The sequence below is a fragment of the Poecilia mexicana genome, unplaced genomic scaffold, assembly GCF_051168715.1.
Source record: "Poecilia mexicana isolate PSO_F unplaced genomic scaffold, ASM5116871v1 scaffold_14, whole genome shotgun sequence".
NCBI lineage: Eukaryota > Metazoa > Chordata > Actinopteri > Cyprinodontiformes > Poeciliidae > Poecilia > Poecilia mexicana.
Window position 1 is genome coordinate 27583151 of NW_028263383.1, and position 107642 is coordinate 27690792.

The 107642-nt window shown below is 38.5% G+C and overlaps 6 protein-coding genes across 9 annotated transcripts; 2 read left to right on the forward strand and 4 right to left on the reverse strand.

Annotated features, from left to right (window-relative positions):
* The first annotated feature begins 336 nt into the window (after window positions 1-336).
* On the forward strand, window positions 337-18184 carry rsf1b.1 (remodeling and spacing factor 1b, tandem duplicate 1). The gene is made up of 16 exons (XM_014972972.2): window positions 337-529; window positions 3330-3421; window positions 4070-4162; window positions 4758-4963; window positions 5057-5175; window positions 5974-9401; window positions 9496-9777; window positions 10612-10716; window positions 10805-10884; window positions 11777-11831; window positions 11915-12027; window positions 13287-13354; window positions 13480-13693; window positions 13771-13985; window positions 14534-14713; window positions 15010-18184. The coding sequence occupies exons 1-16, from the start codon at window positions 376-378 to the stop codon at window positions 15552-15554; spliced, it is 5949 nt and encodes a 1982-aa protein (XP_014828458.2). The 5' UTR covers window positions 337-375; the 3' UTR covers window positions 15555-18184.
* Window positions 18185-20058: 1874 nt separating this feature from the next.
* LOC148155618 (uncharacterized) lies at window positions 20059-25667 on the reverse strand. Its single transcript, XM_088012450.1, has one exon. It carries the CDS (start codon window positions 25583-25585, stop codon window positions 20882-20884), a length of 4704 nt encoding a protein of 1567 aa, XP_087868576.1. The 5' UTR covers window positions 25586-25667; the 3' UTR covers window positions 20059-20881.
* Window positions 25668-25751: 84 nt separating this feature from the next.
* On the reverse strand, window positions 25752-28066 carry LOC106930070 (E3 ubiquitin/ISG15 ligase TRIM25-like). Its single transcript, XM_088012451.1, has one exon. It carries the CDS (start codon window positions 28033-28035, stop codon window positions 26380-26382), a length of 1656 nt encoding a protein of 551 aa, XP_087868577.1. The 5' UTR covers window positions 28036-28066; the 3' UTR covers window positions 25752-26379.
* A 2429-nt stretch (window positions 28067-30495) lies between these two features.
* LOC106930071 (aquaporin-11-like) lies at window positions 30496-38365 on the reverse strand. The gene is made up of 3 exons (XM_015007393.2): window positions 37396-38365; window positions 34493-34609; window positions 30496-32700 (listed from the first exon to the last, which is right to left on the reverse strand). The coding sequence occupies exons 1-3, from the start codon at window positions 37985-37987 to the stop codon at window positions 32594-32596; spliced, it is 816 nt and encodes a 271-aa protein (XP_014862879.2). The 5' UTR covers window positions 37988-38365; the 3' UTR covers window positions 30496-32593.
* A 4895-nt stretch (window positions 38366-43260) lies between these two features.
* On the forward strand, window positions 43261-58830 carry LOC106930069 (glycerophosphodiester phosphodiesterase 2-like). The gene is made up of 16 exons (XM_015007389.2): window positions 43261-43593; window positions 47387-47592; window positions 49004-49107; window positions 50054-50147; window positions 50824-50883; window positions 51664-51762; window positions 51837-51930; window positions 52566-52711; window positions 53508-53590; window positions 54046-54196; window positions 55048-55272; window positions 55920-56077; window positions 56152-56299; window positions 56940-57022; window positions 57118-57197; window positions 57452-58830. The coding sequence occupies exons 2-16, from the start codon at window positions 47416-47418 to the stop codon at window positions 57544-57546; spliced, it is 1797 nt and encodes a 598-aa protein (XP_014862875.2). The 5' UTR covers window positions 43261-43593; window positions 47387-47415; the 3' UTR covers window positions 57547-58830.
* Window positions 58831-61888: 3058 nt separating this feature from the next.
* Window positions 61889-90316, reverse strand: LOC106930064 (unconventional myosin-VIIa-like). 4 transcript variants are annotated; one of them, XM_088012453.1, is made up of 47 exons: window positions 90191-90316; window positions 89850-90002; window positions 89300-89484; window positions 89083-89204; window positions 88817-88959; window positions 88419-88532; window positions 87515-87668; window positions 87363-87439; window positions 86528-86647; window positions 85391-85533; window positions 85102-85312; window positions 84874-85009; window positions 84236-84342; window positions 84078-84119; window positions 82933-83070; window positions 81858-82016; window positions 81422-81514; window positions 81099-81193; window positions 80335-80419; window positions 79784-80002; window positions 76960-77277; window positions 75985-76194; window positions 75059-75235; window positions 74896-74985; window positions 73465-73595; window positions 72502-72628; window positions 72064-72183; window positions 71397-71570; window positions 71098-71325; window positions 69393-69560; window positions 69074-69191; window positions 68860-68986; window positions 68559-68728; window positions 68287-68477; window positions 67477-67598; window positions 67251-67408; window positions 66691-66844; window positions 66450-66605; window positions 66266-66371; window positions 65776-65889; window positions 65126-65204; window positions 64939-65054; window positions 63412-63597; window positions 62568-62684; window positions 62396-62479; window positions 62196-62315; window positions 61889-62043 (listed from the first exon to the last, which is right to left on the reverse strand). In XM_088012453.1, exons 1-47 carry the CDS (start codon window positions 90308-90310, stop codon window positions 61951-61953), a joined length of 6570 nt encoding a protein of 2189 aa, XP_087868579.1. In that variant the 5' UTR covers window positions 90311-90316; the 3' UTR covers window positions 61889-61950. The 4 variants fall into 4 exon arrangements, with proteins under 4 accessions (XP_087868579.1, XP_014862869.2, XP_087868578.1 ...); XM_015007383.2 differs by having other exon boundaries at window positions 69393-69563; XM_088012452.1 differs by having other exon boundaries at window positions 65117-65204; window positions 69393-69563.
* Between the last annotated feature and the right edge of the window lie 17326 nt (window positions 90317-107642).

A 107642-nucleotide genomic window follows, 5' to 3' on the forward strand; every position in this document is an offset into this window, starting at 1 on the left:
GAATAAAATGCAGTACTGAGGAAAACACTTAAATACTTAATTTCTAGTGAAACATTTATTGCCATTTTTAATCCAATCAAATCCTAATATCCTGAAAGGGACAATTAGGGTTATTTCTATATTGACAACAAAAGTGAATGAATGGTTAAATATATCATTGTAATCCAAGAGAAAAGATTACAATTTATTTGAAAAGATACGTTTTTAAAATGTTTTTGTTTTCAGGAAAACAAATCACGTCATCCAAGTGTAAAAAACAAAGGATGGCATCTGTCTTGTAGTTAGCATCGCTTGTTCCGGTATTGTTTTATTTTGTAACAACACCGGAAGTCGTGTGCACTTTCGCCGCTGGGGCTTGACACTGGTGTGGAAAAGATGGCTGCTTCGGCGGCAACAGCGAGTTCTCCCCCCGGTTTGTGTCCAAATTACGCCGTGGTTTGCTCGTTCCTGGAACGATACGGAGCCCTGTTGGACTTGCCGGAGCTCACCTTCCCTCAGCTGGAGAGATACCTGCAGGACACATCCTCAGGTAGGGTAAGAAAGCCCGCAGCAGGAGGCTCGGAGGACGCGGAGAGGCTCCTGCCTTGCATTAATGATAATGGGACTGAGCTAACGTGCTAACCGCTAATGTTAGCTGTTATTGTGTGGATTTTTTTAACCTTCGTGTTTACTTAAACTCAATTCCACCGCCTCCCAGCCATGCTATTCAAGGTTTTAAACGTCTCCCCGCATATTTCCATGTTGATTAAAACGTAAACATGTCGATTTGTTCGATGTTTTCTGTCACTTTTTAGCTTTTGAATTGAGCTTAATTTTTCCCCAGCCTTTATCTGCTTCTCGTGCAACAACACAAGCATAAATGTGCGGTGAAAACACTGTCTGTGTGTTCGTGGGCGTGATGCGAGTTCTCGCAATAAGCCGTGTAAAACTGTATGCTGCTGATAAATCGGTCAGAGTGTTACACGGATGTTGGATTATGCACTTTATTTACAGTTAAATATATTCTCAGGTAGTGGATAGCTGAGCTGAGGCTAAGTTAGCTGCAAGGGTGACGAAATCCGGCTTAGACTTTCAAAATAAAACTCATTTAAATACCCAAGCAGACTTCTCATCATGTATTTTCCTATTTACAAGTAACTTCAGCAAGTACTTGTATTACTTAGGCAAGTTAGTCTTTGTGAATAATATTTTAATCTATTTTAAATGTGTGTTTATGTTGTTTAAAATGTCGATACGTTGTCTTCCGGTGCTTATTGTGGCTAACTTGACGCTTTTCGTGCGCTTCCTATTTGAAGTGCTGCTGATTGGGGTTTAATTTCTACCTCTCATTAACATGTGCTCAAGCTGCACTGTGGAAACTTTATTTTATTAAATTAATCGTAATGAAAAATCCTAAATAGATCCAACGTGAAGCATTTTCTCAGAGCAGCGTGATGTGTTCATTAGATTAGATTGAGTTTATCTCCACTCTAAGGAGCTACTTTTAAATGCTGACATGTAATGGCAATAAATCATCTAAGGGGGGCGCTATGTTATTGTTTAAAACAACTTGTAGCAACAGGTAGAGAAAACGCACCCCTTCATAATATTGAAAACCTGCAGCTCGTAATGTTACAGAATGTCTTCAGGTGTAAAATTGCCAGAATTTTAAATTCAAACATACAAAAATACCTGATTTTATTTTTATTTTAAAATAAATCATCCTTTTTTGAGTGTGAATCAACCCAAAATTACAGAAAAAATGCTTTTAAATTTGAGTTTTAAATTTGTCTTTAAGTTTGTGTGACATGTTTATTTGTAAATTATGGAATAGATTTACAGTCATTGATCTTTATTGCTGTAAAATTCTCTCTGAACTTCATGGACCGCTCAGACAAAATGATTTGGTTGAAATAGTTTTCATTTAACTGAACAGGTCGTCTCAGTCAAAACAAGTAAATTCACTCATTTGTTAGAAAGTAAATTAATAGAAAGGGCAAATATCCTTTGTATTCATTTGAAAGCAACATATTTAATAAAAATATTAAGAATGATATAAAGATAGGAAGTTTGTTTATAGATCAGTAATAAAATTCAATCTTAAATGCTCTTGTGGTGGCGCAGGGGCAAAGCACAACCCATGTATTGAGGCCTTAGTCCTCATGCCAGTGGTCGCAGGTTCGATTCCTGGCCTGGTGACATTTGCTGCATGTCTTCCCCATCTCTCATAACCCTCTTTCCTGTTGAACTACTTTTGAATAAAGGCCACTAGAGCCAATAAAACCTTTAAAAAAATGCTCTTGTGATAATATTTAATAAACCAAATACTAAGCAACAATGTTTAAAATTTTGATTTCAGTGTAACTTAATCCATCCATTTTCTTATACCCTTGTGGGGTCAGGAGGGTTGCTGGTGCCTGTCTCCAGCTAACATACCAGGCAAGAGGCAGGGTACACCCTGGACAGGTCACCAGTCTGTCACAGGGCAAACAACCATGCACACACACACCTAGGGAGAATTTAGACAGACCAATTAACCAGATAGTCATGTTTTTGGACTGTGGGAGGAAACCAGAGTACTGGGAGAAAACCCACTGGGAATTGAACCCAGAACCTTCTTGCTCCAAGGCAACAGCTCTACCAACTGCGCCACTGTGCAGCTCTGTGGAACTTAATTTTCTTGCTTTTTTCTTATAGATCCAACTTATTTTTTTTACCTTCTATAAAAACAATTTTTAATATAACTAAATTGTTTGGAAAATGTTGCCTTTTTTATTTATTTATTTTTTTAACTTTTATCAGCAAAGTCATTTTTTTCTTATAGATTAATCTATAAGAACCATTTTTTATTGTGTATTTTTATATATATAAATATGACTGTAAGAATGTATCTAATTATTAGTGTAAGCTGTCTTTCATAATTTTATTTTCAAATTTAAAAAGATTAAAAAAAAAGTAGTCCATAAAATTAACCAAAAATTCCTTATTTATTTCATTTATTTGTTTTCTATCAGGGTAATAGGTTTACAGTGTATTTTTATTTGTATTTGTATTTTCTCTGTTATGTTTTCATTATGTTTCACTTATTTATTTAATCTCAATTTTCTGGTTTTAAATCTAGAGAGACTCATCCAGGTGTTTGTCTTCCTTTACATTTTCCTCCTGTAAAGCACTTTGAATTGTCTTGCAAATAAGCTTCTCTTCTTAGAACCAAATATTGATATCAGCCCAGAGTTTCAGGTCGGTGAATCCACGGTGAGGAAGAGTCAGCATGTTGTTTAAAAACTTGTTAATCTGCTCAGATCCAGTTGTGAATCTGTCATCCAGGTAACGTTTCCCTGTCTCCTCAGTTCCAAAGCTGCTGGTTGATCTTCATGTCAAGTTGCTAAGGAAGATTGGGAAGTCGGTTTCTGCAGACAGATGGGAGAAATACCTCGTCAAGGTAAGCTCTCAGCCTTCAGGCTGCTTAGTGGAAAAGGATGAAGTTTGCTTTTATGATTTTAACTGTCTGCAGAAGGAAGAATGGAAAAAAGAAATGTGGTTTTCAGACTGTTTTATGCAATATTTACCTACTTTATGTATCACATTCTGATTTTTAGCACTTTAGCTTCAAGTTCAACTGGCCCTCTGGTTCATTTGTTTGAAGATCATAGAATCTAGCTTCTTGCCATCAGGTCAAAGATGAAACTGAGAAATGCTTTTGCATCAATCAATCCTGAACCTGAGCGCTAACCAGGATGAATTTCTATTTTTTGCTCATTTTTCCAGAGTGACTGTTTGTATATAAATATATGTAAAGACCAATGCTTTAATGCAGAACAAATCTCAGACTTGACTTATCATAAAACAGCTGGGTTCTGTTTTCAGCTGCAGATTTTGCTTTAAAAATCAACATTTTCCCAATTTCATAAATTAAATCAAGACGCAGTTGGTTATAAGTACGTGAAACTTTGCATGTCTTGTTTCTGTATCATTCAATAATAATAAAACAAAGTATCTGACATTACTCAAGTTAATAGTTTAATGGTTTCTCTTGGTAAATAGTTTTTTCCCCTGGAGTTTCAGTCAGTCAGTTTTGTTTTTGTTGCAGATATGCCAGGAGTTCAACACAACCTGGGCGTGGGAACTGGAGCAGAACGGCTACAAGGAGCTGTCCATGGAGTGCAAGACGGACATCCTGAAGGTAAGAGTCTGCTGGGCCCACTAATGAAAGTTTACTTTTTTATGCGTTTAAACTGAATTTAATTTCAGTTGATAAAACTCAGCAGGTTTGGATTCATGACCCAGTCCCTTCAGGATTTCATGATTGTTTGTATTTTCTTTGTTTCTTACTATAAAAATCACAGATTTTGTGGTTTTATTTTAGAAACATTTGCAAGGTTTTTTGCAATGTTTCTTCCTCAGTAATCTGCTTCTATCTGCATATATAAGAAAAACATGACAAGCAGACGGATTGGACACAAACATTTTTAGTCTTTGAAGAATTTAATTAGCTCAATTTTAGTTACTGGGCTTTAAGCTGACATTAAGTAAGGATGAGGCAGCAGCGACTGAGTATAATGGCCTCGCTAAGAAAATAACAAAATAAAATTACAAAAATAAAGTAAAACAATTATGACTTTATTATCAAAATATTACATTGTTCCAATATTAGGGCTTCATTCTTGTAATAGTACTACTTTATTTTCTTATAACTTTATTTTTGTAATATTTAAACTTTATTCTTGTAAAAAAAAAAAATTCCATCATTTTCCCTATTTTCCTTGTTCTGGCTTCAGTATTTATGTGAGATCCAATTCGACGAGAATGTGAAGTTCAAGACCGCCATCAACGATGAAGATCCGGACAAAATGCGGCTGCAGCCGATTGGCCGGGACAAGGACGGGCAGATGTATTGGTTCCAGCTGGACCAGGACGACAACGTGCGGGTTTACGTAGAAGAGCAGGATGACCTGGACGGCGCGTCCTGGAAATGCATCGTTAGGTTGGCTGGCATCTAAATGCTCCAACCACAGTAAAACAATGTCTTGATGTCTGCAGACTGATCAGTAAAATGTGTTTATTTTTCCTCCTTTAGAACCAGAAATGACTTAGCTGAAGTTGTTGCTCTCCTAAAGACACAAATCGATCCCGAGCTGCTGAAGAGAGACCTGGAACAGAAAAGTAAAGCAGAGGGGGAGGCGGACAAAGACAAAGGTTGGACTGCTGAAGCCCCATTTTTACACCCTGATCATGAAATAATCAACCACAGGAGCACTTTTGGAGATCAATAGAGGAAAAATCCACTGCACAGTTAGTTTATTCCAGTAATTTTGTTCAAATTCTTTCAAAATAAGCAATAACTCAATTAATTGCGTTATAAGGCGCAATCATTTTCTCTACAGACAACAGTCTTTAGAGAGACCTGCCCCTCTAATGTCATTGAAAAGCCGATACTTTTGAGAAACGCTGCAAGATAGTTTACATTACCTGTCCCTTTTGCCTGTTTTCCCTGTCTAAGCTGAAGGATGATTGTTTTTCAGAATGCAATTTTGGTCACAGAGATTTCATAATCCATTTTAATTATTGTTGTTTTGTTTATTTTTAAAATGTTTTCCAGTTCCTCTGTAAATGTTTTTTAGAATTTTTTTTATCTTTGAATTGGTATACCAGAATTAATAAGCCTACACTTTTATTAAGTCATTAAGTTGAAAATGGTCTCAAAATAAAATTTTATCATTTATCGCCATAATTTCTGGGACAATTTATTGTGACAATCCTACATAGTCTTGATGAATTAGTTTTTCGCCTATTAGCCGTAACACAAATATTAATGGAAAGTTTAGTGGAAGAAAAGAATCACATTTTATTTATTTACAAAATATTTTGATTTAAAAATCCAAAATACATTTCAATTAATTTTTGAACTGAAATTCAAAGATTTGCATTTGAATTAAAATTTTAAATTTTGAATTGAATCCAAACCCATCTCATGCTTTATGTCTTGTTTTTAAGGCGACACAAAAAAGGCTGACGATACGTCGGATGAAGACCTGAAAGACAAAAATGAAGGAACAGAAAACTCGGAGGTGAAACCAGAAAGCAAACTGCCACTAAACGGCGTCATCGAAGCTAAACTGGAGCCAGAACTCGTTTCAGAAACCGTCAGCACCAAGGCTCAGAGCATCAAAGAGGAGCCAATGGAGGCGGCGGACTCCAAACCGCCTCTGACCGACCCGACGCCACACTGCACCGCCGTAAAGGGAGAGGAGGTGAAGAAGAGCGGCTCGGAGGAGATCCAGCAAACCCTAAAAAATGACCAGCAGGCCAAAATCCCACTGAAGAAACGTGGAATGAAGTTCAGCGAGGACTTTGGTGAGAAAAACGGCACCATCACAGCACAAAATCTCTCTGTTCCCGAGTCAAATCTGGAGCAGAAAGTTCAGAGAATAAACGATCAGGTGAACGGCGAAGTTTTGCCTCCAGTGGACGGAGAACCCGAGAAACAGAGAAGTAAAGATAAACCCACGGAAAACCTTCCTGCTGCTGCTGCAGGCGGCAATAAATCACTCCAGGATGACTTGACAAGAACTGAAGAAAAGAAAACTGAAAACAGAGAAACAAACAAACCTCCCCAAGAAGCAACGCTGGCGTGTGAAGACGGGGACAAATCATCCAATCAGGAAGAAGAGGAGAAAATGGACGAATCCGAACCAGCAGAGGTCAAAGCAAAAGAAACAGGTGAAGCAAATCCTGATGGAAACATCAGGATTTCTGTTTCCTGTGTGGAAACGGACGTATCCGAGTCGAAAAAAGAGTTGAGTGTTGGCGAGTCGGATTCATCTGAAGCGAAAGACATGAAGGAAAGCAACAAAACTAAAGACATGGATCTTGCACAGGAAGTTTCTGCAGAGAAAGATCTGACGAAAAAAGATTCTGCAGAGAAAGTTCAGACAATAAAAGATTCTGCAGAGAAAGGTCAGACAATAAAAGATTCTGCAGAGAAAGTTCAGACGACAAAAGATCCTGCAGAGAAAGTTCAGACGACAAAAGATCCTGCAGAGAAAGTTCAGACGACAATAGATCCTCCAGAGAAAGTTCAGACGATAAAAGATCCTGCAGAGAAAGTTCAGACGACAATAGATCCTGCAGAGAAAGTTCAGACGACAAAAGATCCTGCAGAGAAAGTTCAGACGACAAAAGATCCTGCAGAGAAAGTTCAGACGACAATAGATCCTGCAGAGAAAGTTCAGACGACAATAGATCCTGCAGAGAAAGTTCAGACGACAATAGATCCTGCAGAGAAAGTTCAGACGACAATAGATCCTGCAGAGAAAGTTCAGACGATAAAAGATCCTGCAGAGAAAGTTCAGACGATAAAAGATCCTGCAGAGAAAGTTCAGACGACAATAGATCCTGCAGAGAAAGTTCAGACAACAAAAGATCCTGCAGAGAAAGTTCAGACGACAATAGATCCTGCAGAGAAAGTTCAGACGATAAAAGATCCTGCAGAGAAAGTTCAGATGATAAAAGATCCTGCAGAGAAAGGTCAGATGAAAAAAGATCCTGCAGAAAAAGTTCTGGTGACAAAAGTTCCTACAGAGAAGGATCCTACAGAGATAGACTCTGCAGAGAAAGATTCAACGGAAAAAGATCCTGTGGCGAAAGATCCAACAATAAAGGAGCTAATGACAAAGGATCCTGCAGAGAAAAATCCTCCAAAGAAAGATCCAATGACAAAAGATCCTGTAGAGAAAGATCAGACAAAAAACTTCTCTGCAGAAAAAGATCCTGCAGAGAAAGATTCGACAAAGACGTCTGTAGGGAAAGATCCTGTGGCGAACGAACAGTTGATAAAAGAGTCAATGACAAAAGATCCTGCAGAGAAAGTTTCTCCAGAAGAAGATGTTGTAGAGAAAGATTTGACAAATGTTTCTGCAGAGAAAGATCCTACAAAGAAAGATTTGACGACAAAAGATTCTGTAGAAACAGTTCAGTCAAAAAATGTCTCTGCAGGAAAAGATTCTGTTGAGAAAGATCTGGTGACAAAAGTTCCAGTGGAGAAATATTGTGCAGAGAAAGATTCAACAAAAAATGTTGTGGCAAGAGATCCAACAATAAAAGATTTAACAGCAAAAAATCCTGCAGAGATGGAGTCTGCAAAGAAGGATCAGACGACAAAGATTTCTGCAGAAAAGGGCCCTGTGGCGGAAGATTTGACAAAAGATCCAACAAAAGATCCTACAGAGAGAGATTCAACAAAAAAAGATTCTGTAGAAACGGAGTCTGCAACGAAGGATGTGCTGAAAAAAGTTTCTGCGGAGAAAGATCCAGCAGAAAAGGATCCTGTGGCTAAAGATGCAATGAAAACAGGTCCTGTAGAGAAAGACCTGTCGGAGAAGGATTCAACAATAAAGGATCCTTCAGATAAAGATCCTGCGCAGAAATCTGCAGAACCTAAAGCTACGATAATTCAGTGTGCTGATGCAAAAACAGACAAACCAATAATCACTGACAAATCAGGAGAGAGAACAGAAGCACCTCATGTTAACAAAGACAAATCAGAGTCAGGTACACCAAACAGAAAGAGTGACGACGTTGAAGAGGTGAGTTCAGAAAATCGACAAGACGTAAAGAAAGATTCAAACTGCAAAGATGGTACGATATGCGACTCCAGGCTTACAGGAGAAGAATCGGGTGATGAAAACAATCAGACAAAGATGCAAACCGATGAGAAAAACTCTGAACAGAAATCCTGCGAACAGACAGATAAACCATCCAGTCCTGCTGAGAAGAAAAAATCCCCCAAAGAAACAGGATCTAAACGGAAAGAGGAGGAAGTGTCGTTGACAGCCAAAGAGCCACCATCAGAAAATAAGAAAGAAATTTCGCCTGACAAAGGAAAGGAGGATGATTCCCAAAAAAGTGAAATAACGGATGAAGAAGCTCAGAAGCAAAACAAAACTGAGTCGAGTCCAACAAATTCAAGCAAAGAATCAGAGTCCTCAAAAGAAATGCCAGAAAAACAAACCAAAGGAGCAGCCGGCGACGCGCCTGCAGACTGCGGCAGGAAACCAGAACAGGTGCGGAACGGCGACGGGGGCTCTCCACCACAAGAGGGCGCACGTCGACGAAATCGGCCACCAGCGCACAGGAGAAGAGCCGAGCTGCAGAGGGAGGATCGCCACGGTGACTCGGAGTCAGACACGAACACGGGGCGGTGTCTGAGGCGGTCGCCGAGGATCTCCAGGCCAACGCAGAAGGCCGTAGAGGTTCAGGAGAAGAAGACGGAGAAACTTCCGCCCACTCCTCTTCCTCAGGACCGTGACGAAGACCAAGACAAGAAAGAAGAGGAGGAGGAAGAGGAAAAGGCGGATGTGAAGACTGTTCAAAAGAAACCCAAAGAGAAAAAGGCTGATCAGGAGGGCCAGCCAAAACCCAAAGTAAGACCAATATCTGGTTATTATTTCTGATCATTTTTAAACTGATCCAGGGATTTTTTTTTTTTGTTACTAAATTGAATTGTTTTGTTTTCAGGGGAGAAAAAGGCGGAGAACTCGGTGGTCCAACACTCGAACGCGCAGGAAAAGGAAAAACTCTGACGACGAGGACGAGAACAGCGAGGAGTCATCGAGCGAAGAGGAGGAGAGCGAGGAGGAGGACGACAGCGACGAAGACTACAAGGTCGAGCGAAGCCGGAAGAGGAGGAACCGGAACCGGGAGAGGCGGAGCTCGGACTCGTCCACGTCTTCCGACGACGATCTACCTCCAAACGACGACCCCTGCAAACACTGTGGTCTTCCAAATCATCCTGAGCTGGTGGGTGGGCGGGGCCTCTGCTGGTCTGCAAACCTTCAGCCATTCCTTGAAATATTTAGTTTTTTTCTTGATCACCAATTAATGCAGACAAAACAAACAGTACAAATTAGCAAACAGATAATCTGTAAAATAACCAATCAGATAAGCAAAGAGAAGAAAGAGCAACAAAGGAGAAACAGACAAAACACAGAACAAGTGTTGTCACAACAAAAATGAAATTCTTTATATATGGGTTAGAAGGCTGTTTTTCTTTTGTAATCATTTCCAGAGTTTTGCATTGAAATTAATTACTAAGACCTGCAACTAACAATTATTTTACTAATCGTTTATCCTGACGATTAATTGATTAATCAGATGAGAAAAGTCAGCACAATCTGAAGACATTTTGTTGATATTTTGATATTTTTCACTTAAGCCTTTTTCAGAAATATTTTAAAAGATGTAAATAAACGAAACGAGCTGATCATATAATTTCAGTCGTAGGGATTTTTACGATCCAGTTAAAAGTATTTTTCTACCAATGAGGCGCAGTCATGAGTCAAAGATACTTTAGCTTTAGTTAGTTATGTTTTGTTCATTGCAGCTATGGGTATTTTATTTTTTTATTTTTTTAATAAAACTGCATTTTAGGGTAAAAATGTCAGATAAAACCAAAAATTTTCATTTTTACTGAAAATCCAAAAACTGGGTACCTGATTGAACGACCTCTAGGTTAATAGAACAAAAAGAGACAAAAACATCCTTAAAATGATAACGTTTATATAAAACGGAGCAACAAAATGTATGAGGATGCAAACAGAATCTTTTGTGACTTGATCTGACCGTCTCCTGCAGATCTTGCTGTGCGACTCGTGTGACAGCGGCTACCACACCGCCTGCCTGCGGCCGCCTCTCATGGTCATCCCGGACGGAGAATGGTTCTGCCCGCCCTGTCAGCATGTATGTTCATGTCAGACTCGCTAACCACAGATACCAGTGGGAAAGAGCTCTGAATGAGGGATGGATGTTCTTTTGTTTCCATCTGCAGAAGCAGCTCTGCGACAAACTGGAGGAGCAGCTGCAGAACCTCGACGCCTCATTGAAGAAGAAGGAACGGGCCGAGAGGAGGTGGGACTTTCTTCTTCTGCTTTCAATTATAGTTCTCATTTCTGCTCTCCCACTGACCCACTACAGCCTTCTGTTGTCATTGTTTATGTGCTTCTTTACACCAGAAAATGATTGATTGACTAATGACTGATTGGTTGACCTAAACAGGAAGTCTGCTTTTGACCAAATATCACTACAGCAGCTTTAGCCCCAGCAGCTTTAGCCCCACCCACTGGCTTTAAGAAGGAAGACCAACATACCCCACTAGGGAAAAGCATGTACCTCCAACATATCAGAATTTCTTTTTATTTTTATCAATTACTTATTTGGTTTTAAATGTAATTTTGTATTTGTTTACAGATTTAAATTAACATACTTCAGTAGTCATTCAATGAGTTGCTTATTTTTTTTTATATTTGGCATTTTGGGACCTCCATACTTGACCGCCTTTCATTTGATGCATTTAATAAGTTCACATATATTGTGCTGTATGTTTTAAGCTATAATCACTGAAGATATTCCTGGCAAAAAACACCTTAGAATAAATTGTTAGGGTTTAATGACATGTACAAAGAAAAATAATCCATCTATAGTTTATCGTTTGGTTTTTCTGTTTTAAAACAAAATCGCAAGAAAATAAACTTCTTTCCTTTTTCAAATACATCCGCTGTTCAATCCACAATTTCCCAAATGGTGCACCAACAAAATATAAAGTTGTTTTTGCTTAAACTATTAAAATAAAATAAAAAAAATCTGAAATTCAGTTTTTCTCATTTATTTTATAAACGACTAAAACAATTTTTTCCCTTTATTATATTTTGAAACGGAAAAACCAAAACAAATCAGTTTTGAAATTAGGTTTTGAACTGCAGCAGCTGTTTATAATTGCTTGATGCGTTTCGTACTTGTGCAGGAAGGAGCGGCTGATTTATGTGGGAATCAGTGTTGAGAACATCATCACGCCTTCTGTAAGTACAAACCAGGCCTGGCCGGACACCAAGTGGCTCGCCTGCTCCTGTTTGTGAAATAAAAGATGTTGAACCCGTCGCAGGTGGAAGTGGAGCAAGAAAAACCTGAGATCGTCATCAAGGAGAAGAAAGAAGCAAAGCGGAGTAAGAGCTGGGGTCGCAGATCGACGAGGGCCAAGAAAACCATCAGCTACAGGTCTGAGGCAAACATTAATACAACTGTCAAGTTTTTTGCTCTCTTTAAACCACCTCAGCTTCTGCCCAAACTTGAAAAAGCTTGTTTCCCTCAAAGAAATGCAGGAACCACTCATCTCAGCGACATCTTTTATTTATCTTCTCTTCTTGTCTTTAGATTATTTCAGTTGACAGTGTAAGACCACCATGACTTCACATAAGTAGTCAGAGAAGTCACAGAGCAGGTTGAAAACCTACAAACAAATGGAAAAAAAAAAAAAAAGAAAAACAATTACAGATCACAATGAATTAACTAGTTTTCCAGGTAATGTTAACAATCTACTTTTAAGCTGACAGTGAATGAACAAACAAACTACATTCCAAACACATAAAACCCATTACATCACCAAGGCTAATTTGGTCTTCTGTATGCAGATTAAATGATATAAACTGGGCATAAGGTCCAGTTCCTACCAGTGGTCTTTGTGGAAGCTTGAAGCTCTTTGTCTGCAGAGATCATTGTGAGCACAGGTGTGCCAAGTTACCTTAGAGACTTCAGATGGGCCTGAGTCGTGAAGGGGATGGGTGCGCTTGATTCTCTGTGATGCGTGTCCCAGTTGGGTGGAAATGGCAAATGCACTCACAAGTGTAACATTTGCTGTTTTAACTTGACAACAGAAGAAGAAAGAACAACCTCTTTCACGGTTTTAACTTGAAAATAAGTCATACACCCCAGATTTCATTTATAAAAATCAAAGTTTGTGAAAAACATATGCAACTTGTGCAACATCTTGAAATTTACGGAGTGGACTTGCAGCTTTATTTTTGCTGCAGAAAGCATCCAGAAGGGGGCGCACATGCAGAATAAATTGTGGTGGGATTACTGAAGAAAATGTCTGTGAGACATTTCAAACATTCAATTTTATTTTGGTTTACCTGGTTCCTTCTGTAGAACACAACCACAAAAAACATTAACAAAGTAATAGATTATATATAACAGCAAATTAAAATGATCTTTTCTATTTTGTTATTGTTTTTATTTCCAAAGTGTGGTGCTGAGAAAGTTTGAGAACTTGAAAATCCTTGAATTTTACTGTGGGAAAGTGTATGAACCCTGAACCAATTTGGGTGAAACTGTAAATGTTGTGATTAAAGTTCTATTAACCCTGATTCATGTAAAGTAAAACTATCCTTGTGAAATTGTTGGAAAAACTCATTAATGCGTACTGATACATTAAATTACAAACACACAGTGTGCGAACGACTGTTTTTGTTTTACAGATTTGATGAATTTGATGAAGCAATCGAGGAGGCCATCGAGGAAGATATCAAAGAAGCAGAAGGTGGAGGTAGGAAGGATCTTTATTTCTGATAAGTTTAATACTTTTGGAAATGTTCCATCCTGACTAAAAACACCTGAAAAAGCAGCTTTTTAATATTTGTATTTCGTATTTTTACATAATTATTAACGCAGGAGCTGGTCGGGGTAAGGACATGGCAAACATCACAGGCCACAGAGGCAAGGACATCTCCACCATCCTGCAGGCGGAGGAAGGGAAGGAGAACGGCCGGCCGCCGCGACCCAACGCCGCCCAGCGCAGGAAGAAGCGCCGGCGACTCAACGACCTGGACAGCGACAGCACCGTGGACGAAGAGGAGAGCGAGGAAGAGTTTCGCCTCAGTGAAACGTACGTTTTAACTCCTCGGTCTCACCCTCAGCGCCGTGGTTTCCTATCTCCACTGAACCCCTCGTATTCGGTTTCAGCTCGGAGGAAGAGTTTGTCGTGTCCGACAACGAGACAGAGCCGGAAACGGAGGCGGAGTCGAACGGCAGCGACCACGGCGGGCGGCGCCACTCGTCGTCATGGAGCAGGAGGCCACAGAAACGCAGGCAGAGCTCCAGGAAGAGGAGGAGACCCAAATGGTACTCAGACGATGAAGAGGAAGAGACGGATGATGAAGTGGAGGAGGACGACATTGGTAGGAAGACTCTGGAGGTTTTTAATCGTGCTGGACTTTAACTCTCTATGTTTGGCTGATAAATGTGAACAAGGGAGGAAATGAAAATTAAACCTCTGTAGATTAACAGTGGTGCTAAACGGGTTGGAATCAATTAAAAATGATGTTTTAATTATAAATCAGATCAAAATAAACAGATTTTCACATGATTTTTAAAGGGAGTTTGGGTCTGAAATACCAAGTTTTCATCTCTGCTTAATAAAGAAAATATATCTGTCTATCTGTCATCGGTCCATTGTTTATCATCCATCTATCGTCTCCATTAGTTGGTCAAACCGTAAATTCAACTATTTATTCATCATCCATCCGTCAAGCTAGTAGAGTTCTAGGAAAAGCTGCAAAAAATGTAACTAAAAATGAAAAATCTGTTTAAATTTATGCATAAAATAAAACAAGATCCCTAAATATAAAGGAATCTACAGCTTAAAGTCTTGTTTCCAGATTCTTTATAAAAAAAAAACATTTATAATAGTTTATTTTTACTAATTGAGTCTTGATTTCCCCTGCAGAGACAGAACGGTCGAGTGACTACAGCGACAGCGACCTGGACATGAGTCGGCGGCGGTCCCGGCGGAGCCACAAGAAGGAGGTGAACTACTGCGAGACGTCGGGGTCCGAAGGCTCTCAGGCTGGAACCAACCGGGCCAAGATGAAACCCAGGCGGTACCAGGACAGCTCTGACAGCGACGGTCAGTCAGAAACCGCCTCTGCTGCTAATCGGAGCAGCAGAATGCCTGGAATGTAATAAGAACATTCCTTTAGCTAAAAGTGACCTTAAGGAGTTCTGGATAGAACAGGTTTACAGAAAAAGGTTTTCCATTTTAACTGCAAAAGTACAGTTTTGGCGAATAGCAACTGTACACTCCAATTAACAATTAATTGGCTACTAAATTAGTTGACTGTTATTTCATCACTTAATCACGATTAATCCATTTAATCATTTCAGCCCTATTGTTGTTTCATGCAACGTTTTTCTTCCTTCCAGCGAGTTTCTCCAGAGACTCTGAAGACGAGTCGAAGGACCTGAAGGTGAAGCGAAGAGTCGATTCCTCCGAAGAAGACTCCCGGCAGCGGCGCAGGCGGCTGGCGCTGAAACGCAGGCGAGCGTCTCGAGACTCTGACTCTGACTCTGACTCAGACGACTCTTCAGAGGAGGATCGGCCTATACGAAAGCGAGTGAACCGCATCGACTCGGATGACGACGACGATGAGGAGGAGGAGGAGCAGCAGGAGGAAAAGCCTAAGGAGACGAAGGTGGAGGAGGAGGAAGAAGAGAAGGAAGATTCAAAGGGAACAAACTCATTGGACCGCCACACGGCAGAGAAGCAGCCCGCAAACGGACAGAGCGAGACGAAGAACTTGGACAGCGTCACAGCTCCACACCTGGAGACGCCTAAAACTGTGAGTTCCACACCGGCCGCCCCGAACGGACTGGCAGGACAGGAAATGGTGGCACAGGACGACGACGAGGACGACCTGTTAGGAGTCACAGACTTGGTGGACTACGTCTGCAATAATGAACAATTGTAAAAATGGTGTACCTTTTATTATTTTTGTGGTATTGTATTTTTATATTGCTTAACTTTATTATTCCCTCCCCCTTCCAACAGTGGTTGTTGTTTTTTATTTCGACATGGAGCTTCATTCTCGGCGCCAACGCATCATCAGATCCTCCACTGCCAAACCCGTCATTTTTCCTCCCAGCTGTTTTTCTTTTTTGTAGATTTGAATCTGTTGAAGCACTAACATACATTTATAAAATCTGGCACTGAAACAGTTTGTATTTTGAACATTTGGTTACTTTTAGATTGCTTGTCTGACCTAAAGTATCATTCCATACTAAGGCTGCACCGATGGCAGCTTTCTGGTTGATTGATGATCTTTGAAAAGCCTGAGCTGCTGATGCTGATGTTCGTTTTTTGTTTTTTTTGTTTTGTTTTTTCTTTTCCATAACTGACGCTGTATCAGTTGCTAAGTTGGTAACAGTGGGGTGGAGGTGGACAGTAGAGGTGAGAATATTTTATGATTTTTATGCCAATTTTTGGGGCCATGATTCAATTCAAATTCAAAACGATTACTGGTGGTGATTTCTGTTTTAATCTCATGATCTACTCCAGTCTGCTTTGCAATTCAGAAACACAAACTGAGAACCGCATTTTAACAAAATGGAGACTGAAAGACAGATTTGTTTTTGTCGGTTTTGGAACATTTTAAATCGATTCTGAATCATAGTAAGTGATAAATTGGGATTCTTATGGAAATCAATGTTTTTGTTTGACATCTCCAGTAAATATGATTGGTTTCACATGCAAGTAACGGCCGATTTATCTGTCCACCAGCTTTTCCACTGGAACATACATGATTGCAAAGTCTTTTAGGGATTTTTAACAGTAACGAATAAATATTTGAATTTGCTCAATCTTTCCAGCCTACAATGTTTGGCTTAAATAATATTTCCACAGAAATTAAAGCTTCTAATTTGCGAACTGCAAGTTTACTGTAAAGTTGCAGCTAGTTGTTAGAAAATCTAACCCCTAGTGGCAGTCCAGGTGTATTTCTGGGGGATTTGTAAGTTAAAATGTGTTCTAAATATCTAAAAGGAAGAAATTTTATTCAAATAAATGCGCCCAGTTGAAATTTTTTTTTAGCTTGCAAAAATAAATGTTTTCTTGTACAGTGGAGTTTTGATTTCTTGGCTTTGTCCTGTTTTTGGCTGGTAAATTGTTCTCTGTAAATTACATATGGAATAAGCTAACCCTTAAAACAGCTGGATGACGCCAGCCAGCATCTGGAAATCTGTGTTCTTTTCCCACCATCCGTTTTCCATCCGTCTCGTGTTCAAGGTGTGAATGTATCCAAGTGACCAACCTGTATTTTTTTTCACCCCTCCCTTCTTTTTGAACTTTTGTATTTGAGTAATAGCGTAGATTTTTGTACATTGTATACATTGTGTAATTATTTGCATTCTGTGTATTGCCATCAGCACCAGTGGTGAGCTCTGTTATTGAGAATTGTTTTGAGGAAATGAAAGTTAAACTATTGTCCCTCCCAATCCTCAGATCTTGCAGTGTCTTCATATTTCATTTATTTTATGTATTTTTTTTATTTGTATATCTAAACCATTATTTGAGTAAAAATGTAAAGTTTCTTATTTTTATGTACATTGTCCCTCATTTTCATGTTTAAAATCATGCATCTCCATCGTAACGTTATTTTCCTCACTCTTCTCCAGATCTTCCAGCACTTCTTTTTTCATAATCTTGAACTCGAGTCGGGTTTTCTGGATTTATCTCCAAAGGTTCAAAATTATGACAAAAATCTGTGTAATAAGCAGCTTGGAAGTAGAACTGAGAAGTTTTTCACAGGAGGAATGGACATAAAAAATTAAAACCAATGACTATACTGACCTCTGCTGGAACCAGTCTGTGTGTATATCTGTAGTTTTGGCTGTAATATATTTAGAGGCATTTTGTAATCATGAAAAAGGAAATATATTGGGCAATTCTTTGGGATTGCATGGGTTTCTATTAGTGTTGTTTTTTTTGTAGGGAAGTAATATTGGCACAACAATTTTTATAGCAAAATCAAAAAATCTGGGCATGTTTTACAGATGTGTGTCTCCTGACCTGTTTTGTTGGTGCTGAGGACGTTGTCATAGGCATGTGCTGACCAAGTGAAGGGGAATGGGATGACCTGATTTGAGAGAGAATATTGTAAAAAATTTTGTAAATTACTCTTGAGCGCCGTCTACAGAGGATAAGTTGCTCTATTGACCGGAAATGCAAAAGATCTCTACAAGCTGCTTACAGTGAACACAAATGTTACGACATCCAGCCTTCAGCTGGACAGAATTTAGCAAACCCAAATATAATAGTATAATAAAATGTGTTCTGGTGGGGTGAGTTGAGAGATGTATTGATACATATTGCATATGAAAAAATTAGAGAGGTCAGTGAAAAAAAACGGTGCCAACGACTGAAGTGTTAACTGTTTCCTTTTTACCTCATGATGAAGCTGGAAAGAAAGAAACCCTGTCCACTGTGCATAGTTCCTAGTAGACGGATTGTGTTTTGTCTGCTATATACTTTGGTTTGTTTACTGCTATTTCTTATGGATCGGCTCTTGTACATTTCTTATAATAAACTGGGTTTTAAGCCTTATGTTTGTCTTGCATGGTGTTTTCTTGTATGAGTTAGTAAGCACATAAATGTTGTATAAAATGTAAGTTTCTATAATGCAACTCAAACTAGAATTTTCTTTACTTCTAGATTTAGTGTGAGTCTAGTAGTAAATACATAAGTTCAGCTTAAAAGTGTAACAAATCAATCAGGGTTTTTTTGTATAGCACATTTCAGCAATGCAGAAGTTCAAAGTCCTTTACATCATAAAAACAAACATATACAGTCAACTTGGGTCAATAGATGATGAACTAAACTGTGAAACAGACCTTGGAAATGTTCACACTTTTATTGATAGTGAAGTGTATCCTCGATTGTGTGTTGCCTGTTTAACATGTTGACTGAATAGCAGACATTTATTTTTCTGATCTAAATCTAGATGCACAAGAAAACAGCAGCAACTACACTCACCGGCCACTTTAGTAGGTACACCTGTCCAACTGCTCATTAACGCAGATGTTGAATCACCCAATCACATGGCAGCAACTCAATGCATTTAGGCATGTAGACATGGCCAAGATGATCTGCTGCAGATCAAACAGCATGAGAACGGGGAAGAAAAGTGATTTAAGTGACTTTGAACTTGGCATGAGCTGGTGCCATATGGGCTGGTCTGAGTATTTCAGAAACTGCTGATCTACTGGGATTTTCACACACAGCCATCTCTAGGGTTTACAGAGAGAATGATCCAAAAAAGAGAAAATATCCAGTGACAGGTCTATGGGCGCAAATGCCTTGTTGATGCCAGAGGTCAGAAGGGAATGACCAGACTGGTTTGAGCTGATAGAACGGCAACAGTAACTCAGATAACCACCCATTACATCCGAGATATGCAGAAGAGCATATTCTCACAACACGTCAAACCTTGAGGCGAATGGGCTACAGCAGCAGAAGACTGCACCAGGTGCCACTCCTCTCAACTAAGAACAGGAAATTGAGGCTACAATTCACACAGGTTCACAAAAATTGGACAATCGAAGATTGTAAAAACATTGTCTGGTTTGATGATTTCTGCTGTGACACTCAGATGGTCGGGTCAGAATTTGGCATCAACAACATGAAAGCATGAATCCATCCTGCCTTGTGTCAATGGTTCAGGCTGGTGGTGGTGGTGCAATAGCGAGTGAAATATGTTCTTGGCACACTTTGAGCTCATTAATAGCAACTGAGCATCGTGTCAAAGCCACATTCTACCTGAGTATTGTTGCTGACCAAGTCCATCCCTTTATGACCACAGTATACCCATCTTCTGATTGCTACTTCCAGCAGGATAACTTGCCATGTCATAAAGCGCCATCATCTCAGACTCTTTCTTTGAACATGACAATGAGTTCACTGAACTCTAATGGCCTCCAACAGTTTCCGGATCTCAGTCCAATAGAGAACCTTTGGGATGTGGTGGAAAGGAAAATTCACATCCTGGATGTGCAGCCGACAAATCTGCAGCAACTGTGTGATGTTATCATGTCAATATGGACCACACTCTCTGAGGTTTTCATTACCGTTGAATCTATGCCACAAAGGATTAAGGCAGTTCTGAAGGCAAAACAGGATCCAACCTGGTACTAGCAAGGTGTGTACCTAATAAAGTGGCTAATAAGTGTCAATTCATGTTAGTTTCATTGTGTTACTTCATTGTGATTTTTTTGAATCACAATAAAGAAAACAGAAACAAGTTCAGTTCACTTCAGTCTCAGCTGATTTTAAAAAGAACATTTGTTCTGCGGAACAGTGGAAGAGAAACCTGAACATCTAAATACATCAATACAAATATTAAAGTCAAACTACTAGAGGCCAGAGAAGTTCAGATTTTCGTGTGGAAAAGTATTTCTGTGTCTTCAGAATGAAAGAAAACATCAGCAGTGACTTATTTTATGGTTGGTGGAACACAGTCAAAAATAAACCAGGAATTAAAGAGAAACAAAACAAGAAACCCTGATTGTTACGCCCCCAAGGTCTAGGGGTCCAGGGGCAGTAACATAAAATGAGTCTGGAGCGACAGTGTAAAGTAAAAATGATTTATTACAAAATAAAGTTTCACAAAACAATACAATTTAACCCAATTAATGCAAAAAAAAGAGAGGGATTAACAAACTCAATAATGTCAGGAGCAAATTAAAGTTAAAAAAAATCCAAACAAGTCAGTTTAAAGTAAACTCAAAACAAACCACAAAAGGAAACAACACAAAGAAAAGAAACCACATGCAAAGGAGAGGCTGCGGGAAGCACGCAGCCTCCCAAACACCGGCTTCTAACTCATATTTAACTGGAGCAAAGTCAAAGTAACTAAACTGAACAAACAAGAACAAACAAAGACCAAGCTAGCTTAAAGTAGTTGCAACCACCAAAAAAAAGAGAGGAGGCAGCTTCACAGAACCTCTTCAAAATAGCTGCCCCCCTAGAGGAATGAATTTAGGAGCCTTTTATATGGTGCAGGTGAGCCTCATCAACGTCTGATTGACTTGACAATCCTCTGCTGGTCCAATGGTGTAGCTGCTTTCCTACAGCCACCAGGCAGCCAATCAGGAAGATGTGCTCTCACAGCTGAACCTGCATAACAAAAGGGAGCCTGCACAGCCTCAAGAGGCCAGGGGCCGTAACACTCCCCCCCTTAAATTACAAAACCATGTTTTGTAAATACTTAGTGCAAGAAAAAAAACAACAACAAAAGAAGCATACTCACAACCTGGAAAGGCCATCTGCAAGAACATTTTCTGTTCCTTTCTTGTGTCGAATGTTGAGTTTGTATTCTTGTAGCAATAATGCCCACCGCATAAGGCGCTGATTGTGGTTGTACATGCGTGACAGAAATACTAATGGATTATGATCAGTAAATACATCAATCGGCAAACTACTGGACCCAAGGTAAACATGGAAGTGCTGAAGAGCCAACAACAGAGCCAGGGTTTCTTTTTCAATGGTGGAATAATTTAGTTGATGCTTGTTAAACTTTCGGGAGAAGTAGCAAACAGGATGATCTAAACCCTCCAAATCTTCCTGTATTAGCACCGCACCAGCCCCGACAGCGCTGGCATCCACCTCCAGTTTGAAAGGTCGGGTCAGATCAGGTGCAGCAAGTACTGGTGTGTGGCAAAGAAGAGATTTGGCCCTCTCAAAAGCATCTTGGCATTCATCTGACCAAACAAAGTCAGTCTTTGGGCTAAGTAGATTGGTTAACGGTTGAACTACTGAAGAGAAGTTTCTGCAAAAGTTCCGATAATAGCCAACCATGCCCAGAAATCTACGCAGCTCACGTCGTGTTTTGGGTGTGGGATACCCATTAATTGCCACAACTTTAGCATTGAGGGGACGGACTTGCCCTCGGCCTACCTCTCTGCCTAAATATGTTACAGTGGCCTTGCCAAATTCACACTTTGCCAGATTAAGGGTCAAGGAAGCTTGGGCCAAACTATGAAATACTCGATATAGTGTTTGCAAATGTTCCCACCAGGTTTCAGTATATACCACCAGATCGTCTAAATAAGCACTGCAGTTGGAGATGCCACGCAGTACTATGTTTATCAGCCTCTGAAAAGTAGCAGGGGCATTACACATACCAAATGCCATAACCGTGTACTGCAAAAAGTTATCTGGGGTCACAAAAGCTGAAATGTTGGAAGCCCTTTCAGTCAAGGGGACTTGCCAATAACCCTTGAGAAGATCCAATTTTGTAACATATTTTGCAGCTCCAATATTATCTACACAGTCCTCAATCCTAGGGAGAGGATAGGCATCAGGTACAGTGACAGAGTTTACCTTGCGAAAGTCTGTGATAAAGCGTGGTGAACCATCTGACTTGGTCTCTAACAAACAGGGTGAGCTCCAGGGACTTTGACTAGGTTTGGCTAGACCATGCTCAAGCAGGTACTCAATTTCCTGTCTCATTAGCGAACGTTTTGTGGGATTAGCACGGTAAGGATGCTGTTTGATTGGCTTTGCACTTTGAACATCTATGTCATGTTCTAGCACTGTTGTACGTGTTGGTACATCATTGAACAAACATGTGTACTCACTGATTAGGTCCATTATCTCTTTTTGCTGTTCAGGGGATAAGTGGTCAAGCTGGCTCGCCAGAGATTTTAGCATTTCTGAGTTTGGGAGGCGAGGACTTGAACAGATGGGATAATTCACCCTTAAACCATCAACATTGTCTGACTCATCTACTTCTAGTGAAGTTGCAACTACAATTGGGGCGCACACCCCATTAGGTTCTGGAGCAGATCGGGAGTGGTACAACTTAAGCATGTTCACATGGCAGACGCGAGTCTTGCGCCGCCGATTTGGGGTACCAATGACATAATCATGCTCCCCTATTCTCTCCAGAACTTCATAAGGCCCATCGAACCTGGCGGATAAGGCCGAACCAGTAATAGGTAGAAGTGCAACAACCTGATTTCCTACTTGAAAAACTCTTTTGACGGATGTTTTATCATAACGATGCTTCATCCTTCTCTGGGAGTCAGCTAGATGTTTTTTTGCTAGCACATTAGCTTGGCTTAGGCGCTCACGAAAGGCTTGCACATACTTGGTCACACTTTTTTTAGAACCTTCCGCAGGAACCAAGAAAGATTCTTTTAACGCTCTTAAAGGGCCACGGGGGGTGTGACCAAATACTAATTCAGCTGGACTGAAACCAAGGGATTCTTGACCTGCCTCCCTAGCAGCAAACAATACAAATGGAACCCCCTCATCCCAGCTTTTCCCAGTTTCCAGACAGTACTTACGCAGCATTGACTTTAAAGTCTGATGCCATCGTTCCAAAGCACCTTGAGATTCTGGGTGGTAAGCCGATGAAACAACGTGCCTAATGTTTAAGGTTTGAGCTACCTGCTTGAACAACTTTGACTGAAAATTTGTTCCTTGATCTGTTTGTAGTGTTTTTGGTAAACCAAACACAGAAAAGAACTTTGTCAAAGCTTTAACCACAGACTTCGCTGTAATTTTATTCAACGGGATGGCTTCAGGGAATCGTGTGGCAGTACACATAATTGTGAGTAAATATTGATTTCCACCTGTTGTCCTGGGCAAAGGTCCAACACAGTCTACTATTACATGGTCAAATGGTTGGTCCATCACCGGAATAGGGCACAGTGGAGCAGGGGGTATTACCTGGTTAGGTTTACCAGCAATTTGACACACATGACAACTGCGACAAAACCTGGAAACATCTTGTTTCATACCAGGCCAGAAGAAGTGCTTTAACAGAAGTTGGTATGTCTTGGTAACACCCAAGTGACCGGACCACTGGCTTTCATGAGCCAGAGACAGGACCTTCTGTCTATATGCGGCTGGTATAACAATCTGTTTAACCTTACCCCAGTCTAAGCTGCCGGCATCTGATGAAGACCATTGACGCATTAACACACCCTGTTCCACAGTGAAAGCTTGCTTCTCTTTATTGGCTTGTTCAGCACTTACCACCTGCTTGAAACATCTTTGTAATGTCTCATCAGCTTGTTGAGCAGATGACAAATGTTGTCTGGTCAGGGGGAGGGATGCTTCCTCCCAGAGTGGACCAGGCTCCTCCAGCTCCCCCAAATCTGGAAGTAACGAAATGCTGTTACTTTTGGGTTGTGCATCACCCTCGCTAGAAAATGGAGACATCAAAACAGAATCAGAAATTGAAATATCCGAGTCTTTGCGTGCCTGTGCACGGGTGACCACACAGGCTGGATACAGCCCAGAGTCTAGTGAGTCTGGGGTTGTCTGGTTTAAAGGATTATCTAAAACCTCCAGACTTGGAAGTACTAAACCTCCAGCAATGTCGTTCCCCATTAGCATAGCCACCCCATCTATGGGTAACTCTGGGCATACAGCAATAGGGAAACACCCGGTGACAAGTTTTGATTTTAGATAAACTCTGTGGACTGGTCGTGGAGCATAGCCCATCTCTATCCCCCTCAGAACAGAATTGTATCCACACGCACTTTCAGACGAGAAAGGCAAAACATTTGAGAGAATGATTGATTGGGAACATCCAGTGTCTCTCAAGATGTGAACTGGTTTTAAATCAGAGGGATCAGATGCAAGTGAGATCAAGCCATCAAAAATGAATGGTTCAAAACAAGGATCAGGTAATTTGCCACCACAACCAGTGCTCTTATTACGGGGTTCTTTTTTCACAAAACCAACACCTTTAGTTTGTTCAGAATTTGGCTGCGATTTGTGTTTTAAAGCTAAACAATCAGCAATGACATGTCCAGGTTTGTGACAATAGAAACACTCACGGCTTTCCTTTGGAACTGTGGGTTTAACCAATGGAAACTGTGGCACAGAGCTAACATGTGACTTTACATTAACAATGAATGATGACTTATGGGTAAGCACATACTCATCGGCAAGAACAGCAGCAGATGCAAGAGTGGTCACCTTCTGTTCATTTAAATACAACACCACCCGATCAGGAATGCACTTTTTAAAATCTTCCAACAATATTAGCTCACGTAAGGCATCATAATTGTTAGCCTTCGATGTGGCACACCACTTATCAAAGAGAATGCCCTTCTCTCTGGCAAACTCAACATGTGTTTGTCCTGCAGTTTTCGTTTGCTGTCGAAACTTCTGTCTATAAGCTTCTGGGACCAATTCATAAGCTTGTAAGACAGCAGCCTTAACCAGATCATAATCCAAGCTATCCTTTAACGGAAGCGCTGCCAACACCTCTTGAGCTTTACCAGAAAACTTACATTGTAACAAAAGAGGCCAGGTTTCCCTAGGCCATTGCAAAGCGCCAGCGATGCGTTCAAATGCTGCAAAGTATGAATCAACCTCAGATTCTCTGAAAGCAGGTACTAAAGAAATGCACTTACTGATGTCGAATGGCGTAGCAGACATGGAGGTGGAACTTGGTGTGACAGAGGCAGAAGGCGCTTGAGTCTGGGCCTCCAGCTCAAGTTTGCGCAGCTGTATAGCTTTCTCTGCCTCTATTTCCAGCCTCCTGATCTCAAGCTCCAGCTGAGCTTTTCTATCCTGGGCCTTTTCCTCAGCCTCCATCTGCAGACGTGCCAACCGTACCTTCAAACGAGCTCCATCTCGTCCTTCTGAGCTCACAGAAGACAGTGGGTCATAGCGAGGGAGTGTACGAGGTGTCTTTCCCCGTTCACTCACTCCTACCTCCACACTAGAACCATCCTTGAGGTCCTCCACAGACAAGGCCTTATGGCTTGGCACTGCAGCAGCCTCAGGCAGATCAGGCTCTTTGATCACACCAGTCTCCATCAACCTGCCCACTACCAGAGCCTTTAGGTCACGTTTAAGGACCTGTTTTGGGACCTGCAGCTTAAAGTGCTCCACAATTTGCAGCAATTCACACTTGCGGCAGCTATGTATAAGCTCAAAGGAGGGGTTAGCTAAAAAGTGCTCCAGATTAAATGGTACTGACATAATTAGTGGATACAGACAACCCAAAATGTTCCTCTTTTAATTCCAAACACTCCAGACATAGGGATCCTCCTTAACGAGGGATCCCGGACAAGCCCCCAATTATGTTACGCCCCCAAGGTCTAGGGGTCCAGGGGCAGTAACATAAAATGAGTCTGGAGCGACAGTGTAAAGTAAAAATGATTTATTACAAAATAAAGTTTCACAAAACAATACAATTTAACCCAATTAATGCAAAAAAAAGAGAGGGATTAACAAACTCAATAATGTCAGGAGCAAATTAAAGTTAAAAAAAATCCAAACAAGTCAGTTTAAAGTAAACTCAAAACAAACCACAAAAGGAAACAACACAAAGAAAAGAAACCACATGCAAAGGAGAGGCTGCGGGAAGCACGCAGCCTCCCAAACACCGGCTTCTAACTCATATTTAACTGGAGCAAAGTCAAAGTAACTAAACTGAACAAACAAGAACAAACAAAGACCAAGCTAGCTTAAAGTAGTTGCAACCACCAAAAAAAAAGAGAGGAGGCAGCTTCACAGAACCTCTTCAAAATAGCTGCCCCCCTAGAGGAATGAATTTAGGAGCCTTTTATATGGTGCAGGTGAGCCTCATCAACGTCTGATTGACTTGACAATCCTCTGCTGGTCCAATGGTGTAGCTGCTTTCCTACAGCCACCAGGCAGCCAATCAGGAAGATGTGCTCTCACAGCTGAACCTGCATAACAAAAGGGAGCCTGCACAGCCTCAAGAGGCCAGGGGCCGTAACACTGATCAACAACGAGAGAAGAGAGAATAACTATCCGGGTTTAAGGAACTCTACAGAGTCTCCAGTGTACCAAAAATAAACTCCAGCCAGCATTGGCTGTGTGAATCTGGTCTGGACTCTGTGGAGGAGAGTCATGGTTTCAGAGACGCTGTAGAAGGACAGAAGACCTGCTGTGTGATCCAAGTACACTCCGACTCTGGAGGAAACAGGACCTGAGATGGAGGTCCAGATGCTGTTGTGACCAAATCTAAAACTGTTTTGGGAGCAATCTAAGGCCCAAGATTTGTCATTACATCCAAATACACATTCATTCCCATCTCCAGTTCTGCTGATATTCTTGTATGCGACTGCTATGAAAACGTTACCTCTCCACTCCACCTCCCAGTAACATCGTCCAGTCAGACTCTCTCTACTCAGAACCTGAAACCATCCAGTGAATCTGTCTGGGTGACTAGAATAAGACTGATGTTGATTCATCACCGTCACCTTCCTGTTCCCTGCTGACAGTCCCAGACGCTTGTGTGCTGTGTTTGGATCCAGAGTTACTTCATATGAATATCTTAAGAATTCAGCTCTGCTCTTTGGTTCTGGTTCTGATTGTAAAACATCCTCAGTGATTTTCAGTGAGATGCTTGTCCATGAGTCTGTCAGGACGTCCTGTAGTTTCTCTCTGAGCTCTGACACAGCTGATGTCACGCCATCAAAGTGTCTCAGAGGACGGATGTTGATGCTGGATGAGCGCTTAGACTTACTGAGTGCTGGCAGTGAGGAGTAGTTGAGGAGAAACTGGTTGTGATCCTCTGTGTGTGAGAGCTGCTCCAGCTCAGTGTATTTCCTCTTCAGCTCAGTGATCTCCTGCTCCAGTTTCTCCTGAACATCTTTGACTCGACTCACTTCAGTTTTCTGCTGGGATCTGATCTGCTGCTTCACCTCAGAGCTTCTTTTCTGGAGGAGACGGATCAGCTCAGTGAAGATCTTCTTATTGTCCTCCACTGCTTTATCGGCAGAGATATTGATGGCCTCCACTTCCTGTTGAAGCAGCTTCACATCTTTCTCTTGGTCCTGGATTCTCTGATGGATTTTTCCTCGTCTCTCCTCCAGCTCTCTCTGCCTCTCAGTCCTTTCTGCTGCAGCTGAGACTATGTCATGGCCTTTATGTTCCTCCATTAAACAGAGACTGCAGACACACTTCTGATCAGTGCGGCAGAAGATCTCCAACAACTTATCGTGCTTAGAGCAGATGTTCTCCTGGAGGTTCTTGGACGGCTCCACCAGCTTGTGTTTCTTAAAAGTAGCTGAATCATAATGAGGCTGAAGGTGTTTCTCACAATAAGAGGCCAGACAGATTAAACAGGACTTGATGGCTTTCAGCTTCCTCCCAGTGCAGAAATCACAGGCCACATCTTCAGGTCCAGCATAGCAGTGATCAGCAGCAGCAGATTGGAGTCCAGTCTTCTTCAGCTGCTCCACTAAAGCTGCTAACACAGTGTTCTTCTTTAGCACAGGCCTTGGTGTGAATGTCTCCCTGCACTGAGGGCAGCTGTGGCTTTGTTTCCGATCCTTCCAGTGTGTTTTAATACAGTTCATGCAGTAGTTGTGTCCACAGGGAATCGTCACCGGGTCCTTCAGTAGATCCAGACAGATCGAACAGGACAAAGTTTCTTCGTCTATCTGATTCTGCTCCATTTCTTCTGTCACAGTGACTGTGTGAGTTTCACTTCCTGAAACAGAAGGCAGAGAGGCTGCAACCAATCAGCTTCCACCTTCAGTAGACGTTGGTCCCACTCATATAAGGCGTGTTTGAGCAGGAAGTAGATGGAGGAATGTCAGGCTTTGATTCCACAAATAGTTTAAAGTAATGTCTACATGGCTTGGCAAGAAATTTCTGTTCAAAACATCAAAGTCAGCAAAACTCAGAACTTTAAAATGTAATCTAATCAATGGAGGCATTCATATAGCACCTGTGCACAATCTGTGCTTCTGTACTGCTGTGACAGACTCAGAAAATGAAAGGAGTGGGTGAGAGGTGTCTGTCTGTTCCCTATTGCAACAGCAGTTTATTGAGTTTTTGCGGTTGTAGTGATGGACTCTGACCTGGCCCCTCAGAGAAACATGAAGCCAATTACAAAGTCATCTTCTATCACTCTGACCAAGATTAAAGAACTAATGTCCCAGAAAGATCGAGAAACTCACCCAGGCATTTATCTTTAGTTACATTGATTACTGCAACAATGAATAAATGTTAATTTATTCATTCATTCATGTTTTAAAACTCAATTAACTTATTTATTTCAAACAAAAGATTCAAGGCCACCTCTGGATCAGCGATGTGCGGTCAGGGGAGAACTCTCCTGTAATCCTGAAAAGTAAAATAGATGCTATGAGAGAACATCAAATTTTTTGTATAAATTAGTTTTTTTATTTGTAATGTCAAGAACAGCGATTTTTTTATGGCTGTCCTTACACACTGTCCAAGTGTGTAAGGACAGCTTAGAGCTTATTAGAACCACACTGCAGGGACTTTAGATTACTGAAGGTAGTAACTGGATCACAGGAGACAGTGGAGTGGAAAGTGAATTTAAACAGCGGATATAAGCTTTTCCAACACTGTGAAAAAGTATTTTGACAGAAATGTTTGAAAACAGACGCTCTACCAGATATGTCGACTTCAATCATAACTGAAGACCTGAGAGTACAAAGGTCTTGATGAGTATATTGAAACAGAAAGTTTAAAGTACATGGAGTTCTCATATCTGCCAGTAGAGGTCGTCTGCACACATCAGCCCCAGGAAGGTGTTGATGCTGCAAGTTCCTACAAGATCAACATACTTTCCATGCAGATCTGCTAGTAACAGTGAGCACCGAATGCCATGCTAATTGTCTTGTTCATGAAAATGACCAGTGCAAAGTAATCAGTGCTGCTTTTAGCTTGACATTTAGTTTAATCTGAGTGTAAAAGTTAAATAAAGGTCACATGTTCATGTTATGTAACAGGTACAACGGGACTGGCAGGATTTAATGGAGCTCTTTTTGGATAATCCAGACTTCAGTGAGGGGATTACCTGTTATTTAGATAATTTATTGTGCCAAGGTTTTGGGTAAAAATATTTACACTTTACTTTCTTACCAATAAATTCATATGGACAGTAATTACAGAATTATTCAACAAAGTTTTATCAACCTAAAACAAAACTGAAAGATCAAAAAGTATCACGTTTACATTTTTACAAAACGTATTCTTTCACACAACACAGGTTTATATTATTGACATCATTTTAGGATAAAAAATTATGTAATACATACTTTTTAACAATTTAACAGAATAAATAGAATAAATAGTTAAAAATAGAGATTGACATTAGCTTCCTCCCAAAACCTTTCTTCACTTTGCAAATGGAAAAATAAACAGTTATTTTTATTATGTAATTTAATTTTGAATGTTTTCAGCAGTTCTAAATCCAGACTGAAATATTTTATTCATTCCTTGTGCTACTGACCCTTTGAGTAATATAAACAGGCATCTCACTTCCAGGCATATTTAGTTGTATAAGGAGTTCAACCCCACAGCATGATAGCACCTTCACTATGCTGAACAACCACAGCCATTGATCATTTTGCCTACAATCTTGTGGTTTTGGTTATTTTGTTACTGACTTTTTCAGTATGAAATTGAGTCAAATATCAGTGGTGGTTTCATACCAACTTTGTGTCAGTTTGTACTCTATTGAGATCTCTTAATTTCTTCATATTTAGACTTGTGTAATATCAAGTGCTATCACATTTTTCAGCATGGCGTGTCTCCTTTGATGGGCTCTTGGTTTGAATAGTGCATGTATATTTGGATGATGGGTGTGAAATTCACTGATCCACTGAGTCAGAATGGCCGACTTTTTGCATAACATCACCATTTAAGGACCTACGAACTGTCTGGGAATTTATTTTTAATGCTCTGAGTGTCCTAATGTGATCAGGTCATCATTAGCCAAATTAGCCAAAAAGTAGGTCATGCCATCAGATTCACTTTCAGTTTCAGCAAATGTTGCAAGAGATGAAGTCACATTATTGTTGGGTCACTGTTGCAGATGACAGGGATATCAGAAAAACAAAACAATAAACTCAAAACGTCCAAAACATCAGTGACAAAAATTCTTTGTTTACCTTTTATTCCAATCAAAATACTTCACATATTAAAAATGAATGCCTTTTTATTACATACGTACAAAACCATGTTTCCTAGAAACATAATGTATTGTACATTTTTCTGACAAACAGTAAATCAGAAAAATAATTTCATAGCAACATGAGCTATTAGCAATAGCTTAAATTTGATAAAGACAAACAATACAAATAAGTTGTAAATTTACTACAATCCTCAGCACCCTGTGTCAATACTTCATTCAAGCAGCTTTCACTTGTAGCAGCACATATTATTTATGCAGCAATACTTTACTAGAAAGATCTAAAGACCAACACATTATTTTCATCTAAAATAAATTAACTTACCATGATTGTCTGAAACCTCAACAAAAAGTTTTAAAAATAACAGAAACACTTTGGTGGATTCAAAGCCATCATAAAATGCAACCATATTTATTAATCTATAAAATAAAATAAAAATAAAACTTTTGTGCTTAATTAATTTAAAACAAAGATAATTAAACAACATTAAATTGCTGTCAGATATATAGAAATATATCAGAGTATCAACTATCTTTAGAAAGGCAGGCAGGTGGGTAGGTAGGTACAGTACAGCCATCTGTTTCTGTGGCTTTCATACATAATTTTAACTAACTTACATTTTGATTACATTTTTAGTAAATATTTGCACGCTGTAATTGGAATAAACAGAAAACTCATTGACAGAGGTTGTGCTATCATTTTACAGTGTTCGTAGATTAACTTTATTGATCCTGTAAGAGAAACTGTCACCAAATATTAACCTGACTGCATTTAGCTGGTGTGTTCAGACATTCTTGGAAATGTTTATTAGCACTTGGTGCAGGTATGAGTTCACTGTACTGCATAGAAAGCATAAATGCTATTAATACGATATTTATGGAGCCATTTGACGCATTTAAAACATGCGGGTACGCATTACGTGAAAAATAATCCCAGACATATGTAATCAAAACAAATTACATTTTATATGAAATACAGTTTTTTCTTTTGGATTTTTAATGATAGGCATGATATTAACTTCAGTGCATCAGCCATATTGGTCTATCTTGAACAGTTATGGTATTTTTGGTCACCATTGAGTTTTTAGTTATCACTAAAACATTGCATGTTTTAAATCCAACTCCTCATCTGTTGGTTAATTTTTGCTTCTCACAAATGACGTAAATGAAGTGGTGAGAGCAAAAGTTTCTGTCTGTTCATGTTCAGATTTGTTATTCCTCCCACTGGCCTGAAAAGTCACAAAGGTAGCAAAATGTTTATATCTACTTCTAGAGCAGGGGTTCCCAAACATTTTCTCCTGGGCACCCCCAGTGGGTTCCAAACTATTTCTGGGCCTCCCCTATGGCTTACAAATAGCTGTCTGGTTGAACGACGTGTATGAGCGAAGGGGGTGGGGGGAGGATTCTTAGAGACTCCCTGTTATACTCAGCCCTGGCTCCAGATGAACAAGGGGGGGAATCAATTTTTTGGGGGGCAAAATGAATCATAGCTGAACATAGACAACAACACCAGTAGCCTACAAGCTACAAGCTTAAGGTGCTGTATTGATATTAGCTAGTCATCTTTTAGCTAACTTTACCTGCATCCAACAGCTTTACTCAACAGTTGGTTAGTTTGGGGGAAAAACTGTGAAAAGTTATTTGCGTTTTGCTGGTTTGCTGCCATGATTCTAACACAAACCTACGTAGCTCTGCACAGCAGCAGCAGGTCTCCTCCAGGTGTAAACCCAGCGCCAGCGTCGTAGCGTTCATGTTGCGTTTAAAGGCGGCTAACGGATTTAACTGCTGATAAAAGTTACAAAGGACACAGATATGGGAAGTGTGGAAGCCCCTACTGTATCAAATTAACAGAGGAATAACAGAGAGTTAGCCATTCTAAGCCGTTCATCCAGACGGCTTCCGGCGCCCCCCCTAGGGGATGCGCCCCACAGTTTGGGAACCTCTGTTCTAGAGCATAAACTTTCCAAAAGGGTTTTTGATGCTTCATCAAGCCCAATCTGGTCCACAGTCACAGAGAAAAGTCTTAATTAGTCAGAATTGTTCTCCCACTTAGATAAAACAAAAATCTACTGTGTCTTCTCTTTCTGTGTAATGGAGCTGTTCATCCCAACGGTGCTCTTTCCAGAAAGAAAAGGGACGATCTTCTCGAACAGGAGGATGCAGCTCGCCATGCCTGCAGGCACACAGCAGATTACATTTTAATGCAGCCTTTGTGTTAAATATGAAACTAAAACACAAATTAAAACACTATAAAAGTGTGTGTGTGTGTGTATGTATATATATATATATATATATATATATATATATATATATAAATATATATATAGTACTAATAGTACTATTATGTTTAAAAAACTGTTATTTTAATTCTAAACACACTGACTGTGTTTATTATATATAAATGTATATTATTTATATAATTATTTATATTCTTATAAATAATATTATTTCTAATAATATATTATTTATACAATATAAATAATACTATAAATATTATATTTATTATTATCATCATCATAAATATTACAATAATATTTATTGTTACAATAATATTTATTATTAAATTATAATTTAATTCTATAATTAAATTAATAATTAATTATTATTAATTATTTGGCTCTTGGGACGTGGAATGTTTCTTCTTTGAGATTAGAGAAATCATTCCCAGGAGAGATCTCTCTTCATGGGTCCAGTCTTCTAATGCCGCTTTCGTCAGCGTAGACGTTGAACTTTTAGACTCAACGGTCTCCTTGTCACCGCAAACTTCCCCAGCCGGGGAAGTCTCTTCTTTGAGATAAGAGAAATCGTTCCCAGGACAGATCTCTCTTGATGGGCCAGCCTTCTAATGCCTCCGTCATCAGAGCAGAGGTTCAGCTTTTGGACGCCTCTTTTTCCTCCTTATCGCTCCAACCCTTCTCAATCTGTGCACTTTAGGAAGATTGGAGAAATGGTTCCCTTCATCACTGTTCTCGCCATCAGACCGACCTGAGTGATCTGTTTGCTGTGGCCTGATGACTTTTCAGACCGATCTGTCTGAAAACTCGTAGAATGGCCTGATGAGTTTTGCAGTGAAGTTTGCTTCACAGTCGGGGAAGGTTTGAAGAGATACAAGTCAAATTCATCGTACTCATACTCATCCTTGTAACTACTGATGTCAAAAGTGACCCCAGGAAGTAGCTTGTTAAATAGCTTCCTCACTTCTGTGGTGATCAAATAACCTGCTCCAAACGTCAGGGGAAAAAACATGGTGGTGACTCCGATCTGTTGCATTGTCAAAATATTTTTCAAACACGGTGCTAACAATCAAAGAGCTGCTTGTATATAACCTCCTGTTTTGAGATCCAAACCTCGGATGTTCTTTGATCTATGTCATAGATGAGGTCATAGCTACAATGAGTCTTTGTAGTTCTAGGGCAGTGGTACCTTTTTTGAGGAACCGAACCCCCCAGTTTCATACGCGGATTCACCGAACCCTTCTTATCCCCATCAAACCCAGATTAAGAACCACTGTTCTAGGGGAATGACTTGCTTCTGATCGTTGCTATGGAAACGGTCAAATCAGTTCTGCATGACTCAAACTATTAACCCTTTGCAACTGCATCACTTATCGCCATGACGGACTTCAGAAGGGTATATTTCAGGAGGCTAGGGATTAAAACAGGGATTTTAATGGTTAAATATTAAGTTTAGATTGACAATGGTATACTAAAACCATTAATTTAAGTAGGATTTTTCATCATTATATCAAGTTTAAAATTTCAAATCATAGTTGACTTAAAAATATCTTAAAAGTAAAATTAAATTGTAAATTGTGACAAGAAATTTTGCCTACTTGGAGAAGAGCTACAAAGAAATAATTTTGTATATATAATAATCTGCCAATGGAACATATATATATACACATAGATACACATTTATCATAGAACCCCCAAGAATTTAAAACTACTTTCACCCCTGATCGTTACCCAATGTTGGACCCAGCCAGTAGATGAAGCAGTACTCCAGGTATGTGTGGCCACTGCAGGGGAACTGAACAGAGAAAGCCAGGGCGGGATTAAAAACGGCTCCGGAAATACTCCCACCTGCAAAAAAATAATAAATAAATAAATAAGGACAAAACATAAACAAAAGCACATACAGGTGCTGGTCATAAAATTAGAATATTGTGATAAAGTTCATTATTTTCCATAATGTCATGATAAAAATTAAATTGTCATATATTTTAGATTCATTGCACACCAACTGAAATATTTCAGGTCTTTTATTGTTTTAATTTTGATGATTTTGGCAAACAGCTCATGAAAACCCAAAATCCCTGTCTCAAAAAATTAGAATATTATGAAAAGGTTCTCTGAACGAGCAATAAAAATAATCATCTGAATCAACAAAGTAACTCTAAACACCTGAAAAAGATTCCTGAGGCCTTTAAAAACTCCCAGCCTGGTTCGTTACTCAAAACCGCAATCATGGGTCAGACTGCTGACCTGACTGCTGTCCAGAAGGCCATCACTGACATCCTCAAGCAAGAGGGTGAGAAACAGAAAGAAATTTCTGAACGAATCGGCTGTTTGCAGAGTGTTATATCAAGGCACCTCAGTGGGAAGTCAGTAGGAAGGAAAAAGTGTGGCAGAAAACGCTACACAACGAGAAGAGGTGACCGGACCCTGAGGAAGATTGTGGAGAAGGGCCGATTCCAGACCAAATTAAATTTTCATCTCCATAAAACTTTTCAGCAGATGGAAGCATGAAGTGCTCCAAAATCTTCTGATAGCTGCTGCATTGATCCTGCCCTTGATAAAACCCAGTGGACCAACACCAGCAGCTGACATGGCACCCAGACCATCACTGACTGTGGGTACTTGACACTGGACTTCGGGCATTTTGGCATTTCCTTCTCCCCAGTCTTCCTCCAGAGTCTGGCACTTTGATTTCCGAATGACATGCAAAGTTTGCTTTCATCCAAAAAAGTACTTTGGACCACTGAACAACAGTGGTCCAAAGTGCTGCTTCTCTGTAGCCCAGGTCAGGCGCTTCTGCCGCTGTTTCTGGTTCAAAAGTGGCTTGACCTTTGACCTGGGGAATGCGGCACCTGTAGCCCATTTCCTGCACACGCCTGTGCACAGTGGCTCTGGATGTTTCTACTCCAGACTCAGTCCACTGCTTCCCCCAAGGTCTGGAATCGGCCCTTCTCCACAATCTTCCTCAGGGTCCGGTCACCTCTTCTCGTTGTGTAGCGTTTTCTGCCACACTTTTTCCTTCCTACTGACTTCCCACTGAGGTGCCTTGATATAACACTCTGCAAACAGCCGATTCGTTCAGAAATTTCTTTCTGTTTCTCACCCTATTGCTTGAGGATGTCAGTGATGGCCTTCTGGACAGCAGTCAGGTCAGCAGTCTGACCCATGATTGCGGTTTTGAGTAACGAACCAGGCTGGGAGTTTTTAAAGGCCTCAGGAATCTTTTTCAGGTGTTTAGAGTTACTTTGTTGATTCAGATGATTATTTTTATTGCTCGTTCAGAGAACCTTTTCATAATATTCTAATTTTTTGAGACAGGGATTTTGGGTTTTCATGAGCTGTTTGCCAAAATCATCAAAATTAAAACAATAAAAGACCTGAAATATTTCAGTTGGTGTGCAATGAATCTAAAATATATGACAATTTAATTTTTATCATGACATTATGGAAAATAATGAACTTTATCACAATATTCTAATTTTATGACCAGCACCTGTAAATATGCTCTTCAAATCCAAACTTGCTGAAACCATATATAATACAGTTATCCACATTTGGTAAAAAAAAAAAAATAAAAAAAATCATGCAATTCCATGAAGAATTATTATTCATTAAAGACAATGTTTGAGTGAACAAAGATCACATGTGAAGTTCCTCAAAACTTCATTCTAAGGTCAGGTAGGAACTACAGTTGATGCCTGAGCTAAAGCTAGCGTCCTAGCTCAGATTATAGAGTATACTCATGTTGATGATAATCATTTTACCTGAACATTAATCTATTGCCAAATCAGCCAATTGCCAGAATGGTAGGTTTACTGTTAAATCAAGACAGATAAACTTTTTTCTGATTTTATTTTCTGTAAGCCATTTCTTTATAATAGTGTCTTTAAAGGTCTTTGTGAGAATATGAATAAATAAAAGACCTGCTAAGTCACAGATCCCAGGAAAGAACGAAACAAGACAAAGTTTCTCTGATACTCAGTGGAACAAACTCCATGTCTCGGGTTTTTATGGAGTTTGTTCCACTGAGTATCAGAGAAACTTTGTCCATAAAAACCCGAGACATGGAGAAACTATTCAAAAGGAATGAAAATAATTCTGGTCTCTGGAGTTTTCCTTTAAAGATGCTTTGTCATTTAATTCATAATACATACTGCTTATCAGTTTTAAATGTGAGATTATTTTCAGTTTCCTCTGTTGTCCTTCTTGCTGAAACAATTAATCAGAGTAAATGATTATTGAAATAATCGTCTATTTTAGTAATGATCAAAGTTAAGACCCGCCTCCTGGCTCTGATTGGTCGTTTCTAGTTAGCATTGGAAGAAGGCAGAGGAGCTCGATTTTTTTTTTCACAATTACAGTGAAGCTTGAACATGTGTAAATATATGTTACATTCTGCAGCTTTAAATACAAACTGTACGGATGAAAGTTGAGTAGAAGTTTGACTTAATTATTGCTCTGAATGTTTTTGTAGTTTTTTTTATTTTAGTCAGTATACTCCAGTTAACATTAATAGATTTCTAAATTAGTTGATAATCGATTAATCGTATCAACTGTAAAACATAATAAATATGTTTTTATTTATTACATATTTGCATTACTTTTTTTTTTTTTTTTTTGGTCCAACACACCTGCGTAAACCAAAGCGGTGATGACGGCAGCGAAAAAGTGAACTCGGAGTTTCTCCTCCAGCTTGTGGATGTGCATGGCGGTGGCCTGCACCGCGAAAGCGCACGCCAGCTCCACGGCAGCAGCCTCCAGCACAGTCCCACCGAGCGGGTCGAAGCACCGGAACCCGAACTTTTGGTGCTGGCGGTGCATATCCGACAGCCCCAGCGACCAAACGGAGGCTGCAAAGGACCGTGCGGCGACCGCCGCTCCGAGCTGGACAGCGATGAGGAGAGCCGCGGCTCTGCAACTCGCCGTGCCGCGGCAGACTCTCTCCAGAGCCGCAGCGGGATTACACGTCGCTTCTCTGAAAGTTGATAAATGAACAACGGTGACGACATAAGTGAGAGTCAAGCTGATCGCTTGGTCCAAGCGGACGGATTCCGCGAGCAGCTTGAGTTCCTGGGTGCAGCAGCAGAGTTGGAAGGTGGACGCCGCTTCCAGCAGGTAAATCCAACAAATACCGGGGAGAAAACGCGCCGCAGCTCGGCGAGTCGCCTCGCAGAGTAGCACCGCGACGGCCAGGACACCCAGCGAGACCCACAGGTCAGCCATGTCCGCGGTCCGGAGCCTTACAGGCAGGTTTATCCCGAAGTTTGAGCCGCTGGTTGGACAGAGCGCAACTTATTAGACTAGTTACCCGTGGCGGAATGTCAAAGTCCGGGAGACCCACGTTGTCTCCGCTGCGTCAGTTTTTATTGTGAAACAGGAAACAGGATGACTCAACTTTCAAATTAAAGGGATGACCAACAATTTGATTCGGCAATGTTTTAAACAATTATCCAAACCAAAATGTACACTCTGTGATAGAAAAATAAATTTGTTAGAAACATAATTTACAGACTTACTTAGGCTAAAAATAAATCTGTAAGTTACTTTTATTATTTTTAAGCACTTTTATGTATCATCTTTTATTTTTCACTATATCCATACATTTCTTATGACTCCAGAAATGGAGGATCGTGAATAAAAAAAAAATAAAATCAATACATACATTATATTTGTAATGTTATTATTGGTCTGTTCTTGTTTTTGGACCGTTCTTCTCGTTTGGTCACATTTTTTTAACACTATTTGATCAAATGGTAGTTAATTTACTCTGAAAAAGGGAACTTCAGGTCTTTAAATAACCTAGGTTTATTTTGCTGTTGGATCAATTTTCTTATAAAAGAAAAACAACAACAACAACAAAAACAGGAATGTCCCAATTAAATTTTTAAGAAAGATTTTTGTCTTTTATTTATGTTTACTCTTTCCAACTGAATGACATAAGTTCAGCTCTTTCTGTGAATAATCCAGTTTTCCTTTTTTTTGGTATTCTTTTCCAAATTGTCTTCATGGAGAAAATATTACAATAAGTAGACAACAAATTTGACATTCAGTTTACTCAATTTAACCTATTTGTGTGTTTGTTTCAAGTCTTCATCTAAATAAACTCTAGTTTTTCATTTTATTTGACCAATATTGTGAGGGGTAAAATACACTGAAAGTCCAACAAAAAGATTAATATAAAATAATTTACTCCTATTTTTTCCATATTGCAAATGCAGCCTTATATGAGAGAAATCTAGACTTTGCTTTAGAGATAAAATCAGAGCTATAACCGTTAAGCCGGTTTTATTTTGACGGTTCTACCGGAAGTGCTGGTGAATGCGTTTGAAACACGGTTAACTTGATCTGTTTGGGTGCAGCACTGGCTGAGAGAGGCTCAACGCTGGGCGAGAACATTCCTGTTCCAGCAGTTTGACAACTTTACTGAGAAAGAAACCAGCGGGAGGGAGAACTGAACTGTTTTCACTGCGCTCAGTGGGACGTCTGTGGGTTAATAAACGGAATAAACTTAAAAAAACAAAAAAAAAAACAAAACTGTTTTGGTTAATAATGGAAGCTGCTACAAATACCCAGAGGTGGGCAGAATAGCTAAAAAAAAAAAAAAAGGCTACTCAACAGTTTGATCATAATATCTTATTTAACTTGTGAAAAGGTAAATCAGACAGAACAGTAATATTTAGTTATGAAATTATGGTCTTTAAAAATATCAATAATAATAAAAATCAAACTTTATTTTTTGAGCACTTTTTAAAACAATCAAGTCTGAAGCCAATACTTGCTGCATGTACATGCTAGAACAGTGAAAGAAATACTCCCAGTGGCAATATTTACCATTTATTGTTTACTTGAGCCCCAAATGTTACAGCAGCGAGAAAATAACTTTGGAGCAGAGGTAAGTAGCAACTTGGCAGTAGTTTTACTGCATCTTAGTTTTTACTTTTACAGACATCAGTCAGTTTTTATCTGAAGTGTTGATATGGAGGATAGCTGTATATGAACCTTTGAAACAGGTGAACTTTCTGCTGGTTTGTGTAACAGTAATCTTGTTTTAAAGGTTCCAACTGAGGTGAACTTTGCACACCACACTCTGCTTTTTAATGTTACCATGTTCCTTTGTTCTCTTTGACTCTGGGATTTTACTGCAGGTCTCATTCTTACTCAGCATTTTCTCCACGTTAATTTTTACACTGAGCAACTTCATACCTTTAGGTGTTGTACTGAAATATCAAAAAGTTGACTTAATTTTCTGTTTCTGTTCAGCTTTATGCTTTTAAATCCAGTTAAGCTCCTTTTGCATTTTGAATTTTATTTCAATAATTCAATTTAAAATCTCATTTCATGACATATTTTGTGTGTTTCTTTTTATTTATTTAATTGCATTTATTCTGCCTTCCAGCTAGTTAAAACCAAAAATCTGTTATTTAGGATCACATTTCAATATCTTTAACAGCAAAATGTGCTCCCACTGAAGGCATATATGCAACAAATACTTGGTCTGGGCTCCTTTTGCATAAATTTCATCAGGGTGATTAGCTTCTTGGTCACTCCCTTAAAGGGGTCTTGCTTCACAATCCTCTCCACACTTTTTCCTTCCACCAAACCTTCCAAGAATATACCCAACAGACCTTTTGTAAAGGGTGTCACAATATTATCTGTATTTTCAAAATGAATTTGAGCATTTCAGATATTTAATCCAGGGCTATATTTAACTGTGAGAGTAAAGTTTTTGGACATATTTTTAATAAATTTATTAAATGAGTCACTGTTGGCATGAAACATATACAGAATATTTCACCAAAATGTCGTATCTCTTTAAAGAGGCTGACATCCAGCTGGACTCAACTGATGGTGTGTTTTCATCACCTTGGCAACAGGTGGCGATGGATGACACCGAAGAGCAGGGTCACCAGTATGACTTATGTAAATTTGCTAGAAAGTCTATAGTGCTTCCGCTTTATTTTCAAAATAAATCTAACAAAACTCTGCTTTGCTCTTTATATTTTCTATCTCGGCTACAGAGTTTCTCCAGATATGGCGGGAAAAAATAGACGAGAAACTTAAATTCGACTATTAATAAACGAGTGGCGCCCACAGTACTATACTGGCTCTGTTAGTGAACGCTTAAAACGGAGATAGACATACATAATTAGCTTATGTTACTATAAGCTAATTACATGGAAAGATATTAATATGGCTTCCCAGATCCATGTTTATACCATTGAAATAAATTTAAAGATCTTACTATATTTGTTGTTCCGGGTCTGTGTCTGCTTTAGAAACAGAGTTTTCTCACCACAAACCACCTTAAAAAGTTATTAACTTTAGTTTGAAACAAAAATAATAATACGAGTCATTTTAGATTCTTCTCACAGTAAAAATGTGAAGGACAGGAATGTTCCGACACAAATGATCAGGAACATACTTGGTATTGTGACTCTAGGGGGCGCAGTTTCTTCTTTATTGCCTTCGTATGTTTCCCTGGCTAGAGTAAACGCAAATTATATCTGTGTGAAGAAAACAACTTGATGCACACGTTAATTTCGTAAAGTACCGTTTATAGCCAAACATCGCGGATGAAACGGAGTGTAATTGCAGATTTTCGTGCATATCTGACTCGGTTCTGTTACTAGGCAACGTTTGCTGTGAGGTTGATAAACATGGATAAACATCCATCCGTCGTTTATACCTACTTCTTCTACAAGTCATTGAAGCAATCGCTGTGTGGAGAGTTTCTTACAATTTCTTATCATGATATGTACTGACACAGAAACCGTAACTAAATGACCAATTTAATGTTTTACTTTTGCAATTTTACTTTAACAGTGCATTTGAATTGAGGCGTTAAGACACAACAGACTTTTAGGGAGTTGTTACACCTGATTAGGGACCAAAATTGCTAAATTTGTTATATTTTCAGCTACACTGGCTTGCTTTTCTACTTGTTCAAACCATTTCCCCCTCCTTGCCTGTGGGGGCGCTGCACCAAGAACCACTGAAGGAAACACAAAAAGACACTAGAGGCAACTTTCTTCTTAATGAAATGTGAACATAAACGAAGCTGTGGTAGGACTTCTCTTTTGTCTTTGGTAAAAGACGAGTCATTTATATTCGCTTGCACTACATTTACGTGTTTGGTTGTGTTTACCCAGAATGCCCTGCGCAGTAGTCAACTTCCTGCTTTTGGAGCGGTCTCCAGTCCACTTGGCATTCGCATATGAAATTTCTTCATCCGAACCCAGCACCTGGTTTGTAGGTAGACCAGAGTTCGATTGTGCATTCACAGCTCCCCAAACAAACTGGACTTACACAAGCTGGAGTTGGATTAAATTGGCCTAAACAAGGCTGGTGTTCAGGAGTCTACAACTTGCACTTCTGGAGCTACAATCGGCTTTTTGGTTCACTTAATATAGACAATGAAATATTGCTCTGTTTTGGGGCATTGGATGGCATGTAGTGTAAACGTACCAGTCTGAGGCCTTATGCTGCATGTTTTCCTCTTTTCTCTCCTAATTCCCAATAATTTACTATTCAATAAAGGCCACCTGTGCTGTGTGTGGTAATTCGGGTCTAGAACCACCACGAAATTAGATCTTCTGCAGCTTGAATCCAAGAAGACAGTGGAAGTGAAGAGGAAAAGGAAATCCATATAAGGCTTGTAACATGTCTGAGTACCACCACATCTTTTCTTCCCTCCCTGAATGTGAACCAAGTCTGCCTGAGGACTTGGTTCAGAGCTCTGCTGTTGGATCAGATTGTTGGAGGCTTTGTTTTTCTATAGAACTTTTCTCCTTCGATTAGATTCTTTCTTCACTTTTCACTCACAAAACTTCACCTCTGGAAGTTCCTCATTGCGGTAAATATTTATGTTTCTGGTTTCTGATTAGATCCAGAATAGCTCCTGACAACTTTGGCTAAACATAAGGAACAAATTAATATTTTTATTTATAGATATGTCGAATGCAGGTTTACATTCTTCCATGGAATAGTTGCATTGCATTGCCTCAACAGAATAACAACAAAAGTACCAGTAATATTACTGCTATTAGCTTTGAAACAGTTTTTTCTTTTTCTTTTTCTTTCATTCGTTCTTTCCTTTCCTTTTTTTATGAATTACATCTCATTGAAAAAAGAAAACTAAAAGTAGAAATAAAATGGTTATTTTTAAAAAATGGCAGCAAATTTCTCAGATATTTATCAAAAATTAGAAGTTTACTTCTAATTTAAGTTTACTTCTGAAGGCACTTTACAAAAAAGTTTCAATTTCAGTTCAGTCACACATACATTCAAATTGATCCAAGTAATAAAACAGTGCATCAAGTTCAGTTCATTCTTCAAATTTGCTTACATTTTTTTCTAAGGAAGTCCAGCAGTCATGCAGCTTTCACTCCTCCTGGACAAGGAAAAACTATCCTTTAACAGGAAGAAATATCCAGCAGAACCAGAACCTGGCTCACTCAGATGTGATGATAAACTTATAAAACTTGTATTCTGATTATATTTTTGATTTTGGTGTGCCACCCCAGATGATCACTGGGCCCCCTTTAGATCTGGAGACGCCCCTGGTGTTCAGTTTGTACCGTCATTTATAAGCCAGCAAAAATGACGCCGGGTTTATTTTTGTACTTTTCATTTTCTGATTTTTACTTAAATTTAAAGGGAACCTGATGTTTCCTCCCCTTTTAAAGTCTTAAGTCTTTCACTTCCGGTTGTTGCATCGGTAACTCTCGCTCGCTTGACTCCTCCTGATCAGCCGATCTGCTCCGAGCGACAGCCGGAGAAGGAGCTCTGCACTGCGGGTTCGTCTCTGCCGGCTCACCGAGAGCCTGGAGGTAGGAAGACCGGCCTGAAACAGAAGCGATAAATATGAAAAAAGATGGGAAAAGATGCTGGTGTCGATGTTGTTACGGGTTATTCGCCTCTGAGCGGATCTCTCAGAGCTCAGCGGCTCCATTCTTTGTTTATAGAGACAGTTATGAAGGTAGCCGATGAGACGTGCTGTTTGACGCAATAAATAAGCTTTAAAATTGGTAAAAGGCCTCAAAAAGCTCCAAAAAAACGCGGAGTTATTTAAAAAGTTTGGTGTTTATATGAGTGAAGGATTTACTAACACAGAGGCTGACTGTTATTTCGACTGGTAAACACAACATGGGATGGATTATTTAATCTAAAGGTCCCAGATTATTCATTTGACCGTCATGTTTCAACCTACAGCTGCACTGTTCAGAAACAGTCAGCTCTGCTGTTTCATTTTATTCCAGGAATCATGATGCATTCAGTCCTGGAAGGAGGGAATGCAGCTGGAAAGCAGATATTTCTGTCAAAGTATCCACACGTGCCTTAATAATTCAAAATACTATCAAAAAGTTATTTTGCGTTATTAATATGGACCAGGGGAAACTTGAATAGATTGTGACATATTCCAATGAAAGTGATGCATTCCAATATCTTTGTGTTGATTTTTGATGTTTTACAGCAAATAAAAACCCAAAATTCAGCGTCCCTGAAAACTACAGGAGATATTTAATTCAAAAAAATATTTAAAAATATTTTAAAAATGGCCGATAAAGATATGGAGAAGACTCCTGACCTTCAACAGCAAACTATCAATGATAATCAACAAGGAAGGTGAAGTATTACTAAAGATGCTGGCTGTTGAGACCACTCTGTCCATAGCATATTAATAGAAAGTTTAGTGGAAGGAAAACGTGCACAAAGAATGCCTCGTAAGGATTGTGAGGGTAAGGGGCGTTCACGAGTTTTAGGGAACTCCACGGTCACCACGCATGGACAAATGCCCACAGTGCAATAAACACCAGTCTTAAAACAAGTTTAAAAAAAAAAACTAACTATAGAAATAAAAAAAAAATCAGCCAATGGAGCTGGTACTTTTAATTAAAAGTCTAGAATTAATGATATCAACAAGCTCCTACATCTTGCTGATAAGTTACTTTTAAGTTAGCCTAGTCTTATTTTAAGTGATGCTGAGGTATTCACACTAGAATCTAGACAAAATGCATTGTAAAATGTGGTGTTTTTGCAGTGCAGGACTATGGTCTCTATTTTTGACATTTATTATGTTAATCTGTTCCTGTCAGGGGTGGAATGTGACAAATTTATAAAAATAAAAACTACACAGGACTCTGATCGTTCTGCTCAGATCAGGCCAACAGGGAGGAGATGAACTCAGCATATCTGAGCACACAAAGTTCCACAATTGCAACAAATCTCGTCCACTAACAAGATATCTTGTCATATTTACATATCTGACTGTTTTAATCTGGTGAACTCCCGTTTGGCCGACGAGAGCTCTTGGCTCGTTTCAAGCTGGAGTCCTATTAACGTTTCCAGGAATTGTCTACAGCTGGAATGTTGACCGTTTACAGCACTGTTATTTCCAAATTTTGAATTCTTCCCTGACTTTTCATGTCAGGATGAGTTGAAATGTTTCACTCTTTTTTCTTTAGCTACCTGGAGTAAGGAGAAGAATACCTGGATTGTTGCAAACTGTTCTGAGAGCCATCAGACCCATTAATGAAGAAGACACAAATGTTACTTTAGGCAGTCAAAGTAACTGAGCTTTCACAACGCCTCAGCAGCACTAGTGTGCCAAAACCCCCCCCCAAAAAACCCCACATAATTCTGATTTTCATTCACTGCGATTCAGAATCGCTTTAAAATATCCCAAAATTGATTTTAAAACTAAACGATACAGCAAATCCGCCACATTAAGTATGGCGGACACCGACATATCACAGCAACGGGCCAACCCTCTCAATGAGGCGTTCATGGGTCCATGTCTATGGAGGAAACTAGAGTCAGAGATGACTCAACTGGTCTGTCTTCCTGAAGACGTTTGGACACAATTAGCTCTTTACTGAATTCCCAGGAAGACCGAGTTTGACATGACGCTCATCGCGCGAGAGCAAAGTTCACAAAATGAAGATTGAGCAATACGGGAACAGCGCAAATGGGCAGGGCTAAGGTCACTCATACCTGTGATTGGTCAGAAGTTTGTTGCCATGTTTTATGCAGAAATGTGTTCGGACAGGGTTGTTGATATAGCACTTTGTATTGCCTTGATGCTTAAAATGTGCTATATAAATAAAACCTTTACCTTTTAATTACCTTCAGTTCAACTAGTCCTATTCCGCTGACATTTTTTTTTATCTGTAGACAACTTGAATCCAACTCAGTGAGGAATTATCTACATTTTTTTTAAACGATTATCCACTAAATAACTAGAATAATAATGAGGCTGTCAAATGGCTAAAATCCTCGGGATGGAAATTGCAGCTCGTTTTGAGGATGCATGGATTAATATGTAAAACTTATTAAATGTGAAATAAGACACTTTATTGTTTCTATTTGTCATTCTTCCTTGTAACTGTTATAGACCGGGAAGAGCCTTTATGTACCCATAGTTTAAAGCAGAAATCATTGTAAGTAATTGTTTTGAATCCAATAGTAAAAGATAGTAAAAGATTCCCACCACTGATCTCCTTTGTGCAAAAGGAGCCCGAACCAACATTTTAGGCCAAATATCTGTAATAAAAATCCTTTTTAATTGGCCTGATGAAATATTTTCAGAGACATTGAATTTTGGGCTTTAATTTGCAGTTAACCAGAAAAACTGAAATGGACAGAATCAATCTGTGGACAGAGTGAATCACCTTTTTAGCGGCTAAAATGCATGAATGTTTCAGTAACTGGAGAGGAAGCCTGTGAGCCGACCCAGCAGATGAGTTACAGCGACTTTGTCCTGCGCTCTGCTCCTGTTGTACAGTGAGAATAGGAGCTGGTGCAACTCTGCCTCCGGCTGTCTGCGGGAAGGTTTATCATATTATTGGATGTACAAAGGACAAAAAACAAAGATTGGATATTACAGGGATGAAGTTTCAGGTCTGGCTCTGCTGAGTTTGACCTGAAATCTGCTGGAAGGAAAAACTCAGGTTGGAGGTAGAATCTGACCAGCACCTATTGGGGGATTGAAAATGGATGATGCTGCAGTAAACAAAATAATGATAATCCTACATTTCTGAATGTGTAGTTGCTGTTCAGCTGTATCCATAATAAAGTTTATTTATGGATTTTGATGTGGTTCAGAGGAAGCTTCAGGCCTGGTGCGGCTTATTTGCATTAATGCTTTTGCAGTGCAAACGATGCTTATCTCCACATTGTTCCTGTTTGTGTTTCTGTCAGTCATGTGCTGTTTGTTTGGTCATGTGACTGTAATGCAGAAAACTCTGCCATGTGATTGTTTTTTTATGTCTGAACTGTTGTATTGCATTTTATGTGATTTTAACGTCATTGACGTGAGACGTGCGTCAAATATATCAGGTCTGTAATATCCTTACAGACAAAAGTTTTATGTTAAATGCAAAAGTTTTATATATATATATATATATTTTTTTTTTTTACAGTTTTGGCTTAATTACTACTCTGAATATGTTGTTTTTTCAGAAAACAGTTTTTTTAATCTGTATTCTCTAGTTATCACTGATTAACTGATTACTAAATTGGTTGTCGATTATTCCAATAATCAATTAATCTGTTTAATCATGGCCAGTCCCGCCTCACTGCAGAGCTGCAGAGGCGTTTCAAGGTGTGTTTTCTGCTTCTCAGGTGTGTGTCAGGAGGATGGTGGTTGACTCATGACGTATCCAGCGATGGCGTCCAAGTTCTCGCAGCGCCTGCTTGGCCTCCGTGCCAAACTGCTGCGGCGCTACGAACATGGGCCCTTCGTGCGGTGTCTGTCGGGTCTGTATGGCTGCCGCTGGAGACGCTACGAGAGGAGCAGAGGTCAGCCAGAAGATTGCTGCTGCAGCAAGGTCAGACACTGTGGGGCAGCTTAAATGCTGATTTCACTGGAGTCCAGAAATAGTGAATTTTGTGCAAGAATATGAACAGAACAGAACCATGGAAAAGTGTCTCAACTCTTTGTATTCTGCTTGCCTGCAGCCAGGCTGTTCTGTAATCTGCCTGAGGGGAAAATGTTGCCAAATAAGCTCAAATAACTCATGATCAGGATTATAGGAAAGCCTGGCTGCTTGGAATGATGACATATTAAATAAATTAAGGATGTTATGAAGGAAAAGGTGATGTAATTTCCTTCAGTGGTGATCAGATCAGACTTTTTCTACTTGGCTTACAAAATTGTTGCCAATGCATAAAAATGCTCGGCATGTTCTGAAGAAGATAGATTTAAACTACGGCTAGGAACTTGTTGTGTTAGTTTTGATTCATTGGTTACATAGATTTTAACATGCTAAAAATGTAACTATGTTGAGAACCGTTATTTGCATTTTGTTTTACATACAAAAAGTCAGAGTGGAACCTTAGTATTTTGTGTTTTTGGTACAGCCATAAATCTGAAAGCCACATCCGTAAACAAAGCGATGGACGACAAGGTTGATTCTCTTCGTACCTTGCAGGTTAATTTCTGCTTCAAAAAATGATCCTACAAACCGTGTTCAAATTCTCAGAGTTTTTAACAAAACAATTAAAAGGAAAAACAACTACAAAAAGAACTAGAGGTTTAAAGTTAGATATATAAAACTTAAATAAAATGTATTGGTATCAATATCAGTATTAGTATTGGCAATACTGGCCCTATACTTACTTCATAACGGACTGATACCAAAATATGCAGAATGCACATATGTAGTAAGAAATACTGCCACCTGCAGGTGGGAGTTTGTCACTTAAAACCAATGTTTTTGACTATTTTTGTGCCAAATTTTGCAATAAACTCACAGTTATGCATTGGTATGAAAAAATGCAGGGATCTGTGGATTTGTTGTGGAATTCCACAATTTTGGAATCGTAAAAAACAGGAGGAAATGCCTAACTAAGCAACAAAGCAAACCAGAAAAGCTAAAATAAAATAGTGAAAAAGTTCAATATTTTCCATTTTCCGATTCCAATTTGTGCTGCACATACTTATCAAAAAATAAAAGAAAAGAAAAACCAAACACAGACATTAAAGAATCATAATAAAAATAGAAATAACATAAGAGCATCAACTCAACTGATATTTTTGGATTAGTTGAGTATTTTCGAGAAGTGAAACTCTTATACATGGAGTTACATAATTCAAGCCTTCATTTCTTTTCATTCTGGTGACTACGGCTCGTAGAGCGTGAAAATATAAAATGAATCATCTGATAAGGTCAGAATATTGTTGTGTGATTTTGATGGAAGATTTTGCGTAAACATCCTGTTTGGTTGTGGCGTCCACAGCTGGAGGGAGCGTCGTTCGTCCTGCTGGTCGCAGCTTTCTGTCTGACGCTGCTCTTCCTCTACTTCTGGGGACAAGCAGAGAACGACTACAATGACTTTGACTGGTGGGTCAAACAGTTTGCTCTGTGTGCAGTAAGTCTACACAGCCTGGAGTCGTTTACTCATGAACCTGATGGAGGACAGGAGGGAGTATTTGTTTAGGAGCAGATTACTTCTGTTGCATCTCTTTGACACGCAGCTCATCTTCACGCTGTTATCATGCTTGTTTTAAATTATTCACTATACGAATTCCTGGGAAATTCTCTCTCGTTGCTTTAAAACTGAGCATGGACTTGTTTCTACAAGTCCTCTGGAAAAGTTTCCAGTTCTGCTTGTTGCAGGCCTAAACACAGCCAGATGTTCACTGATGGCTGCTGTGGTTAAACAGATTCAACCTTTCCTACACTTAAACTCATTTTCTAATTCTAAGTTCCTCTTTGTTGTTCTTCTCTTGTTGTAATTTCTCAGAATTTTGTGGGATACTTGAAACATTTAGTCTGTTTTCTGAGTTTTATGAATTGAATGTTATTTAACTAGTACTAATCCTCCCCCCATCCTGCTGCTGCCAATTAACCTTAATAGAAAGAAAGTTCAAAAACATTTTTCAGGGTTCAGTGATTCTTTTTCATTTCTTTCAGAAATAAGCTTAAAAGGTGATTTTTAAAGACTAACATTTATAAACTGATATAAATTTGGTCAAAATTTACTTTGTTTATTTTTGTTTTCTCTCTTTCTCCCCTTTTTTTTCTTTGTTTTCTTTTGGTTCTTTGTTTCTGTTTTTTATTTTTCTCTTTTTCCTTTTTTTTAACTTAGTTTCTTCTTCTTTGTTTCTATCTTTGTTTCTTTTTGTTTATTTCTGTCCTTTTGTGTGTTTCTCTGTTTCTTTCGACAATTTTGTCAATAAAACTAAAACAATTTTTTTCTGTCAATGCTTTATTTCATTAAATAAATCTAGTTTTCATTCCGACTGTATTAAATGCACCCTCTCTCTGCTCCTGTGCTGGTTTGAAGGTTTAACTTTGGTCATTTGGGGTTCTGGTTCCCCTGGTCTGTGGTTCTGCTGGTCATCTCTGCAGGGTTCTTCACCTACGTCACTGTGCTCATGGTGAGGCGCCGACACGCTGTGCATGTAGTTGTCACCTTTTTATCTAGATGTTTTAGCAGAGTGTAAATGATCCGTCTTTAAATAAGGTGATATTTACATGTGAATGCTGCAGCTTTTCTTTATTGTCCAGATGATGCTAATATTTCTTCTGAGTTAAAATATTCTGTTTTAAAGTGAAGGAAAATAGTAGATTTCAAACCTTAAGGCTTCAAACAAATTAGAAACTATTTTAAGTAAAATTATTATTTTTTTGCGAAAGATTTAAAAGCTAAATCGACTTAACAGTTAATTAAAATGACAACTTTCTAGTTTGTTAAAGACTGTTGTGTTTTCATAATGCAGCATAAACGCCATGTGACACCATTAAACTGGTGTCACAGATCATGTTATGAATTTTTCTGTAAATACTAATTGTTTTTATTTCCTATCAGAGGCAAAACAGTTTTTTAATATGCATTTCATAAAAAAATACAGAATAAGCCCCTCATTTTTCAGGATTTTGCAGCTTTTAGCTGCTAATTCAGGTTGATTAAACTCTGCGGAGCTGGAAGCCATTTTGAAGAAGTCCGGAAAACACGCAGCGCTTCCAGAAACGTAAAACTGAACAGCCTGCAGCGAGTGAAAAGCAGGAAGTGAGTAAAGTGTCTCAAGCTGTTTTTGTTCTTTCTTTCTGCAGCTTCTGGCGGTGTGTTTACTGTCTGAAGGCCAGAAGCTTCATTTACATTGGAGTCACAAGGTAACCTGAACTCTGCACCAGTTTGAGTTAATATCAGATTTAAAAAAAAATGCATTTTACATTACAATATATTTAATTCAACATAAGTCTGCATCAGAAGCCAGACTTTGCTTGCAAAGTGCATTAAATTCACAACTTTCCATCTTATATTAAAGTAGCAGTCAGCCAATCTGACTGAAGACTGTTGGTTTTTGACAGTTTCATGACTGTAATGACACTAACAGCTCAATTTGTGAACAGCTGAGATGATATTCTACAACGTGTCCTGATGACATCATCGGTTGTTAGCCAGCTCTGCTAATCCACCTCATTTGCTTTTGCTGCTCCTCTTTACATCTCTGCCTGGCCGTTTGGTTGGGAAGCCGGACAGAGACGCTGGAAGGTCAAAAGGTCCTGAAAACTGAAAAAGAGAAAATGATGATAACGTGACAACTTAATGAACGTCCTTGGATAAACTTAATTGGATTACTTGAAACAAATCAGCTCAATTTTTGTAAAAGTTGGATCACCTGTTTTTCTTTTGAGTTTAGATCAGTCATCAGGCTGAAAACTGTTAAGAACAAATAAGTTTGGAATGTTTCATTCATAAATTGATAAAAGTTTGAAGTGATTCTTTGTTCTAAAACCTAAAGTTAGATTTACAATCTTAAGTTTCCCTAAAACTGACTTCTTTCAAAGAGTCTCGTCAGTTTTTGCGCCTCAAGGCAAATTTAATTAATTCAGACCGTGAAGGCTGCTGACCTCTGACCTTTGACTCTCCTTCTTCCTGTTTGTATTCAGGTTGGGATCCTAATCAGCCTGATCTTCTCCGTCGCAGCCACCGCCGTCTTATCCGACCTGTGGGGAGAAGAATGGACGACTCTGCTGCTTTCCTTCCAGGTAACATCTTCCTCCTCCTCCTCTTCTTCCTCTTCCTCATCACCACTGATTGGTGTGTTTGATCACCTGAGCAGGTGACGGCGCCGTACCTGCACCTCGGCGGCGTTCTGCTGATGACATCACTGGCCTGGCCCGTCGCTCTGCACGTCTTCCGCATGAACAGCAGCGGTGAGGAGACGCTTCGGGTTAAAAACACTAAAAAAACTTGTGTTATTTTTAGTTCTAAATAGAAACATTTACTCTGGTGATCTGGCTTTACTGTCAGTTTCCTAAAGACTTTCTGATCTTCATCGTGATCTGCTCTCATCTGGAGTCAGGAAAGTTGATTCCAGATTATTCCAGATCTGGATTAAATATATAAAAGAACAACTAAATGAGAGTTTTCCAGACTGTATTCCTAATCCCACTGACCAAACATCCTTGTTTCCTTGTCTCCTTCCTTTCTTCTCTAATTCTTCCTTTCTTTCTGTCCTTCCTTTGTTATTACTTTCCTTCCATACTCTGCTGTAGAAAAATCTGCTATAATTATCACAAAATGTTTTTAATTTATTCTAAAATTAAAAATTTAGGAATGAAAATTCTGGAACTTTTTGCCCAGAAAACTTTTTTTTTGACACCTAAACTCACAGCTTCTCTCTCTGCACATTTACATGCAGAATATATGAAATGATCTGATATGACTACAACAATTATTGAAATGAATCTCTTCTTAATCTGTTTGTTGTTGTTTTTTTCCTAATCCGAGCAGTTAGATGGTGTGGTCAACTTTTGAAGCGTTTTAAAAGCTGACGTTTCTGTTGCAGTGAGGCGGGGGCTGATCGTGGGGGTTTACCTGTCCGTCCTGCTGACCCTCTACCTGGTTCCTCTGGGCTTGTACTCTCCCTGCATCAAACAGAAAGGAACGCTGGGCCCCGCGCCAGCGCTGATCGGTCACCGGGGGGCGCCGATGGTGAGCGGGCCGCCTATCAGAGCTGCTAAAAAGATTCAATGTAACTCTAGAAGATTAAATTAATCACGTGGTTTTTATGAATGAACCCTGATCTGAGAGTTTTTATTCATTAAATAAATGAAATCAATGGATCCCATCAGAAAGAATTAAAGTCTATAGAACTTCATATATCTAAAAAAAATCTGAATATGAACTCTGAATACTGAGTTCATTGACATGAAATGAACTCATGTCAATGAACTCATTGACATGAGTTCATTTCTATGTACTACTGAATACTTGGTCTGGGCTCCTTTTGCATGAATTAATGCATCAATGCAAAGTTTCCCTGCAGTTATCCCTGTTTCTGGTACACTTCTTTCCACTCAACTTTCTATGAATATGCCTGCATGCAGCTCTCGCAGCTTGTTTTTTAGTAACGACCTTTTGTGGCTTCAGTGTTTAGTCTTCCCCATGAGTGTGTAGCTCATAATTTGGCCAGAACATAACATTTATATGTTAAAAAGCTTATTTTATTTTTTTTTTCTAAAGATGATTATATATAATATAAAATTTTGGTTTTTTTCTGATTATCTGTAAGACATTAGAATGAACAGAAATTTTGTAAATGAGTGTCCAAAAATAAAATCTTTTAGTTTTTGAGTTGCACCTGAGAAGTTCCAGTCAAACTGCGACTCTGACCTTTCATATGTTTTTAAGTCTCTCGAGCTGAAGCCTCTGTTTGTACGCTGACTCATTTAAATATTTATCCTTCTGGATGCGAGGGTTCTGATTCTGCCTCTCCTCCGCTGTGCAGCTGGCTCCAGAAAATACACTGATGTCGTTCGAGAAGGCAGTGGAAGCCGGAAGTGACGGCCTGGAGACGGACGTTGCAATAAGGTCCGTTTGACGCTGATGAGCCAAACCTCAACGCTGTCAAAACCTGCTGTAACTGATTATTCTAACGATACAATATTCTAATATTATAAAGATTAATCAGTTATTCTGACGATTAATTAATTAATCAGGCAAAAATATTTGGCACATTCTGCAGATTTTTAATTTAACCACTGAAGCCTTTAGAAACACAAAGTATTAGAAACACATTAAATATGCCAACAATCAAATCTTAAATTTAAAAAAGGTATTTTTTATACAGTTTTGGCTTAATTACTGCTCTGAGTGTTGTTCTGTCAGTGAATTGCCTTTCCTTGAATCTGTATACTTCAGTTAAGACGATTAATCGATAACTAAATTAGTTGACGATTATTTTAACAATGGATTAATCACGATTAATGGACTGAACTTAATTGTTTCGGTTATTTAATGTAAAAGGCTTCTCTGTGTGGTTGCAGCTATGATGGCGTGCCCTTCCTGATGCACGACCACAACCTGCAGCGCACCACCAACATCCAGGAGGTTTTACCAAACCGGACCGGCGACTCTGCTGCCATGTTCACCTGGAGCGAGCTGGAGGGCCTGAACGCCGGCTCCTGGTTCCTCTCCGTGAGTTTCTGCCTTTGAAAATTTGTGAACCTCTATTTGGTGTTTCTAAGACTTGGAAGTGCTTGATTCTTGTATAAAAACTTTATTACAAAACTTAGTAACTTTGTAATAAAGTGCAATCCAGTATTTGGTTAAACACCTAAATTTGGAAAACGTCACAGTTTAAATCAGATAGTTTCATACACCTAATAAAAAGACACACAGTTTTTCTGTAGAACATAGAATACTATCACAATCAAATTATTAACAGTAACAAATGATATATAATAGTGAATTGAAACTGTCTTTTTTTGTTCAGTTGTATTGGTTTTACCCCCACAGTGTGGTGCTGAAAAGTGTGGTCCCTTAAAAAGTCTAAGCATTTTTAAGGGAAACCTTCCCTTAAAAATGCTTGAATTTTACTGTGGGAAAAACGGATAAAAGTGCATATAATCCATATAATAGGATTTTGTTGATTCAGACTCTGCCTCCTACTGGCCATCCACTGTAAATGCAGAGGAATACTTACATTTATAATAGATTTTTATTTCTTACATACTGGATTCCCCTCTACTGAATAAATGTACTTAGAATATTTGTTTTTTTTAACTGCAGCAGTGTAAAGACATGTTAGAAATTAAATATTCCTTTTTTTTAACGCTTTTTGGTCATTTTTACCTGGCGTGCCAATGAATTTGGAGGCAGCGTCAGAAGTTCAGCAGCTCTAGCTGGAACATGTGGATCATATTTTCCTCATGACTGAATCCAGAGCAACATGCAGTCTGCCAGCAAATGGAAAACGCATCGATCGGTGTGTTGTCACAGAAATAACTGGGCTTTGATTTCTTTTTTTTTCTCTTTGTACCTTAAAGCAAAATCCATTTGGAACAGCCGGTTCGCTGCGGCAGGAGGAGCGGCAGCGAGCGGGAAACCAGTCGGTCTGCAGCCTGCAGGACTTCCTGCAGCTGGCAGGTCAGGCTCAGAAACTGGTGATCTTTGACCTCTACCGCCCGCCCTACGGCCACCCGTACAGTAACAGCTGGATCCAGCGAACCCTGGATGTTCTCTACAACGTGTCGTCCATCCAGTCATCGCAGGTAAAACTCATTCAAGGCTATTTAATGTCTAAACTGCTTTAAATGTTTTCCTTATATCAGAATTAAAATGTATTTTCTGTAAAAATAAAACATTTGTATGCATACAAGGACAGGGCAGCTGGTATATTGTGATAAATTACAATATTAATAATTTAAAAGTAGCTTTTTTCATGTAGTTCAGTCCAAAAACTGAAGCTAGTATATTTTTTACAGTGATTTATTTCATGTTTATTAGATTAAAATTTAAGCCCAAAATTTAGTTTGTCAGGAAGTTAAAAGGAAGAATTTAAAAATTTGACAACCAGAGTTTTTTCTTCCACTCAACTTCCCATTAATTTGCTTGGATGCGGCCCATTGTAAACAACAACCAGCTTTCATCAGTGAACTCATACTGAAATGCAAGATAAGGCTGAATAGTCTAATTTAAACCAATTTAATGCTAAATATGTTCATATATAAAGTAGGGTTCAAACAATTCATTTAATTGTGATAAATCGCTATTAATCGATTACTGAACTCAACATCAACAAATTTAGTTACTGATTAATCGCTAACTTTTGTTTTTTCAGCTGCTGTTTTTGATGTAAAGTTGTTTCCCAGTGGATGAAGTCACTCTGGTCAGCAGGCACTAACGTCTGTAAGTTTAGGTTCTGTGGCTGCCGTCCGATCAGAGGTCCTGGGTCCACCAGTCGGATCCCGATCTCCAGCAGACGTCCGGGACTCGACTCCCTCTAGAGGAGCTGCAGCGTAACAACATCGTCAGACTCAACCTGCCCTACAGCTCCATGTCAGCTGAGCTCACCAGGTCTGTGTGTTTGTTACGGAGCAGCGAGGGCCCGCTGGGTTCTCTACCAACGCTGCTGCTGTTCTCACCTGCAGAGAGTATTCAGCGGTGAACATCAGCACCAACCTGTATGTGATCAGCCAGCCGTGGCTCTACTCTCTGGCCTGGTGCACTGGGGTCCACTCGGTCACCACCAACGCCCCCCAGCTGCTCCGGACCCTGAAGTCCCCGCTCCTCCTCATGGTGGGTCCGATGTTAATCAGAGATGTTCACTAAAAGGTCTGAAGTGCAAAAACGTAGTGCACTTTATTCTGAAGGTAATATTTATTGGTAAAAAATGGGACTAAAGCTCTTCAACATTTTACCAAAAGTGATTTTTAAAATGCAATATTTTTTATTTAGCCACTAAAACATACTAAAATAAAGTAACTACAAAGTTTCCCTCAGTGTATTAGTAGCCTTGTTTGTTTATTTTAAACAGGGATTTTATTCCCCAGTATCAGTGAGAGTGAAGTCGGATGAAGCTCGGTTTATAGGCGACACACTGAACTGGGTGAAAGCAGGTGTGAACCCGTTGCAGTGTCTCTGCACCTGCTGGTTGGCCTTCCAAGATATTATTTCCCTAATTGATGCATATCCAAATTAGTGTAACTTTTTTAACACAAAAACACGGTGGGCCGCTGGTGGTCTGCTCTACCTCCCCTACCAATGGACTTAGCAGGTTTTCCCTGTGAAGTCTCAATAAAAAAGAATGACTGGTTTTGAAAGTTAGGGCCTGACTTTTTACTTTTACAAATTATGAGTCACACAAGTTATTTTAATATTCTCCTGTGAAAAAAACAATTCAAACATTTAATTCAACACTTCTGCTTGTGTGTGTCAGAGTCCAGAAGAATACAACCTGATGTGGATTCTCACCGACGTCCTCTCCTTCATGTTGGTTGTCGTCATCTTCTACTTTCACAGGTGAACCAACACTTTTTTTTTACCTGTCTGCATCCTTATGAGACAGAAATTGAACAGGTATGCAGATAATTTATTTTTAATTTTTTCAACGGCAGATGGCGGGAACAAAAACTCGCTTTCTGCTCGGACCGAGAAGTGAAGCAGGATAACGGCAGCTGCAGGCAAAACAAACCAGGTGACCTAAAAGTACAACTCAGCTATCGGCATTGTGTATTATTATTAACTACTGTGTGCACAAATATTAGGTGAGTATTTTTGGATCAGTAACGAATACAAAGCTCCACTTGGAGTCAGAAATTTATCCCGGTTTTTTAGACACTTTCTTGCAGCAGTGCTTGTCTGCGTCTTTCAACAAGACCGTGATTTTTCTGCAGAGTAATGCTCCATCTCAAGTATTAATGATAATTTCTCTCTCTGATCATTTCATAGAGATGGGCGACATCTGGTCAGTCTCCAGCTCAAACTGTCAAACAGAGAAGATGCTCAACCTGGCAACCGTGATGGAGCCCTCTAGGCAGAGCTGATCTGGCAACCTCTGACACTGCCAGGTTTCTGTCATACTGCAACCAAATCACGTCAATGCCAGAAGACAACGCCAAACTTTCTACTCAAACATCAAATATTCTCAGGTTAAATTCCATTAGTGGTTTTTACTTTAAAGGGGCAGTATTATGTAAAAATCAACTTTTTTGAGCTTTCCATCATGTTATAATGTTATTCCCTCATCAAAATCATACATGGAGTGTTGCCTTGGTTATTTCCTGCATGCTTGAGAAATCGTCAATCTCCATGGAAACCATGCAGCTGTGCAAAATGCCTGGTTGAACCTAGCCCCGCCTTCGAGACGCAGCTCCTCCTTGGAGTTGCAGTTTTCAAGGTTTCAAGCTTCTGCTTCACAGAGCAGCCCTTCCCCACGACGCCCCCATTCTGTTCCTTCAGACTAGCCAGCAACAATTAGCAAACACCCAGTGGAACAGCGTATCTGCTGAGCTCATTATAGGAGCTACTTCTCAGTGAACCACTGGTAAAAATGTTGTTAAAGGGTTAATAGAGGAGCCATGTTGCGATGACTTCCTGAAGGCAGAGTTTCAGAAAAAGCAGTTTCTTAAAAAGGCAGAGGCTCAATTTCAAGGTGTTAAATTACAAAGTAAAATGTATTTTAAGTCATATTTGATATATATAGCATTTTTACAACAACTGAAGGTAACATAGTTACTTTGATTGCGCTATTAAATGGCACTATGTGCCTGGAAAACACGTAATACTGCCCCTTTAGTAATGATAAAGTTGCACCATAATAAACTGCCATTAGCTTTGCTTCACAATGTGACTGATAAGAAACTAGTCTGAGAAAACATCAATAAACAATTTATATCTGTAGCAGCCGGGCTTCCTGACTGGATTCATGTTCCTACCGATGGAAACAATAATGAAGCTGGTTTAGTTGCTTAAAGATAGATTTTTAATGAGAATGATTATTTTATGATAGATAGTGCTACAAATACCAACTTTTTTCACATGTGGAAGTTCCTTATTTGGATGGGAGGTTTCTGTTCCTCTACCATCAGTCTCAGCAGTGCTGCACCATCCTGTTTGTTGAGCCCAGTTCAAAGTTTTTTAGCATTTTGTGCCAAAACCTTGACAGAAGCAATCTGTATGAAGAAAATCCAAAATGTCTGGATAGTTGATCACATTGAAGCTCTGAAGTCTGATGTGTATGTTTTAGATTTTAAACAGCAGCATAAAGAACTATTTCTTTCTGTGTTGTAGGCATCAAAGTATTTTTTATTAAAGAACCCAAACAAGCAGAGTTTGGTCAACAGTCCTTTTCAAAACTGTTCTATCCAGAACCTTAAATTCTTGTGCTGAAGCCCAGTAATCTGTCCTGACTCCTCCTACCTAAACGTGCCGGTATAAATAGACCAGGTATGTAGCGGTGTGTTCTCCTTCAGTCTCCCAGCAACCAGCACAGCTTTTTGGAGGCCTGTATCCTTTTCTCCATCTGGGAGCTTAGTGTTTATTGGTGAATGTTGAGGCCTAAGCATCATCTCTGTGCGGTGAGTTCTGTCTCAAATTGCCACAGAGGTTCATGTATGGGTAAAACGGTCAGGGAAATAAAGTAGCCAACAGATACAAACATGCAGCAAACAGGTGTAAATGTGTACAAACAAAAACCCACAATCAACGAAACAAATGCAAATGAAACATGGCCTAAATATGAAAAGCTGCAGTTGCTCCACAAAGCTAGTGATGGACCGATCTGATATGTATCAAACCTGATATGGAAAAAAAATCTAGATCAGGGATTGGTGACAATGTATAAGGGCAGATCTATTCAGTCTAATTCTATGCTTTGTGCTCTGAGCGACGTCGTTAAATTTGACACACCTTTTCTTCCTTCCTGTAACTGTAGACACATAAGTATGTCTACGGTCTTCACTGAGGGTCTGGTTCCATGCGACTTCGTTTGTCGACTCCCCCTTGTGGCCAGCAGCGCTTCAGTCTTGTAAAGCGAGTTTTCAGACTTGCTATTTTTACTATAATCATGGCATTTCTCCTTGCTCCTATTTCCTGTGGCTGCAGTGTTTTTTATTTGCAGTGTTTTTCTGTTGCATTTGTTTTTTTGTGTGTCTGCGTGTCCTGGAGTTTGCATTGTTCATGAGTTTGCTGCGTGTTTGAACCTGCTATGTGACAAGAAGAATGTTGACATCACACCACAGCGTTCTGTTTCAATTAGTAATAATGGATGGAGCTGTTTATGGCTCAATTTTAAATTTATTCAGGATTTTTAAATTCAATATTGATTAAGAACCAGTTCCACTGGCAGATTATTTCACTTAGAACTAGACATTTTTCTCATTTTATAAGTCAAATGATCTGCTCAAGGACTAGGACTTTTTCATCAATATCAAGAAATTACTGACTTAAAATGAGCTCCTATATCTTTCTGAGAAGTTATCTGTAAGTTAATTTTATCTTAAAGTGCACTAAGATATTTTTACTAGAACATAGACAAAATACTTGAAAGTATTCTGTGTTTTTGCTGTTTTTCTAAATTATAATCTTCAATGATCTTTTTGATAAAAGTGAAGAAACCATATTTAAATGAGAAATGAATCCAACTTTCTTTGCAAAATGTAATTTATTTATGGCTACATAAAGTTATGTCACATATCTTGATAAAAGTACTTTGTACATGGATGATGTCCAGAAAAGTGAGACATGATGACTTCACACTCAAATTATTAAATTATTTGTATTTAAACATAAGATTAGAAACAGATTCCTGTGGTGTCCTTTAGGAACAGATGCTCTGAAAACCAACCTTATGAAACAAAGATGGCGTTTTAATTTAGTGGCACACCTGCAGAACAAATCACATTTCCTTTAATCTAAAACCACATATAAACTTTATCCAACAGAGAGGAAAGATGATCTAAACAAACAATTATGCTAAATACATAAAATGACTGGAAAAAGTCGTCTAATTTACATTTTTGTGGGAGATGAATATTTTTGTTTTTGATTTCATGACGCAGGTTTTCACTGTAGAACTAAATTTAAAACTGTATTAGTTAAAGGTGTAAAAATTCAACTTCAACACATATGTGAAGAAACTCACTGGGAGTTAATGTTTAGTCTAAAAAAGGAAAATAGTTGGTCTTGGGCTCCATCGTCCAGAATAAAATTAATTTTATTGCAGTAATGCGTAAATTAAAAATAAAATGCTTACCCTACTAGAGAGGTTAGAAATGGCCTCATGTGACATATGGCCTCATTGCTTCATTTCAATTTCAGGTTGCAGGATTAACATTAATTTAGACCTTTTTCATGTCACAATAACTGGTTTCAATGTATTTCAGTGGAAACTTGTGTGACAGACCAGTACAGAGCAGTGTTTAATTGTGAAGTTTAAGTAAAATTATGGTTTTCTAATGTCTTACAGGCTAAATCTAAAAATGTATGGGTCAATTCTATTGCTGAAATCCATTTTATTTGGTGGTTGTTCATGCTGCTAATTATATGCGACTGCAGTCAGACTTCTGTGTGAACTGTTTACAACCACAAAACGGCCTGAATGTACAGAAGAAGAACATAGATGTGACTCAGCAGTCGATCAGTTTACGGAAATAATAATACGGATCGATTTTAAATCTGTTGACCAATGGGAGCCGACTTCATCACAAGATCATGAAAAGACGAAGGAAGATAATAAAAAGAAAGCACAGCTAACAGCAATGGCCTTTTGTAGAGAACTGGCTACAACTTATGTGGAGAAGTCTGCTTGTACGTAAGAGTGGTGGGATTGTGATGTGATGCGATTCACTGACTAACTTCTTTCATAAATTTCAGAATTATATTTTCAGCCATTGTTTACATCCAGATTTACTGTGTCTGGCCTCTTCTGCTGCAGAATTATGACTCATGTTTCACATCAGTGACGCAAACGTTGAATAAAAAGCGAAATGATCGTTCAGACTGCAGACACTTTGAAAACTATCATTTAGTCGAAATTGGGAATTCAGACTGCAGAGAAAAGGTTGGATCCTGCAACTTTAGGATGCACCTCTGCTTCTACACCTCTAAATGAAAAGTCTGAAATACCTCTTGCTTACATCCATTGATTGAGCTGTTTGGATCAGGGCTGCATTAAAAGCTGCAGCATAAGCATTTCCACATCATCCCTCTTTATTGGTCTGTCACATTAAGTCCTGCAGACAAAGACACTCAGCTTTGTAGTTGTAACATGACAAAGTGTGTTGATTTTCCTGGGGTGTTAATATTTTTTGCAAGGCTGTTAATCCAGAAACAGCTGAAACAGTTCAACACAGAAAAGTCCTGAAAGAGTAATTTTAAAGGCAAAAGGTGAGTTTTTAAGACAGGACAGAAAAATGAAAGGTAGGTTTTAGTTCAGGAGTGTGGCCTGATCACTTGCTGTTTCCTCTGGACGTTCGCTGCTTGGTCATCGTTGTCAACATCTGGCTGATGTAAGAGGTCAAAAGGTCATCCATCTTGTATCCCTGGAGTAGTTGGAGAGACAACAGGTAATTAGCTGCAGGACTAGCGGACAACACCTGAGAATCACCTGCAGGGCGTCTGTCTGCATGTCTTTCTGTCATGTTTCTATGTCGACGGTCAGAACTGTCCTTACTAAGTGAATTCAGACGCTCACCAGAGACGTTTCGCAGAGCAGCTTGCTGCCTCGCACCAGGTTCCCGATGGTGATGTGGAAGTACGTGTTGCCGCTGCTCCAGTTGGAGATCTTGGTGAAGGGATGAGTGGTCAGGATGTCCTGCAGGATGAGGGATTAGCACAGATTAACATGACATCTTCATAAAGTTGTAAAGATAAAACCGTGAGATCAATCCTCACCTTAGCCTTCGGATCAATCAGACTGACTCCGTGTTTATTGATGGCAATCAGGAGAGTTTCTGGGTAATTTGGATCTGTTGTTTGCTGCAGAAAATCAAAAACATTACATGTAGCAAGGATCAAAATATATTACTTTTGGTCTTGTTTACAACTACTTTTCTGGCATCTTCACCTTGACTTCAAAGAAGGCGGAGCCAAATGTCGGCCATTTGTAAATGACCTTCAGGAAAGAGAGTTTGGCGTCTTCGGGTGTTTTTCCCGACTGTTTGTTAAAGAGCGTCATGATGCACTGAGGAGAGAAGAAAATCTAAAACGTGAGTCACATAAACTCATCATTCACTAGGAAAGATGCTAGAAATCCATTAGTTTGTGGATCTCTGCTTTCAACTGACTAAAAAAGAAAAGAAAAATCAATTCTTTCAGCTAAGACTTATTATCAAAGACAACCTGCGTAAATATAAAATTAAGTTTTAAAAAGTGAATAAAAGCATTCTAAACCAACTTGGACATAACAAAAATAGTACCTAATCTGGTTCTGCTTCCCAGAAGAAATTAATAAGTTTTTTTAGATTACTGTGGAGGAATTTTGGCCAGAATTATTTTATTTAATTCACATTGGAAGATTTTACAGCATTCCAGTCAGATTTTAGTCCAGACTTTGACTAGGCCACTCCAAAACCTGTTGTTTTTGAAGGCATCCGACGGTGAGTTAGCTCTGGATTTTATTCGGCTTCATTACTGAAGATAGCTTGAAATGTTATTTTCTTATGTGAACTTGTTGATTGGACTCTTCCCTTGAAAGAAACGATTTCAAAACAACTTTTTTTGTTATTGCAGGTTAACTTTGTTTGATGATCTGGAACATTTAGAGCTTGTTAAAAAATACACAGAAAATAAATCCAGGTCTCAGAAAAAGGCATCTGAATCACATTAACGAAACCAGATTTTATTTCTTTTTCGTTCTTTGTGCTGCTGAAAGTAAACCTGGTCTCACTCGGTTCTGCTGCTCTGCTCACCTTCTTCCAGTCGTCTGGGGACAGATGTCGGATCTGGTCCTGAGGGACGAGGTCCTTCAGAATCTTGGGAATATTCTGGAAATGGGATTTGTCCTCTTCAAACTTCACCCTGTATATCAGAGCCGCCAGCTGGTGCACCTCCTCCCTCGAACACTTGTGGTAACCGCGGAGATACTTGGGCAGCTCCTGCACAGAAAAGCATTTTTTTTCTTTAAGTACAAGCAGGGAAACAAAACTGAAGGCTGCTTATGGTCATCAGTTATTTTACCATTAAACATTCAAGCACAAATCTAAATTTTAAATCGTTAGTTTAATAATAAATCTGAAAACTGGGTCCCTTTCTTTTAATGAGGCAAATCAGCAAATATTTTTTTATGTTTTGGATTTCTGAAGCAAGAAGAATATTATCATGAAAAAGTTAAAAATCCATCACTCATTTCAGAAAGTGAATCTTATATAGTGTTATAGATTCACCACACAGAGTAAAATACATAAAGCTTTTATTTCTTGTATTTTTTTTTACTACAGCTCACAAGGAATGAAAACCCAAAATTCAGTGTATAAGAAAATTACAACATTGTGTAATATTTAGGGGAGCAACTAACAATTTTCTTAGTAATCAAATATTCTGATATCAAGTAGTCAGATAAAAATGTGGCACATTCTGCAGATTTTTTGTCTTTTACAATATTAAAAATACATTGAAGTGCAAATAAGAGTAATTCATTTTAAAATAAGGAAATAAAGATTGTCTTGTTTCAAATTGAACAACGTAGCACTCCTTTAGTGTACGTCTGATCATTGCTGAAGAGTCTGGTTGCTCAGAGTGCTGTATCCAAACATATTCATAGAAAGTTGAGTGGAAAGAAAAAGTGCGCCAGCAACAAAGGCAACCGCAGCCTTGAGGAGATTTATTTCAGACATGAGAAAAATGACAGAAACAAGCATAAAGAAATGAATGAATAAATAAAACAAATTAAAAATGCGAATAGTCCAAAAACAAAAAGAGTAATGTCAACATAACATGTCCAAGAGGAAGAAGCATTTGCTCGGATGAATCTGAAACATGGGCTACAAATGTTGCCTTCATTGTGTTAAAGGCTCTACTGAACCAGTAATTCATGCAAAAGGAACCCAACCAAGAACTGAGTGCATAGAAAATAATATAATTCTGAGAAACCTGACATTTCTGCTTAAAATATCCTTTTTTATTGATCTTATGTAATATTTAATTTATCTTAGGTTCTCACTATAAGTCATAATTTTCAGAGTTACAAGAAATAAAGACTTAAAATATTTTACTATAATATTTGAGCTTTAATTTCTGAAATGAGAGCTAATAATGACATTTTTCACAATATTCTACTTTATATGAGTTAAAAACTGAACACAAATTAAATATGAAATCCTCCAGGGATAGAAATAGAATCCATATTTTTACATCTTAGCCTCACGTTTTCTGAAGAACTGTGTTGAGTAGACACATTAATTATGTTTAATGTCCTGTTGAAACGTTTCTGAAAGCACCTGATAGTAATGGAAGATGGAGTCGGCCATGGAGTCTTTTCCTGGCACCGTGTTGGTCCACAGCTTCTTCATGAAGAACACCTGATAGGTCAGTGAAGGCACCGTGCCTGTAGAGCCTGCCAGAAGAGTCAGAGATGCTCAAACAGTCTGAGCTTCAGAGACGAGAGCAGCTGTCCACCTCCATTACCATGTCTCGCTTTCTTGATCCAGTCAGTCAGATGCCTCACAAAGTCAAAGAAAAAGTCGCCGTCTGGCACACTGATGACCTGAAAACAAAAGAAAATGAGAGATTCACAAGAGTTGAGGTAAATTTTTTTTACAAAGAAGCAAAAGATACATATTTAATATTTAAAGAGAAAAGGACTGAAGGAACTGGAAAGGCTTCAGATTTTCTTAAATGTAAATCTCACTCACTACGCCGCTGATATTTAGTCCACATCTAACAGCTAAATGTTGATATTTTATTTTATTTTATTAGGACACAAACTGTAGGACCAGACTAAGAAATAAAAAATGTTATTATGAGAATAAAGTCAATATTCTGAGAAAAAAGAATCATACAAAAATAAAGCCGCAATATTACGATAATAAAAGTCTAATAATTTGAGAATAAAGTTGTAATAACGAAATGGTCAACATTATGAGAAAAATCATAATACCAGAAAAAATTTCTTAGTTATACAATAATGTCACAAGAAGTTGTAATTATACGAGGAAAAAAAGAAGCTTGTTTCTAGTAATTTTCCAACTATCTTCTGGTAATATTTATTCTACTAAGATTATGACAATATTCTCATGATTAAAAAACAAATCTCTACTTTGTTGCAGTCTCCTCACCTTGTCTGTGATCTTTACAAAGAGACTGAAGCCCTCGGAGGATTTGAGCATCAGTCGACCGGAGATGTTGTGGCAGAAATCTTTAGCCTTCGTGCTCGACTCCACTTCAAACACCTGAGATCACAAGAAAACCAAAGAAAACGTTTGTTTACCAAAAATGATCAAGAATTTGCCATTTGGTTCCAAGTGTGCAGAGTTTACAGACAAGCAGTGCAAATATAGAAATAGTAGAGGAAGTTAAGGAACAACATGTAGATAGATCTGCAGCCAAGTTTTCTTTTCTCTTCAATTTAAGAAAGAAGAACAAGTGTTTTATTTTGTAAAACACTTATTTTACATTTTATCAAAGCAAAACTGAGAATTTTCTGCAATTTTTTGAAAAGTTTTACAATAATTTTTTAATAAAGCAAATCCTGAACAAAGTTTAGATCTTTCAGTTCAGACGGTTCCAGTTTTCCAACAAATGTTTTGAACCCGTGTCGCCTCTGACCTCATCTGAGTCATCAGGGAAGTAAACCTTGTGGAAAATCTGCGTGGTCTTGTGCTGGATGGCCTCCACCTCCACCAGGTGAGGAGGGTACTTCCTGGATCCATTTCTGCACAAATCAGGAGGAAGAGGAGAGATGAAGCAAGAGGAAAAACAAGGATGGGGTGGAAGAGCAGCCATGTGGTACCGCAGGGCTTTCTGCAGCCGCTGCATGCAGTCCGGCGCCAGCGGGAAGTGCTTCTTGGCCTGGAGGAACTTCTGGACGTGGGGCAGCAGGATGTTACTGGGAGGAAACAAACCAGTGCAGAGCCACAGCAGCTCCCAGCCCTTCTCCTCACTGAACCTTCACAGAGAAACAACAGCATCAGCTGACAGGGCAGACTGAGAGAAATAAATGTATCGCTGGCCTTCAGTTGAGATTTACTAACTTGATGTGATTGTCTGTGAGCTGTTTGAGGATCTGGCAGTAGATTTCATCCTTCAGCGGCTCCGCCTTCAGCGCTCCTTCAAAAATCTGATCGGTGAGCTCGTTGACGGACCGCGCCCGTTTGGACGGGTAGTCACCCATGTATTTCATCACAGGTATGGAGACGGTCAGGGAAAAAAACCACACAGGTGCAGAGACGACACACCGAATCCGAAACACTCAACACACCTGATAAAATGCTGATTTTTAATTAGCTGTAATAAATCCACATTTAATGTGAGATATGCTGCAAAACTCAACTGTTAGAGAAACAAAAATAATATTAAAACAAGTTTCTATATCTTGCTGAAAAGTTACTTATGAGTTAGTTTTGTCTTATTTTAAGTGTACCAAGATGTTTGGACTAGACCAGAAATACCTGGGAAGACTTTGCGTTTTTGCAGTGAATTTCCTTCAGTCTTTTCTTACTCTACGAACCTTGAAGTAGTTTAAAAATAATTGTTCTAATTAATTTCTGTTGTATTGAAGTGCGATGTGATTAACGTGAGAAGCGAAGGATATCTATGAAGGCCAGAAGGGCCTCCTGGGAGAGTTCGTCGTGCGCCAGGACTTTCTTCAGCAGCGGCTGTTTGAGAGGCTCCCTGACGCAGCTCCACAGCCGCTCCTTCCCTCGAGCTTTGGACATCATCACTCGGCTCAGGGTGCTCTTCGGAGGCGGCCTGGAGAGGTTAAAGGTTAAAGCAAGCACCCAACCCATTCTGTGAGAGGGATTTAGTTGGTCGGGCACCTGAAGTGGTCGTAGGAAAACTCCTCCAGGGTGTAGGCCCTGGATTTGTCTTTTTCAGAAAGACTCATCTGAGACAAACTGAGAGACTCCCTCCTCTGATCAGGAGTCATCGTCACCAGAGCCTGAGACCGGAACAGGCAGGTTAGGATAAAAAAGAATAAAATGACAACATTTACACTGAGGAAGGTAATTATTACACATTATGTAATTTCTAAAAAAATATCCAGGGTCAGGATTAGATTCTCAAATTAAAGGTGAGTTATTATGTTTCTTTTAACAGGTTTTGATGGGCCTATTGCCTAAACAAAACATGCTCAATACATTTTTCACACAAACCAGCTGATCAAACATGGTGGAGCTTAGCTTTGGTTGCTAGGTAACGGGTGGAACTCTGCTGGGGTTGCCAGGTGAGGGGCAGTGCCTGCTGATGTGACTTAACAATTGGAAGGTTTTTTAAATGACTCTTATTCCAGACACCAAAAAACATTAACTTCTTGCCAAAAACTCAAATGGAAGTACAAAAACGTGCAAAACATGAATTCTGTGTAAGAGGTCCTTGAGTTTTTGAAGTGTATGCATGGTTCTTTACATACAGTGTTCTTTGTGTGTCTCAGTTTTCAAAGTTTGTCCCTATGCCAACTTTTAGTTACGCAATCTTTTATGAACAAAATCTACAAGAAGAACAAATCAGGACTAACAGAGCTAGTCCAGCATGATGCCACCATGAGCGGCGCTGTTCCAGGATGGAACAGAACCATAATAAGTTCAGACTGAGCGTTAAAGTCGTTCACCCTGATGACTGGCTCTTACCACGATGTCGTATTGCGGCCTGGTGATGGTGGGCAACACGTAGACGCAGTCGGCAGGGAAGTCTCCTCTCTGCTTGGTCCTGTCGTTGACGCCGTGCGCCCAGCCGGAGTTCATCACATGTTCTCCGTCATGTTCATCCAGGATTATCAGATCCCCCTTACAGAAGCTCAGGAAGGTGGAGTCAATGCCAGCTGCAGGACAGAGGTCACAGCGAGAGTCACAGCTCGGTTCAGGACAGCAGAACCTTCCCCCAGAACGATCCTGAAGCTCACCAGGGTTTGGACAGTCCAGCAGTCCCACCACGTATTTGGACTTCTTCCTCAGACCTTCGAGGAAGGTGACCACCAGGTCCCGGATGTCCTCCGCATTGTTGGAGGTGAAGGTGTACTCGTCTCCTTTGATGGTGGCCAATGTGAAACTCTGACCTTGCAGTTTTCCTCCTCTGGACAATGAAAGTTTAAACTTTAAAGTGATTTCCGTAGCAACAGCTTCAAGAACATGGTAGGGCTGCAACTAACAATTATATTCGAAATCGATTATTCTGAGAATTAATTGGATAAGCTATTCTCCTACCTGCTGCTGGACACGGCTGTGATTTCTGGGAACGACAGCTCCAGAAGAACCTGCTCCTGCTCATCCACAAAGTAAACCCCAGTCCAGTTCACCGCCACAATCACATCATTCTTTGGCAGACTGGGCCCTGTAGCAGACAGTTATATCCATTTAAAATCATCAACACCACTCCTGTGTTTCTGAAACATAGATAAGAATAACCTGACCTCCTTACCTGAGAATTTAAATGCCTCGTAGAAACGTGAGAAGAGTAAAGGCCACTTTAACCGAGCGAAATCCACAACATCCTCCCTCACCTTCTGAGTGTTCAGCCTCCTTTTGTGGTATAATCCCTGCAGGACGAGATGCAGTGAGTCACCATCGCTCAACGGTGAGAAATAATACTAAAGATTTGTTGTTTTAAAGGTGACCTATTATGTTCCTCTGAACAGGTTAGGGTTATTTAAAACATGTTCCTTTTAGATAATGAGATTTTCGTCTGCTCAGTTCTGTCTATGTTTATCTCCTTTCAGAGTGAGCAGTTGAGCAGGTACCTTTTTGTGGGCGTTGATGATGAGCTGAGCCCACTTCTCTGCAGTCTTAGTCGAGGTGACTTCTCTGTCGGGGATGTAGGACGGGATGAGGCTGAGCAGGCGCTCCTGGAGGATCTCAGAGCCATAGTCCACAAAGTACTGCTGAGAGGCCAGCTCAGCCAGATCTTCCTCCTGCAGAGGATGGATGCAGTTTAAACGAAAATGTTTAATATGACCTGAAAATCTGTTCTTATGCAGTCCTGCATGGTGCCTGTGCTCCTCACTGCTAGATTCTCCACAGTTCATTGTTAGCAGTATCATAACACAGAGAAAGTTAGTGGGATCAACAGGCAAGTGAAAGGAACACTTAATGCTTCAGGACAGAAAAACTATTTGGACAATTTTTTTATCATCAATTTCAACACCTTTCCAGCTGCACCAGGTAGACTAACATCACATTAAGCCCTAAACATTAGGAGTGGGTTGTACTTTTGGCAGCACAGAGTATTTTTGGGGCTGATTTCTGTTAATGTTTCATTGTGGCAAATGAACTTAAAATTGAGTATCTTGGAAAGTTAGAATATCGCATTAGACCAACCAAAAGCTGAATTTAACTGGAAGGTCTGTAATTTTAAACAAAAACTATAAACTGTCAAAATCTTCAATTTAAAACCCCTTTTGCTGATAAATTATTGAATGAGCTCAACAACAAAGATATTTGCTGTTTTTAATCTGTTATTAAAGTTATTTAACCATTATGTTGGAGCAAAGTAAAATTTTTAAGTGTTTCAGAATCTCCTGATCATTCAAGGAACTTCTTTAGAAATGTGAACTGTGGACGCTGACATTAGCATTAGCATGTGTAATGCTACATGTTTTGTATTGAGATGCTATTTTAGGCTTGAATAGTGTCACTGATAAACTAACCCCTGTTAGCACAACAATAGACTTTTCAGCATCCCATCAGACTAATTTTTGAAGCAGATATTTCAAAAATGGATCAAGAAAAGTAGCTTTATTATCCATCACTGATGTTAGCGGATGTCATTTGTGCGTCAGATTTACAAGCGTGTTAGAAACATATTCTGATTGGAACCTTTTTTTTTTTGTATGTAAAACAACAACAACAAAAAAAGCAATTGATTACTTTTAAAAATCTGTGTAATTAATATATCAAAATTAATGTGTTATGGTCCTGGCCCTAATTTTAACACAAGTATGTGTTAAAATTAATAAAGAGTATGTCCATATGCTGAAAGTATACGGACTGAGCAGTTGGTTTGGGCTCCTTATGCATGAGTTACTGCATCACTAAAGGATGTCACAATGAAACAAGGACTTCATAGCCCAGGTAAGAAGTTTCTGATGCTTCTTCACTGTTATACTTGTTACTTCTGCACATTTTTCTTCCACTCAACTTTCCATTAATATGCTTGGATACAGCTCTCTGCATGTAATGCTTATCTAACGATCAAGTTGTTAGTCTTTTCATGGAGGGCGACAATGAGTGTCTACTGGATTAAAAATCACATTTCCTTCATCAGACATGAAAAACAAATATTGAAATGTATAACTACATAATGCATTTTGAATCAAGTTACTAAAATTATCACATTTAAATCTCTCAAAATGTCCCTGAAAGTTAATTTTCACTGTAAAAACAGCAGAAGATATCAAGAACTCTCAAACATCTATCTGCTTTGTCACAGAGATTGTGGCTGCTGACCTTCTCACAGCGATACTCTCCAAACTTCACTCCTCTGACGATCTGCTGGTAAATGAGGTTTGTGGCGACGTAGTCCTCCGTGGGGTCGTGCCAGGGGCTGAAGATCTCCTTCCTGAAGAACAGCCTCCAGGGGGCGTTCCTCTCCTGGGCGCCCTGCTCTTTGGCATACTGCTCGCACTGCGACACAGCATCCATGACGTGGTCGCTGCCGCTGCCCAGAGACGACACCTGACGGAGACAAGCGTCCGTCAGTGGCGGCGCCGCAGTGGATGACATCATGGGGGCATTTCGGGCCATACCTTATCGAACAGAGCGATGTACAAGGAGAACCCGAAGCGGTCGCGCAGGTTGATCTTGTCCGCCAGGGCGTTGCAGAGCTCGAAGGCCGTGGTGGCAGAGTCCGCCAGCAGCGTCTTGGTGGTGCCATCCATGAACGTCACCGGCAGCATGATGGGCTTCTTGGACTTGGTCGCCTCAAGGAAACAAAATACACAGAAACTCGCTAATTATACTAACTAAGCAACACTAGAAGCATGTTGGAGCAGCTCTGTTATGTTGGTTCTGATTTATTCTGTTTATAAACTTTACGACAGCGCTGCACCTAGCAATGATCTTAGTAATGGATTACTGTATTGATTAATCAGATAAAAAATGGCCACATTCTGTAGATTTTTCATTTAAACACTTAAGCCTTTTTATCGAATATTAGAAATACATTAAAAGATGTAAATAAACTAATAACTTTTTAAATACAAAATAAACATTTTATTGTCTTAAATGAAATAACAGCATTCATTAAAAAAACTTATGGAGTTTTAACTGTTAAAATTATGTCTTTAAAACCTGATTTTTTTCTTTTAAAACCACCTAATTCCTATAAGACATACAGATTTTCCCAAATCCCAGAGAAGCTGAGCAGGAAGCTTTTTGCGGTTTGGGCTACAAGTGAGACATGAAGGTCTATACCTGCAGCTCCAGCCAGGATGGCGGCTGGGTTCGTGTGCGGTTCGCAAACGTCCTCCTCAGCCTCTCTTCGCAGTACGGAGCGTAACCAGGAGGACCGTTCTTCAGAAAGGTTCGTAAATACTGACCACACAGCAGAAAAAACATTTTTATCAAACACACTGCTGGAAAAGGCAGATTTTTTCTCTTTTATATTTTCTCACTCCTAAATGCCATATGTGCCATTGGAAAATAAAATAAACTTTTTAAACTCATGTATTAACATACATTTTATTTTTTAAAATGCTTCAATTAGCATTTTCTCAGGAAAACAAACAAATAAGAGTTATGTTTTCTTTCAAACGCCTAAACTATAGTCCATATTTTTCACATTAAATATTGATTACAAAAAAAAACACCAGTAAAATGAGAATAAAATAATTTCCCCTTAAACATTCTTACTTTGACAAACTTCTCGGACGGAGCGAAGCAGCCGACACAGAGAGACAGGAGGATCCATCCCCGGGCATGGCTGCTTTTGGATGGGTTCTGAGTGAGCTGTTTGCAGATCTGACAGTAGATCTCATCCCTGCAGCAGAGATGAATGAATACAACACACACACACTCACACACACACAGTATCTGACACTTCAGTCAGAACTGGTGGATCTTGTTTTCCTCCTGAAGTTTGGAGAGAGAAGAGTGTTTAAGTCTTAAAGCAATGCAGCCATTTCTCAATAATAAATCAATTCTATATAAACTCCAGAGTTCACTTAAAGCTGATCAGACATTCAGCTTTAAATGTATTTTAATATTTTTTTTAACCAATTATTGATTTTTTTTTTGTAAAATATTCTGTGTCCTTATTTTTAAATTCTTCAACTTTAATATTATGGTTTAAAACTATTTCTGCTAAAAATATTTTTCATTTTTGGATTTTTTTAAACACAAACAACAACAACTAGGATGATTCTGCTTATTTACAGCAGATGCAGATTCAGAAACTGAATGTAGCTTTTTTTGAGAGTTTACTCTAAGTTTAAGTAAATTATGCAATTCTGGGACATTACTGCTATAAGTTTCTGCATCCAAATTCTCACAAATCAGTCCTGTTTGAACACAATCTTGTGCACGACCTAACAACCCATCATTACACACTGGGGGATAATTATACTGTATATCATCCATACCCGCACCACCCAAACAACAGCTGGGCTTCAGTGCAAAACCAGTTGGTGTTTTTATTTTCACATAAAAAAAAAAGATTTATGTTATGTTAAGTCAAGAAAATGGCTTGACTTAACAAGCCATATTCTAAGTTAAATATTCTAATGTAACTTAGAATATCAGAAGACACATTGTCAGTGTCTACCAAACTGCAGCTGGTTGTCAACACCACTAAGGCTTTGGATGTGCTCTGCAAACCTGAGCGTTGGCCGTAAAATGCCATTTCCGATGATGAAGTGGAGCTTCTCCAGGTTGGAGGTGGGTCGATCCTCCAGCATGCTGTTGCCCTGCAGGCTGTAGTCCACGCCCTCTGTCAGCCGCCTGGTGACCTACAGATGATAGAAGGAAAACCTTTCAGCTTTAAAGCTTTCGGATAAGGTAAATAAAGGAGTAAAAGACTTTTACTGGAGGATAAATTGTGAAAATAAAGTATTAACACTAATTGTTTATTAATAGATTGTTAGATTAAAATTAGTTCCAATCGATTCACTAATGAAGTGCACTTAGACCTTCTTTTAGTGTTTCAGTTTGACCACCGTCCAACAGAGGGCATCACTGGTAAGTCAAGGGATGGTGAACTTTCCAGAAGGTAAAGAGAAACGGCCCAAACAGTGGCTAGTTTGGGATGCAAAATGGACTTTAAGTGGTTATGTTTAGAAAAATAAACACTCTACAAACTCCTTAAGTTATCACTTCAATGGCGCTCATTCAGCTGACCTGTAAGACGGAGCAGTGACAATTTCTCAATCAAAAATTATTGAAGTGCTACAAAGGCGAGGATGTCATGACAGAAAACCTGAGGGCAAAACTGAGAAATCGCAACATGATGGAAAAAAACACATGATGTCACTAAGGAAGGTTGATTTTGAGGACTGCTGTGAGTTGATGCACTTCATGGAGAGAAGTTCCTTCAAGAGCAACAGACGGTACTGTGTGTTTAACATTTTTCATTAATGTCGTCTGTTATTTTTCTACTCAGCAACCTTAGAAGTTCCTGTTTTGTTATGTTATATTTCACAAATATGTCCTAGTTTTATAGTGTGAGCAAACCACAATTTTCTACTTATTTAGTTAGTATTTAATACAGCGGACATAAAAAAGTGTTGAAAATTACAGTAGATTTTTTGAATTCAGCTTATTATGAAACATTCCACTCCATGAAAAAGGAGAACATTTCCACAAAAAAACCCTGAGATTAAACTCGGAATTTCTTTAGAAAAAACTTGAAAATTTCTGAGTTTGAAAAGTCAAAAATGTACCAGAAAAAAAAGAAAATCATTTTAAGATTAATCTAAAAATTGTTGTTGAAAAAATATGAACATTTTCGACTTGTAAATTTTCTGATTTTCAAAAGTTGAAAATGCGTGTCTTTTGTAACTAAGACTTTTTGGTGGAACACTGGCCCCTTTATGCAAAATAACCCTGAAGGTTTTAAGAAAATAGATGCTTTTCAATTAATTGTTAGTCAGTCAATAAGATCAGTTTTACATGAATTCAATCGATAACTTGCATCCATTACATAGAACCAAAACATCTTCTTCGAAGGTTTCTGTAGATTTTACCCATAATGCCTTTGTTTTTACCACTGAATTAACCCTAATCCAGTTTGTAAACATGAACAAACCTGACCTCTTCTGTTATCTTTGATTTCCTCTTCAGAGTTAGAGACACCAGCTTATGTCTGACACTGTTCCTCTTCTGAGAGTCTATGGAGCTGTTCTGCAGAGACAAAAGTGGATCAAGTTTCCTTCTCAGAAAATAAGCAATAAGACGCTGAGCAGCACTGCCTCACCTCTTCCTCCACCTGCAGCTCCTGCAGCTCCCTCTTGTAGGTCCTCTTGCCGAGGGTTTCGTAGATCTTGGTCATGACGGGGATCTTCTCACTGCCGTCGTTGATGACTATCTGGCATTTTGGTTCTGGCAGGTCACCCATGAACCTCAACACGGTAATCCACACGGCTAACGCAGCCTGGAAGACATGGAAAAAGAGGTTTTAATCAGATCTTTGATGAGCTCATCATCATCACAGGGTACTCTCGTGTGACAATTTTTCAATCACAATGTTTTTCTTCCACTAAATTTTCCATGAATGTTCTTGGATAAAGCACCCTACATTATTTATCATGTTTTTCAGAGGTATTTTGTTTTGATTGCATATTTTTTAGTTTTATATTTTATTTATTCTGCTGTTTGCACCAGGGATATGAGGGAAACACTGACATCTACCACTTAGCTGTGATTCCCCTTCATCCTGGTTTCTAATAGCCATAAAATATAAAATAAATATGATATATTGACCCTTTTGGGTCAGTCTGGATAAACCATAAGTTTAAAAAATAAAAGATTTCCCTAAGTGTTACATAATTTAAACAAGAAAAGTTAGATTTCTAACTGCATTATACTCTAACTATGATCAAATCAAACTTTATTTGATTCAATCTGTCTGTACAACTGAATCTGAATGAATTTAACTTATTTATTACACGTTTTTCTATATAATTGGATACAACTTTTAACTGTTTATGTTGTGACTTGAAATGACATCTTTTCTGAATTGGCTCAATATAAATAAAATGAATTAACAACATGCACACAATTTTCCACGGACGCCAGAACTATTTCTGTTCACATTTCTGCTCCACCCTGAACTGAAAACAAACATGGCCGCCCCCTACGGCTTGTTTCTTTACTACAATCTGATCAGAAGCTGAAACTCACTAGCTGGTCTCCTTCGTCCTCATGAAACAGCAGCGGTTGCTTCAGCGGCCGCCTGATGTAGGTGTGAGTGGAAAGACCCTGGAAGTAGGTGGCGGCAAACTTGGAGAACTTGTAATCGGACAGATCTTCCTCTTCCTCGTCGGGTAATGGCAGAGCTTCATTCAGCATCTCTTCTTCTGCTTCCTCACCGCGAGGAGTTTGCTCCAAATCCTGAGGGAACACAGAAAAGTGGGACGTCACTTTCAGAACCTCGATACTAAGAGTTACTATCAGGATAAAAAAATAAGGAAATTATTGTAATATGGAGAACATGTGAAACCCACAACCATTTTTGGTGTTATGGGTTTTATAGTTTGGTAAGGTAATACATGTATGCAATGATGTTGTTTGATAATGGTTGTTGTTTTTTTTTTTTTACATTTTAGAGGATATTCTTAACTCAATTCTTCACTATTCTCAGGCTTTCTTTTCTTATCTTGACTTCTGCAGATGTGAGTTAGCAACAAACTAACTCACATCAGGTACAATGCATCAAATGGTTTTCACTGTGTTTAAATAAAGTTAAAGGTTGCTCACAACCACCAAATCAGTCAATGTGATTGATTAAACTGTTTTAATGATGCTTCAGGTACATTTCTTTGTATTTGAATAATTTTATCTAACTTTCACCAAAGCTTAGACGTATGACGGCATATTAGGTTCACTGTACGTAGATAAAGAAAAAAAAAACAGAACAAATTTCTGACAAAAAAAAAAAAATCTGAAATGAGTTTTTCCTTGCAAATTTTCAGTATGGAGCTCAGAAATTTCCAAGTATTTTCTTGAAAATCTCTAACACTAATCTTACGAATTCTGAATTTTTTATTGCAAATTTTTGACTTTTGGAGCTCAGAAATGTCCTTGTCATTTCTGGAAAATTAATATCAAAATTTCTGAGTTTTCTGGCAGAAATGTAATCAAACCATGAACATGTACTTCAAACCCAGCCGGTGCCTGTCCGTCCTGGTTCGGGAGCGGTCCGGAGTCCCCGAGGAAACCAAACATCCGGTCCACCATGTCGGAGTGGTCGACAGGCTGCTCTTTCTCTCTCTCCATCTGATCAAGCAGCTCCTTCTTCCTGCGCGCTTCCTCCTTCGCCTCCCTTTCCCGCTCCTCCTGCTGCTGGGCCAACTGGAAGAGCCGCTCCTGGTGCTTCCTCTCGGCCTCCGCCTTGGCCCGCCGGACAGTCATCTGGTTCCGGAGCTGTTCCTCCTCGGCCAGGCGCTGCCGCTCAGCCTCCAGGCGCCGCTGACGCTTTAAGATGAGAAAGCAGAAAAACACGGTTCACATTCGAAGACGTTAAAACTGCCTGACTTATTCAAAACTCAAAGAAAAAGTTTGGCTAGAGTTTGGTTAAGTTTGGTTATTGTTTAGTTTCAAATTAAAAAGCCCTCCTTATTTGTTGCTTATTTTGCTCTAATACTTTTTTCTATTATTATAAATAATAAATAATAACATTAATAATAACAGTAATAATAAAGACATGTAGAATATACAAGATTAAATAAAACTGTGACAAGCATATTTAAGGCCAACTTAGTTTTTAAGACATTTAAGGAGGTGCGAACACACTGAATAGAAATTATTAGTAGTATTACAAATAAGAATAAATATTTAATTTTTTGTATAATTTATAGCCACATTGTATTTATATTCATGAAAATGTTGTAGAACAAAAATTATAATTTCTTTATATTCCGAAATTATACAGAACAGAAACTACAAATCTTTGAAACATAAAAAAAAATGATGTAATTAAAAAAAAAAAGATTTGTAGAAACAAACAAAAAAAAACCCAAATACAATCAAAACTTGTATCTAGAAATAATTATGAGTTTTACTGCAGGATGAATTATGTTGATCCCCCTTTATGAAGTCCAGCGTAGTTGATTCAACTCATGACTTTTATTTTGTTGTAATCTAGTGGAGATGTGTCTGAGCAGCTCTGATATGCTGCTTGGAGTCCACAGTAGTTAAATTAAAAAACAGTGAATACATATCAAAATGGTAAACCTTTAATCTTTTCTTTTTCAAAGACACTTTTATTTGTTTAACAAAACACAAACAGAACACAGCAGAATCATTTAAGGCCCACAGGTAATAATAGTTATACTTTCTGACATCACGTTTCCCAGGGCAACACACAAGGATGAGGAAGCAAAAAAGATAAACCCACAATAAATCAATATAAAAACAAAAATACAAAGCAAGTGAGAACAAAACAATACTAATAATAGTAATAATGATGTGAAGCGAATGCTGCTCCAGCTCATTTTCAATGAACACCATTGTTTTCATTCATAAAGGAGAGCCAGCCAGAGGCAAAGCAAACTGTGCCACTTATTAAGGCCCCCAGGCCAGTAGAGGGCACTCAAGAACCTTCGCTTGTATTCATGTTTATCAAGAATAAGCCAACTTATACTTAACTGCTCCATAGTTTTTAAAAAAGCATATTTAAACAAATTAAATATGCTTTAATTTGCTTAATTAAAGCATATTTAATTAATATGCTTAATTAAAGCATATTTTAGTTTATGATGTAAACTAAAATGAATTAGTTTACATCATAACATAAATTAATTTAAGATTAAAAATAAATAAGCAAGTAAGCATGTAAATAGAGCCCAATATTTAGTTTGCAAAATTAAAATGGATTATTTTAGTAAATCAACCAAAAACATTCCTTGTGCTTCCCACAACCACTGGACATTTGAGGATAAAAATATTGTAGTCATGCCGATTTACAGATATGTTGCTGTTAGAAAATTATATCAGGTCTTGTTCCTGTTCCTCAACCCATAAACACAAACAACAGAGCATCTCTGTCAGATATGACTCAATACAATGACAGCGAAATGTATAACAAAACATCTGAGAGACATGATGCTTTAGTTTTTAGACTAATAAACCTTTCAACATCATCAAATGTATGTTTAAGTCTGAAAATGTTAATTATTTTCTCTGCAGTAGGACATAATATTAAATAGTAGATTTGTTATTACTAAATTAGGAGGCAAATGAAACATGATTCATTCAATTGATGGTCAGTGGCTCAGAAAGAACTGAGCTTTTCACATCTGGATGTTAGAAGTATTTTTCAGCTAAAGATGTATCCTTCACAACAAATGATCAAGTATACACTATGGCATTTTAAGTATTTCAAATATTGTATAAAATAGGCTGGTTAAATGAAAAATCTGCACAATGTGCAAATTATTTCTTACTATATTATTATATTACTCAATTAATCATAAGAATAATCAATGACAAAAATAATTGTTAGTTGCAGCCCAAACATTGTTTAAACGCCTTTATTGATCTAATTTTAATAACATTACATATGAGGCAGTATTTCCTATAGAAATAAAACATTTATGTTTTATAGTAATAATGTGATTTTTTCTTTAAATTCAGGTTTTCAAGACACAATTTTAACAGTTAAAACTGGATTAATTTATAAAAAAATATTTGGCACCTATTCTGGTCATTCCCGCAACAGAAAGAATGACAGCTGGATAGAAGAAGAAGAAATGGGGAATGTTGGCAGCAACATTGAACCAGGTCTTTGATGCTATGGCTGATATGAAAAGGGAAGGATAGCTTTCACACAGGCCTCTGCTCCTTCCTAGTGTAATTCTGTTATAAATGTATACAAATATTAAAAGATTTATTAACAGGCACTCCCTCACAGCCAGTCTCCATGTCTTTCTGGCAGGTCAATGAGGTGTAGGTAGCAGTAGTAAACGTAGTAACCATTTACCTCGGCCCTGAGCCTCTGGCAGAGGCGTCTGGCTATCATGCCTCTGGTGTAGGCCTGGAGGGTCAACACGGCTCGGAGGCGTCTCCAGAAGGTTTGCCGGACAAGGAAGCCCCGGCAGCGGGCTTGGATGAGGGTGATGCGGCAGCGAGTGATCCGGTAGCTTCTGTAGTACTTCCTGGACCTGCAGACCGCCTGAAGGCGAATGAAGCCTGACTTCATCTGACAGAGAAACATTTATTCCAAAAGTCAAGATTTTTCCAGGAAAATTTTCAGGATTGGTCTATGGGCTGTACAAAATATGTTTGTTACGTTTTTTTTTGTATAAAATCATTTTTAGATTATGAAATTTCACCTTTTTAAGCACTGTTTTTAGTAGCAGAAGAACCTCAAATGAAAGTACAAAAGTGTACAAAATGTGACTTTTGCATACTACACTCCCTTTAAGAATCAATATTTTATTGTCATCATTCCTTAAGCTATTAAGAGAAAACATCTCTTTTAGCATCTAAAAAAACCACACACAAAACGCTCCAAGAATCAGAACGACTCACAATTTGGTAATTCTTTCTGCTCCTGTACCCCCTCCAGACCTTCTGAATAAAAACCACAGCGCTCCTGAGTCTGCGAAAGTTTGACCTGTCAAAGAAACAGAAAATACACATTAAACCACAACTCCATCATGCAAAATCAATTCTTTGAACTTCAATAAGTAGTTTTTAATATACATTCATAGATATTTATACAAATATTTTCATCTATAGCTCAGCTGTTGGTCGCCTTTTTTAAGTTTGTATATAAATGATCTGCTATATTCATGACCTGTTGCAGGATTAAAGATGCTGAAGACATGGTTTTATTGTATTTAGTAAATATGTTTAAACTGTTTCAATGCACTTTTCTATGTTTATGGAGTCAGTTGCAGCATGGTTTGAAAACTCACGCTTCAAGATGATAAAACAGCTTTGATTTCTTTTTCTTCAAAAACAGTATTTGACTTACAATGTTTTAAATAAAAAAATATCAAGCTCAAAAAATAACTTAGGTGTTTGTAGAAGTTATATTTATAGTAAACTCACCTGCATGCTTTATGCCACAGATTGGATAGGCGACTGCCACAAGCTGGCAGCAAATTGCTTAGGAAGCATTAAAAGCAATTTAATCAAATATAGCCCTTCAGGGCGGTTTTACTTTAAAAGGATCAGCTCAGTTTATGATTTTATGAAGAAAATGGAAAATGAAAGCAAATGTTGTGAAGAGAAGAAATTTAAAAAACTTATTTCTCAAAACACACGGCTTCCATGATTTCTCCACTAACCTCACTTTCAATCCACGCACAGATTTCTGGATGAGGATGACTTTATCGGTGATGGCTTTATCTCTCTCGATCTCCAGCTGCATGTCATGGTGATCCTGACAGGAAAACACAAAGTGAGAAGTAAGAAAAAAAAAACTTTACCAGGACTGCACAGAATAACTCAGGAGGCTCGACCAATTTTTAATGGGGATGATAAGATTTATGACCATAAAAAACAATTTCATGCAACACATTGCAAATCAGAAAAAAATGATCTACATTAGATCTCGCTGAACTGTACTTAAGCACCATATTTCATCAACTGATAACATAGGAAAACCAACCTTTAAAAAAATCTTTGTTTTTCCAATCTGCCAGTCTTCCTGTTTTCCCAACCGGGCTGAGACTATCTGCTGACAGGTTCCCTTCAGGTCATCCTGAATGAAAAAAAAGTAACTAAGTACTCAAAAGTGAGGAATAGCAGATAAAGAAAATATTCAAATGGTCAGAAAAATCCAAGAAGGTCTGCATTAGGAAAATGTTTTAACAAAATCAGGACAAGTTACAGTTTAAGAAAACTAGTAGAACACTGTTTGTTTTTACAAAAACAAAAACAAAACAATTTCAAGATTTCATTTCACTATTGATGTCAATATCAAAATAAAATCCATCAAAAATGCTTTAATGCTCTGCAAACAGAAGAATATCGATGTAACCGTGTCCACAGAGATGTGATAAAAAAGAGAATAAGATAAAAACCAAAGAGACCGTGCTGTTTACCTGTATGTGAGAAGGTTTGATTCCAGGCATCAGGACTCGATATCGATCCACAAATTCAGCAAAGCTGTATCTGATGGGATAACCTGCTCTCCTGATCCGGATCGTCTCCATCATGCCGGAGTAGCGCAGCTGGCGAATACACAGCTCTCTGTCAAATAACTGAGGAAAATAATGCAGAAACACACGACTCATCATTATCAACTAAAAAGAATACTAATACAGGATAAAAATGTTGCAAGTTCTGATTGATTTTGTCATTATTAATTTACAGACGGGAAGATTTATTTGTATTTGGCCAAAAATGGAGACTGGAAAAGCTGCAAGTCTATAGTTTTGATACGCATTTTCAAACATAGCATGACTAAAGACAGGATTTGAATTTAATTGTGCCAAAGCTGTGAAAATGGGTATAACACCACATTTAAAAAATTATATTTAGTTGTTTTAATTGTTTTATTTTTAAAGTTTTCAGTTGAATTTGTGTATTAGAGCTCAGAGTGAAGTTAGCTTTTGCTAACAAGCTGCATTCTGAAAGAAAACATCGGCATTTATTAATTGTGTCCAGAATTTGGAAAGAAATAAAATATAAACAAAACATTATCAAAAATTTGGAAGGTGGTAGTGTTATATAGCTGATAATGTTTGTTGTTTATTTAAAAGGTAACAACACTGAAGTGGAAAAATCTTCTAAAAAAATGTCCACTGCAGGGGAAGAAAAGAATAAATCAGATTTTAAAACAAAATTTGGTGAATGCAAATGACAGAGCAAATGCTTATTTTAGGAAAAAATGAATGTCAATTTGATACAGGCAACTTTTATTTGCAAACAACCTCCTTCTACCAATTCTGATAATCACATTTACTTTCATCTTCATGCTACATTTTACTCTTCGAAAATCTCAGAACAGAGAATCAATAATATATTTTTTACAGATTTTACAATAAAAATATATTAGTCCTTTATGGGGTTCACTGCTCACCACAGTGAGTTTGATCCTTACTTAGCTTAACCTAGCATGAGGGATCTCTTTGTTTGTGGAAGACTCCATAGCAGTCACTGGTTAGAGACTCTTACCATTGGTTTCTTGAACTCGTTGGGCTTTATGCAGCGAACAAAGAACGGCTGACACACGCTGAGCGTCCTCATCAGCATCTCGAGGGAACGTTTGAACTGGCTGCTCAGAGTTGGAGAACGCTTTCTTGTTTCAACACCCTAAAAATACAGTGTAAAACAAACAAACAAACAAACTGGTAAAACAAAAAAATATTAATAAATAAAATAAATAACTAATAAAAAGGAAGAAAAATACTGCAAACCACAAATTAGTTAACAGTATTGTAACAGTAAAAATGCTTAAAAGAAAATCAACTAAAGGAAAATTAAAATCATGATTGAATCGGACACAAAATGTAGAAGGGATTGTCATAATGTGCAGCAAGTACTCCGACTCATACAGTAAAATCTTTCATCCCTAAAATAGGATTGAAAATACGGTCATCGAGAATGGTTGATCACCATTTGTCCCAATAACACCTGAAACTTTATGAATAAAACATTCAGTTCTGTGAAATGTCCCCTTATTTTAACCAGACTTTACAAATCTTTTTACCAAATAATGGTAGATCAGCTGACCAACATACTTACCCATATTTCAACTGATAAAGATAACCAATTTATTAAATGTCATATATTTATCAGGAAATTCACAACATTAACAAACATTGTGTACAATGCACAACACAGGACAGGGGGCACACGTTGCTGTAGCACAAAGAAAGTCAGGGGAAAGGAAAAATCTTCACAAGATGTCTGTTAAAAAGCTGCAGTTTCTTCAAACCTCAAACGAGTTTTCTCTTAATCTGCTCCAGTTACATTCCAGTTGACAATGCAATATCATAGATGCCTGGAAATGAGTCCCCGTGCATGAAGATGCACAAGATATTCTGGCCAAAACTGCACAAAATTAATCTTTCTGAAAAAGAGTATTAAATCTGGAAGATTTTGAGACTTACAGCATAAGGAAATATTTTATTATTGACACCGATACGACTTTTAATATATACATATATTTAAGTAGCTTATAAAAGTTGCTGTTTCCTGCAACAAGCCATATTCCTGTGGAGAAAAGGACTAACGAGTGGAGTGGGAGGCTGCTAGTCACGCTGCTGGACTTTGGTTGAAGTTAAGCAAACACAGACACGACAGTTTGTCGATGTTACCTTGGGAGCGGAGGTGCTCGACTGCTGATAGCCACAAAGAAACTGATGTTTAAAAAGTAAAAACACAGAGGAGACAGAAGAGTGAGAGGATGTGTGAGGTGCAGCGCTGCACCACCCGTCATCACCTTGAATGACAACAGAAAGGAAGTAGGCATTACCATAGCAACATCGGCCTGGAAGATCTGCTTGATGAACTTGTTCTTGGACGAGTGGACGAGCTGGATGATGTCGGTGTGGAGGCTGTCGCGGTTTTTCTCCAGAAATCCTGAAGGATGAATGAAATGGGAAACACTGAGAGGGTTTGGTTGACTCATTCGGATTGAACAAAAGCTTCATACACAAACAATCTTGACAAAAGATTAAGTCTGTAAGCTTTGTGCAAATTTTCTGATAAATATGCTCCAAATGCATCATTCTTTGTCTGAGCAATTTCTGTTCTTTTTTTTTTATCATTGTACAATTCACATGATTTACTATAAGCAGGTTCATAGTTGGAGGTCTTTATAGACTAACTGGTTATAAGATTATCTCTGTTTTTCAACAAACCATCATGTCTTGAACTTCAGTCTGAATTAACTCAAAAGAGTGCATGATAGCATTAGGTGGTGCATTTAAAGAAAATAGTTTTGATCAGATTTGTAGGTCTTTATATATGTTTAAAGACATTTCAGATGTATATAGCAGGATTTCTGATGGATTATGAGACAGATTAGTTTAATATAATTAAACATAACTCACTATAATGCAGATAAAGACAATAAATTAGAAGATTAATCTCTGATTGGGGTGAACAAACCTCTGGACTCATAATGCACCACCCCAGCAAAGTGTTGGATGCCAAACTGGGTTTCGTAGCTGTTTTTTGGAGGGATGTAGTTGGTGTTGAGTTTGTGCTGTGAGTTGAGCTTATACAACATCGTAGCATCGGTTCCCTGACAAAAGATGGACAAGAAACTGTTTTCAGGCTCTTTACACCACACATAACTTTGCAGAACAAAACTGTGTTTGATCCTTTGAGTCGTACCTTTGGGAACTTGCTCTCCTCATCGATGAGGGAGATGATGTTCATGGGTTTGTTGGCGATCATGTCCAGCGCCTCCTGGTTGTCTGTGAACTCGATGTGCTGCCAGTTGATGTCCTCCAGGTTGTACTCCTCCTGCTCCAGCTTGAAAACGTGGCGAACGAAGAACTGCTGCAGGTTCTCGTTGGCGAAGTTGATGCACAGCTGCTCAAAGCTACACAAGCAGTCGGACAATTCAGAAAAAAACACCTTAAAAGAAGTTCAACCCTCGAAAAGAATAATGATTCATCACCTGTTGACGAGAAAATTCTCAAAGCCGAAGATGTCCAGCAGTCCGATAGACCTTCTGATGACACTACTCTCGCAGGAAGGAGGTCGGTAAATGGCTGCATTGATTTTATCTACTATCCAGACAAACAGTCTGCCGTAGATCCCCTGCATGAAAAAGCATAAAATCAGAAAACCTACATTAGCTTAGCTGCGAGAACACAAACCTATCTGGAGACAGACTGAAGGACTGATCTGAGGGGACTCTGCTCCATCAGCAGAGTTACTACTCTGACAAAAAATACACATCCTGCAAACAGTTGCACTTATTAAATTATTTAATTCAGGTGTGATGAAGCAGAGTGCTTTAGATAGATGTTAATAGGTACTGGAGAATCACACAACAAACATTTTTAGATATCTGCCTATAAAATCATTTGAAAACCATTTTGTTCTTCTGCTTCACAATTATACACTTTTTTGTGTTTGTCATACAAAATCTCAACAAAAACATTTATGTTTATGGTTGTAGCTTGACAAAATGTAAAAAAGTTAAATATGAATATGTGGGTGTGGAGTCCTTCAAAAACATCACAATGTTCCCAAGAAAGCTTTTAAATGTGACATTTGAACCTAATTTCAAAGTATTAAAAAAGCTTGTCCAGAACAGATCATTTTGGCTCCAAGCTGATTGCCTGATAACTTCTGGTTTTAGCTGCCTTACAGTCCTTGACTGTTTATATTATCTGCAGAAGGAGAAACCACACATCAGTGTGCATGCAACATGTTAAATTTCTCATTTATTTACAGAAATTACAGCACATACAGTACATAATGGCACAAACATTTGGGCCTGCCTTTCTAAAATAGGGGATTAGCTTACAGTCCAGTAGCAAATCACAGACAGTTGTTTACTGATGAAAAAAGCAAAAGCAAAAACAAAATAATTTTTAATATTTTTTATGACTGAAACATACTGAAAGGTATAGGTCAGAAACCGCTCTGCTCACATATTTTGTGAGTTTTTGTTGATGAAGCTTATATTAACTGCAGTTAATGCAAGAATAAAACATTCAACCAAACCTCTAGGAAGAAGCTCACAGCAACACAACTCTGTGTTTGGATTTATTAAGCTGCTCTTTAAAGCATAAATAATAAATACCTTCACGAAGGCGTCCCTGACGTCCAGACCTTGCTCCACGCTGAGAGGCGTGGTGACGCTTTCACCCCGGGTGATGAGGGTTCGAGTGGTCAAACACACCATCACGTCCTTCGGCTCCACCTGCAGTACAGAACCACACAAAATATGTTGCTTTTTCTATTATGGATGGGCTCTTTATTATCTGTGCTGTGAAGACTGACATTCAGATAAAAGGGAAATGTTTGCTGTCAGACCACACAATCGAATTAAACTGAAAAATATATAATTGAATTTAAATCCGTCTGTAATCAGATACTATTGGATTGGTTATACATTTATGGACCAGAAAGTGACATATTTGTGTAAAGTGCCATGAGAGAGCCTTTGTTGTGAATCAGCATTGTATAATCTATTAATAAGGGTCTAAAAAGGCTATAAAATAGAAGTTACAGTCAGAAATGAAGTTCTGAATGCTAAATTCTACATTTTTCTACTTTAAACTGAAAATATGTCCAAACATTTTAGCACTGCTAACTAAAAAATTAGCACTAACTCTAAAGCATCAGTCATAAACACGAGTTCCACTGATGCTGAAGCACTGGCTTCAATACAGATTATATCTGCCCTTGAAAAACTTCAGCCCTTGAGCACCAATTTAACTTTGACAATATAATTCACTTTTTATAATTCCCTTAGATATTGAATTTATGTTTGTCTTGTTCTCTACTTTCTGTGTTTTATTTTGTTCCTGTATGTTTCTTATTTTAAATAAAGTTTTTTTGGGGAAAAAAAGATGTCCCAATAAATTAAGAAGCATAGATCCATTTATAGGCAGTATTGCTAGAGTGGAGCAAACCTCCATGAGTGAAGCAGCAGTCACTAGGTCAGGAGATCTCACAACCACACAGGCGTCCAGATTGTCGTACGTACGAGCTGCAGGTAATGAGAATACAGTTAAAGAACCTCCACGCCTCCACAAATAATAATGACTCTGAGGCGTTCACATACCTTCAAACCGAAGGTTGCCCATATGCAAGATGGCCGCCAGCAGCTTCGAAATCTCCACGTACTCCGTCTCGCTGAACATGAGCACCTTCATGGCCGACAGGATGCTGGAATAATCAGCCAGGTCATCGCGGCCATCACATTCAGTACAGTTACCCTGGAAACAGCAAGGACAGGGAGGCTTTTACAGTTCTTGGTCAGTGCAGTGTCATTATTGAGTAACCTAACCTTTGGAGTGAATCAACCACGCTACGTAAAGTGAATTTTGTTAGACGTTGACGCTACACATGGCTGTAACAAGCAGGAAGTAGAAGTTGGCAGCTAGCATGAGCCACACTTCTCAGAAAAATGGAGAGAGTCCTTTCTCCAGGCCCAAGGTGGACAGGAATGTTTGCAACATCAGAACTTATTCGGACAATTTGTTTCCATCTTTGGCTCATTATCTTTTTCAGAAAAGCTGAAAACTACCTCAAGCAAGCGTAAAAACCTTTTTGCAAAATCAAGGAAGTTATTTCAAATTTTGCCGTTTCTGTCAACCTTTTATAATGTGGTACTTCAAAATAAACATAAAAAATGCTGATGGAGATGCGACTAATGTAAATGTTGGCCTAGAGATTTGATACAGTTGCACTATAGCTTCGTCAGGAAATAACAACAAAATAACTGACTTACAACTACTTTTCCGTTTGAAAAGAGAATTCAACACTTAACTAAAACTACCCCTTATCTCAATAAAATGACACGTATCACTTACTGACTCAAGGTTAAGAAAAAATATTTCAAAAATGGTATTCTAGTAATTTGTTAATCTTAACTGAACTAAAGTCGAAAAGGTTTTGTCTGGTTTAAAACTGTAAAAATGGCTGAGATGCTTTATACGGTGCTTGTAAATAACAGTCAGTTTTACCGCAGTGAGGTAGCAGTAATCCCTGGCCAGGCCCAGACCCAGCTTAGCCTTCATCTCCGGACCCATTCCTTTCAACATGCAGTAAAAAATGTGGTAGTTCCTCTCATCGGCTGCCTGCAGGAGAGAAAAACAAATCAACATTCATGTTAGTTTTCACTCTGCTCTGTTAGAATCACATTTTTTAGATCAATTCAGAAAATCTCAGAAAATATGGAGATGTCTGCAATACCTCCAGCATGAATCAATTTTAGGTATATTTTTTATTTAACTATATTTTTCAGAAAATATTTCCTCTCTTTATAGAAGATTCCAGTAGTACAGAAGAACATATCAGATCAGAATACAATTTAATTTCAGGTAAAACTGTTCTGGAGTAAATCTGAACAGAATCATCTGACCTGTCGACACACTCGAGATTTCTCCAGCAGGTATTGCTCTATCTTGGCCCCTTCGATGGCGCCCCGTTTGTTGAAATGGATGTCTATATACTTCCCAAAGCGACTGGAGTTGTCATTACGGATCGTCTTGGCGTTTCCAAAAGCTGAACAGTTAAACAAATCAGACCAGGAGATGATGAAGTAAGCATAAAAGGGTGCATTAATTTCTACCTGCTTGTTTATAAAGTGGACAAACATAAACTTTGTGGATGGTGACTGATGCTGACCTTCGAGGATGGGTGTGGCCTCCAAGACTTGCTGCTCTATCCAGGAATGCTGACCGCTGATGGCTGCCAGGAACTGAAGAATCAGCTTTGTGCTCTCGGTTTTCCCGGCTCCAGATTCACCACTGTCAGACAAAACCAATTCAAAAAATATATATAAATAAAAAAAAAGAAGAGAGTGAGTTGCTTGTTCCCTTTTCAGGAGGGAACAAAGTCACACCTGATGATGCAGCACTGGTCCTTGTTGTTCCTCTGCATGTTGAAGTAGCAGTTGTCTGCGATGGCGAATATGTGCGGTGGCATCTCTCCGATCTTCCTGTTGGTGTAGAGGCGGATCTGGTCCGGAGTGTAGATGGGAAGCAGCTGATAGGGATTCACTGCCACCAGGATCGACCCGGTGTACGTCTGGGAGGGGGCGCAGAAAAAAATAAAGTAAAATAAAAACTTACAAGATCTAGATCTACAAAAAAAGGATGTTTAGAGATTTTGTTTTGTCATGCTTTTAGCGTCTTCTAATTTCTTTGACACTTAGATAAAATTAGCTTACGCTAATGCTAATTTTGTTACAGCTGAAAAATTAACTCATGGCAGCGCAAAAACTTGGAATCAAAAAACATAATTTTTTTTTCAATTATCGTTTTTCCATTAAGCAAATTTATTTTTGTAATTTCAATTTGCCCAATTATATGGAAGCATAGTTAGTGTTGCAGAAGTCTATGAAACTACAGGCACCGCAAATGTTTTTGTTGTGAACTTGACATGTCACTGACGTAGATGACGTGTTCGTTGTAGCGGATGAGCAGGTTGCGAAGAATGCCGGCTTCGTTGAGGTCGCCCAGGCGGATCATGTCTTCGACGCCGTGGATGGAGGTCGGGTGCATCGGCTTGATGTTGGTGGCATTCTGGGGAAAAATCCAGTGTTCCTGCACAGGGAAGGGAAATTAGGGAATAAATCAGTACTTTTTTTATGGATTATATTGATCGTCACTTTTTACTGTGTTTAATTGCTATTAATTAATTTCTAGAATTCTGAATTAACAATTTTAATGGACTAGTAGAGTGAGCCGAATAGGTCTCACAGATTTATCCTCCTGCTGGGTCGAGGACTCACCCGGCCTTCATCATCCAGAACCTGGATCTGTCCAGAGTCGCAGAGTTTCACCACAGCTCCAACGGGGACGTCAAACTCCCGACCTGTCTTAAGGTCCAACCACACATAGTCCCCCTGCATCAGAAAGATCAAGGCATGTATGTTAAGATTTTAGGCAGCAGGAGAAAAAAAATGTAAGAATAATTACTATTAAAACTAAAAAGGTTTTATGAAAAATATGTTTGTCATACTCTCTGGTGTATGTGCCTTAAAAGTATTTATACTCCTTTTACAGGCGTCTGGAACTGTCAGATGTCTTCCAGTTTGTGCCAAACGCAGCCGAGCTGAATGATTCTGTGGTGAATTACATCCATAAAACTGCTCTAACTTCATTTTTTAGTTTCCGTGACAATAATTTCACTTTTAAAAAAATTTAACAAAATGTATCCAATTAATATTCAGAAATAGAAGAGGCTTTAATTAGTTGTATTTTGACAAACGACATTCAACAAAGTTGGACAAGTTGAAAGAACAGGAAAACTAAAAGCACAGAATGAGTTACATGGCAAAACCTTGGCTGCATGCACACAAAAATATACATACTGTTCATTTTAATATTTACACAGTACTTATTTGTGAAACCACCATGTTGAAATTTATCCACCCTAGGACTCAGTTTCAGAGTTGATAAATCTGGTCTCCAAAAATGCTGGATGAAATGACAAAGAACATCTTAGAAGGAGATATTTTTTTGTTAAAAAATACTGCTGTCAATCATCTTGATGTAACAGCATAATATTGAGGGAATAAATCCACATAATTATATAACTACTAAGGTAAAATTTCAATCTGAAGCCCAGAGAGGAACACTGAGGACACCTAGTGTCTAAAGGTGGAGGTGAATCCAGAGAAAAACATTTTAAAAATCAGCCTAATGTGGGTTTGTTGTCATGTAACCTGTTGTTTCTGTTTGGATCTGCAGGTTGAATAAGCAGGAAGTATCAGAATTACAAAATTTTTCTGCTGTCAGCTGACTGAATGGGAGGATTTAGTTTGAAAAAGGCTTAACTTCAGGCCAAATGGGTCACGATGGGCCATTAGGAAGAGACGTAACAGAGTTTAATTTTAGAACAAACAGAGGATTTAACCAATTTCTAGTGAAGTTCAGAAAGAAACAATCATCTGCTCTGTTTTACAGGTAAATTTATCTATGTAAACTTAGGTGAATTTGAAAACAGGGAAATAATCCATTAATATTTGATGCACATTTGTAACAAGGCATCTTCACTTTGCAGCAAATCAAATTTAAGGTTTTCTAAGACCTTTTTATAAGGATTTTTTTTTGGCTCTTGTGGCCTTTATTTGATAGTTAATTGACAGGAAAGTGGGTAATGAGAGAAAGGGAAGACATGTGGCAAAGGTCGCCAGGCCGGGAATTGAACCTGCGACGGCCGCATCAAGGACTAAGGCCTCCATATGTTGGTTGTGCTTAACCCCTGCACCACCACAGCACAACCCAAGACCTTTTTAATGCCACTTTAAATGCCTGACTCGTCTGTTTAAAATCCACTTAGTTTAGCGCTGGAGTCCAAAACAAATTTCTGCATGTTTAAGTTCAGCTGAATATAATTAATTCCTGATGGTGTCATCAGGTCTTCACCTCTGCTTTAATATTCTATGTTTAATTTGCATAAAATCTGCATATTTCCATGACAACTGAAAGAGGAAATTAGGCTCTCCAGCCCTACATTCAGGATGTCAGTAATTTATGGGATTCTTAATGCTTATTTTAACCAATGTAACCAAGTTGGACATTTTAGAAGTAAAAAACATTAAGAAAATGTCTCTGTGATGAGGAGAGAAAATCCTGATGTCTTTTTCAATCTGATCCTTACACTGTAAAACATTTGAAGGTGGTTTAACTTGAAAATGAAAGTCCACCTCCTGCCTTGAAAATACAATTTCAGTCAACAAGAAAATTGTCTTGGTTTTAACTCAGAAATTAAAGCTCATAACATTGACTTAACAACAAAAGACAAGTTGTCTAAACATTGTTTTTAAGTACATTAATCTTGAATTGTCAGTTTTAAATGCTGCAATTTGAACCAAATAATTATTTCACAATACGCAAGAAAAAATGCCCTCACCAACTTAAAGAGCACAGATTCTCTATTATTCTTACTCACAAAATCAACTTAAAATAACTACTTATTCTACTTTAGAATAATCTAAATTATTGCTTCAAATTGCATGAACAAAATTTCTGATCTGACCGTAAATTTTATTAAACATAACAATGAATTGTGCTCAAAAACATTCAGTGTGAAGAGGACATTATCCTCAAGCTGTGCAAACTGTCAGTTGCATTAAAATAAATATTTGCCTTAACAACACACGAGTCAGCTCAGTGTAACACACTTCCATCTCACTCATGGAGATAGGATACAAACCATGCCACTAAGCACACTGGGAAATAGTTCCCACTCCTGACCAGAAGACAGTAGATATAACTAAATGGAGCTCAAATGTTGTAAATGATTTCTGATCATTTGGATTTTAAACAGACTTCCTCTAGCTATGTTTGTACTGACTCTCTAATTGCACAATTTAATGTTTTGAAGATAAATTTGCTTAATGGAAACATGTCAATTTCGTAAAAAATCTTTATGCTAGGATGAGGTGGTTTTTCAGCTGTATCATAATTTATTTATTTTGCAAAACTACAATGGAAACGTGTTTTTTGCATTAACAACTGGTTGTTGCCACTGGTGGAAACCACAAAGAAAAAGAAGACAGGAAATGGTAGAATGATATTTTTAATGACTTGGTGTTATCCATGTGTGATTTTCATATTCAATGGAAATACCGCAATTGCAAAATATTGTTTTTCCGACATTAATCGAATATCTTCAAGGTTTTGCAGACATTTATAATGGAAACGCAGCTATAGTCACAGTTATGAATGGATAACACAAATGTTTAACATTTTAAAGTAAGGAAATAAATAGTTATATATCCCTCTTTATGATGTCTGTAATTTGTAAAAATGGATATGGACAAAGCAGAAAAATGCTACAGGATAGGTGAATAAATGACAAAGTGAACTCCATGCAGATACTCATACTCTTTTTTACAGCAAAGGTGAATAAATGTGTCCGTTTGTTCAGTTAAACTGATAAGACATCAGGAGAACAGTGACCATGCAGAAATACAACAGAAAAAACAAAAACATGCAACATGTACCAATCAGCTCGTTCCTACCTGCTGCAGAATGACCATGGTTCAGGTCTGAGTTTCCCCGAGGACATCAGAAGTCACCGTGTGAGGGAGACCTGCAAAGATAAACAACAAAAAAGATCTCAAACAACTTAAACAACATATTTAAAGCAATGCTGCACTGCTAAGAAACAAGTTAAAAAAATTTATTATAATTAATAAAACCTTATTTTAATTATCAAAATTTTCATTTCTGACTCTAGATATTTTTTCTTTATGTTGTCATGTTTTAGTTAGATTTTTAAACAGACTAGTCAAGCATTTTCTCAAGTCTCAACCTTATTTTTACACATTCATGGGAGTAAAATATGTTTATCTGATCCTCAACCTGTAGGACTTCTTTGGTGATCTCTATATCATTATACTGGTGAGATTAGGGCTTTAGGTTTTGAAGCCTTTCAATGCCTGGATGATTAATAGGTCAGATTGAAATGGCTTATTAAACAATAAAATCTCTGAAAATGTTCAGCCTGAAAAGCAGTGAAAAGCAGATCAAGTTTGGTGAAAGACGTTCAGAAAGCGTTTAATGCTGGCAGAAGTATGGCTGCGCATGGCTGCTACCAGCTGCACGGCTCAACTGGAAACAACAAACCAGTACGGGAGACTGTTAAAGGCTTACTCAGATTCCTGGGGCTAATCCTATGGTTTAAGTACCAGCCACAGTTGTTGCAGCTATGACTGCTGAATCACTTAGTGCCCCCTCCCCGCTGAGTCGTCCTTCTTTTGTTCCCTTTGTTTGCAATAACGCTGAAGTAGCATATGGCCAAACGCCCCCAAAGTAAATTTCAATAACTAAATAGATACAAGCACTATCCTGTCACCTTCTGCAGTGTAATAATGACTTCAGTTTCTGTGTTTGCGACACTAGTCTGAAGGAAAATTCAAGTTTGGAGCTGGAATAAAATAATATATAATAATTTTAAGAATCTCCTAAATCAAACCATATTTGGAGTAACTGTTGAAATTAATCCGAGAAAACAGATTTTCACTAAACTTTAAGGAAACACTTTTCCAGCATTTTTAAGGTAAGTTTTAAAACTTTTAAAGTGCTGCACTTTGGAGATAAAAACTGCAAAAATTAACTAAAAACAACTGTTTCAATTCAATATTATGTTATTAATAATTTCATGTGGTAGTATTATATACTCTATAGCATGGAAAAAGATACATTAAAATATAAAAAATATTTTGTTTTGAAATGTCTCTCTCACATCTTATACACCTGACTGATCCAAGAAAAAACAACAGATTTAGCAAAATCCCCCAGTTTCTATAACTTTAATGTGTAAAATATAAGACAAACTTTATTTTAATTACACAGTTCAAAAAGTCATTTAGCCATTATGAATAATATTCATTAGAATAAAACAATTCAAATAAATCGTGTTACAGCAAGCGACTTTCCTGCTCAAATTCAACGCTTAAAACACAATATACAAAGAAAGTTAGAAAAGTTAGTAAGTAGAAATAATTTTGGTAATTCTAACTGACCTAAAATAGGAAGTGTTTAGTCTAATTTAACGTCAGATAGTGAGAAAAAAATGTGTCTTTATAAAAATATCTGGCTTCAACTGTAAATAACAGTTGAAAATTTTGGTTTTTAATCAAACTTTATAACAAAACTGTTCGATTTGAATATCAAGCACGTCCAAGAACTTGATTTTGAAATTAAGTACTTTCCAAACCTTGAAAATACCTAACTGGAATTCAAGGATTTCAAGCACCTTTACCAACTCTGAAGGTTTAACCAACATTTCTAAATGTTTCATTATTTTTTTTTTGTTAAATTAGTAGTATGAAGGAGCTGCTTCTGTTTAGCCATAATGAATAATTAGTGTATGTTAAGACCGTCTTATCCTGAACTGCAGGGAGCCAAATTATCCGCAGTCTCCAACACAGACATATGGATCTGATTCTCCTTTAACCTTTAACCACAACTTCAATTAGACCAATTACCATCCAACAGGAAAGGCTCTACCAGATTAACTGATAATGCCTCAATGCAGAACACCCAGATCAAACTGGAAGCTTTCATGTTTATGTTTTTCATTGAAGTACTAAAAATACATCAAAATATTCATATCCCTAGTATTTTTCCACATCTTCAAACCTCGAGGTGAACGGATGTGACTGACACATTACTGCAAAGTGGAGGGAATGATTAATACTTTTCAAAATTCTTATAGAGGTTTTTCTGAAGGTTAATGCCCCTTTAGAAAACATCTAAACTGATCACTAAAAACAAACAAAAACAAAGCAGACAAAGGGAATAAAAAAAAAAAATCTGAAATCTGGAATAAAATGTCACATTGCTCCTGAATTAAAAAGTTCTTGAGCAAATCTAGATGAGTGATTTAGTCCTCACAATATTTAGAAATAACCATGATGATAACCTCAAGGATTCACCACGGACACAAAACTTCAATAAATAAGAAACACAGGGTGTGGCCAAAACATTATGACTGGAGTCGGGACTCTTTTTAATGTAATTAATCACTTTTTTTTTTTAGTTTTCTTTGTCTTGTTATGATCTTGTAACAATACTGTGGGCTCGCATGGCTCAACAACTTTCAACAACTTTAAAACTAATCCATTGACGGCAGTGTCCACTATTACTCACCTAAACATTTCGCTGCTGTGTGATCTCTTCATCATTTTTCTGTGCATGTGGGTTGCTTTTGGGGTCGTAAACCGGTCACACGGATCTCTGACTGCAGTCAAATTTAATAGTAGCATGAATAACCATCTAAAAAATTGGATTCCACCAAAAAATTTTAATTGAACATCAAAAATTGCTGTGTGGACGTAGCCTTAAAGGAAATCACAAAGCTGCTTTTAAATCCTCCTACTCTTCATTGCTAAACAACCTCACAGTTTTTCAATTTTACATTTAAACTGCAACCTGGAAATTTGCTGCACAATTTGGCCTCTGCAGTTTGGAGGTGTGTGTGCTTCACTTGAGCTGGAGCCAGTATTCCACAGTGAGCTCAATCTCAATTATTCAGTTGCTGTTTAAAATATTTAATTAATACTTGGACTGAAGATGCATCTGATTATTACAGATTTCTATAAAAAAAAAAAAAGAATTTTAAGGCTTTTAAAATAAACTACAAACTAGTTAATCTTCACAGCTCACAAGACTCAAAGTCAACCTGCTGGAAGATTTACACACAGAGGCTCATTAAAGCTCCTGGCTGTTAATCTGTCTGTGGTCTGCATTGTTATTCTAACAAGTACATGCGCTTCACACGTATCACTCACATGGCAGGGATTCAGAGGCACCGCTGGGTGGGACACTTTCATCATCGGCCAAGAACGTCTGGGAGACTCGCCTCCATCAAGATGGCCGAAATTCAGTGTCTGAAATAATATGAGACGAGTTGAGAAATGTAGGTGCTTTCTTCTCTAATGCACAAATAAATACAAATGTTACAAAACATAAACAGGACAATGATCCAGCATTAAGCAAAGCAGTTAACCTTAATTACATTTTGAACAGCTGCAGTTCTTAGGGTTAAAGAGCTTTACATGACCTCAGAGGAGGCTTACATGCTTTACATCTGCACCTCCAATCACCATGGTGATGCAAGCTGTGTGAAACAAGAGCTTTTATTCACAGCTACATTTCTAAAAACTAGCAGTGAGACTCAATTGAAGTTTTTAAACAAGTTAATTGCAGAGTCTGTAAGTTTCATGAAGGACTGATCGTTGATAGAGCTTCTTTAGAAATGTGGGCTGTGGACGCTGACATTAACATTAGGGACATCTGTGGTGACGCCACGTTTAGCACTGAGATGCTTTTTTATCCTGAAGTAGTTTAGCTACAAGGCTAACTCTTTTTAGCACAACTTGAACACAACAATAGTCTTCTTCAACAACCCATCAGATTGTTTTTTGAGGCTTTGTCGTCCATTGCTGTTGTGGATGTCACTTGTGCATCAGATTTATGGTAGTACTAGAAACACGCACATACATAGGTTCCGACTTAGGACTTTCGTGCGTTAAAAAAACACACAATTAATTGCAATAAAATTTGTAACATAAAATCTATGTAATTAATTGATTGAAATTAACATGTTTACACTTACAGCCCTACCAAAAACATCAAGACTAAGATTGTTTTCACCCCGTGTAGTATTGTAGGCTCGATTCGATTGGGGACCAACATTTATTACATTTTCAGCTGCTGTGGTTCTCTTTCACACTGCACTGTGTCAAACCAACCAAACCCTTAGAAAAACCTATTCCTCTGCTCGCCTGTGTTGGCGTTGCACCAAGAACCACTGAAGGAAACGACACACAAACCTCTGATAAAGGCACAATTTACCTATTCACAAAATGTAAACAATAAAGGAGTTGGGTCAGATTTTAGTGATGGCTGGATTTTTCTTTTGGTTTTTGTAAAGACAACCAGTCATTCCTCCCACTAGCGCCATACTCAGATGTTTGTTTTGGTTGCATCTAACCAGAATGCCCTGTACTGTAGTTTACTTCCTGCTTTTGGAGCAGTCTGTGGTCCACTTGGCATTCACATGTTCATTGTAACTGCACCAGAGTTCACTTCAACCAAATCAAGACCAAGGTTTGTAGACGGAGCAGAGTTCACTTTTTTGGTTCAACTTCACACCTTCCCAAACAAACCGGATCTTCTAGACAAACGGACTGGAGTTCAATAAACACGAACTTTACAGGGCTGATGTGGCTGTACCCTAAAATCTCACACCTATGGGAGTAAAAACGTATACAAGTGAAACCAAAATGTCTACCATAGTGTTGTTCAGATTCAGCTGTTGAGGACCAGTATCCAAAACGTCTATCCTTTTGATAATTCTCTGCTTCAACATGCCAAATAATCAGACAATTGGTTAATTTGAAGGACTCTAAAGAACTTGATTACACACTAAGGATGCTGTTTATCCATTTCATTAACCAAGTCCAGTCCTCATGCATTATGGCTCCAACACATCTAATCAAATGAATGAATCTCCTCACCAGCAATCAGCTATGAAGGAACTACGTAACAAGTTATTTGATTGAAGTATCAGGGGAACATCTGAAAGTTGTAAGAGTTTGACATCCCTTATTTTTAATTTTTCTTCATTCAAGACATGATTTGAATTAATGGGTCCATATCCGGCCTCTGCAGAACTTGGCTACACTTGGTGACATACCAGCTCCCTTTAAAAGTAACGTGGTGTCAAAAATACAAAAATATTTTAAACATTAATTTCAACTTTGTTTGAATCTAAAGGATGTTTATTGTTCAAAGTAGCTTCATCTGCTTCTTCTTGTTTCACTAGATGAATTCTTTGACTGATAATTACAAAAACATGCCCAACCGATTAACTGTGTTCAACTAACACTCATTTGTTTGATAAAACTTACAGCTGTTCCACTTTACAGATCGTTACTTTAAAGGCACATAACGGCTGCTTAAGTGCTGGCCCAGGACAAAGCGAGCAATAAGAGGCTTTAATCTAAATCTACAGGCGAGCGGCCGCACTGTGGCCTGGCTGAAGACTAATTCTTAACCCACGTTCACCTGCCACTCTTACCTCACTGCAATCTGTGTAAGGATTCTGCTCCTTCCTCCTGTTCTGGTTCTGGTAAATGCTCCACAGTTGATATGATTATTTAACAAAACACAAAACGGTGGAGGTTAAATTGACTTGTGTTGCTCCAGTCTCTTGGTATGCAGTTTTTTAAAAATTGTTCTCTCAGGGTTTTTCCTCCCTGAGAAAGCTGCTGAAGCTGTGGCTCCAGACTCCTACAGGCAGTGCAGCGTTTGCGGCCCAGCTACTGCTTGATGTCTGGGTCAGCGGTGGAGATCTCAGGAGTCTCGGTACTGGGTCTCATTCATGGCCGCTGATCCTGATTAGCTCGGAGGTGGAGCCTGCTGGTGGCAGAAACAGAGACTGGCCGGGTGGAGGAGGAGGAGGTGGAGGTCACAATCTCTTAGCTGTGTGGAGTATTTACCCTGACCAAATGTGTGATGATTTTTTTTAAATGTTGAATTTTGGAGTTTGCTTTTCTGTCACACAAAAACAACAAATTCAGGATATATTTTCTAGTTTTATTTCAAAGTCATGCCACAAGTTGACATTAAATACAAAAGAAAAAAAAAAGTATTTTAGATTGTAGCTATAAAATAACCACAGTGTAACCGAAAACCAAATTCAGCTAACACGCAATAGAAAAAGAAAAGTAAAGCTCACACTGAAAGTAACGCACTGACAAGCACACGGTACAGAACATACAGCACGGCTCTCCGGTACATAGCTATCAGTAAACATATCAGTCAGGAACGCAAGTTAAAGTGGATATATAAAATTAACAAGCTTAGAAAATACTGATAAAAGATACTCGTTACAAAGACGGTAGCATCTCCTAGAAGAGTCACCATGCAGTAGGTTTTCCAGCCTCCAGTCAATAAACATTGGCAGAAAAATACAAGAGAAATCACAAGCTCATTCCTTGAGTGGACGAGACTCAATGTCAGGTTTGTTTTATTTTATTTTTCATAAAAATCTCAGTTTATCGAATCGGGTGCAGTCCAGATGAGAAACCAGATGTTTTCTCTCTGATATTTTGATCTACTTGATCACATGCAGCGCTGGGCAAAGTGACGCAACTGATGTGGCTTTTAAATCCATCAATCTTAGAGTCGAGAACGGACAGAAGTTGACTTACAGAAGCAATTTTCGGTTTCATTGATCACATTTTTCCTGCTTACATCATAAAAACATGTGAATTTCTGAATCCTCCTTTCACTGAACTGATCTGCAGATTCACAACCATCAAAGCCCTGCAGAATTAACCTCTTATAAAGTAAAGTAGCTCCATATTTTCCTCTTATGAGGAAATGCAAAGGCCATCATTGTTTCTTTAAACTGTATGTTTTAAATCATCAAATGCAACCAGTTTTGATGGACTGGTTGCATTTAAAGTCCAAATTCAGAGCCAATATGTGGCTGAGACACAGTGTGTCTGAATCAACCTCTCACCTCCACTAAAGACTATTTTCTATCAAAATGTAAGTCGCTGAAACCATCAAATGTCATATGTGGGGTGACAGGGTCACCAAACCAAATCCATTTAAACTCCAGAAGCCTGAAAGTGAGTTCAACTAGTTGCCATTTTATCACATATCAAGGCAAGCATGACGGATGTTACATTTTTATCTAGTTTTAAAAAAGTGAATTAGCATTATTTTCCAAAAAGGTGCAACAGGTAAAACGTTACACTAATAATTTTGCTCAAATCTCCTTTAAAAAGGAGTAAATCTGCGTCCAGTTCAGTGGAAGAAATGCCATAATTTAAGGCTCTAATAGTTCACATTAGCTAGCACAAACAGTGGATGATTCACTTGTAACTATAAAGAACTGATAGTGTGCATCAGAACAAGAATCAAACCACCTACATACTGCTGCTACTTTTAAATACACACTGCAAAATGCAGATTACTGCGTACAAAATATTAGAAAACTGGATACTGTCTCAATGCATGCAAGTGTGCAACAAAGGCGTTTAATTACACACAGCATGTTTATCAAAGTAGCAACAGCGAATCATGTTTGCCAACTGTGTCTGAAGGAAAATCATCATTCCTGTGATTCGAGATGAAACAAGAAGATCTGAACGCATTTTCATTGTCTTTTTTCCTTTTTTTGCTACATGCACGGCCGCTTTTTGATTCATATAAAAGTCACCACCGTTCAGAGAATTTGGGCTTCATTTAAAAACCTGCCTTGGAGTGACCATGCAGAAAATGCTTATATATGCAGAAGACTGAAGCAATATAGCAACTATCAAAAAGCACACTCAAGGTCCAGACACTCCAGTCGAGCTTGGTTAGTTTAGTAGCTGGAGGGTTTGTGTGTGTGCGTGTGTGCGTGTGTTGGTGTGTGTGTGGATAACAGTGAAAGCCGTAACACTTTTGGCAAAAAAGTTTGTATTATGCAACAATTATAAAGAAGCATTGCAGTGAATAAACAAAGCAGGACACAACGGAGAGCAAAACATTTGATAAACATTTTCGTACCAAAAATTTTCGAACTCACAGTTCATAAGACACAACGCAGCATAATGTAACAGGCCTCTGGTCTATTTGGCACTGCTGTGGCACATGATCTTAAAGAAATATGCCTGAAGGAACTCTTATGATGACTGTGTTTCTACTAGGGGTGCACCAATAAATCAGCCACAATTTCCTTCACTTTGGGAGATGAAAAACTGATCTTATCGTTCTGAAGATTAGCCTCTGTCTCCTTAAAGTGTTAACAGTAACAGACTTAGTGACTTTGACGCTATATGTACCGACTTTTCAAACAAAAAAATCGGAATGGGCAGGTCGGGCTTTTTAAAGATCGTTGATTGACCAGAAAAGTGCAATCGGTGCACCCCTAGTTGCTACAGAAGGAGAGAGAGCATAAAGGCTTAGAAATGTATTTTCATGGCATTGTCTAAAGATGAGCTGATAATTATCTCATTATCTCGAGATAACAAGGCTTGTTTTGTAGTGAAAACATATTTTACACACTTTGAAACTCTTCTCTTTCTTACTTTTTCTCCCCATCAGAAGGTACACCTGGCTCACTTCTCTTTTGCTTCTGACCAAACTAACTATTGGAGCTATTCCTGCCTTTTAACCGTATGTTTTCCTTTCTTTTTCTTCCATATAGAAAGTACACCTGGTCCAGTGTACTTTCTGTTGTTTCCGTCTTGTTGTTCTGTCCTCTCAGCAACCAACCACAGTTTTTCCTTTCCACTGTCACCCCATGTTTACCTCTTGGTTGAGTGTTCTTAGACGTAAAACTAATGATTAATTACATTTTTGATGATTACATTTTTAAATTTGGATTGAATTGGACTCCATTTAAAGGAACCTGCTGAATTGATTTAAACTGAATTTTGACTAAATTGAATCTGATATAACTAGAAATCATCTGTGTTTTTAACTGGTTTGTCTTTTGGAGTTATATTGCATAAAAGTCTTGAAAAAAGCCTGTTATCTCGAGAAAATCAAGACTGCTTTTAGTTAGTTAGTTAGTTAGTTAGTTAGTTAGTTAGTTAGTTAGTTAGTTAGTTAGTTAGTTAGTCTTTACATTTAATATTCTAATAAAACTAGTCAGGGATGGAGTAGCGACTTCCTGAGCACAAATCTAGAATATTAACACTGTTAGTGGTTCAAAAATGCTCATTATTAGTTTTTAATCTTAAAAATAACTCATTGATGACTAATCAGATGTTCTGAAAGTAAACAGATTCAAAGGCGTATTCTTATTTTTGTGATTTACAGTGTAAAAACTTTCCAGCTTGGTTTGCAGACCAGCTCGACTTGTTCACTGCCTCTGATTTGTTTTTTTACGTCTTTGGTTTGTTTTGATGCTTTAACCTCAGTGAAACAAATTAATTTACCTAATTAAATGCTCAGCCAAATGAGTCCTGGCTGATTTTACAGGATTTGGGGGCTGAATGTAGAGAGACAACATAAACAGGGGGAGCAACAGGGAGAAGACAGGGTTATGTTTAAGGCGTCCTAATTTGTGCTTCCTTCATATTTGTGATTGAGTCAGAAATCTGAACATGCAGCTGCCTAATTTTCAAAACTTCAACCAGTTATATTTGATGCATTTCTAGGATCTTCAGTTACTTTTTAACCCAGTTATGTCGCCACCTGACAATCATTCTCATTCAGGACAACCTTAACACAATATTCTGTTCAAAAATAAAAACAGAGCTGCAAGAAAACAGCTGAACTATTATTCAGGACCATTTGGCTTAACTAGAGCAGAACTTGGCAGCTTGAGAGGAACTTAAATCAAACCTACCAGGTTCTGATCCATAAACACATTTGTGTGCATTAGATGCTAAACTCTGTAAATAAAGATCGATTTGACATTTGGCACGACTGATTTCCCACTACACACTCTTCATCCATCTCTATGGAAGTTATTAGCTGTTGGTTTTGAGGACAATGCAGTATTATGCTAACAAGGAGATGCTAACAATGTTCAAAGTGCTGTGAAAAAGCGTTCACCTCCTTAAATATTTCTCGTTTTTGTCATATCTACATGTTTAAGATCATCAAATAAAAGTCAATATCAGACAAATATAAAGTAAAAGTAAATAAAAAAATGCATTTTTTGCATTAATTAAATTGGAAAAAAAGAAAAAATATTCAAAATATAATTCCCTCTTGTTTCATCATGACTAACTCAATTATTTTGGGTCAATCTAACAAGGCATAACCAGGCATGCCTGAACTATCTGACCTGTAGAAAGAAAGCAGAATCTGGTAAGGACTCAGGTGATCTTTGTCTGATATTATAATTTGCTTAGTGATCAGAAGCATCTAAAACCTCTAAGGGAGCAAATCCTTTTCAGCCACACTGTTCAGTGAGTTCAGTGCAGAAAACTTCAACAGAACTTTATAAATGGGTTTGGTGGGTTTTCGTGTTTTATCCTCGTCTTTGTGAATAAAATCCAAACCAATCGTTCAGGGTTTGGTTCTACAGGTCCAAACGCTGGAAAAGGAGCAGCTTCCACGTCCTGTCCAACTGAAAACAATAAGGAGCACAGCAAAGAGAAGTAGCACCTAGATAGAGGTCAACATCTGCTGCTAATGTTCAGATGCTAGAGGCTTTATGAAAGCATAACAGTAATAAGACATAGCTGCTGCTTCAAAGCCTTCCATGTGATCCGAACTGGACGAGGGTCATCGGGTGTCGACATGCTGACTCCTCAAAAGCGAGCATTTCCATGACGATCCAGATAAAAAGAATAAATAGATATAGTAACAGTTGAGCAGTACCGTACAAGGCCATGAACATATTGGAAAATAAGTCATGCACGACACATTTATAGGGATGCTGTACACAAAACAGGGTTCCTTCACATGGAAAATCTAAAATACTGTAGCAGGTTAAAACCTGCAGAAACCTCAGACCGTTTATAACACTCTGTCTAAAATATCAAGATTCAACAGGAACTTATGATATTTATACTGTGGGCTGTAAATAAGAAACATGGAAAAAAACAGAGGGGAAGGAAGAAAGAAAGAGACAAAGAAAGTATGGTAGGAAGAAAAAAGAATGAAAGAGAAGAAGGAAAGAAAGAAGGAAGGAAGGAAGGGACAGCTGACAAATTAGGAGAAATGTTTTATAAATGCAAATATTCTCTAATTTTCCCATTCAGACCAGGAAAACCCTGAATTCCAGACTTTTCTAGACTTTTCCAGACTTTTCAACACTGTGCAGGAACCCTGACAATAACTGGAGCGACCAGTTTAAATAACGCCATATGTGACCACTGCAGTGATAAAACAAAACAGAAAAACTGATGTGATAGTTTCTCACAAGAGACTAGCCTTACATTCAAAGGAAATGCATTGATGATAGATTACAGTTTAAACCCTAACTTCTAACAACAAAAGAAACAAACTCCAGCAGTGCATAAAACTCAAGACTGCACTTTTGAGTCAACAAAACCAAAACAAAGTTCATCAGGAGCAAAAAGCTCACACCATGTGGCCACATGACCGATGCAGGAAGAGTCATGGTTAACAAGAGAGAGATCCGTTCATCCATCCTGCCGAGACCGAGACGATGGCACAAGCTGATTGGCAGAAACGTCTCCGCTGATAAAAACTTCCTGTTTCTTTGTCTTTGAAGTTAATTAAAGTGCAAGGTGTTCTGCTCACACCTTCCCACAGAAATGTGACTTCCAGATACAAACAGGATCAACAGATCTGCATTCACCCACATCTGAAGCAAAGGGGCAGGAAGTGAGACAAACACACAAGCTGCGTTTCCAACCACAAACTTTGACGACATTCCACTAATATTGAAAAAACACAATTTCATAATTGTCTTGTTTCCATTAAATAAGAAACACAATTAAGAATCTCACGTGAAGAAGTTTGTTCACGCGATAAGTCATTAAAAAAACATGCCACGCAATGATCATCCAACTACTTCCTGTCGTCTTCTTAGTGGTTTGCACCAGTGGCAACGTCCGGTTGTTGGTCATGTGACTCGTGTGATGTGAAAGAAGTGTTTCCGTTGCAATTTCATGACTGAAAAACCACCTCATCTTAGTGAAAAAACAAGTTTATTTTTGTTTTTTAAATTGGTGTTTTCTACTGTAGTATGTAACTTTTATAAAAAATATATTTTTTGCACATTTGTTGAATCTGTCGCTATGTCGTGACAGTATGGTATAATACAGATAATCTGAAAAAAATAAAAAATACAGCTCCTCTGCCTTCTACCAGCGCTAACCAGAAGCAGCCAATCAGAGCCATGAGGCGGGTCTTAACGCTGTCAATCACCCTCAAGCTATTTAGCTGAGGCTACTTAGAATAGCCCCCAATGATAGCAGATAAGCTGTTTTCTTATAACAGTAAGTTGTTTTTCCACCATTAGCACATTTAGCAGTGAGTATATGAGGCTGATTGACAGCGCTAAGATTCTCTTCGCTCTGCTTGGTTGTTTTTGGTCTGAAGCACTGCATTTCTTCAGACAGCAATAGTAGATCAGGGAGGAGGTGGAGGAGATTGATCTTTCCAGTTTGTCTGTCTCATATTATATTGTCACTACATGATAGTATGAACAAATATGAAAAAACATCTTTTTTTTTAAAAAGTTACATACTGCAACAGGATACATGCCATTTTGAAAAAAACTTGTTTTTTGATAAAAAGTTTGAAGTGGTTTTTTTGACAGTATCGAAATTTGTTTATTTCACAAAACTGCAATGGAAACATGCATCACACAAGTCACATGACCAACAACTGGAGTTTGTTACATACTGCAACTTTAGGCTAATTTATGATCAATGGAAACGCAGCTGGCGTCTTCTCAGAAGCACGGCCGCTGTCTTCAGCGAGTCTTTCGGGTCGACCCATCGGACTCTCGTCAACGGAAGCATCAGGCAGTGGTGTTGCCATTAAGAGATGAAGTGGCACACGGGGTGGTGGTTTGTGGCTAGGCCAGAAGGTTCTGAACGGGACGTTAGAGAGCGAAGGGCACGGCTCATCTTTGGTCCCATAAAGCACTTGGTTTATGTGAAGCTGAATCTTTGCACTCCAACATTGGGGAAAACAGGGGAAACGATCAGGAGCCCCGGTTGCTAAGCTACGACTGGATAAATGTGCAGCACAGGCAGAAACGTTTTCAAGCCATGCAGTTTGCAGATCGTCCAGAGCAACCGGCAGCAAGTTTAGAAGTGACGGGAGACGGGGGAGGCGAAGACTTTACACGTAAGCGCAGGAAAAGAAAGCTCCTGGTAGAGGGAGGAAATAGCTGCTGTTGGCTTTTCTTTGTAAAGTTCAGGCTGGATGCTCTCTGAAGCAGCTGCAACCTGACGAGGAGCTGAGGCGTCTGGGCAGGGGGATTGAGCTCTGACAGGAAGGTGGGACAGAAGGCTGTAGATCAGACGGTGCCAACACTGAAAACAGTTTTCACAGAACTCCTCCCCCCGTCTCCTGAAACAGGAGAGACCGACTCAGCCTTAAGGCATTGCAGAGCCCTTGGAAAGATTGGCACATGCATGGAGAGTGCAGAAATGTGTGCATAATGTGTTGCAAGACCAGGGTAAACTCAGTTTGTAGTAAATAATTTTGGATAATTCATTTAAAGGTGACCTATTATGCTTCCTTGAACAGGTTAGGTCTAGGGCAGGGGGTGACCAAAACGTTTTGCCATTGGGGGCCAAAACTGGAAATTTAAACAAATGGAGGACCACAAAATAAAAAAAATTAAATATCCAAATATTTGTTTTATGGGATCTTTTTGTTGTTGTTGTTTTACCTGCTCAACAATAGTTTTACCGGCTCATTACAAATTTGGCACTAAATCATTCTCAGATAATGAGATTTTAGTGTGGTCAGTTCAGATGTTTTAGGGCCTGTTGTGACATTAAGTGACAGGAAGGGAGGACAGGAGGCTGAAAAACGCAAACAGATGCACAACTATACAACTGTATATCTTTGAAAAGCAGAAGAGGATCCTCCTACACAACCAACAAAAATGCGTTGCCACTGCACGGTCTGTTCAGGAAAAACAATCTGTACCGCTGGCTAACTTTCGCATGCACTGAAGAAAATACTTCTGGATCATTCTCAAAATATATATTAACATATTCATTTATATTAGTTAAAAAACTACTTATGCTATTTTTCTGGACTATGTTATAA

Bases quoted from the DNA above. Each gene is read 5' to 3' on its own strand.
- rsf1b.1 (XM_014972972.2), top strand. From the start codon at position 376: ATGGCTGCTTCGGCGGCAACAGCGAGTTCTCCCCCCGGTTTGTGTCCA. The intron at 4,964-5,056 runs GTTGGCTGGCAT...TTCCTCCTTTAG, and splicing joins TCCTGGAAATGCATCGTTAG to AACCAGAAATGACTTAGCTG. The intron at 9,402-9,495 runs GTAAGACCAATA...TTTTGTTTTCAG, and splicing joins AGGGCCAGCCAAAACCCAAA to GGGAGAAAAAGGCGGAGAAC.
- LOC148155618 (XM_088012450.1), bottom strand. From the start codon at position 25,585: ATGTCAGTACCATTTAATCTGGAGCACTTTTTAGCTAACCCCTCCTTT.
- LOC106930070 (XM_088012451.1), bottom strand. From the start codon at position 28,035: ATGGAGCAGAATCAGATAGACGAAGAAACTTTGTCCTGTTCGATCTGT.
- LOC106930069 (XM_015007389.2), top strand. From the start codon at position 47,416: ATGACGTATCCAGCGATGGCGTCCAAGTTCTCGCAGCGCCTGCTTGGC. The intron at 51,763-51,836 runs GTAACATCTTCC...TCACCTGAGCAG, and splicing joins CTCTGCTGCTTTCCTTCCAG to GTGACGGCGCCGTACCTGCA. The intron at 53,591-54,045 runs GTCCGTTTGACG...GTGTGGTTGCAG, and splicing joins GAGACGGACGTTGCAATAAG to CTATGATGGCGTGCCCTTCC.
- LOC106930071 (XM_015007393.2), bottom strand. From the start codon at position 37,987: ATGGCTGACCTGTGGGTCTCGCTGGGTGTCCTGGCCGTCGCGGTGCTA. The intron at 34,610-37,395 runs GTGTGTTGGACC...ATTTTTTTGCAG, and splicing joins CACCGCTTTGGTTTACGCAG to GTGGGAGTATTTCCGGAGCC. The intron at 32,701-34,492 runs GTAACGATCAGG...GTGTGCCTGCAG, and splicing joins CTGGCTGGGTCCAACATTGG to GCATGGCGAGCTGCATCCTC.
- LOC106930064 (XM_088012452.1), bottom strand. From the start codon at position 90,310: ATGCAGGGGGACTATGTGTGGTTGGACCTTAAGACAGGTCGGGAGTTT. The intron at 69,192-69,392 runs GTACCTGCTCAA...CTCGTCCTGCAG, and splicing joins TCATCAACGCCCACAAAAAG to GGATTATACCACAAAAGGAG. The intron at 65,205-65,775 runs GTGAGGAGACTG...TTTTGTTTTCAG, and splicing joins TTGTAAAGATCACAGACAAG to GTCATCAGTGTGCCAGACGG.